The 119,247-nt window shown below is 48.8% G+C and overlaps 2 protein-coding genes across 2 annotated transcripts; both read right to left on the minus strand.

The window, feature by feature from the left end:
- Positions 1 to 13,334: 13,334 nt before the first annotated feature.
- mmp24 (matrix metallopeptidase 24) lies at positions 13,335 to 41,797 on the minus strand. Its single transcript, XM_030092575.1, has 10 exons — positions 41,671 to 41,797; positions 32,548 to 32,696; positions 32,343 to 32,459; positions 25,934 to 26,033; positions 24,293 to 24,497; positions 23,416 to 23,577; positions 18,301 to 18,509; positions 14,969 to 15,107; positions 14,310 to 14,576; positions 13,335 to 13,696 (listed from the first exon to the last, which is right to left on the minus strand). Exons 2-10 carry the CDS (start codon positions 32,622 to 32,624, stop codon positions 13,344 to 13,346), a joined length of 1,629 nt encoding a protein of 542 aa, XP_029948435.1. The 5' UTR covers positions 32,625 to 32,696; positions 41,671 to 41,797; the 3' UTR covers positions 13,335 to 13,343.
- Positions 41,798 to 54,906: 13,109 nt separating this feature from the next.
- On the minus strand, positions 54,907 to 72,907 carry fam83c (family with sequence similarity 83 member C). Its single transcript, XM_030092659.1, has 5 exons — positions 72,103 to 72,907; positions 65,762 to 65,929; positions 65,227 to 65,351; positions 60,125 to 60,355; positions 54,907 to 56,045 (listed from the first exon to the last, which is right to left on the minus strand). Exons 1-5 carry the CDS (start codon positions 72,613 to 72,615, stop codon positions 55,307 to 55,309), a joined length of 1,776 nt encoding a protein of 591 aa, XP_029948519.1. The 5' UTR covers positions 72,616 to 72,907; the 3' UTR covers positions 54,907 to 55,306.
- Between the last annotated feature and the right edge of the window lie 46,340 nt (positions 72,908 to 119,247).

The following is a 119,247-nucleotide window of genomic DNA, read 5'->3' on the forward strand; positions in this document are numbered from 1 at the left end:
TGGCGTTTCTGGACAGTTATCTTTATGAACGGTACCGCTTCACGTCTCAGTCCATACGCTGTATTTCACAATCTTTTCCGTCCATATTTTGCAACATAACCAAAGGCAGTCGCCACTCACATCCCAGCAGATGTTGTGTGTTGCGCTGCGGTTCTTTGCAAATGGGAGTTTTTTATATAACACTGGAGATGCAGAGCACTGAGGAGTTTAATCACCACCATCATTACACCACAGCAAATAAAAGACATGACACACATTTCATTTTGTCTTCTTTATTTCCTATAATAATAATAATAATAATAATAATAATAATAATAATAATAATGATAAAGGGTTTAGTTCATGTTCCAATAGTGAACATAATTCACCTGTGACCATGAACCCACCTGCAACTTCTGCTGCAGTATCTCAATTTCCAATTTCGTCTTCTTCATCTGGAGGTCCAGATACTGCTGCTCTTTAAGGGATTTCTCTATCTTGTTAAAGCTAGGGTTGGCGATTTGAATGAGATACATTTCTTTAAATACTGGTTAAAATGATCTTTATGACCCGATGGGAAGCAGTTCATGACGTGTTCTTAAAGTAGTTTGGAAAATATCCGCTATCTACAGCAGGAGTAAAACGGGAAAAACAGAAACCAATCGTCTTGACGGGACACCTTTTTTTAAACCAATCAAATCCCTTCGCCGTTCGACCTGCCCCCTGCGCGTACATGTCAATGGCGTGCACTGACCCTGGTTCAGTGCGCGCGTAGAAGGACGGAGCGTTGTTGCAGAACGGCGGAGAAGGATGTTTGGGGCTTTACTTACCGGTGAGTGCGCCATAGTTGGCATAGTGCAAATAAAGAAAAACGAAGAAACGAAGCGCTGAGGACAGGTTACGGCAGGAACGCACTGGACCCGGAAGTGCCGCGCGCATCGCGCGCGCCGCGAACGTTTCCGCGTCTCTGCGTCTCCGCTCCCAACGGGAGCTCCTCCAATGGGGTGGGAGCTGGGCGGAGCCTTGGGGAGATGCTACATTCGTGCTACATGCTAGTTTTCCAAGATCGCCAACCCTAGCTTTAAGTGGATTTTGTAAATTTCTTTGACTGGTAACTGGGAATACATAGAGGACATTAAATTATCCAGCTGCACATGAATTGAATGAAATGAACCTCTGGTGTTTACTGAACATCTCACAGTGTTGATCTGCGATGTGGGAGTTGAGGGACCATCCTGCTGCTGACCAGCCAGGATCTGTTAAAAAGATCCTCTGTGAAGGCAGCAGACACGGTTTCATCCTCCTCATCCTGGATAAATAACATCTTTCAGTATATTTGCGTATATTTTTCCAAACTAACATTTGGCAAAAATATTCTGAGTATTTCCTGCTGACAGTTTCAGGTTGGTTGTAGCATGAAGGGGCTCCAGCAGCAGAGAGAACCTTCACAATCTGGGCCCAAAGAAGAAAAGGACATAAAAGACAAAATAAATATTTGTATCAATAACATTTTTAAAGTATTATACTCAAATAGTAGATAATAATATTAGATTAAATGGGATTAATTATTTAACATAACATGATATAGATGTGTGACATAAAACAGCTGCACAGTCCATCAGCCATTTAGTATTTATGCTACTTTACAATGTTAAACATGCTTAAAATGATGAACCTCAGTGAGATTATGCCGAGGTCTTTTGAACAATGTTTTTATATTTCATCTTTAGCTGCTGCCATGTGGCTTCTTCCCTGCGGGATTACAACTAAATGAAATACCTTAACTGGTGACCATTCAAACAGTTTCCCTGTAATAATATTTAACATTCAAAAATATTCTGATATAAAGCACTACATTTAAACTTACTCATTGACACGTGCAGCAATTTTCTGCCACGGCATCTCCCTCTCTGTCGCTGCTGCAGCGTGTTGCATTCTTTTCAAGAAATGTGTTCCAGCTTCCATATGTCGCTCTCCGCTTCTCTGTTGCCATGGTGACTCGTCGAATCGGCGCTCTATTAATGCTGGCTTTTTATAGTTGTTGTGCACGTGCTAAGCTCCAGGCGGAACTACTTGAAGTTGAGTAATACAACTCAAATCAGCTGTTGTGTAACCGAAAACCCAGCGTTTTCCCTTTCTGAGTAGATCAACACAGAGTTCAGGATTAATCTCAGAGTTTTTTCAACCTGCTTGGTGAAACAGACCCCAGGTGAATCTGGTGAGGTTGTTGATGCTCTCTGAGCTTCATCAAGGCTGCAGCTCGTCCTGCTCCAGAACAGACACAGTCTGGGTCAGACTCTAGAAAACACAGGTCCTGCATCAGGAGGCTGAATATCGCAGTTCCACTGTGCAGATGCTGGACGGACAGTTGTTGGTTTGCGTGCAGCATATCAGTTATTCAGAAATGGGTAACAGTACAAAAACCTCATGAACAGGCTGAACTCTCCTGTCTGTGGTCCGTGGCGGCGGAGCGGCGCTGTCTGGGGAGAGACTGGGATTTCCGGTTCACCGGATTGCTTTGTCGAGATAACGAGGAAAAATATGTCGACTTCTCGAGAAAACCACTGAAATGAACTCCTTATCGCGGCAAAGCGGAGGAAAGAAAAAAGTATTCAACTGTGTCCTTGTAGGGCTTCCGTACTTTTTCTTCTTCTTCTTCTTGGAGCGACCTGGCGCACTTCCGTTGTGGATTGAATTTGCAGCGTTTTTCTCTTGCAGGTGTTTTGTGTGTTTGCAGCGTTTGCACCTGTCGGCCACCGTAGAATCTTAACCAGCTAACATTTTTGCAGCACTGGCAAAATGTTAAAACAAAGTAAAGTTACGACAACAAGAGCTGAATGTTTCCCACAGACGTTAATTCATTGCTGTATTTTTCGTTCAGGGACTCGCCTCACGTGACTCCTGTTCTCTTCTGGAGGGAACCACAGGAAGTCACAGCTGCAGCGGTTTGCTTCTTTGCGCTCATTCGTCATTTCAAACATGATGCATTTAAAGGACTTGGTAATTTGGAAAACTCCGACTTGAAGTGGAAATAAACCGTAACAGAGTAGAGTTTGGATAAAGATACGATCCTTCATGCACACAGGCTTAGTAGTTGACTTCATTAAAAAAAAAAAAAAAAAAGGAAAAAAAAACTCACTGTGGGTGATATGTTCAGGGACATCAGGGAATATTCCACCGAAAAAGAAATATCAAGTTATCTTATCTTCTCTTCTCTTAGGTTTGGGTTCATGGTCTATTTAACAGCCGATGATCTGGACAAAAGAAACACAGTCGGATTCGACAGCAGTGGGAGTTCAGGTGTAGAGACACACAGTGGCATAGTGGTTAGCGCTCTTCTCTCACAGCAATAAGGTCCTAGGTTCAAGTACCAGCTGGGCTTGGTGTGTGTCTGTGTGGAGTTCGCATGTTCTCCGTGTGTGTGTGTACGGGTTCCCTCCGGGTTCTCCAGCTTCCTCCCACAGTCCAAAAACATGCATGTCAGGCTAATGGGTCCCCTGCACTGCGCCGAGGTTGAATGAATGAAAGAATGAATTTATTTCGAACATGCAAAGGAAAATGGAAAATAGGTTATCACCAAAAACAAAAACAAACACATGCATAATAAAATTAAAAGAAAATGAAGACTGCATCAACGCCCTCCATGTGTTACAGATCTGCATGTTCGAAAAGGAGTAGGAAGAAGTTAAAACTTATTTAATCCTACCCCTTATATCCACACCCCCTACAGTGATATTATAACTTAACACACATACACACTCCCCATACACATCCATATATATATATATATATATATATATATATATATATACACATACATACATACATATGCTTACATACATACATACATGGACACACACACATATGTATATACACAGTCATACACATTTGTTTGCTTGTTTGTTTATTCTTAATTGACTTTCATTACCGCCCTGGGTCAAACTGCTGTTCTTCATCCCTATATTTATTTAAAAGTTGTGTTTTTAATATTCTTTTAAATATGCCTATGGTTTTACTTTTCTTTAATTCATCTGCTAAACTGTTCCATATTTTAACTCCTGATATTGACAAACACATACTTTTTAGTGTTGTTCTGGCATGATGTATTTTAAAGTTCAGCTCCCCTCTTAAACTAGAACCTCCTTCTCTTTCCGTAAACAGATTTCTTATGTTGTCTGGAAGTAAATTATTTCTCGCTTTGAATATTATTTGTGCTGTTTTAAACTGGATCATATCTTGAAGTTTCAGAGTTTGTAATTCTAGAAAAAATCTGTTTGTGTGGTCTCTGAATCCTGCTTTATGGATGAATCTGATGGCCCTTTTCTGCGTTTTAATCAGTGTTTGGAGATGACTTTTATATGTGTTTCCCCATACCTCTAGGCAGTATGACAAGTATGGCAAAGTTAATGCACAATATAAGATATAAAGTGCTCTCTGGCTGAAAATTTGCCTTGTTTTTCCCAGGACGGCAATGCTCCGTGCCAACTTCCTCTGAACGTATTTGATATGTGGCTTCCAGCAGATTTTGTGGTCTAGAATTACACCAAGGAATTTGATTTCATTAACTCTTTCTATGTTAACATTGTCAACATTTAATTTTACATTTACATTTATACTTCTATGTCCAAATAACATAAAATTTGTTTTGTTCAGATTTAAAGACAGCTTATTTGCTTTAAACCATCTATTAACATTATTCATTTCCGTTGTAATTACCTCCAAAAGCTGCTGTAATTCCACACCACAGTAAAAAATATTTGTGTCATCTGCAAATAACACAAATTTTAATACCTTGGACACACGGCAAATGTCATTTATGTACATTATAAATAGTTTTGGTCCCAAGACCGATCCTTGAGGGACCCCACAAGTAATGTCCATAAGATTTGATGTAGTCTGATTAATATGTACAAATTGTTGACGGTTTTGTAGATAGCTCTTCAACCAATGCAAAACATGACCTCGGATACCATATTTCTCTAATTTTCTTATTAGTATATCGTGATTAACTGTATCAAATGCTTTCTTGAGATCTAAGAACACTCCCAGTGCGTACTTCTTTGTGTCAATAGAATCTGTTATTTCTTCTACCAGTTCTATAAGGGCCATTGCTGTTGATCTATTGTTTCTGAAACCATACTGACTATCAGTTAGCAACTTGTATTTCTCAACAAACCCATCAAATCGTTTTATGAATAATTTCTCTAGTATTTTGGAAAACTGGGAGAGTATTGAAATTGGTCTGTAATTACTGAAGTTATGTTTGTCGCCTTCTTTGAATATCGGAATAACTTTTGCAATTTTCATCTTATGTGGGAATATTCCTTTTTGGAAAGACAGGTTGAAAACATACGTTAGTGGTTTTGCAATACCATCAATGACTTTCTTCACAGTTACCATGTCAATATCATCCCCGTCTGTACTGGTTTTGTTCTTAAATCCTTTGACTGTTTCATAGATTTCTCTTTCTTCCACAGCCTTTAAGAACATTGAGCTTCTATTTCCTTCTACATAATTAGTTGGATCTATTTCTGTCCCATCCACTTTTATTTCCTCGGCCAGTTTTGGTCCTATATTTACAAAAAATGAATTGAATCCATTGGCTACCTCCTTCATTTCTTTAACACTGCTACCTTTGTCTATGAAATACTGAGGATATTGATTATTTGTTGTTCCATTTTTAATTACACTGTTTAGTGTACTCCATAACCTTTTGTGTTGTTTTTATTATTTTCTAGCTTTTTACAAAAGTATTCTTTTTACAAGTTCTCATGATATTAGTTAGTTTATTTTTATATGTTTTATACTTCTTTTCAGCTTCAATAGTTCTATGTTTTATGAATTCTCGATAAAGGGTATTCTTTTTTTTGCAGGCATTTGTAGGCCTTTTGTCACCCACGGTCGTCCTGCATAATTTTATTTATTTTACAAAGTGTTACTGGACAGTGTTTATCATATAATATTTTAAATATTTGTAAGTATGTTTCATATGATTTGTGAACATCATTCTCATCATATACAGCTTTCCAGTCTTGCTTACTAACTCATTTCTGAAAATATTTAATGTCTTCTCTGTTCTAATTCTTCTATACATAGTAGTTCTCTCGTTTTTGTTGTTCTTGTTTTTACACTCATAAATTGCAAAAATGGGTAAATGGTCGCTAATATCGTTGATTAATAGCCCACTTTTTATATTATCATCCATTACATTTGTACATATATTATCTATTAAGGTGGCACAATGTGTGGTTATTCTACTTGGCCTTGTTATGAGGGGAAATAGCCCAATGCTGTACATGGTATCAATAAATTCATCCGTGCTTTTGTTGTGATTTGGATTTAGCAGGTCTATGTTGAAGTCTCCACAAATAAACACCCTTTTCTGATATAAGGTGGTAAATAATCCTTCCATACTGTTAACAAAAAAGTCAATATTAGATCCTGGTGTTCTATATATGCAACTAAAAATTAAGTTTTTCTCTTTTCCCATACAAATTTCAATAGTAAGACACTCCATCACATCATCAATTAAAGTTGTCATGCTTTCAACTTTTTTAAAGTGCAAGTCTCTATCAATGAACAGACCAACCCCACCTCCCTTTTTATTTGTTCTATCCAAATGAAGGAATTCATAGCCATTTAATCCGAAATCTCCGGTCTTTTCAGGGGTTATCCATGTCTCGGATACAGCTATTACACTGAACGGTCTTTTAAACTGTCTAAGATATTCCTTGATGGCTTCAAAGTTTGAATATAAACTTCTACTATTGAAATGAATCATTGTTATACTATCTTCAAGCTTTACATATGTGACAAATTGATCATCTGTGTAATATGTGCAGTCATGTGTCAGTTTGTTAAATAGATTTTTGTCTGGGTCAATGTTATTTTCGTGATCCATTATCCAGTGGTCTGAGTCTCCATAGGTTGTAGTATGTATACTTTCAAAGATGTCAGAATATACTCTTTACTTAACATGATCCAGCATCGTTGGTGACCGCCACTGATCTGGCAGATCAAGGCATTACTGATATTTTTGTAGTTCGACTAGCTCTCTAATAACTAAAACTTTTGCTTGTTCTGGAGTGCCGTTTAGCTTGATGAATACTTTACGATTTGACGTCCATGTTGATTGTATTTTTTTCTGCTTCCTTAGCAGCCCAGCCTGCCGTGCAATGTCTGCATTTTTCTTAATGAGGTGCTCATTGATATAAACATTTGTCCCTTTCAGCTTTCGTCCCTGTTTAAGTAGTTCTTTCTTTTGTTTCCTGTTGACAAATCGAATAATTATGGCAGGTTTCTCATTTCTATTTCTCCTTGGGAGAAGGTGACACCCCTCTATATCCCTGCTCTCCACATTGATATCCCTGCTTTGAAAGAAGGCAAGAACCTGGCACTCTAAGGAGAGGAGCTCTTGCTCAGGTGGTTCGCCATCTGCTGCTGTTGCCCTCGCATATGAAAGGTGTGTAGTTTCTAATCCATTGACTATTACATCATTTATTCTGGAGTACTGCTCTAGGTCTGACATCCGGGATTCCAAGGCTGCAATTTTCTTGTCTTTTTCCTCGTTTTGCCTTCTAAGGTCTTTGATTTCACCCATTAAGTCCATAATCATTTTCGGCTGTTTAGAGATTGTTGATATTTCATCCGACATGAAGTTTAGTGACTTCTTTATCTCCTCCATTTCCTCCATTTGAATGCGTGTGTGATGGTTGTGTGTCTGTGTTGTCCGCTGCTTTGAACTAAAGCAGCTGCTAAATGATAGAACTCGGAGCAGTAGTGGCAGTTCAATGAGAGAAGCAAACTCACTTAACTTGTCTTGTCTTTTCTTGCCACATTTGCACAAAGTACGGACCCCACCGGGTTACATGTGGGCCACTTTAGGCCCACATCCAGATCAGCCGATGCTTACTTGCCATCTTTTGGCCAAAACTGACCCAAATGTGTTTCAGCAAAGGTGAACCACGGCTGAACCACGCGTGGCCCAGCCGTGGTTCTACAGAATCACCATTCTCTCTCTGCCACGCATGTGCCAGGGATGGGCCATGTTGGTCCTGGGATGCAGGTATTCACCTCATGGGGCGGTTTAGGCTCACATCCCAGAATGCCTGCAGTGCCCACATCCGCAGGCTATCTGGGTAATGTTCTAGATAAGCCCCGCCCCCTTTACCTTTTTGATTTGATTATTTAATCTCTTCATACATTCATAGAATTAAAATCAATCCTGGACCTGGTCCTGGTCTGGAGCAGAATAAATCTCCATGGTAACTGATGCTAAAACGTATCTAACTTTAGAGAAACCGGATCGTGGATCAGTTCATCCTGGATAACCTCCATATCCTGGACTAATCCTTGATCCGAGTTCTGTACAGCAGCCAAGAAGGAGGAGGAGGAGGAGGAGGGAGGAGGGAGGAGGGTGGAGGGAGATGGAGGGAGGAGGAGGGAGGAGGGAGGAGGAGGAGGAGGGTGGAGGAGGAGGAGGAGGAGGAACATGAACAGAAGTCAGTCACCAGTTAGCAGGGAAACGAGTGGATCCGAAACACCAGCTCCTGTCAGCTGCTGGTTCAGGTGCAGCCTGCGGTGGAGAACCAGGTCAGGTGGAGAACCGGGTCAGGTGGAGAACCGGGTCAGTGGGTGGAGAACCGGGTCTGCTCAGACTCTCCAGACTCAGAGGAAGACCAGGACCCGGGATGGACGGCGCCGGCTGCTTCCTGCTGTTCCAAACAGCGACCCGTTCTCCACAGTCAGCTGCGTGTCGTTAGCGTTAGCATTAGCATGAGCTTCAGTTCTCATCTGTTACATAACAAGCAGACGAACGGAGAAGTTTTCACCTTTATTGACATCTGATCGACAGCAGAACGCCGGGTTCTGGGTTTCTTCCTGCTGTGGGACAGAAGAACCGAACGGAAACAAATCTCTGTTCCAGTCGTTTAAATAAATACAAAACTGAACGGATAGAAATCCAAACCATATGCAGTCGAAGCCGCGGTAATAAAAACGGTGCGATGTGTGCAAAGAGAAATGAAAATACAAAACCTTCCAAAAGCTTCTTCTGTTTTCTATTTACATTAAATCTGACTGGAACATTCCTAAAAAACAGCAGTGCATAAAGACGTGAAACAAGGTCCCGTTTTTTTCTTTTTGATTTTATAATCAACCCTTTTAGTCAAAAAACCCAAAATCCAAACAGAACGAAAAAACTATTTACAGGAAAAACATTTTCTTTATAATAAAAAGTAATGAATCGGAACTCTCTTAAAGCTATTTCAATAAAATCTACTCGTAGTATTTGTGATATAATCCAAAGATCTTCAGTTTATCTTCAAAACTCTGCCGGGAGAACCTGATATGTTTCATGTTCCTACTTTAAGTTCTGCTTTTTTTTTAAGAAAAGAGAAAGAGACTAAAGGCAACAACAGGCAAGTTCAAGGACGACTCGCCCCGAGACGCCGCTCGGCCCAGACGTATGGAACTCCAAAGGAGTCACAATTCGCCACTAATCCAACGCGTCTAATCCTTAAGAAGCCGTAAAAAACGCCCGTTTTTTAATGACACGCCGTAAAAAACACGCGTTTGATTTGCCCAAACGCGCATATTTTAAGCCACTCCAGCTGAAGGCTGTACAACGCCGTAAAAAATGGCTGTTTATTAATAAAATGCTGTAAAAAATACGCGTTTTAAACAAGGCAGACACTCGTTTTTACAGCGTTTCATGAGATGTTAATGAGCTCCGCCCTCTGAAAAACACAGCCAAAAGTTCAATGTTTCTGAAGCCAATCAGCAGAGAGCACAGCGTGTTCAGCCATTAATGTGATTATACTTAATTCGCGCACATCGATATTTTAATCCTCTGAATTTTAGTCCTTTCCTCCAGCAGCACAGTATCAGCTACGATAACAGCAGGCAAGTGTCTTGGATCCGTAGTTTTCCATCCATTGTTTTGCTCTGCTGATTGGCTTCAGAAACACTGAACTTATTGGCTGTGTTTTTCAGAGGGCGGAGCTTATTAACATCTGGTAAAACGCCGTAAAAAATGTGCGTCTTGCTTGTTTAAAACGGGCGTTTTTTACGGCGTCTAATTTAAAAACGGGCGTTTTTTTACGGCGTCTTAAGGATCAGACGCGTTGGATTAGTGGCGAATTGTGACTCTTTTGGCTTTCCTTACAGACGTTCTCCAGGAGACGCCACTCGCCCGGACGTTCTTCAGGAGAACGTCTGTTGACGGTTCATGGAGGTGTGTGGAGCTGAGGCCTGACTTTCACTTCACAGCCTCAAGAACCCAAAAAATCCCCAAAAACCAAGAACTGGTTCTCCTGTGAGCAACAAGAACCACGTTCAGAAGGAGGACCGCCGGCGGCCACAGGGACAGACCGGAACCCGTTCAGACTGGGAGGAGAACCGATGACCGGAACCCGTTCAGGAGGAGAATTGATGACCGGAACCCGTTCAGGAGGAGAACCGACGACCGGAACCTGTTCAGCTTCTCTTCAGGTCAGATTTTAAGCACAAACATTCCCAGATTTTGTTTGGATTTCGTTTCAAATAAAACGTTAATCCCAAGAAGAAATCAGGACTGGAAACATTTCAGTTCTCTAGAGAACCCTGCTCTGGACACGGGTCCGTTACCGGCCATAAACCTGAGCAGGTTCCTCAGAGAACCGGACCGTTCAGATGAGTGGGACAGAAAACTTCAGCCAGATAAAAGTTCCAGAATGATTTTCCGGTTGTTTCACTTCGTTGCTTTGCCTTTTTTCCGCTTCCAGTGATTTACTGGCAGGTTTCTGGATTTCTGACCAGAACAGACTGAAGCTAGCTGGTTAGCTGGTTAGCTGATTAGCAGGTACTGCTGTTAGCATGCTGGTTAGCATGCTAGCAGCAGTACCAGCAGCTCCACGGTTCAGGATGACTTTGGTTTCAGAGGAATTGATTGGCGCTGTGAGAGCCGTGAAACAGTGTTAGCGGTTAGCAGTTAGCGGTTAGCGGTTAGCAGTTAGCGGTTAGCGCTGAACGTCCCCAGCAGCGAAGACTCGCAGCTGAAGACAAACGCCGAGTCAGCAGCTTTTATTTTTCTGTTTCAGCCTTTATTGCAGCTTCTGTGGCGAGAGCTGATCTCCGTCAGCTGAGGCAACTCACTGCTGTCCAAAACCACCAGAACCCCGTCAGACCGGACCGGACCAGTCCTGACTAGACCGTACCAGGCCGGACCAGACTGAACCAGTCCTGACCAGACCGTACCGGGCTAGACCTGACCAGAACAGTCCTGACCAGACTGTACCGGCGCTGGACTGGACCAGACTGTACCAGACCAGACCGGACCGGACTGGACTGTACCAGACCAGACCGGACCGGACCGGACGGTACCGGACTGGACCGGCAGCACTCTGACTGACAGGAAGTGGATCTGGCGTGACGGACACGGTGACGTGAGGCTGAATTGTCCAGAGGACGCTTCCTGCAGTGGACAGCGGGGTTCCGGTTCAGAGCCGCCGGGTCTCCAGACCCCCCCTTAGAGTAAAGACGTCTCACACAGAAGAGGAGGACAGATGGAGCGGAGCATCCCCCACTCACCAGGACAGACCTCCTGTCCACAGAACGTCTGGACGAGTGAAGAACCCAACGTTTCCATCACGACGGCTCGTTTTGTTCCGTTTCCACAGACGTCTGCTGAAACACGCCGGAAACGGTCGTTGACACTCCGACCACTTCAACGCTGCAGCGTCTCCCCAGCGTCTCCGTCTCCGTCCCCAGCGTCTCTGTCCCGAGCGTCTCCGTCCCCAGTGTCTCCGTCCCCAGTGTCTCCGTCCCCAGTGTCTCCGTCCCCGTCCCCAGTGTCTCCGTCCCCGTCCCCAGTGTCTCCGTCTCCATCCCCAGCGTCTCCGTCCCCAGCGTCTCCATCCCCAGTGTCTCCGTCTCCGTCCCCAACGTCTCCGTCCCAACGCCGCTGCCGCTCAAACAAACACCGCTTCCAGAGGACCCGGTTCACTGTTTGATTTCACCCGAAGCTGAAACCATCGGACTCCTCTCTCCTCCTCTCTCGTCTCCTCCTATCCTCCTCCTCTCTCGTCTGGACTCAGATCATATTCAACATGACCTGAAATGCAAAAGAAAATCACAAGACGACTTTCTGAATGGAACCGTTAGCTTTCTGGGCTAACCCGCTAAACTGGACCAACCAGCGGCTGTAGACGCTACAGCAGCGATAGCAGTTATAGCGGCGATAGCAGCTATAGCGGCGATAGCAGCAGCCTGGAAGGACTGGTGGTAAATCCAGAGCTTTTAATGTTCTGCTGGCAGATTTTCATGTTTCCAGGTGAACTCAGCTAAATAAAAGTGAAAATATCACCAAGTTCTTCATTTAAGAGAAAAATCTGCAAACAGAAGAAGAGACAGTGATCTGTGTTCCAGGTAAACGATCCCTCCGTCGCTCAGAGGGACTCTGGATTTTTCTCTCATCACGCGAAACCAGACGCTTGTTCTAAAAACCTGGTTTTGAGATTTAGAGTTTTGCAGTGTAGAACGTGTTTGTAGCGTAAAATCAGATAAATCCTCTCATTCATGACCTTCACTGCAGAGAACCGAAACGCCGGGAAAAGAACCGGAATGAAAAGAACCGGAATGAAAAGAACCGGAATGAGAGACGCTGGTTCAACGAAGTCAGAAGCAGATTCCTGCTGGTCTGGACCGATGGGTCCCGGAGGAGAGGACCGGTCCCGGGTTCCCGGTTCTGATCCCTGCTTCAGTAAAAATCTGTAAAAAAAAAAAAAGTCTCAGTGAAGGAACCGGGTCCAGACGGAGAACCAGGTCCAGACAGAGAACCGGGTCCAGACGGAGAACCAGCAGACCACTGCTGCCACGCTCTGTGTGTGTGTGTGTGTGTGTGTGTGTGTGTGTGTGTGTGTGTGTGTGTGTGTGTGTGTGTGTGTGTGTGTGTGTGTGTGTGTGTGTGTGTGTGTGTGTTTTCACGGTGAAAAATAGAGGAAAAGGTTCTCCTACAGTTTTCTGTCTCCAAACAATCAAAGGAACAGAGTCAGCATTCCACGGCGGTCGGTTCCTCTGTTCTTCTCTCCGTTCCGCCTGCAGTTTGTTTTCAGCAGTGTCTTTTCTCTCGGCGCCGCAGCAGACAGAGGCGTCCAGCTCTTTGTGTTTTCACTGAGTGGAGCAGAGGTTGCCGGTTCGGATCTCAGGGGCGGGTTTCACTCTACATCAACTCTACATCTACTGCACGACCAGCACCAGCGCACACCCCCAGTCCGCCGCCCCCGCCCCCCGCCCCTGACCCCGCCCCCTGACCCCGCCCCCTGACCCCTCCCCTGCCCCTAGCCCCTCCCCTGTCCCTGACCCCCGCCCCGCCCCCGCCCTGCCCGTCATACCCACTCCTGCACCGGGTACTTGTAGCAGTGCGTCGGCGGCAGGCTGCCCGGCTGCACGGCTTTGCTCTTGAACTGGAAGACGGTGTAGACCAGCACCAGGACGCAGAGTGCCAGCACGCAGGGGATCACCACGGCGATGGCGTCCACCGGGGCGGGGACGTCGTCGATGGCCACCATGATGTCCACGTCGTCCGGCGGCGGCCGGCGCTTCCCGCCCGCCCGCTCGGCATCGGGCCGCTCGCAGCCCATCCAGTCCCGCAGGATGGACTTGGGGTAGCCGGGCTCCACCGTCAGCTTCTGGTTGTCGAACTTCCAGTAGTCCGTCCCCTTGTAGAAGTAGGTGTAGACTGAGGAGGCAGAGACAGAGACACGACACAGATCTGAGGAAATGTTTTCTGGAAAAGCACGGAACCGGACAGGAAGCAAGAACCTGGATCGAACCAGATAGAACCAGTGAGGAACCAGAGAGAACCAAACCAGACCAGGACCGTCGGTCCGTCTCCATCACAGTGACTCTCTGAACCGGAACATTCTCAGCCCCCGGCTGCTCGCAGCCATGAAACACCTGCAGAACCCAACATGCTCAGATTCTGGTTTTTAAAAACCTGAATATGATCCCGGTTCCTCCTTTTCTGACCCGAATGTCTGCTCATAAAAACATGTTCCGGTCGAAAGGACATGAAATCCTGCTCTGCCAGGTTCTACCTGCAGGGAACCTGGTCTTTAGAGTCCAGTTCAGCTGCTGCTCAGTGAAGAAAATGAAACGATGTTCAGTTTTTCTGTTTTACTGAAAAAACGCTGTAAATATTTCAAAACATCTAAGAATTCAGCCTCAAATCACTTTTAAACAAGTTAAACCCTGAAGATAGAAACCAGTCCAGAACTGGTCCAGAACCAGTCCAGAACCAACCAGCTGGACGTTCTGCTGCAGAACCAAAGAGAGAACTGAACAGGACTTACAGCCCTCCCGGCTGATGAAGGCCCCCTGCGGGGCTTCCGGGACGCCCTTCCAGACCGTGATGGGTTTGGGGTACCCGGGGTCGGCCGTGCGCTTGTCCTCGTTGTAGCGCCAGTACTGGTCCCCCTTGAAGAAGTAGGTCTTCCCGACGGGCTCCCAGCGCAGCGCCGCGTCCACGCCGTCCCGTGGCAGGCCGCCGCCCAGCTCCGCCACGCCGCGGGGGAAGCCCGGCTCGGCCGCCACCTCCCGGAACACCCAGAACTTATCGCCTGGAACCGGGACACACACGGACCGTCTGGTCAGGACCCCATCCCTCAGACCCGCAGAGACCCGGCTGATGCTAGCTCCACGGTGAAGTGAAGGTTAGCATTCACTGGGTTAAAAGATGGAGCCTGCTGCTGTGAAGGGGAGGGTGCTAATGTTAATGCTAATGCTAAGGCTAAGGCTAAGGCTAATGCTAACCGGACTCAGAAGTTGAGTGTTCTGTCGGCATTGTTCCAGCATTAAAATTGATGATGATAATAATAATAATAATAATAATAATAATTATTATTATTATTATTATTATTATTATTATTATTATTATTATTATTATTATGCTTAATTATAATAGTAATACTAGTAGTGATAATATTTATTATTATTATTATTATTATTTTACCTTTGAAGAAGACGAACTTCCCGTCCGACCTCTCGTAGGCGGCGTCGATCCGCGGCGGCAGACCCTTCCAGAACTGGTCGATCTGCATCGGGTAGCCCTCCTGGACCTGGTTGTTCCTGAGGCGCCAGAACCAGCGGTCCTGCAACACAAGCAGCCACACATCAGACCAGAACACCAAGACCAGAACACCAAGACCAGAACACAGAGATACAGAACACCGAGACCCAGAACACTGAGACCAGGGTTCTTACCTATGAAGCTCGCTGTACAAAACGAGCCCCAAACTTTGCGCAGCGGCTGCTCTGCGCCAAAGCTGGTACCTATAAAAACCTATCGCAGGGAACAAATGCGTGGGACTTTGCAGTCCTCACTGCCAACAAAGTAGCTGCCGTACAGGACCGCACAATTCAGAGAAACTACGTGGAGACGAAACAGGAGAAGGAAACGAGGGGAGACACTTTGAGGAAGTCACGTTCAGAGGCTTTGGAATGTTTCCTTCCTGTATCCTCAGCTTCTACATCTTCTACAATAAACACAAAATCAATAGTTCAAAGGGAGCAATCAGACATCACGGAATAAAAACACTACGATGTCTTTGTCTCTGCACTACAAACACCCACTGTCACTAATGACATAATTCTTCTCATGATACACACTTCAAATTGTTCTCAATTAAACGGCAAATTGACACAAAAAAAATGTTTGCTACGTAGCCATGGCCATGTCTGACGTCTGAACCCCGAATCGTCCCGGGTCCACAGCCTCTGTGTGCTGCAGCGCATGAAAGCTGTAGTGCGTAACTTTAAATGTCTGTGAATGTCCGTTTTAGCCAGGCCACTGCGAGAGGAGACGACAAAATGCAGATTAAGCCGATCGGCTCCTCTAACAACTCGCGGGATTTTTCAATATATGAGGGGGGACCCAAAAGTTCCCGGACTGTAGTTATAACTTTTTATTTTTTAATCTTCGCAATTATTTGAAACTGTCACCTTCAAAATACTCTCCTTTGGCTTGAATACAACGCTGCACCCGAGATTTTCACTGTTCAGAAGAGTCGCCATGGCCGCGCGTAACTGTGCCGATAAGATAGAAGTTCGATTTCCCCCCCCCCCCCCCCCCCCCCCCCCCCCCCCCGTATGCCTGTCTTACCTTTCCGCTGCCGCTCCAGTTTCATCTTTGACAACAAAAAGCCGTCGCCCGGGGCCAGATCAGGGGAATATGGCGGTGGGGAGGCTGGCTGGTCACGGTTTTAGTCAAAAAATATGCTTTACGCACAACATTTGGTGCTATTTCTGTGCGTAACGGGGCGTCCTGTGGTCTGCTGTCTGCTATGATACGGCCATTTCCGGGTGCCTTCGTCTCCCTGCTTCTAATAACCGCCTGAGGATCATCTGTCTGGATCTCTACAATACTCCCATCAGTTCTGCAATGTCATCAAAAGTCCTGCGTGGACCTACCAGGACGTCTTCTTCAGTTTTTGTGACGTTTCCTCTGTTCTGGAAGTGGATTGTTGTCCTCTGCGTGCCTGGTCTTCATGATGTAATCTGATTACTCTTAAAGGGCCCAAACCACTCAGACACCCTAAGAATCCTTCTTAAAGAATGTCTGCAACATGGTGAGTGTTTCTGCCGCTGTTTTCCCAATAAAAAACTAAATGTTTTGACAGAGCGCCTATCAGTGGGTATCCGCCATCTTGAAAAATCGAAGAGCGGGGTGTAACTCTGTCAACATAAACAATGACTGTCAGCTGACCGCTTCACGGGGGAAGACCAAACCTGGCACAGTTATGCATGAGGTTATCCTGGAGCGACATGTAGCGGCCAAAGTCGGAACTTCATTGTAGTTTTTTATTAATAGAATCAGTCCGGAAACTTTTGGGTCCCCCCTCGTATGTAATTCTTGCTTTGCGTGTCGACCGGCGACATTCCTGCACGGGTGTACAGGAAATTACGCAACAAGAAGGGAGGGGGAGGACGGGAGGGTGTCATAGCAACAGGCAGAGCGAGGCAGAGCGAGGACGCCACATGGCAGAGAATCCAAAGAAACGGCCGAGAAAGAGTCCTGAAGTGGGTCCTACCACCAAAAAAAAGCCTGGACGTTCGGCGTACGTCATGTGGAAGCGCCGCTTTATTGTTGTAAGAACGCAGAATTCCGCTAGAGGGCGACCGAAGTTACGCACTATAGCTTTAAAACCGTGTTCACTCAAGAGGCAAAACCATTCTGATGAAGTCTGGACGCTCAGTCATGTTGTGAAACCAATTTCCACTACAGTTTTTTATGTTAAGTTTTTTTTTAAGGTGTTTCTGCCATGTTGAGACTCTGAATTCTGACGACTCTCCTTCAAGTCGGACACTTTCCCTCCCTCCAGCAGTAGAGTCCCGATGGCTCTGGTCCTGCTCCACTCAGTGTCTCCGTCTGTCCCTCCACTGCTGTGTCCTCCAGAGAGGACGGCAGCCCGGCTGTCCTCCTCACCATGAGGGTTCGGGTCTCTGTCTCCTGAAGAGTCGCTTCCTGGGTCGTTTACCGTCCTTCCTGCAGGTAACGGCGCTCTGCGCCGCGCCCTCTACTGTACCCACATTTCATTCATGAGTTCATCTGCACACCATATATGGTGCCAGGGGGCGGAGTTGGGGGGATTGTGGGCGGGGTCGACCAGCAGGATTGGGATCCATTATTTGGAAATTGTGAACAGCTGAGCTGCGGACAGGTTTTTAGCTCCGAGTTTTTTTTTGCGGACAGAAGTTTGCGTTGGTTTCCCACACACCGCTACTGTCAGAGTGTCCTGCAGAGTTTTATAGGTAAGACCCCTGATCACTGAGACCAGAACACTGAGACCAGAACACTGAGACCCAGAACACTGAGACCAGAACACTGAGACCCAGAACACTGAGACCAGAACACTGAGACCCAGAATACTGAGACCAAAACACCAAGACCCAGAACACTGAGACCAGAACACTGAGACCCAGAACACTGAGACCCAGAACACCGAGACCCAGAACACTGAGACCAGAACACTGAGAGCAGAACACTGAGACTAGACCACCGAGCCCCAGGGGATTAAGACCAGCAGGAGCCAACCGGCCAGGGGGGCAGAGCCGAGGGTCCAGGGCTCCAAGAGCCGACCCCCCCCCACTCAGGCAGAGAACCATGAGCAGACCCAGAACTGGCCCCCACGGCGGCTCCCCGCCCCAGACCAGCTATAGCCACGTACCCCGAGACCCGGGGTCCGGATTCTGTGTCCAAGAGACAGAAATCCGCTCTGAAGACACAGAAGGTGTCTCCGGTCCCACAGAGGCGGGTCTGAAGACTCGGGCCCGTCCCGGACCCACCTTGAAGACGAACATCTCCCTCCGGAAGACGGCCACCGTGTTGAAGTTGCCGTCGCAGATGTTGGGCTTGCCGTTGCCGGGCAGGGCGGGCCGGTCGCCGGGGGGCCGGGCGGGCCGGGCGTGGCGGTCCGGCTTGCGGTCGGGGTGCGTCCTCCGGGACGGCAGGGTGGGCAGCGGACGGGTGGGCTCCAGCATGGCGGTGGGGATTCCTGGGGGACGGGGACACGTCAGGGTCCTGGTCTGTGTCTCAACGTCTTTTCAGTCTCAACCTTCCTCCAATCAGCAGTTTCAGGACGTCCCGTCTCCGAGTGGGTTTGATCGTTTTGCTTCTCGTCATGGATTTCCTGCATCGTTGGAGTTCTGTCTGTCTTTCAGTCTGTCAGTCTTCTTGTCTTTCTGTCTTTCGGACTCTCAGTCTTTTGGTCTTTCAGTCAGTCTTTAAGGCCCAGTCCCATTTCTCTTTCTAGCCCTCCCCCTTTGAAACGGAGTGCTAAGGGGGAGGGCCAAAAGTAAACCCCTCCGAATTGGAACACCCCTTCGACAGTCGCGTACGTCATCAGTAGTCGCCGCTGCCGATGACGCAGCAGATGCGACAATTGTTTGCCGAAGAAGAATGTTTTTCTTACATTTTAAAACTTTATTGAGAAAATACTGACATTGATGAACTTCTTTCGTTGCGGACGCCGCCATCTTGCCGATCTTTCAAGGCTTTCCAGTGGCGGCTGGTGGCGAGGGGCGGTGGCGGGAGCGCTTGTTTTTTCCGCCTACACCACGAGTGTCGCGCGGCATTAGTTCATTTCAGCATTGGCGGGAGCGCTCGTTTCCCACCCGCGCATTCCAGGCAGGCGGTGTTGAAGAAACCAGTTCATTGAAAATAATCGTCTGTCTGTTGTGTTCGGAATGCGCCTGGAATGCGCGGGTGTGGAAACGAGCGCTCCCGCCAATGCGGAAGTGAACTAACCCCGCCCGCAACTCACGGTGTAGGTGGCCAAAACAAGCGCTCCCGCCGGCGCCCCTCGCCACTGGCCGCCACTGCATCATACCCCTCCGTTTAGAGTGAGCCTCGGGAGAATCTCTGTTTGGACGGGTGACCAGCTCCCCCCTCCCCCCCCCCTCCCCCTCCCCCTCCGTCATGATGACAATCGGGACGCCCCTCCCCCTCCACGTGAACACACAAAACGGAGGGGTGGGGCCGAGGGGGGGGGGGGGGGGGGGGGGGGGGGGCGACGGGGGAAAAGGGATTCAGCCTAGCTTTCTGTCTTTCTGTCTTCCAGTCTTTCAGTGGACGTTTTGAGTCTTTTCCAGTCTCACTCTGGTCTCATGGGACTTTTCATTCCTCTATAATCTGAATAAAGCCTCATTCTGCTGGTTCTGCTCCGTCGTGATGACGCAATATGCCAAGATGGCGGCCAGCGGTCCGACTCGTACAAAGACGGTTTGTTTAACGGAAAGGACGGATGGACGGGAGCAGAAGAGCGCGGACGATTCAGAAGTTAATCCAGAAAGAAAGAGAAACTCTGTTCACTTCCTGGAGACGGCAGAACGTCGCGGCTGAACCGTCCAATCAGAACGCTGCACAGAGAGCAGCCAGTCCTCTGCTTTCCCATCAAAACACCCAGACCAGGAACAGAATTAATAAACCAATTCCGAGTTAACGTTATTTTAAAGATTTGATCTTTTTCATCAGGTCTGATCATCTCCAGGCTCCTGGTTCCACACGGTTCTGTTGTTTGTTTTTTGTTTGTTTTCTTGTTTGTGTTTCGTTCATTTTCACGCTGTGAAAAATCCAAACCTCGAGGTTTTTGGAGCAGGGATGACAACAGCATCCTTCCAGACTCTTGGCACATGCTGCCTCTTTAGAGACTGATTGAAAATGTACAGTCACGGATTTCGGATGACAGTAACGCTGATTTACACAGAGACAGACTCCGCCTCCCGGTGATTTCCCTGTTACCTCTGCGTCTCTATCCAGACGAAGCGGCACACCGAAGCCGTCAATCAGCAGGTCTTCATCCCGTCATGTTCAGTAAGCCACGATTCTGTGAGCGTCAGAATCCCACAGTCTTTAAAATCCTTCAGAAAGCGGACGTCTCCCTGAAGTTGGTCCATCTTATTCCGGAGAGACTGGGTGTTCCCCAGGATCGTGGAAGGCAGAGGAACCCGGTTCTATTTTTTTTTAAATAAAGATGCTTCTACTTTGAAATATGTTTAAAATATCCACTAGTAGAAGTGAAAATCGTCTTGATTCAGGAGAAATTTATTAAGTCGAGTCTTTTTATCTCGATGAAACATTATTTTTAAGTGAATTTATCTCAAATCAAGTGAATATGAGTAGGGCTGGGCACGTGAACGCATTATTAACGCGTTATTAACGCGTTATTAATGCGTTATTAACGCGTTATTAACGCGTTATTAACGCGTTATTAACGCACTGCTCCCTTAAAGCCGACAAATATTTTCATCAGGCGTTAACGCCCCCACGCCATGAGCGCTCAGAATGAACTGTTTTTCATCTGCTCTGCTCTTGCTGGTGTGTGTGTGTGTGTGTGTGTGTGTTGGGGGGGTCGGGGGTGGCAATCTCGGTAAAGAATTGGTTTTTTAAATTATAAATCAAATTTGATGAATTGTAAAATTATTATTGTAAAATTATGCTTCTTACAAAATTCTTGCAAAAACAAAAGTCCGTGTCCCGGCGGGGGGGGGGGGGGGGGGGGGGGGGGGCATCACTACAGAGTACTTCTGAATTCATTATTGTATACTGTGCATAATGCGAGATTAAGAAATGTAATTGTTGGCCAGCACTAGAAACGAGACTTTTTCCCTCAAAACCAGTTTAAAAAAAAGCTGCTCAGGGCTTTTAGACCATTTTAACAGAAGTCACAGTCTTGTGGGCTGGATTCTGAACTTTTTAACTGACAGGACACAGAAAGTGAGAGTGAATGGAACTGTCTGGGATCAGTTACATCCTCCACTGGATCCCCACAGGATGTGTGTTTCTCCTCTCCTGTTCATTCTGTATACACACATGTGCCGCAGCAGCAGAGAGGACAGAACTACGAGAAAGTTTGCAGATGACACAGTTATTGTCAGCCGGTTGAAAAACAACGAGACGAGCCATGGCCCGGTGGTTGATGATTTTCTGGATTGGTGCAGTAAATCTTTCCTTGAGATGAATATCTCCAAAACAAAAGACATGATCATCGACTTTCGGAAAAACAGGCCTCCCAATCCAGAGGCCACGGTTTTAAAGGGTCAGATAGTGGAGTGTGTTAAAACACACAAATATCTCGGAACCATCATCGACAATGAACTGAAATTTGAAGCAAACTGTGAAGCTGTGTGTGAAAAGGACGCCAGCGCCTGTTTTGTCTGAGAAAACTGTCCATTTTCAACATTGATAGGACGATGTTGATCCTGTTTTATTGTGCTTTTATCGAATCGGTTTTATCCTTTTGTCTTGTTTCATGGTTTGGAAATGTGTCCTTAAAAAACAAGAACTGTTTACACCAAATCGTTAAATGGTCCAGCAAGCTGACTGGAGAGTCTCAGCTTCACCCACAATTCCTGTACAGCAAACAGTTACAGAGGGAGCAAACTCTGTTGTAAGAGACGACTCCACCCTCTGAACGGTGAATTTCAGCCGCTCCCGTCAGGTCGGAGGTTCAGGGAACCGCCTGTAAAACTGAACGTTATGAAAGCAGCTCTGTACCAGCAGCAATCCGTGCTCTAAACAAATGAGAGGAACTGAAATATAACTAACACAGTCACCTTTTGAATGGCTTCTCTCATCTTAATCTCATGGATGGCGCTTCCTTATCTAGCGGGGTCCGACATATTTTCAGCCATTTTTATTATTTATTGATTATTGATGGTTTTATTGGGCTGTCTCCTTGGTTTCAGCTGTAGCGCTGTCGTCACTTTGTCTTGTCTTGTGTTGTTTTTAGGTGTGTTATAAAATGGGAAGACTCACTCACTGTAAACTGAATTTACCTCAGGGTACAATAAATATTTTTGAATCTTGAATCTTTGAATCTTTGAATCTTGAAAAAAACATATGCGAATAGAAGAAGTGAAAGTTGTCTTGATTTCAGAGACTTTCTGTCTTTCTGAAACATAAGTTTCAGTGGATTCATCTTAAACTAGAATCTGGCTCTCAGAGAGGCAGCCCTCCGCCGCCGCTCAGATCGGTCACCAACAACCAGAAGAACAGCAGATATGATCAAACCACGTTGTGATCGGAGCCGAGCGCTGCGGCGAGCGGTGCCTCTCTCTCTTGCCCTCTCGCCCTGTGTGTGTGTGTGTGTGTGTGTGTGTGTGTGTGTGTGTGTGTGTGTGTGTGTGTGTGTGTGTGTCTGAAAAGGAAAACCGAAAAGCAACATAATTTATGTTATTTTACATCATTTTAATTTGAAAATGGACCGGATTCTCTCGTATTTTCCGTTCCCGACTTCCTGTGCGGTGCGATCTGCTCTGTCCAGCTGTACAGCCGGCGGTCCACGGCGAGCCGCCACCCTCCTGTATGAACCGTCAGAGAGGTTAATGGGGCGCCGATCTGACCGTCGGTGCGCGGCGCTTCCACTTCCGCGTCGGAAGCGGCGCGTCCTGTGAACCAGGCGTTTGTCGCCCCCTGTCGGCGGGCCTGCCCAACCATGTGAAAGACTCTCTATTGCTCAATGATATAGAATCCTTTAAAAAACTCCTGGATCCAGACGGTGATCCGGATCTTCACCAAAGTTTAATGGATTCTAAGTTAGCCCAAGACCCACCTTTCCACCAAGTTTCATTGCAATCCGTCCATTACTTTTTCCATAATCTTGCTAACAAACCAAAAAACCAACAACCCAACAGACTGACGTGACAGAACCTCCTGGCGGAGGTAACCAAGACAAAGGAGACATTTTCACTCAGAACCAGTTTTAAAAACCTGCTCAGGTTTGGAGTTTCTGGAGTCAGGAGCTGAGTTGTTTTTTAAAATTCCTTCTTTTTATTCATGTGATGTTTTCTTTCTTCCCGGCTGCAGCGTCTTGGCGTGTCGTTGTGTTGGCGGTGCGGTGCGGTGGCGCTTCACTCTGGGACGCCGCCGCCCCGCCGCCCCGTGCCCCTCCCCCTCCTCACCGTAGATCTTCTGGATGCCCTGCAGGTCGTCCAGCGGCAGCGTGAAGCTGGTCGTGTCCATGTACTGGTAGAACGGCGCCATGATGGCGCTCGGGTCGTTGGAGTGCTCCAGGCCCAGGGCGTGGCCCAACTCGTGGACCGCTACCAGGAACAGGTCGTTCCCTGTGAAGCAGGAGGACATGGAGGGTGAGACAGAGACACACAGGGGACATGGACCCGGAGCACCGCTACGCTCTGCTAGCTTATAGCCACTATGCTTTGCTAGCTTGTAGCCGCTACGCTCTGCTAGCTTGTAGCCGCTTAGCTTTGCTAGCTTGTAGCCGCTATGCTCTGCTAGCTTGTAGCCGCTACGCTCTGGTAGCTTGTAGCCGCTACGCTCTGCTAGCTTGTAGCCGCTACGCTCTGCTAGCTTGTAGCCGCTACGCTCTGGTAGCTTGTAGCCATTACTCTCTACTAGCTTGTAGCCGCTACGCTCTGCTAGCTTGTAGCGGCTATGCTCTGCTAGCTTGTAGCCGCTACGCCCTTGGTCCTGCTCAGGTCGGGGGCGGAGCCAGTCCCAGCTGTGGGCGGAGTCCACCTGGACAGAGGTCAGAGCCCCGGTGAACCTGACAGGCTTGTGTTTGGACCGCGGGAGGCCGGAGAACCTGGAGGGAACCGACGCTCACACGGGGAACATGCAAACTCCACACGACAGGCCCCGGAGCAAAGTGTAAACAGCCCTCGTTTCCATGGCAACTACTTCAAGGGAAACGCGAAACGTGGCGTTCTGGGTGACGGAGGCGGAACGTTCCTCTGCTCAGCGATCGGGAACGCCACAGCAGCAGTTCTCAGCAGGACTCCGGGAATCGAACCGGGACTCCGCCGCCGCCGGACTCACCGTCGTGGTTGGCGTTCCCGAGCGTCCACGGCTCGTCGGAGTCGAAGTGGGTGTCGCCGCCGATGCCGGCGCCGGGGAAGTAGGCGTGCGCCAGGAAGCCACCCTCGCCGTCGAACGGGGAGCTGTCGCCGTGGAAACCGGAAGCGAAGAAGATCATGATGTCGGCCTCGCGGCCCTCGCTCTTCATCTCCGAGTACGGGACCTCCTGGAGAGGCGGAGAACAGGTTGGCGCAGTCAGCTGTTTTCAGGACGTTTGACTGCCAGAGGATTCATTTCCTAAGATCAGGATTAATCGCATCATTTCCGCAGTTAATCTCGATTCCAGGCCAAACCGTCGGTTCTGAAGATGAAGTTCCTGGTGTGGGACCAGGTCGACTCCCAGCAGCGCCGCCATTTTAATCACATTAATCAGGATTAATTAATTCAGGGCTGAATTAATCGGCTCAGAGAGCAGAGAGGAAACTGATGACATTCTTCATCTGAAGCTTCAAATGCTCCTGCGTCGATGTTCTGCACGGTTCTAATCCCAGACAGAACCCGGGCCTGGCCTTCCCTTGAGCAACTCAACTTTAAAGTCCAAGTAAAGCAGAAATAAATGTGTGTTCTGAGTTTGTCACGCTGCAGAAACATGTGTCACTAGCCACTGAGCCCAATTGCTAAGTATATAAAATAAGGTCTGAAAATCATGGAAAAACCAGCTCTTCTCTCTGCTGTGACACGCTGGGGGCGTGTCAGCTGGAAGCCTGGAGCCACGCCCACACGCCTCCGTGTGACTGTGACAGTGACATCGACAATGACAATGGAAGCTAGCGCTAACAGCCTCATGAGACGGACCCAGCCCGACCGATGTGAGCCATCAGAGCCACAGCTGACTCAGTCAGATGCTGAGGAGCTCAGCCTCGTTCCTCCGGTCTCCCAGAATCCTCATTTATTGGTTTTAGTTAAACAGTGGGATTCCCCCGCTCCGCGCCAGTTAGCCAGCCGCTAGGCGCCAGCCGAGTCGACCCGCCGGGATGGGGGGGGGGCGGGTCCGCAGCTGGGGAGATCCGTGGGAAGGGCCCGGCGTGCGTCCAGAGTCGCCGCCGCCTCGTGGGTTTATTTAGCTAACGGCGTGGTGACCCTGCACACTGTGGCCCCAGGGACGATGCAGAGCGGCGTGGAGGTGACAGGCCACCGATGCTAATGCTAGATGTATTTACATCGCTTCAGCATCCGGGGCGGGTTTATGCTAATGAGGGCCCCGTTACGTAACGCAGCCCTGATCTCTGACCCGCCCATTAAATCCTGAACACAGAAGCTCTGGAAACAGTCTGAAGTCTACCTCCAAAATGAAATCATTAATGGAGGAATGGCTTTTATATGTGGTAAAGAAACACATTTATGACTATTTAAGGTGTTTAGAAGAACATGGCTGACTTTGCTTTACTCGGACTTTAATATGGTGGATGGTTCAAATCCCACCTCAGTGCTTGTGCTCCTGAAGCTCTGAGACGAGGGGATTCCTTCTGCTAAACTGAAGAGTTTGAGTTAATCTCGATTAACTGCGGTCAGAGCTGCGATTAATCATTTGTCATTTCTGAGTGATTGTGTCGGCCGGGTGCTGATGTGTGATTGGCCGGAGGAGGACACGCCCACCCTGACCTGGAAGCTGAGCGGCGTGACGGCCTGCCACACGGCGAAGGCCCGGCCGATGGCGCGCTGCGTGTCCTTCTCTCCCACCTTCGGCGTGAAGTTAGAGATGCTGCAGGAGGGAAGAGAAACCAGAGGTCAGAGGTCAGGGGTCAGAGGTCAGAGGTCCATTTGCTCCACTGCACCAAGGCACTTCAGCAACACGCGGGATTCTAACCGGCACCCTGAGACTCCTGCTGTGGCGCTGAGGAAGGACGGGTCAGAAAGAGACGACGATCTGGAGGAAATCAGGAGACGAGAGACCAGGACCAGACCAGGACCAGACCAGGACCAGACCAGGAAGAGACCAGGACCAGACCAGGACCAGACCAGGAAGAGACCAGGAAGAGACCAGGACCAGACCAGCACCAGACCAGGACCAGACCAGGACCAGACCAGGAAGAGACCAGGACCAGACCAGCACCAGACCAGGACCAGACCAGGACCAGACCAGGACCAGACCAGGAAGAGACCAGGAAGAGACCAGGACCAGACCAGCACCAGACCAGGACCAGACCAGGACCAGACCAGGAAGAGACCAGGACCAGACCAGGACCAGACCAGGAAGAGACCAGGAAGAGACCAGGAAGAGACCAGCACCAGACCAGGAAGAGACCAGGACCAGACCAGGACCAGACCAGGAAGAGACCAGGACCAGACCAGGACCAGACCAGGAAGAGACCAGGAAGAGACCAGGACCAGACCAGCACCAGACCAGGAAGAGACCAGGACCAGACCAGGACCAGACCAGGACCAGACCAGGAAGAGACCAACACCAGACCAGGACCAGACCAGGACCAGACCAGGACCAGACCAGGACCAGACCAGGACCAGACCAGGACCAGACCAGGAAGAGACCAGGACCAGACCAGGACCAGACCAGGAAGAGACCAGGACCAGACCAGGACCAGACCAGGAAGAGACCAGGAAGAGACCAGGACCAGACCAGGACCAGACCAGCACCAGACCAGGATTAAACCTGGATTGAAACAGGATCAGGTCTGAGGAAAGATGGTCAAGTTTAAAAAGGAGAAGACACCCTGACAACTGTCTGGAGGAGGAGGAGGAAGAGGAGGAGGAAGAGGAGGAGGAGGAAGGTGAGGAGGAAGAGGAGGAGGAGGAAGAGTTAATTGGACAGAAATCAGTTTCATTACTGAAACATCTCAAACTGGCGGGTCCTGAGCTGGAACAGCACCAGTCCACAGTGAAACCCAGTGTGTGTGTGTGTGTGTGTGTGTGTGTGTGTGTGTGTGTGTGTGTGTGTGTGTGTGTGTGTGTGTGTGTGTGTGTGTGTGTGTGTGTGTGTGTGTGTGTGTGTTTATATGCATTTTTCTATCCTTGTGGGGGCCAAATGTCCCCACAAGGATAGGAAAACCTGCTCGATGTGCCTTGTAGGACCTTCTTCCGGTCCTAATGAGGGAAACAGTGTTTTCTTGACCATGTTGTTTCTTTAGGGTTTGGCTGAGTGGTGGTCAGGGTCAGGGTCACGGTCTGGGTCTGGGTCTGGGTCAGGGTCACGGTCTGGGTCAGGGTCTGGGTCAGGGTCTGGGTCTGGGTCAGGGTCTGGGTCAGGGTCTGGGTCTGGGTCTGGGTCTGGGTCACGGTCTGGGTCAGGGTCACGGTCTGGGTCAGGGTCTGGGTCTGGGTCACGGTCTGGGTCACGGTCTGGGTCTGGGTCTGGGTCAGGGTCAGGGTCTGGGTCAGGGTCTGGGTCTGGGTCTGGGTCAGGGTCTGGGTCTGAGTCTGGGTCAGGGTCAGGGTCAGGGTCACGGTCTGGGTCTGGGTCTGGGTCTGGGTCAGGGTCTGGGTCACGGTCTGGGTCAGGGTCAGGGTCTGGGTCTGGGTCTGGGTCAGGGTCACGGTCTGGGTCTGGGTCTGGGTCAGGGTCACGGTCTGGGTCAGGGTCACGGTCTGGGTCAGGGTCTGGGTCAGGGTCTGGGTCTGGGTCTGGGTCAGGGTCTGGGTCTGGGTCTGGGTCTGGGTCTGGGTCTGGATCAGGGTCTGGGTCAGGGTCAGGGGCTAGTAAATGCATTATGTCACTGAGTGTCCTCACAAGGATAGAAATACAAACCTGTGTGTGCGCGCATGTGTGTGTGTGTGTGTGCACGTGTGTGTGTGTGGCAGACAGTAGGCAGCAGTTGTCTGATTTGAGTTAATGGTGCGTAACATCATGACGATGAGGATCGCCAGGTGACATGAGGCCAAAACACACAGATGGTGCACTCACACACACGCACACGCACACACATACACATATACACACACACACACGCATGCACTCAATATGGGAGAGTGTGTGTGTTGTTCTAGCAGAGCGTCCCCGTCTCTCTGCTGGCGGCCTCTGACAGGGCCGTTGTCCACGTGTTTGCTCCTGTAGCCACCCCCAGCAGTCTCCCAGGTCCCGTTTCCATGACAACCATTCAAGCCAAAACACGGAGCTGTTCAGAACGCCGTTGCTCTGTCGTCGTGGAAACAGACACCCTGAAGTATCAGTTACTTTTAAAAGACAGTTACATTTCTGTTCCTCTGCATCAAATAATGAATTCAGGGTTTTTTTTTAGGTTTTTCAGTTCTTCAGGTTTTTAAAACAAAATCTTTAAACATTTTCTGAAACAAAGATTTTTCCCAATCAAAACTCTAGAAAGGAAAAAAGTCCGTGTTGTAATTTACTCAGTGCTTCTTTCTTTATCTACGTAGAATCCACGACGTCAGAGCTCTCAGGAGCTGCCGCTCCACTGGTGGTTAGGCTGGTGGTTAGGGATGTTGTTAGGCTGGTTGCTATGCTGGCTTTTAGGCTTGTTGCTATGCTAGTTGCTATGCTGGTTGCCATGCTGGTGGTTAGGGATGTTGTTAGGCTGGTTGCTATGCTGGCTTTTAGGCTTGTTGCTATGCTAGTTGCTATGCTGGTTGCCATGCTGGTAGTTAGGGATGTTGTTAGGCTGGTTGCTATGCTGGCTTTTAGGCTTGTTGCTATGCTAGTTGCTATGCTGGTTGCCATGCTGGTGGTTAGGGATGTTGTTAGGCTGGTTGCTATGCTGGTTGCTAGGCTGATTGTTAGGCTGGTTGCTATGCTGACTTTTAGGCTTGTTGCTATGCTAGTTGCTATGCTGGTTGTTAGGCTGGTTGTTAGGCTGGTTGCTATGCTGGTTGTTAGGCTGGTTGCTATGCTGGTTGTTAGGCTGGTTGCTATGCTGGCTTTTAGGCTTGTTGCTATGCTAGTTGCTATGCTGGTTGCTATGCTGGTTGTTAGGCTGGTTGCTATGCTGGTTGTTAGGCTGGTTGCTATGCTGGCTTTTAGGCTTGTTGCTATGCTAGTTGCTATGCTGGTTGTTAGGCTGGTTGTTAGGCTGGTTGCTATGCTGGTTGCCAGGGACTCTGACCTGCTAACCAGAAGGAAGTTGATGCGTCTCGGGTGATTTTTGTTTTTTTACGGAGCAAGTTTTTGCTTTTAAACTCATCCTATTTGTCCACCGATACGTTTCTGCGCATTAAAAACTCAACTCCTGATTGTTTTAAAAATAATAGTCTTTTTTTTCAAATTCAGATTTGTGTGCTCATACTGCTGTAAGAGTGTGTTCCTGTTCTGTTGCAAATCAGTCAATAAATCAGTATGTTTGTCTGCATTTATGTATTACCTTATTGGCCCGAATATAAGTTGATATTTTATTCCAGGAACGGTATTCTCAAAAACGGGGTGGTGCTCTGATGGAGGACTGGATGGAGCCAGAGTCCCGGGGAGCTGTCCTGCCTCTGCTCCATGCAGTGGCTCCGCCCCCCGTTAGGGGGAGCTAGTGAGCTGGACAGAGAGTCAGCCTGCAGCAGTGAGAGAAGAAGACTGAGCAGTGTGGCTGCTGCTGGTTCTTCTAAGCTTCATTTCAAACAGCATCCAGAATACCTGCCTGTCAGTACTCGAGTATACTTAGCTGATGTTCAGGATGAAGGGGAAACTGATACTTGTGAGTTTGTCCGTTTGTTTTGAAGTTTCAACGCAGATGCTAATTCCGTTAGCATGTCAATGGCGTTTCCATTAATAGTTAGCATTGAGCTAGCAGCTTTGATTTTAAACACTGACTTGTTTTGTTTTGAATTCAGTTCAGCTTCAATTCAACTTTATTTATGAAGTGCTAATGACAACATGGTTGTTTCTAGACACTTTACAGAGAAACCCAACAGATTTCAGACAGTGATGTGTGTTGTGAAGCATCTTGTGTGTTTGTTCACTTCTGTTTGTCTGGTTGGTTTCAGTTTTACAGCCATCAGGAGAAAGTAATAAAAGCTCAGAGCAGCTGAAACCTGCTGCTTTCTCTCTGAAGAACTGTTCTCTACAGGCCAGACTGAACTTGTAACTTATTATTTTTGTAACTTATTATTTTTGTAACTTATTATTTTGTGACCCCCAGGGCTCCCTTGAAAAAGAGGTTTTTAATCTCAATGGGACCTACCTGGTTAAATAAAGGTTAAATAAAATAAAAATAAAAACCCAACATTCAGGAGGCTGAATTATTAATGTTCATGAAGCTGAACGGAACTTGAATTTGATGGTTATAAAGTTATTTACATCATTAATGCAGTTATTGAACCTTTGAGGTGCTTAATTGTTGCTTATTTTGAGAAAGAGAATATATTGTTTATTTAATACTGCAGTAATAATTTTTTTTATCTCAAATCATGTGAAATGTTATCTCTGCTGTGAGTTTTTGGGTTTAGAATAATTGTACAATAAAAAGTTATTTTATGAGGAACCTTATTGTCTTCAACATATTTTTCTTTTCACAAAATAATGTTTAAAAAATAGTGGTCTTATAATCAGAGTGGTCTTAGATTCGGGCCGATACGGTGTATCACTAAATTATGATGATTCCTTTTCCAATGTTTAAATTGTATTTATGATGATTATGAAGTATGAACATAAAGGAAGAAAAATTAAAGGTTCCATATGATGCTGTTTCTCAGTCCCGTCATTTCAGTCTCAGAAGCCCAAAAACGTAGTATTTCAGTTTGTTCGTTAGACTGAAAGAGGCTCTGAGGAGCCTCCGCAGAACAGCCGTGTCTGAGTCTGCTTCCTGGTCTGGCCACGCCCACACACACACACACACACACACACACACACACACACACACACACACGGTGGGGGCTCAGTCAGGGGGAGGAGTTAAACTGCTTATTCCAGGATAAACGGACCAAACTCAAACTGGAGAGTGAGCTTCCTGCCATCAGGCGTCGCTCTCAGGACGGTTCTGTAAACGCAGTAAAGTGTGTTAGTTGAACATGAAGTGTGTGTGACGGCTCGGACGACACCAAGGCAGCCCCAACAGTCCTGAAGAACCCTGCCGTGACCTTTGACCTCTGCAGCTCTTTTGCTCTCATTTCAGGCCTGAACCCTGAGCTGTTTGGCGTCTGGACACTTTAACATCAGAATCTGGTGGAAGTATTCCAATAAGCTCCTCCCAAACAGGAAGTAGCTTCAGGAAGGAGGCGGGGCTTCCAAATTCTGCCAGAGGTGTGAAAACATCCCGCTCGTCTCATCGTAAATTTGACCAAATGAGGTCTGAAATGAAACATGTTTCAAAAATTTAAATTTCCTGAGTTAAAAGGTTCCATTTTCTATCAGAGCCTGGAATTGGTCCGGATTCCCGAGAACAGACCGGAGGATGAAACGCAGCAGTGTGCCTCCCTGACAGGAGTCCGGGGTGAGCCGAGGACCGTCTGACGGGGACGTCCAGACGGGGACGGCTGGACAGGGACGGCTGGACAGGGACGCACCGCGGCGAGCCGGAGACGCTGAGAGACGCTGAGATGCAGCCTGATTCTGCCCAGTCAGCTGCAGCAGAGCCAAACCCGTCTGGATCCTCAGATCCCGGGCTCACTGTGGGAGCCGCGGTGCATTCAGGCTCCCCCGGGACCATCGGAATTTACATTACAGGCCCATAAACTGTAGAGCGGGGCGGAGGAGGGGCGAAGACGAAGACATCCAACACCAAAATCAATAGAGGACAGCAAGCACTCAAAGAAAGAACTGATCAGATGGCAAGACACAAAAACAGCTGAAGAAACGTCCGGAACGGGCGAGAAACGAGCAAAAGACCATTAAAAAAATCTAAATCACCACAGACTGAGTAGGAGTGTCAGAAAAAAGCTTAAATGAAAATATGAAAACGTTAAAAGCTACAAAAAAACAGAAAACACTGGATTTGACAGAGAGAAAGAAAGACAGAGAGAGAGGAGGAGGATGGAAGGAAGCAGCAGAGCCGTGATGTGTTCAGGGTCCCAAAGGAAAAACGTAATCTGCATTACAGCCACATTAGAGAGCTCAGCTGGGAAGAGAGAGAGAGAGAGAGAGGGAGAGAGGGACAGTGTCCCGTCCCGCTGCTGTCTCTGCTACCTGTAGGTGATCTTCTTGTCCCTCCACTTCTGTCCCGTCAGGGCGTAGCGTTTGTTCCTCTGCCGCCGGCTGCTGTGAGGATGGTCCGGGACGCCGCAGCGAGGCCTCCGCATCCACCTGACACACACACACACACACACACACTCAGCGGGCCGTGAAGGCGTGGCGTTGGCTGCCACCGCGGCGGCTCCGGAGCGGGACTCACTCGATGGTGGTCTGGTCCAGGACCCCGGTCACCGGGATGCCGTAGAAGCGCTGCATGGCGGCGACGGCCGCCTGCATGGCCCGCTCCTGCCGCAGGTCCCACGAGCCAACGTGGTGAGGCAGCAGGTAGCCGTAGCTCTTCAGCCAGGTCTGCAGAGAGGAGAGCAGCGAGCGGGTCGGAACCGGAGCGTCAGAACCAGGAACACCCGACACCCGGGTCAGAACCAGAGCTTCAGATCCAGAACACCCGGGTCAGACCCAGAGCTTCAGATCCAGAACACCCGGGCCGGACCCAGAGCTTCAGATCCAGAACACCCGGGCCAGACCCAGAGCTTCAGATCCAGAACACCCGGGTCAGACCCAGAGCTTCAGATCCAGAACACCCGGGCCGGACCCAGAGCTTCAGATCCAGAACACCCGGGCCAGACCCAGAGCTTCAGATCCAGAACACCCGGGCCAGACCCAGAGCTTCAGATCCAGAACACCCGGGCCGGACCCAGAGCTTCAGATCCAGAACACCCGGGTCAGACCCAGAGCTTCAGATCCAGAACACCCGGGCCGGACCCAGAGCTTCAGATCCAGAACACCCGGGCCGGACCCAGAGCTTCAGATCCAGAACACCCGGGTCAGACCCAGAGCTTCAGATCCAGAACACCCGGGCCGGACCCAGAGCTTCAGATCCAGAACACCCGGGTCAGAACCAGAGCTTCAGATCCAGAACACCCGGGTCAGACCCAGAGCTTCAGATCCAGAACACCCGGGCCGGACCCAGAGCTTCAGATCCAGAACACCCGGGTCAGACCCAGAGCTTCAGATCCAGAACACCCGGGTCAGACCCAGAGCTTCAGATCCAGAACACCCGGGCCGGACCCAGAGCTTCAGATCCAGAACACCCGGGCCAGACCCAGAGCTTCAGATCCAGAACACCCGGGTCAGACCCAGAGCTTCAGATCCAGAACACCCGGGCCGGACCCAGAGCTTCAGATCCAGAACACCCGGGCCGGACCCAGAGCTTCAGATCCAGAACACCCGGGTCAGACCCAGAGCTTCAGATCCAGAACACCCGGGCCGGACCCAGAGCTTCAGATCCAGAACACCCGGGTCAGAACCAGAGCTTCAGATCCAGAACACCCGGGTCAGACCCAGAGCTTCAGATCCAGAACACCCGGGTCAGACCCAGAGCTTCAGATCCAGAACACCCGGGCCGGACCCAGAGCTTCAGATCCAGAACACCCGGGCCGGACCCAGACTTATCCGCGGTGCTGAAGCAGCTTCAGAACATCTGAGAACCAGACCATGGAACCAGCAGAACTCCGTCCTGCTGTCAGTGTTTCACTTTATTTGCTTCGCTGAATGTTTCTTCTGTGAAGTCTGAAGCTTCTGTCTGTTTCTACGTTTTCATTTCATTAAAGTTTTGCTTTTACATTTAAAAAAAACTACGTCTGTTTCCATGGAAACAGCAGAAACTATGCAGTTAGCGAGTTGTTCCACTAGTTGGCGCTTTTGTTGGAGAACCAGGAGCACAGTTTTCCTCCCGTTTCCATGGATACAGAGTCGGAACAGCTGTTTTCAGATGTGTGCTCGCCGCTGTGGTGTGAACGGAGGAGTGTGACAGAGGAGTGTAAATGCAGGAGTGTGAACGGAGGAGTGTAAATGGACGAGTTTAAATGGAGGAGTGTCACGCGACAGAACGTTCCTCCACGTTCCACTACTCTGCCGGGACTCAGTTCCCGTTCCGCCGGCCGGACTGTGAACGATGAGGAGAAAGAAAAGCGGCAGAAACGAGAGAGGAAGAGAGAGAGGAAGAGAGACAAGGAAGAGAGACGAGGAAGAGAGACGAGGAAGAGAGACGAGGAAGAGAGACGAGGAAGAAAGACGAGGAAGAGAGACGAAGAAGAGAGAGAGGAAGAGAGACGAGGAAGAGAGATGAGGAAGAGAGAGAGGAAGAGAGACGAGGAAGAGAGATGAGGAAGAGAGATGAGGAAGAGAGAGAGGAAGAGAGACGAGGAAGAGAGAGAGGAAGAGAGACGAGGAAGAGAGACGAGGAAGAGAGATGAGGAAGAGCGAGAGGAAGAGAGACGAGGAAGAGAGATAGGAAGAGAGAGAGGAAGAGAGACGAGGAAGAGAGATGAGGAAGAGAGAGAGGAAGAGAGACGAGGAAGAGAGATGAGGAAGAGAGATGAGGAAGAGAGAGAGGAAGAGAGACGAGGAAGAGAGATGAGGAAGAGAGAGAGGAAGAGAGACGAGGAAGAGAGATGAGGAAGAGAGATGAGGAAGAGAGAGAGGAAGAGAGACGAGGAAGAGAGACGAGGAAGAGAGAGAGGAAGAGAGACGAGGAAGAGAGACGAGGAAGAGAGATGAGGAAGAGAGAGAGGAAGAGAGACGAGGAAGAGAGATGAGGAAGAGAGAGAGGAAGAGAGACGAGGAAGAGAGATGAGGAAGAGAGAGAGGAAGAGAGACGAGGAAGAGAGATGAGGAAGAGAGAGAGGAAGAGAGACGAGGAAGAGAGATGAGGAAGAGAGAGAGGAAGAGAGACGAGGAAGAGAGATGAGGAAGAGAGAGAGGAAGAGAGACGAGGAAGAGAGATGAGGAAGAGAGATAGGAAGAGAGAGAGGAAGAGAGACGAAGAAAGACGAGGAAGAGAGAGAGGAAGAGAGAGAGGAAGAGAGACAAGGAAGAGAGACGAGGAAGAGAGATAGGAAGAGAGACGAGGAAGAGAGATAGGAAGAGAGGAAGAGAGAGGAAGAGAGACGAGGAAGAGAGAGAGGAAGAGAGACGAGGAAGAGAGATAGGAAGAGAGGAAGAGAGAGGAAGAGAGACGAGGAAGAGAGAGAGGAAGAGAGACGAGGAAGAGAGATAGGAAGAGAGACGAGGAAGAGAGAGAGGAAGAGAGACGAGGAAGAGAGATAAGAAGAGAGAGGAAGCAGCTGATGGGAGAATAAGGCTTTAGACTCGGAATCGGTGGGATCGTCTCTCGTCTTCTGATTCTGCTGGTTTTCACTCTGCAGCTTGAGAACACCGTCTGACAAGAATCCAGAGAGAGAGAGAGAGAGAGAGATGGGGGGGGGGGGGCGGAGGAGGGGAAGGCACGGTCCATCCACACCGAGTCTTAAATAATGGGCCATTTTCACAGCTCCACCACTTCCTGAAAATAGCTGTGCACATTCATTTCCTGTCTTGCATTATTGGCCAAAATGATTAATCCAGGTGTGTCTTGTTGCAGCAGTCTAAACAAGACACACCTGGATTAATCAGTTTGGCCAATAATGCAAGACAGGAAATGAATGTGCACAGCTATTTTCAGGAAGTAGTGAAGCTGTGAAAATACCCCATTGAGGCGGCAGCCGGTCGGTCGGCCAGAGAGAAGCTCTGAGCTCTGAGCCTCGACAGGAGGAGGTCGAGAGCGAAATCCGGAAGAGTCCAGACATTCCTCCACACCGACTGCTAACGCTAATGCTAATGCTAATCCTGCTAATGCTAATGCTGAACCTGCTAATGCTAAACCTGTTCATGCTGAGCCTGCCAATGCTAAATCTGCTAACGCTGAAAATGTCACTGCTAATGCTAAACCTGCTTATTCTGAACATGTTCTGCTAATGCTAAACCTGCTAATGCTAAAAATGTTACTGCTAATGCTAAACCTGCTAATTCTGAACATGTTCTGCTAATGCTAAAAATGTTACTGCTAATGCTAATCCTGCTAATGCTAATGCTGAACCTGCTAATGCTAAACCTGTTCATGCTGAGCCTGCCAATGCTAAACCTGCTAACGCTAAAAATGTCACTGCTAATGCTAAACCTGCTTATTCTGAACATGTTCTGCTAATGCTAAACCTGCTAATGCTAAAAATGTTACTGCTAATGCTAAACCTGCTTATTCTGAACCTTCTACTGCTAAACCTGCTAATGCTAAACCTGCTAATGCTAAAAATGTTACTGCTAATGCTAAACCTGCTAATTCTGAACATGTTCTGCTAATGCTAAAAATGTCACTGCTAATGCTAAACCTGCTTATTCTGAACCTTCTACTGCTAAACCTGCTAATGCTGAACCTGCTACTGCTAAAAAACAGAGGAAAGAGTCTCAGGAATTCCGTGCTGCATCAGTCAGTATGTTTCTGTGTGTGTGTGTGTGTGTGTGTGTGTGTGTGTGTGTGTGTGTGTTCTTGTATTTCTATCCTTGTCGGGGCCAAATGTCCCCACAAGGATAGCAAAACGTGGAACGACGTGCCTTGTGGGGACCTTTTTCCGGTCCTAAGTAGGAGAAACAGTGTTTTCTTGACCATGTTGTTGTTACTGAAAAAAGTAAAAGTGCAAAAACATTTCTTTAGGGTTAGGCTTTGTTGTGGTGTGGGTTAGGGTTAGGGTAAGGGTCAGGGTTAGGGGCTAGACATGAATGGGAGTCAATGGACGGTCCCCACAAGGATAGAAATACAAGACTGAGCGTGTGTGTGTGTGTGTGTGTGTGTGTGTGTGTGTGTGTGTGTGTGTGTGTGTGTGTGTGTGTGTGTGTGTGTTCTCGTATTTCTATCCTTGTTGGGGCCAAATGTCCCCACAAGGATAGCAAAACGTGGAACGACGTGCATTGTGGGGACCTTTTTCTGGTCCTAAGTAGGAGAAACAGTGTTTTCTTGACCATGTTGTTGTTACTGAAAAAAGTAAAAGTGCAAAAACATTTCTTTAGGGTTAGGCTTTGTTGTGGTGTGGGTTAGGGTTAGGGTAAGGGTCAGGGTTAGGGGCTAGACATGAATGGGAGTCAATGGAAGGTCCCCACAAGGATAGAAATACGAGACTGAGCGTGTGTGTGAGTGTGTGTGAGTGTGTGAGTGTGTGTGAGTGTGTGTGTGTGTGTGTGTGTGTGTGTGTGTGTGTGGACCAGCTGCTCCTGCCTGCTCAGAGGAAACTGTTCAAATTCAATAATTCATCAGATGCCGTTGTACGAGGGGGGGCCCAAAAGAAACCGGACTGTGGTTATAGAAAAAAACCAAGAGTGATTCCAGACTTGTGGCCGTTATGTCGCGAGATCAAAGCCTCAAGCATCACTGAAAAATGTCACCTCCCAAACACACACAGGCAGCTCACACACAGTGTTTGTTACTACAGTCCCCCCCCTTCTTTGAAAAATCCCAGAATGCTCCGGCGCCTCTGAACCAGGAGCAGAACCAGGCTGGGTGGACATGTCCCGGAGCTGAACGGCAGCTGGAGGACGATGGAGGCTGTTTGGAAGATCCTCCCTGCTGCGGCGCTCCGGGAGGCGGTCCGGCTGAAGCGGCGGCGCTGTGGGAGGGGGGGGACGGTTTTACCCACAGGGCTCTGCGGTAAAACAGCTCCTGGTGAGAAACAGCATGGCCCTGCTGCTCCATCCGCCGTGTCCCCTCCATTCAGCCCCGTCAGACTTCTGTCTCTTCCCAAGAATGAACACGGAACTGAAGGGGCGGAGCTTTAATGACGTGAAGAGGAGCAAAAAAAATCGAAGGACGCTCTTAAAGCTCGGGTCGGCGATGTTGTCCAAAGCACTTCTTGTCACACTGAGTGAAATGCTCCTCGCCCCCTGGGAGAAGGTGCGGAAAAAATCTGACCACTGTAGCGGAGGACAGTAAAAACTCCGACCAATCGTAAGGTGCGGGCCGCTCTTAAGAAACCAATCAAATCCCTTCGCCGTTCTACCAGCCCCCTGCGCGAACGTTTCAGTGGCGTGCGCTGTAATCTGATCTGGAGGAGGAAGATGCTCTATACGCTCCTCTCTGGAGAAAAAGCTGTAAATGATTGAAGGCTGAATCCAGCTGAGCGGAGACGTGTCCACACAGCAGGACGCTCATCGGGCAGTGTCAGGCAGGAGGGACATGATGAGACAGACATGGAGACGAAGAGGACGTCCATCACCGAGGCTACCATCCGTCCAGCGACTCGGGACGAGCAGAGCTCACCGAGCTCATGTCTGAGAGGGAATGTGGAGTTCACTGCAGCTGGAGGACAGACGTCCCCCTGGAGGACAGACGTGCCCCTGGAGGACAGACACCCCCCTGGAGGACAGACGTGCCCCTGGAGGACAGACGTCCCTCTGGAGGACAGACATCCCCCTGAAGGACAGACACCCCCCTGAAGGACAGACGTCCCCCTGGAGGACCAACCGACCCCTGGAGGACAGACGTCCCCCTGGAGGACCAACCGACCCCTGGAGGACAGACGTCCCCCTGGAGGACAGACACCCCCCTGGATGACAGACACCCCCCTGGAGGACAGACGTCCCTCTGGAGGACAGACACCCCCCTGGAGGACAGACGGCCCCCTGGAGGACAGACACCCCCCTGGAGGACAGACACCCCCCTGGAGGACAGACATCCCCCTGGAGGACAGACACCCCCCTGGAGGACAGACGGCCCCCTGGAGGACAGACGGCCCCCTGGAGGACAGACATCCCCCTGAAGGACAGACACCCCCCTGAAGGACAGACGTCCCCCTGGAGGACCAACCGACCCCTGGAGGACAGACGTCCCCCCTGGAGGACCAACCGACCCCTGGAGGACAGACGTCCCCCTGGAGGACCAACCGTCCCCTGGAGGACAGACTGTCCCTCTGGAAGACCAGCTGTCTGATTGCAGGACCAATCGACACTCAGAAGATCACCAACGTCAGGACGGAACATCACCCGGAGAACTGACTGTCCCCCAACAAGAGGACCAACGAGAGCAGTCCAGTCCTGAGGCCCCCTGTCCTGAAAACATGCTGGACAGAGGAGCCTGAGGACCAGGACCAGGACAGGGGGGATGAGGGATGAGGACCAGGACAGGGGGATGAGGACCAGGACAGGGGGGATGAGGACCAGGATTGGGACACTGGGGCCGAGAGGCCTGAGCGTCCCCTGGAGGACTAGCTGTCTTGGTCCAGATCCAGACGTGGAGCACAGCTCCCTCAGCCTCACGTCTCAAACGGCTCCCGACACCCAACACCGACTCAGAGTCTCTCCAGCACGAGGTCCCTGAACGCACCGAGGCCCCTGAACGCACCGAGGTCCCTGAATGCATCGAGGTCCCTGAACGCACCGAGGTCCCTGAATGCACCGAGGTCCCTGAACGCACCGAGGCCCCCGAACGTACCGAGGTCCCCGAACGCACCGAGGTTCCTGAATGCACCGAGGTCCCTGAACGCACCGAGGTCCCTGAATGCAAGGAGGTCTCTGAACGCACCGAGGTCCCTGAACGCACCGAGGTCCCTGAACGCACCGAGGTCTCTGAACGCACCGAGGTACCTGAACGCACCGAGGTCTCTGAACGAGTTCCCTGAACGCACCGAGGTCCCTGAATGCACCGAGGTCCCTGAACGCACCGAGGTCTCTGAACGAGGTCCCTGAATGCACCGAGGTCCCTGAACGCACCGAGGCCCCCGAACGTACCGAGGTCCCCGAACGCACCCAGGTCCCCGAACGCACCGAGGTCCCCGAACGCACCGAGGCCCCCGAACGCACCGAGGCCCCTGAACGCACCGAGGTCCCTGAACGCACCGAGCTCCCTGAACGCACCGAGGTCTCTGAACGAGGTCCCTGAACGCATCGAGGTCCCTGAACGCACCGAGGTCTCTGAATGAGGTCCCTGAACGCACCGAGGTCCCTGAATGCAAGGAGGTCTCTGAACGCACCGAGGTCCCTGAACGCACCGAGGTTCCTGAACGCACCGAGGTCTCTGAATGCAAGGAGGTCCCTGAACGCACCGAGGTCCCTGAATGCACCGAGGTCCCTGAATGCAAGGAGGTCTCTGAACGCACCGAGGTCCCTGAACGCACCGAGGCCCCTGAACGCACCGAGGCCCCTGAACGCACCGAGGTCCCTGAATGCACCGAGGTCTCTGAACGAGGTCCCTGAACGCATCGAGGTCCCTGAACGCACCGAGGTCTCTGAATGAGGTCCCTGAACGCACCGAGGTCCCTGAATGCAAGGAGGTCCCTGAACGCACCGAGGTCCCTGAATGCAAGGAGGTCTCTGAACGCACCGAGGTCCCTGAACGCACCGAGGTTCCTGAACGCACCGAGGTCCCTGAATGCAAGGAGGTCCCTGACCGCACCGAGGTCCCTGAATGCACCGAGGTCCCTGAACGCACCGAGGTCTCTGAACGCACCGAGGTCTCTAAATGAGGTCCCTGAATGCAAGGAGGTCTCTGAACACACCGAGGTCCCTGAACGCACCGAGGTCCCTGAATGCACCGAGGTCTCTGAATGAGGTCCCTGAACGCACCGAGGTCCCTGAATGCACCGAGGTCCCTGAATGCACCGAGGTCTCTGAATGAGGTCCCTGAACGCACCGAGGTCCCTGAATGCACCGAGGTCCCTGAACGCACCGAGGTTCCTGAACGCACCGAGGTTCCTGAACGCACCGAGGTCTCTGAACACACCGAGGTCTCTGAACACACCGAGGTCTCTGAACACACCGAGGTACCTGAACCTCTTGAAATTACCCCCCACCCCCACCCCCACCCCCTCTTCCTTCAGACTGGATTCATGAGCCTCCCGTTTCCCAGCATGCTCTCCTCCTGCCCTCCTCTCTCCTCCACCTCCATGAATTATGGACGGAGCGTCTATATTTGGACTGCGGGGGGGGGGGGGGGGGGGGGGGGGGGGGCGTCTGGAGGGGCTTTGTTCAGCACCGAGCTGATGGCTGATTATTGACATGAGGAAGAGGAGGAGGAGGAAGGTGGTGATGGGATTCATGTGAAAGAAAAGGCGCGCAGTGATGACTTCCTCCTCCTCCACCTCCTCCACCTTTTCCACCACCTCCTCCTCCTCCACCTCTTCCTCCTCCTCCTCCTCCTCTTCCTCACAGCAGCAGATTCACGCGCTCTCAGACAATCAGGAATAATCACCCTGATGAGCAATTAAGACGTTTTGTTTATGACAGAAAAACACGCAGGACGCAGCTGCAGGAGGGATGGAGGGATGGATGGAGGGAGGGATGGATGGAGGGAGGGATGATGAGTGGATGGATGGATGGAGGAATGGATGGATGAGGGAAGAGAGATGGATGAATTATGGATGGAGCGGAGCGCGCGTCAGGACGCGAGGAGATAAAGGAGGGATGCTGAGAAACCTCCCCCCCCCCGCACCTCCTCCCCCTCCCCCCGCACCTCCTCACTCACCTCCACGATGAAGGTCTTCTCCTCCCCGCACACCGACACGACCCAGAACAAAAGGGGGACGTAGCAGGTCTTCCAGCGCCACCCCGGGAGCCCCGCTCTCCTCCGCCTCGGTCCTCCACCTCCTCCTGTCGCCATGGCCGAGTCCCCGAACCCCCCCTCCACACCTCCTCCTCCTCCTCCTCCTCCGCTGTTTCCACAGTCCTGCTCCTCCCGTTCACCGGAGGAGACGCTCCGTGTTCTGCTTCATCCCGGCTGCGCGCGCGAGAGAGGGAGAGAGCGAGGGAGGGAGGGAGCGAGAGAGAGAGGGAGAGAGAGAGGGAGAGAGAGAGAGATGTTGTTGCAGTGCCATAAGTCACCACCAGGGGCAGCAGAGCCAAACTGCTCTGTCTCTTTGTCAGGCTCGGTTCGGCTCGGTTCGGTTCGGTGTCTGTGACCCTGTCCAGGTAAAACCAGGCTGAGCTGCAGAGCGCAGATCTACACATCATCTGGATGAATCCACAGATCAGTGATCCACATCCATAAGAAATACACAATAAACGTACAAAACGCCACACAGTGGTTGTGTGTCTTTGTCGCTCTTCGCTGTCTGCAGTGTTTCCACCAGCGGCTGCTCTGTGTTGTGTGTTTCCCCTCAGTGTGTTGTTGTTGTTGTTGTTGTTGTTTTGAGTCTCTGTTTGTCTTTGTGTGTCTTACTGGTTTGGGGCCTTTATGGTTTATTGATGCTGTATTTAGTTGCATTTACACACAACCTGGACACACTCACCTGGACAGACTCACCTGGACAGAGACTCACCTGGACAGACTCACCTGGACAGACTCACCTGGACAGAGACTCACCTGGACAGACTCACCTGGACAGACTCACCTGGACAGACTCACCTGGACAGACTGTCCTCAGCAGCAGTGGTTTGACCGTCAGCCTGTTGCTGGAGGAGCAGAAAGAAAAGCAGGTCAAACCCAGAAAGAGGAGGAGGAGGAGGAGGAGGAGGAAGAGAGGGAGGAGGAGGAAGAGGTGTGTTTCAGAGCTGATGGTGTTTATTCACACACTACTGTCTGCCAGCCAGTGCAAAGCATTGTGGGTAAGCAGAGCCAGTCAGGGATGGAAGAATCATGAAACAGAGAACCGACAAGAACAAGGACTGAGAACCAGACCACTTCCTGTAGAACCAGACCACTTCCTGTAGAACCAGACCACTTCCTGCAGAACCAGACCACTTCCTGTAGAACCAGACCACTTCCTGCAGAACCAGACCACTTCCTGTAGAACCAGACCACTTCCTGTAGACCCAGAGGAGCAGACTGTCCGGTTCGGCTGCAGGTTTGACTCCAGCCTGGTTCATTTTTCCATCGCTTAATTTCAAGAAACCCTCTGCCTGGAGCCTCCTCCGCCCCCCTCCGCCCCCCCCCCCCCGCCCCCCTCCGCCCCCCCTCCGCCCCCCTCCGCCCCCCTCCAGGCCTCCTTGGACCCCTTCTGGGCCCCTCCAGCACCCGCTGGCCTCCCCTGGCCCCCCTCCAGGCAGACCCCAAAAACCCTGTCCTCCCCACAGTTCAGAAGCCCAGCAGACCGTCGGCCTCCGTCCACTCAGAAACTCATGGGTCTTCTGTGGGTTCTGCCGGGTTCTGCTGGGTCCTCCTCCTGGGGGTTCTGCCGGGTTCTGCTGAGTCCTCCTCCTGAGGGTTCTGCTGGGTCCTCCTCCTGGGGGTTCTGCTGGGTTCTGCTGGGTCCTCCTCCTGTAGGAGCCCTGGAGAGGGAGAAGGGGGAGACGACTAACGACTCACACCTGAGAGCGACCCCCCCCCCCCCCCCCCCCCCAACGGCTCCAGCTCCTAGCCTCTCCCTCTTGGCCCCGCCCCTAGCTGCTGTAGCTCCTCCCCTCTGCCGCTGCGTCTTGGCCACGCCCCCCAGCACACGGTGGCGTATCTTCCGTGGGGGCACGGGGGCGTGAACTGATTGGCCACCCTGTGTGCCCCCCCAACCCGCCCACCCCCGCACAAATTTTCGTTGAGAATTGACATTACTGAAATGCCGATTTCCGACGCTCATGAACGCAACTTCGTTGTCTGACTGCAACTGAATGCACCAAAGAAGTTGGTTTCCTATTGGTACCTGCATTTGGCTGAGGGGAAGCGCAGCCTGGCACCTTTGCGGTCAGAAGACTATGGAGAATTCTTCAGGTTGTGAATGAGTGTGTGTGTGTGCTTTTATGTTGAAGTGGCGCTCTTATTGTTGAAGACCAGTGTTGCCAGGTGTACGATAATTATCGTATTTGTACAATAATTTTGCCCTCTGTACGATGTACGATCAATAATCCCAAAAAAGGCCAAATATACGATAATCTGACCATTCCGTGAAAGTGTGGTGAAGTGATTATTTAAATAATCACTTCACATCTCAAACATAAATAAGCATTTAACCTGTAATTACAGGTTAAAACATTCACAGGTGATTAGGTACAGTTCATGTTGTGGTTAATTACTTTTGAAAATATGTGTATAAATACGTGAAGGTTAAAAATCCATATGGATGAGGTTGTTGGATGTTATGGAGTAAACAGGTTTTCTGGACGTTTGCATATTTGTCTGTTAAAAAACAGGTTAGTTGTGAGTGTGGCTGTCCTGCATCAGACAGTTGGGTAAGTGGAGTGGAGCCAGGTTTTTTTTTTTTTTTGCCTCTATTTCTCTTTCTTTATATCTCTGGATATTATCTTTGCTATTTTATTTATTTCTCTAGACGTTATGTTTTTGTCACATGACTTTGAAGTTGAACAGTTTGAGTGAATGGAGGGGTTCTGTGGAGGTTTTTGTATTTCACGTGTGGATTTCAGGAGGAGATCGGAGCGTCAAGCTTGGGCTTCATTATTCAGGAACCTACAACATGTGTGTGTAATGTAACTGGTTCTTACCATTCTCAGATTCTTGTCCGTGGATCTGCAGGCAGGCTGACACCAAATAAAGCTGTTTTCGAGCAGAATTGTTTCTTTGTTTATCATTCAATTAGTAACCGACTAAACGGAAGGGCATATATTTATCTGGCAGTTCAAATACAAGTCATGTGAAACATGTTATGACAAAACGTAAAAAGCCAAGTCCTAATGAAGTCCTAAGTTTTCATGAAAAAAGAATCCAGCTGTTCTTTAATACGGCACAGAAACATTTACAGTTCAGTCAAAAGGCACAACGGTGTCACGATGTTTGTCAGTGCAGCACAGTTGCACAGTTTAGTCTTCGTCCTCTTCTGGCTGCAGCATGTCGGTCTGCTCCTCCATCGGTTCTCAACCACTGGTCACAGTCACTTCATGACATGTTCTGTAAAGCCACCAGACTCTCAGCAGCTGTAAGTCTTCCCTCCTCTTGTTGCGGCTTCCAGCAGGTTCATCACGGGTCTGCGCTCCAGGGGGGGTGCTGGACCTGGTTGAGGCCCAGATTCACTAACGGCAACCAGTCAGTTGTGTCTGGAGGAAACAGGTCTGATGGATGTCCTGGAGTGGAAAGATAAAAAAAGAAAAAAAAAAGACATTTAAAAAAAAATCTGTGTCACAAACAGATCGTTACAGTAACTACAATTTACATATAGACTCTATCGTATAGGATATGAGCAACAACCCTGGACAAACCGTCCTGCAGTCATGGTCACTTTTTAACTCCCATAATAAATCAGTCACTTCATCACACACACATTCTGTTGCACTAAAGCATCCTGTACATATTAGTATATATATTATAGCTCCTGTTATATTTTACATTCATGTTCTATTTAAAGTTAGGTCTTTCCTCCTTTTAGATCTATATTATTATTATATTATCCTATTAATATTCTTATTAAGATTTGGACCATTATTTATTCTCATTCCTTATTGACACACTCCCTGGCTGTTCTGCCCCTGTGTGTTCTTTGAGCCTCTGTAATGGTAAATTTCTCCATGGTGAGATAAATCAAGGCTCCAGTATTCTATACACGTCCACACACACTCACAGAATTACTCTGAACCTTGAAGATTAAGAAATGCTGAACTCCATCCTTACAACACCAAACAACGTATATGATACACTGGCAGCTGATTTGTTATTTTGGGGCACATTTACTGGAGTGGCTGCTCTCAGGCATCAGTTGCTCTGATTAGAAATTGTTTCTAAAGCAGCAGTAACCCTCAGTAAAGTCAATCCTAACTCCAGCACCAAAAACATGCTATAATTTTAGACAGCAGTCTAATATAAGTTGGGTTGCGCCACAGTGCAGAGCTCAGGGTTCACACTAAAGTCAATCTGACCAAATGCTGCTTAAAATCATCAAGTAGTAACGCTGATCTCACCGGATACAGAGTGGAGATCAGACTCTCGTGTTCTTGATGCTTGATTCCTGCACATCAGCTCCTGAAATCCTCGTTGGCCAGCCAGCCTCTTCTTAGAGAGAGGTGTGAGTCTGCTCTCCTCCTGCGTGAAAACAGCTGGTATCCGGAAAAACAACAACAACAAAAAAAACGAGGCACATCGCGGTCTGCCCGCATCCCGCAACAGCACAAAGTTCACCACTGTCAGTCTGGACCACTCTAGTCGTGCAGGGTCGCTGATGTTTACCGGATAAACCGTTCAGTCCGTCTGAAACCGCTGTGACCACAGCGTGTGTCCTCCAACATGGCGACTGTTGTGGAAGGTCACGTGACCGTGACGTCTATTAGGAACACCCTATTGGTTGTAATCAGCCTGTCGCAGCTGTCTGTCGGATTCTTTGGTGAACCCTGAAGGCATCTCTCTCCATGTGACAAGTTTCAAGCCAGTCGTGCTTTTCTGAATGTGAGCTGGCCTCAGAACAGAGGTAATGATTGGCTGAATAGTCCGCGCGCCCCGTGAGTGAGGAAAGGAAAAGAAATAGAAGAAGAAACGGAGCCGGTCTGGACGGCTCTGCTGCAGTCTCCATCCGGCTCAAACAAGTTTGTTTGTGAACATCGAACGATGTTTCTGTGTGTTTGCAGTGACAGCCTCCTGTTAGAGATGCGCGGATGGCTTTTTTTTTCTACCCGCAACCGCTTCTTAAAATCTCCATCCGCCCGCGCTCCGCCCGCACAAACCGAACCGCCGCCGCCCGCAGAACCGTTTCCTCTGCTGTTCTGGCCGCTGGCAGAAAGGGGGCAGGGCGCAGCGCACCGGCCTGGCGCGCGGGGGAGGGGGGGTCGAGGCGATGAGGAGTCGCCTGGGAACGGGGAGAGTCCGGCGACGCCCCAACATCCAGCAGCCAGAGAGGGACCAGCATCACCTCAGACCTCCACCCAGCAGCAGATCCACCGCCTGCAGCCGGACGCTGATCCCCTCAGAAGGCCAACAGGCTATTGCCTGATCTCAAAGGGGTTTTATCGTCTTTACGTTTGGAATAATATTTAAAATGTTTGTTTTTTATTTGAGTGCTTCAAACCGCAAACCCGCCCGAATGTCATTAAAATCTTAATGTTTCGACACGTCCTCCGCCCGATCCGCGGTTATCCGCGGGCTCCGCGGGCGCAACCGCAATCCGCGCATCTCTACTTCCTGAACGCCTGTTCATGCCAATGCCTTGTTCTATATGTTCTTTTTTTTCTGCACCAAAATTACTAGATCGCTCAACAGAGTGATTTGATCCCAGGCAGTGCTTTGTACGGTTTGAAAATTGAGTAAAGGGACATTATGTGAAAATCAGCTTATTTTGCTTTCCAAAAACAGATTCATGCCTCTGGTATTGTACACAGAGGGATATTTTGCCCCAAAATTATTTAATATAACTCAGCAGAGTCAGATTTACAACATTTGAACACAACCAATACTTTATACCACTTGAAAAATGAGTAAAGACATTACAATGTCAAAATCAGCTTATTTTTCTTGACAAAAACTGATTCCGCCTACCGGAAATCACTTTCTGGCAGAAATCAAGTTTTGGCACGACACAGGCACCTTTAAGTTTGCATAAGTGCAGTTTTTGTTTATTTTATGAACTGTTTTCATCATGAAAACTATTTACCTTTAAACCTGGTGCTGTCTATTTCCTGACATTGGGTGGCCTCCAGGCCTCATGGTTTGGCTCATTAGTTCCACCCGTCAGTGTTTATGGGGGACACATTCGCCTGACGCCACTGTGGGGCTGTTGATGAATCCATTCAGACATTCTTTGATCCATTCCGTATTGGCGCAAAGCCGTGAGCGCCTGTTAGACGCTTTTCAACACTGGAGTGACTACAGCGCATCAGTAGACTCTTTTAGTTTGATTATGACGGGTGTACGATAATTTTCCTCAGAATATGATCATTTTATGTCTCTGGTAATATAATCCTACATTTCCCACCCGGCGACACTGTTGAAGACGTCCGCTCTTCCTGCTCTGGTTCAGCCGCCGAGGCTTCATGGCGAAGGAGCGTCAGTGACGCTGTGTGTTCTGCTCCAAGTGATGTTAAATGAATGTGTGTCATGTGCATCTTCTGTTATTGTTGTGTATCTCCCGGCTGTGTTTATGTTGCTTAAAATGTCCGTCTTTGCTCGTGAGCATTATCGCGAGTTAGCATCTTGAAGCTAACAGTGTGAGTGTGTGTTGGCCGTTAGAGTCAGGCTCTCTCTGCTTCATGTGTTCATGAGTTCAGGGCGAGTCCCGTTTGTTAGATCAGAAGGCTTTATGACCTGGACCTGGACCTGGACCTGGACCTGGACCTGGACCTGGATCTGAGCCGAGAGTTTAGATGGTGTTTAAAGTGTGACTGTATCCCGGAGAGGAGGGCCTGATCCTGTCAGGACGGAGAGCAGCGTGTGGACAAGCAGCATTACCTGCAGTAACACCGCTCTACACCTGAACCGCAGGAGAGACTGACAACTTTTTAATCATTAAGAGTGAGAGAGTAAACACACAAAGCCACTTGCTGGACAGCAGGTAGGATGAACGTCTGGTCGCTGAGCTCTCCTCAGTCTGTCTCTGCTGTCTGACGTCCAGCCTGTGATGAACAGGCTGCCTGACGCTGTCCGCCACACCAGCTTCCTCTGACAGGACTTCAGCAGAAACCACTGAGACCAGTCCAGCAGCCGCCTGACCAGAGACGGCGCCAGGCGTCTGCCGATCAGCGCTGAGGAGGAGGACGATGATCTTCTCATGAAGAAAGAGGCCGAGGCCAGAGCAGGGGAAGGGTCGCCATGCTGCTTTGAAAAACAGATGAGTGTTCATTTCATTTTCTAAATCCAGTGTTTTGTTTTCATTTCATTTTGAAGGTTTGGACATCTGTTAACGTATATTTGAAATATAGATTCTGAAATGATTATAAAAGATGTGAACTATAATATGTTGATGCGCTTGTGTTGAAATAAATTTGCACTATAAAAGAAACCTTACTGCCAATGAATTGGACATTTTTTAGAAAAGGCTTTACAGAACATATTGTAGATTTCATGTGTAAGATTATAATGACATGATTTCAGTCGGGGATGTAAAGCGGGCCGGTCTGAGGTCTGAAGCTCCAGGGCTGAAAATGAGAGCCACTCCGGCCCTGATGTCTGTTTTTCTGTCATAGTTGAATTGAATCACTAAATTAACTACTCTAAATGACTAAACTGATCGTATTATGCTGCGCAGTTTTAATTGTGCCGTTGTTAAATGTCTACAATTTATGACAAGTTGTAAAATGTTCTTTTTTTTAAATATAAAATTGGTTAAAGGTGTATGAACCCCGTTTCGGTCCGTATGTTTCGATGCAGCAGTGGCGGAGCCGGACTCTTCTGATGGCCGTGCGGAATGAGTCAGCAGTCCTGCCTATCTTTGCTATGCCTACACTGGGTTTCCGTTATCCGGTAGTTACCGGACTTTGTAAAATCTGCCGAAGTCCGACATATTTTAACACCACCGGTCAAAATGTCCGGTGAAAAATCTTCCCTCCAAGCAAAGTTTGAATTCAGAAAGGCAGTTTCCACCTCATTTCATTACAACAACAACAATAAAACCCCGAACGTTATCTTTTATGAATAAGCCTGGTTTATGTGGAAAAAACAGTTTTTCAGGCGGAACTAAAGCTGGAGCAGTGTTTCTTTACTCCGACAAAGCAGCAGCAACACAGGAGACGCGTGGAAACAGGCGAAACTTAAAGACTTTTTACTAAAGAAACAGCTGAGAGGATGAGGGGCCGGCCTGGAGAGCCAGGTCCAGCTGGATCAGCTGGATCCTGACCCTCGTTACCGGGCGGCTGTCCGGACGCCGTCTGACTCCTCCTCCCTGACTCCTCCTCCCTGACTCCTCCTCCCTGACTCCCTGCAGGGCTGAGAGCCACTTCCTGTTCACAGTCCACTCAGGCTGTTACCACTTTACTGTGCAGACAGGACAAATGTTTCTAGGACCAAATTATTTCTGGTTTTAAATGTCTTTGTCACGTAGAGCGACAAAGTTTACATCGATTGAAACCCCCCCCCCCACCCCCCCCCTTAATGACAGGAAGAGGTCAGTTTGCAGGCTGGCTCTGCAGGTGAGGAGACTTTACGTACATATACTTCAGTATGTTGTCAGATTTACTATAAGAGGTATAGCGCTGCTTAGTTGTATTTTATTTGGTGATTATTATTTTGAAACTTACTGCACAGAACATTCAAGATTATTTTATCTGGATCGAGGGTAAGATTGTGGTTGTTTGTGTTCAGGTTAGAGAACCAATAAAAGTACCTGGTGAAGCCGGAGGTCAGCAGCAGCTCTCATTTCTTCTTAGAACTTTTCGATGGGCCCCCCAACATAGCTGTTGTACCCCCCTGTGCCCCCTGTACCCCCCTGTGCCCCCCTGGTGCCCCCCTGTACCCCCCTGTGCCCCCTGTGCCCCCCTACCGACATTAATCTGGATCGCCCTGCCAGCACAGAGACCGGGCTGGAGGGAATCAGTCAGTAATCAGTAATCAGTAATCAGTAACACTGGACCAGTGAAAGACCTCTAGAAGTCTGAATGTTGGACTGATGGTCTCCGTCTGGACTGAGCCTCCTTCAGCCGGTCTGTCAGGTCCAGGCTGCTGGTCCCTGATTTTCAGGTCCTGGTCCCTGTCCTTCAGGTCCTGGTCCCTGGTCCTTCAGGTCCTGGTCCCTGGTCCTTCAGGTCCTGGTCCCTGGTCCTTCAGGTCCTGGTCACTGGTCCTTCAGGTCCTGGTCACTGGTCCTTCAGGTCCTGGTCCCTGGTCCTTCAGGTCCTGGTCCCTGGTCCTTCAGGTCCTGGCTCCCTGGTTCTTCAGGTCCTGTCTCCTCCGTCCAGCCCCCGTGAGTCTCTGCTGGTCCCTGGTCTTCAGGTCCTCTGGGGGTCACTGTGATGACACCTTTCCCGGCTGAGCAGCAGCGCCCTCTGCTGGTCTGAGGGTCTGGAGCGGCTCCGGGTCTGGACAGACCAGAGGGGTTCCTGAGGGCCAGAACCCGTCATGAGTCCCTCAGGAGGACTTCATCAGAGACCCGTCAGAGCGGGGTTCTGTTCTTCCTCTCAGCCTCCAGAAGGTTCTTCTGGTTCTTCTGTGGACCTCAAGTCCTCCCGGTTCCACCTGGTCCAGGAACCAGACCCGAGGACAGACCTCACCTTCCAGAACCAGCAGGAACACCGACCCGTCCCTCATCCGGCCCAGCACCCCATGATGGAGGAGGGCCAGAACCAGACCCAGAGAGACTTCCTGCAGAACCAGATTAGATCAGATCAGAAACAGGACTGTCAGACTGAGTTCATCATGAAAGCCAGGTCTCTCAGCAGGAGGTCTAAGGCAGGGTTCTCCTGCCCTGTTCCTGCAGAACCCTGATCCAGCAGGTTCCAGTTCTCCCCCTTCTTCAGCACGCTAACGGTTCTGTTCCCACCAGGCAGCGGGGTGAAGACCGGAGAGAACTGGAACCTGCTGGACCGGGGTTCTGCAGGAACAGGGACCCTGGTCTCACACCAGAACCCAGATCAGGACCTGGTCTCAGACCAGAACCCAGATCAGGACCTGGTCTAAGACCAGAACCCTGATCAGGACCTGGTCTCAGACCAGAACCCTGATCAGGACCTGGTCTCAGACCAGAACCCAGATCAGGACCTGGTCTCAGACCAGAGGTGAAGCATCAGACTGAAGGATCTTTGTGTAGTTTGATGTTTGAGGCACCAGGTGGCAGCACTGCACCGCCACGGAGGACCCACCATGGTGACAGGTTCAGGGTTCAGAAGACTCCTTCAGACTACCTGCATGTCCAGACCCGGTCCAGACCCGGTCCAGACCCGGTCTACCTGCATGTCCGGACCCGGTCCAGACCCGGTCTACCTGCATGTCGGGACCCGGGCCAGACCCGGTCTACCTGCATGTCGGGACCCGGGCCAGACCCGGTCTACCTGCATGTCCAGACCCGGTCCAGACCCGGTCTACCTGCATGTCGGGACCCGGTCCAGACCCGGTCTACCTGCATGTCCAGACCCGGGCCAGACCCGGTCTACCTGCATGTCCAGGCCTGCGGCTGCAGACAGGACAGGCGGACGCTGCACAGCTGCATCCTGACGATAAGACAGGAAGTGCTGCTGCATCTAAACAGGAAGCTGAGAGTCTCCAGACAAAGGGGCCTTCAGGAACCGCTCTCGGGTCCGGCTCTGGGTCTTTGTCTGCAGGGGGGTCCGGACCCTCCGGTGAATGTTGTCGCTCTGGCTGAATGACCGCCGGGGGTTTGGAGGGCAGACGGAGAAACCCGAGCTCCCTGCTCCCGTTTCAGAGTCCAGCACCGGGTTTCATAACGAAGCTGGTTTCTCCCACAGCCGCCCAGGACCCTGAACGCCTCACTCACTGATATGAAAAGCATTAAAACTACCAGGACCGCCAGGCCGATCCAGATCCTAGAGCAGGGGTGGGGAATCCTGGTCCTGGAGGGCCGCAGACCTGCATGTTTTCCACGTCTCCCTGCTTCAACACACCTGAATCGAATCAAGGTTCATGGCCAAGTCCAGCAGGAAGCCAGATAACGAGCCTCACTGCAGTCAGCTGTGTGGGGGAGACATGGAAAACATGCAGGTCTGCGGCCCTCCAGGACCAGGGTTCCCCACCCCTGTCCTAGAGCATCTTCCTCCTCTGACAGTCTACAGAGCATCTTCCCTCCTCGTCTTCCTCCTCTGCCGCTGCTGATGTGGACTCTCCAGTTCTGTGGACAGTATTAAAGCAGGACCAGGACCAGCTGGTGTCCGTGGAGGACGGACAGCGGTGTGTCGTGGTCTCTGGAGGTCAGTGGGGACACTGGGTCCAGGATCGGGTTTCCCTGCTGACCCCCCTCGGTGCAGAGTGGTTTCCTGACAGGAAGTCCCGCCCTCAGTGGGAGGAACAGGCTGCGAACAAAGACGGCGGCGTCAGAAACAATGAGAGGCTGCCCCGAAGGCCTAAAACGGGACCAAACACCCAGACCAGCAGAGATCCGTCATCCGGGACGGAGACAATGGTCCCTCTGTGGACCCGAGATCACAGCGGCTCCACTCGGCAACCACCCAGACCCTTCTGCTCTCCAATCACCAATGTCCCGTCCTGTCTGGACAAACCGCACCGCACCAAAACCTGGACCAGCATGGTACTTTCCAGTCCTGGTCAGCCTGCTGGAGCCCAGAACCCAGACCCTCCATGGCCACCAGGGGGCGCTGGGTGTTAGAACGTTCCCCTGGTCCACATGCCAGGCAGGGGGTGGGGGTTTTAGAAGAGGACAGTCTCCAGACCAGGACCTTGGTCCTGGTCCTGACCCACCCTGGACCTCAGGACCACAGAGATCAGGACCCAGCCTCTTATCTGACCCTCTGAATCTGAATCTGTTCCATTTTTCTCCCCATCAGGCCTTTCACCTTCCAGCGGAGTGTTTCAGGCAGACATGAAACCCTGAGTCTCAGCTCAGCCTGACCCCGCTCGTCCCGACGCTCGGCGGCGCCCCCAGCAGGGAGGAGGAGAAACGGCCTCTCACGCCGCCGCCGGCGTCTGCTGCTTCTCCATCTGCAGCCTCACCGGACCAGCTCACACAGGTCAAAGGTCAAAGCAACGCCGGGACGGCGAAAGAACCCCTACAAAACCAAAACAACCTGCTTGTTTGGCAACCTGAGAACTGGCACCTGATTGGCTCTGGAACCAGGAAGTGAGGCCTGGCCCGCCCACTGAACTCTAATTTGAAAGAAGAAAACTGGGCGGATCAGAGAGACGGAGCGACGGGAGAATCCGGCGGGAAACCTGGACTGTTCCACCTCCAGCTTCTTCCCATCGAGACCCAGACTGACCCCTGACCTCAGATTCACCTCTGACCCAAACCCAGGATTCATGGAAGATTCAGAGGAATCCGTCAGATTCATTAAAAAACCGGATGTCAAATAAAAACGGAAAAAACTCTCCAGTTTCAGATCAGAGAACACATCTTTACTTTACACTCACACAGAACTCCTCCCCAAACCAAACGGAAAAACAGGAAACCAGCGATTCTTTTAAACCTGACGGCGATTACATGAGAAGGAAAAGAAAACTGAAAAAATCCCGGAAAACAAAGTTAAAGCAAAACTGAGCAAAAAGCTATTTTTATTCATAAGAAATTTAAAAATAAACTGTTGAAGTTTCTGGAGAAACAGTTTTCTGTTCCGACGTTTTATTGCAGGAATCGTCGTCAAACACGACGGAACCCGGAAACCCGGAAACCCGGGAGGATTTCTGTAGAAAGACCGAAAGTAGCACAACATTCACGTTCCGTACGGAAAAGAGCTGAAAAAGGTGAAAGCACCGCTTCTACAAAAGCTCCTTTTTCTCTTTACAGTTTCAAAAATCAGACTTTACCTTTAATTTATCATTTTAAGACGAAACAGGAAAAGCAGGACGGCCTCAGAGTCGACAGGCGAAGCCCTGAAGAGCGTCCAGTCATTCACATTTTCCTCGTTTCCTCGTCTGGAAACGGTTCCATTCCTGATTCAGCAGGTGAGAAATCCGCCTTCCCGCAGCGGAACGCAGAACATCCTGGTCCTGCAGCGGAACGCAGAACATCCCGGTCCTGCAGCGGAACGCAGAACATCCCGGTCCCTGGACTAACGGAACCTGCCCCGAGGCGGACCAGAACCCAACTGGTTCTTCTGTAAACAGTTTCACTGAAAACTCCCAGAATCAGGAGAACGTGGAGCTAGAACCACGAAAGCATCTGCGTCGGTCCGTCGGTCAGAGACCTCAAAATACAGGAACCAGGGAACGTTCTGCTCCAGCCGGGTGGGTTCTGCTCCAGCCGGGTGGGTTCTGCAGGGGAACGTTCTGCTCCAGCCAGGTGGGTTCTGCTCCAGCCGGGTGGGTTCTGCTCCAGCCGGGTGGGTTCTGCAGGGGAACGTTCTGCTCCAGCCAGGTGGGTTCTGCTCCAGCCGGGTGGGTTCTGCTCCAGCCGGGTGGGTTCTGCAGGGAACGTTCTGCTTCCCGGCGGTTCTCCATGTGGTTCCAGAGGCAGAACGGCGGCGCTGCAGCTTTCACTGATTCTCACACATTTTTTAACAGCCTGAATCTGTGGGGAACCGACGGAACTCTGGTGAACTCTGGTTCGGCGTCGGTCCAGGAAGACGGCTCCTGACTGTAGATCCACACAAACAGCTTTCATGATGGAGTTTCCAAACTCAGGCGGAGATGGAGGCGGGGCGGGGCGGGGGCGGGGCGGGGTGGGGGGTGGGGGCGGAGCCTGGGCCTAGTTGGAGCTCTTGAGCTCGAAGCGGCTGTAGACCTGCCGGGACTTCATGCGGTTGTACTGGCTCACCAGGTCCAGCTTGCTGTGGCCCAGCGTCATCCTCTTCTGGTCCTGCCGGGTCATCACGGCGGCCGGCGACGGCGGCGGCGGCGGGCTCTGCTCGCTCTCCGGCTCGGGCTGGGACAGGTCGGGCCCCCCCCAGGGCGAGGCGTCCGGGGCCAGGGGGGGCGGGGCCTTGTCCTTGGGGGCCGGCGGCAGGAAGAGGTCGGACAGCTTGGTGAACAGCTGATTGGACGGCGTCCGCTGCCGGTAGCTCAGCTTCCCGTCGGCGCCGCCGGGGGCGGGGCCGGCCGGGTGGAGCGCCGAGCCGTGGAACATGCCGGGCTTGTGGTCGTACAGTCCCAGGGCCTGGAACTTGGAGGAGGCTCCGCCCACGCTGGCCGCCGCCGGGCTGTAGCTGGGAGGCGGCCGCTCGCTTCCCGGGCTGTGATTGGCTGCTCCATTGGCGGCGCCCCGAAGTCCCGCCGACGGAGTCTGGACCGACCGGTCCCGGTCCCGGTCCCCGCCGCCACCCCGCCGGTCCGGACTCGGCCGGGGAGTGCCGGACGACTCCTTCTTGTCGTGACCTTGAGCGACCTTGTAGACGGCGCCGGAGGTCATGCCCGGCGCCGCCTTCACGCTGGAGACGCTGCTGCTGGACTGGCTGCTGGAGTTTCTCCGACGAGATCCGGTCCGAGACCTGAGGAGGAACACGAGGGTCAGAGAGAGGTTGGGGGAACGTCGGCGGAACAGAGAACCACCGGGAGAACCACCAGGAGAACCACCAGGAGGACCACCAGCAGAACCACCAGCAGAACCACCGGGAGAACCACCGGGAGGACCACCGGGAGGACCACCAGGAGAACCACCAGCAGAACCACCAGCAGAACCACCGGGAGAACCACCGGGAGGACCACCGGGAGGACCACCAGGAGAACCACCAGCAGAACCACCAGCAGAACCACCGGGAGAACCACCGGGAGGACCACCGGGAGGACCACCAGGAGAACCACCAGCAGAACCACCGGGAGGACCACCGGGAGAACCACCGGGAGAACCACCGGGAAAACTACCGGGAGAACCACCAGCAGAACCACCGGGAGAACCACCGGGAAAACTACCGGGAGAACCACCAGCAGAACCACCGGGAGAACCACCAGCAGAACCACCGGGAGAACCACCAGGAGAACCACCAGGAGAACCACCGGGAGAACCACCGGGAGGACCACCGGGAGGACCACCAGCAGAACCACCAGCAGAACCACCGGGAGAACCACCAGGAGAACCACCAGCAGAACCACCGGGAGAACCACCGGGAGAACTACCGGGAGGACCACCGGGAGAACCACCGGGAGAACCACCGGGAGAACCACCAGCAGAACCACCAGCAGAACCACCAGCAGAACCACCGGGAGGATCACCGGCAGAACCACCAGGAGAACCACCAGGAGGATCACCGGCAGAACCACCAGGAGAACCACCAGGAGAACCACCAGCAGAACCACCGGGAGAACCACCGGCAGAACCACCGGGAGGACCACCAGGAGAACCACCGGGAGAACCACCAGGAGAATCACTGGCAGAACCACCGGCAGAACCACCAGCAGAACCACCGGGAAAATCACCGGCAGAACCACCAGGAGAATCACCGGCAGAACCACCGGGAGAACCACCGGCAGAACCACCTTGAGGGCCAGGAAAAAAAAAAAGAAGAAAACAGTCACTCAGCAGAAGAACCAAAAAAAAAAAAAAAAAAAAATTATATATATATACACACACACACACACACATATACATGTATACATATATACATGTACATATGTGAAAAATCAGAGTCCTTAAAATAGACCTGGCGAGGCGGGCGGAGTCAGGTGGACTCCGCCCGCCTCTCCAGGTCTACAGCTGGACTCGTATGAGGAAATGGGCGGAGTCTGAAGTGCTCCTGTTGGTTGGAACAAAAACCAGCAGCCACGGCGGCCCGTTCTGGACCAGCCAGGAGGCCCCTGCCCTGACCCCTGACCCCTCAGTCTCCACAGTGCTGGACTACATAGTGGACTTTATAGAGCCTGAATCCGTTGGGATTCGGACTCGCAGCTCCCTACTTTTTCCCTCAGCGCTGATCACGTGACCCCCGCCTGTTACCATGGTAACCATGTTCACCAGACGCGCCGGCTCAGTCCGGGTCCCGGCTCACAATAGCCTGGTCAACCAGCCCCGCCCACTCCTCATCCACATCTGGATTGTGGAGCTGGGGGGTCTGGGAACGAGCCAATAGAAACTCCAGCAGGGGGCGTCGGTTCCTCCTCTGACTGGCAGCTCTTCAGCCAATCAGCACTTCAAACAAATACGTCATCAGAATGCGTTAGCTTCTCTCAGGGTTAGCTTTAGCTCTTTAGCTCTAGCTTCTCTCAGGGTTAGCTTTAGCTCTAGCTTCTCTCAGGGTTAGCTTTAGCTCTAGCTTCTCTCAGGGTTAGCTTTAGCTCTAGCTTCTCTCAGGGTTAGCTTTAGCTCTAGCTTCTCTCAGGGTTAGCTTTAGCTCTTTAGCTCTAGCTTCTCTCAGGGTTAGCTTCAGCTTCTTTAGCTCTAGCTTCTCTCAGGTTAGCTTTAGCTCTTTAGCTCTAGCTTCTCTCAGGGTTAGCTTTAGCTCTTAGCTCTAGCTTCTCAACATGCGGAAACGTGTTCCCTGTTAGAACGTCTCCAGCTCAGACTCTGCTCTTGTTGTAATTCTTGGTATTTCGGCTCTAACTTTACTTATTGCAGCTTTCAGACGATGGTGAAAGTTTATCTATGTAATCTTCGCTACGTGCAGCGATGGTGTCACTTCCAGTTTTTAGCCACCGGAATTCACAAAAAAAATTTGAAAACAAGAAAACGGCAACGTGGATTGGCTGGGCCGTTCAGGACCGAGTCGAACCCCCTTCTGTGGCTCCGATCCAGACTGAGCCCAGCTCCAAAACCCAAACCGGATGAGGAGTGGGCGGGGCTGGGTTACCAGGCGAGGCTTGCGCTGCTGCTCTTCTGTCATTTTGCTGGAGATTCGCAATGCACCATGGGTAATGTTGAGCCATCTAGGGAGCATCGATGCTCACTGCTTTTCAAGATGCATTGTGGGAAATTTCTAGTGCCCTTCTTTTTTGCTGTCTGGACATTCGGACAGTCCTACAGATGTCTTCACTATGTAGATGTAGCGTCCTCTAGAGGACACAGTGTGGACATTCGGACACAGCGCTAGTCTCTCCAGCAGGTCCTGGTCTTTGCCAGGTCCTCCTCCAGGTGGGACATGTCCAGAACTCGTCCCAGGGAGGTGTCCAGGAGGTTCCATCCTGAAGAGGAGCTGAGCCTCAGCTGCTCCTCTCCATGTGGAGGAGCAGCGGCTCTACTCCCAGCTCCTCCCCCTGGCGACGGGGCTCCTCCCCCTGGCAACGGGGCTCCTCCCCCTGTCTCTAAGGGAGTCCAGCCCCCCTATGAAGGAAGCTCATTTCAGCCGCTTGTATCCAGATCTGGTCCTTTTGGAGTCCCCAGTCGGACCACAGTCCAGCTGTCCTCCCAGGGACTCCAGGAAGTCCAGGTCCTCTGACTGCTGTTCGACCTGTAAGCCGAGACACCAGTAAGGAACCTGTCCCGACCCGGAGGACCAGGGGCCTGACCCTCTGGTTCTCCAGGGAGAACTCAACACATGGTGCTGAGGTGTGGGGCTGGAAGAGAACTGAACCAGACCAGACCTGTCACCACGGCAACACCAGAGCAGTGGAGAGTCCAGCTCCTCTGGAGGGGTCGGGTTCCAGAGTCCAGCTCCTCTGGAGGGGTCGGGTTCCAGAGTCCAGCTCCTCTGGAGGGGTCGGGTTCCAGAGTCCAGCTCCTCTGGAGGGGTCGGGTTCCAGAGTCCAGCTCCTCTGGAGGGGTCGGGTTCCAGAGTCCAGCTCCTCTGGAGGGGTCGGGTTCCAGAGTCCAGCTCCTCTGGAGGGGTCGGGTTCCAGAGTCCAGCTCCTCTGGAGGGGTCGGATTCCAGAGTCCAGGCTGTGTGGAGGTATCTGTCCGGTTCCTCTCCACCTCCCTAACAAGTTCCTCCCCCCAATGGGGGGATGTTCCGGGTCTTAGAGCCGGTCCTCTGTCCGGGGATCGGGTCTCCGGGCCCCCTGCTGACGGCTGCCAGCCAGTCCACCCTGGACCCGGTCCCTACGGCTCCCTCAGCGGGTTGAGGGTCCGTCAGAGGTATTAAAAAAAAAAAAAAAAATCAAGGAAAAAACCCAGAGAATAAAAAAAAAATGAAATTCCTAAAAATGTTTCCACTGAGACCCTGAAGGCCAGAAGCCGCTGGTCAACGGCGCAGCGAATAAACATGATGAAAAGCAACGACTCAGGACTGGTCTGAGACTCCGTCCGGTCCCAGCTCAATGAACACGATCTGTCGGCTGAACAAAAGGTTCCAACAAAGTAGGAAAGAAAGTCGTGCTGTGAAAACATGAACTTTGGCTTGAGGAGGTTTCGCTGTGATTAAGAGATTAATCACTGTGATTAACTGTGATTAAAGTGCAGCTCTGTTTTGTTCACCGTTCTAATAAAGACCCATGTGGACCAGAGAGACCTGTGCTCCGATGAGCCCCGGGCAGCCCAGCATTAACTGCCACTAATGCGATTAACTCCGACGGGCGCCGCTGCAAAAGCCTCGCAGCGTCAACGAAACCAAGAAAATTCAGAAAAACAAAAGAAAACTTTTACCGAGTAAAAATGAAACTAGTGTTTTGATTAAAGAAACCGAAGAACTCCTCGTGTTCTCACCTGTCTGACGGTAAATCCAGCCCGAAGCCCAGACCCAGACCCGGACCCGGGGCCATCATGGCCGGGTACGGCGGGTAGAAGGGAAGCCCCTCCTCCTCCGGGTTGCAGAAGGCGTCGATCAGCAGCGAGTCGGCGTACAGGCAGCGGAACTCGCGGTCGAAGCTGTCCACCACCCGGCCCGAGAAGTGCATCACCATGTTACTGTGCACCTGCGCCGACAGCCAGGTGAAGCTGGGGGCAGAGGGCAGAGGTCAGACTGGGGTCAGTTCAATTCAATTCAGCTTTATTTATGAAGTGCCAGTTACAACATGGTCGTTTCTAGACAGTTTCACAGAGAAACCCAACAGATCCACATGAGCAAGAACCCTGCAGAACCAGGCTCAGAGGTGGTCTTCCTGCTGTCCCGGTTGGGGTGAGGGGACAGACAGGTTCTTGTCTCTACATACAGTTCATATATAAACAGGGTCCAGAGGCTACAGGAGGAACAATCATCAGTGACATGTAGCAATACAGTGAAATTACATTGAAAGGAGAGAAGGAGCAGAGCTGGGAGCCGGTTCCACATGGTAGAACCCGGGGTTCAGTAAACCTTCCACCCACTGGGTCCGGGTTCCTCCAGTAATCAGTGGAGCAGCTGTTTTGTTTGAAGCCCAATTCGAACTGAACCCATTGGATCCAGGCTGTCTCAGTGGATCAGCTGATTGATGTTCTGTCTGCGATCCCTCAAGACCGGCTCTAGTCCACCTCAGAGACCGCCTCTTGGTCCAGGGTTCTGGTATTCTGACTGTTGGTCTTTGCCTGGTAAACCAGCCCCGCCCGCTCCTCATCCCGTTTGGATTTTGTAGCTGGGCTCAGTCTGGACAGGAGCCCATTGAAACGTCCTGCAGGGGGCGTCGGTTACTCCTTTGACTGACAGGTACTTCAGCCAATCAGCGCTTCAGAACAAATACGTCATCAAAATGCGTTCGCTTCTCTAAGAGTTAGCTTTAGCTCATTAGCTCTAGCTTCTCTACACGCAAAGACAGGCGAAAACGTCTTTTCCTGTCAGACCCTCTCCAGGCCAGACTCTGGCTCTTGCTTGGTTGTTGTAATTTTTGGTATTTTGGCTCTAACTTCATTGATTGCAGCTTTCAGACGACGGTTAAGTTAAAGTCCGTCATCTCCGCTACGCACAGTGATGGCGTCACTTCCGGTTTAGCCACCGGAATTCGCCAAGAAAATTTGTAAACAAAAAGCGGCAACGCTGATTGGCTCGGCTGTTTCAGACCGAGTGAAATCCACTCTATGGGCTCCGACCATCCAGATGTGGATGAGGAGTGGGCGGGGCTGGTTTACGAGGCTATATTGGTCTCCCACAGTGGAGACAGAAAGAGAGAGAGAGAGAGAGAAAGAGAGAGAGAGAGAGAAAGAGAGAGGGGGAGAGATCATTTTATTTTCATTGAAGTGGACACAGGTTCACGGATTTATACAATAAATCCATCCTCATTTTTCCAACAACACCTTACAGAACAGTTACATGAGAGAGAGAGAGAGAGAGAGAGGGAGAGAGAGAGAGAGAGGGAGAGAGAGAGAGAGAGAGCAGGCGAGACCCCTAACTGTAAGCTGGTTCCACATAACAGGAACTGCCTCCTGTTCTACTTTTAGAGAACCTAGAAACCTCCAGCAGGGTCAGAGGTCAGACAGGGGGCGACTATGGGAATTAGGCAGTGCATGTACCAACAGGTCAGTGAGTAAAAAAGCTGCTGATCATCAGACTGATGAGTCCTGCAGTCTGCGGTTCCTCAAGATGTTGCAGCTCTAAACCCGGGTCTGCATGAGAACACTGTGGAACAAACGTGGTTCTCCTGCCGTTCCGTGTCAGTTTCCCTGCAGGCTGAATTCACAGCGAGTCCCGACAGCGTCTCTCGCTGAAGGAGGGCGGAGCTCCGGCCGTCCTCATTCCTGAGAGGGCGGAGAACCGAGAACCTGCAGAACCACGTCACTCCGCTCTGAGTCACCCGGAGAACCTGAGCCGCTCAGCCTCAACCGAGCAGAAACCACAGTCCTCTGGCTCCGCCTCCAGCTCTGCCTCTGGCTCCGCCTCCAGCTCCGCCTCTGACTCTAGCTCCGCCTACGCCTCTGGCACATATTCGAGTCTCTTTCCGAGTCGCTGACAGCTGGATAACTTCCTAATAGCATGCAAAACAACATCCCTGTAAGAGTAATCACATTACTAACATTGACTTGGGATTACCAGATAAAACTGGACCATTACCAGACTTGGTGGAGTCCTGTGTGAGAATCAGGTCTGAACCCATCGGAGCGCCGCTGCCCCCCCGCCTCTGCCCCGGCCCCCCCCCCTCAGCCCCACCCCCTCCTCCCCCTCACCCCCCCTTCCTACACCTCAGCCCCACCCCCTCCTCCCCCCCACCCCCCTTCCTCCCCTCAGCCCCGCCCCCTCTCCGGGCGTCGACCCGTGGTTCAGTATCAGCGTGACGAGACCGGGTCGGGCGGAAGGAGAATGTGGAGCAGCAGATAAGGAATCCAGTTCCTGGCACCGGGCCAGACCTCAGCCTTCACTCCTCCACCTGCCTGACTCCGCCCCCCTCCAACCGGCCTCACACCTGGAGCCTGCAGCCCGTCCTCTCACTGCACCGCCGGGGGGGCGGGACCAGGAAGAAGCCTCCGGGGGGAGGAGTCACTTCCCACAGCATGAAGACGGAGTGGAGGACGATGCTCTATGAACAGCTGAGATGATCCGCCATCCTGGTCCCAGAAAGGGAAACTAGCTTTAATTTAAGGTCACTCTGGATCCCGCTAATGCTAATGCTAGCTGTGCTCAGGCTCCGCCCACAGCAAACAGAAGTTTAGAGGGACGGCAACGTTAAACACGGCAGCTCGTGCTAAAGCTAGCAGCTGCTCCCTGTAAGCCGGTAATCCTGAAGACTAATCAGATTACAGGGCTCCTGCAGCACCGCGGTTCCCGGGCAGCCTGCTGCCGGCTCCACGCCGGGCGGGGTCGGGATCCGCCTGACCCGGTCTGCAGGGTTCCGACCCGGTTCCGCCTGACGGGGTTCTGTCTGCAGTTTGCATGTTCTCACTTTGCTGAATCAGCTGGAATGATTTAAGACTTTTTCAAGCTTCAGAACAAAAAACTGGAATAGAGAAGGTTCTGGATCCGAGTCGGCAGCAAACAAAGCAAAGATTCCCGGTCCTGAGGGTTCCCGGTCCTGAGGGTTCCCGGTCCTGAGGGTTCCCGGTCCTGAGGGTCTCTGGTACTGAGGGTTCTTTTTATTGACGGCCCCTTAAACTGAAGGTTCCTGGTTCTCTTCAAGAACCAGAAAGTCTCTGGTTCTAATAAGTTCCTCAATCCGCTGCAGGAACGACAGAACGACGACGGAGACAACAAGACACCCAGACTGTTCACAGAGAACCCGACACACTCACACTCACACTCACACACTCAGACGCACGCACACACACACACACACACACACACACACACGCACACACACACTCACACACACACACTTTCCGTCTGAGCTGACGATGACTCAGCGACAGCAGACTCTACATTTCTCTCTTGTGGCAGCAGGGAGCCAATCAGGGTGGAGATCCACACTGAGAACCTGGAGAACCCTCCAGAACCCGGAGAACCCGGACTGAGAACCTGGAGAACCCTCCAGAACCCGGAGAACCCGGACTGAGAACCTGGAGAACCCTCCAGAACCCGGAGAACCCGGACTGAGAACCTGGAGAACCCTCCAGAACCCGGAGAACCCGGACTGAGAACCTGGAGAACCCGGAGAACTGAGTGCTTCATGAAAACAACACAGGAGCCTGAAGGCCGTCTTATGAGCAGAACCAGCAGAACCAAGGTTGGAAGTCAAAACGTTGAGTGAGTGTGTGTGTGTGTGTGTGTGTGTGTGTGTGTGTGTGTGTGTGTGGTGTGTGTGTGTGTGTTCTTGTATTTCTATCCTGTCGGGGCCAAATGTCCCCACAAGGATAGCAAAACGTGGAACGACGTGCCTTGTGGGGACCTTTTTCCGGTCCTAAGTAGGAGAAACAGTGTTTTCTTGACCATGTTGTTGTTACTGAAAAAAGTAAAAGTGCAAAAACATTTCTTTAGGGTTAGGCTTTGTTGTGGTGTGGGTTAGGGTCAGGGGTAGGGGCTAGACATGAATGGGAGTCAATGGACGGTCCCCACAAGGATAGAAATACAAGACTGTGTGTGTGTGTGTGTGTGTGTGTGTGTTACCCCTTTCCCACTGCCACTAGCTAACAATTGGCATTCGAGTCCTTGCCCTCTGACTGTAGACCTGGGTCTGAAGCGCCTGCAGGCTGCGTTTTCCCGCGCTGATGGTGTCCCACGTTGATGACATCATCAGCATGACGGAGTAATGTGAAAGTAAACAATGAACTAGAGCTCAGTTACCTGTAGACGGATCTCCTCTTCCCCCCGGATCAGAAGCTCTCTGGTCTCGCTGTCCTGCCAGTGGTGGGTCGTCTGGAAGGAAATCTCAACTAGCGCGCTAGCCACGCTAATGTAGCCCCGCTAATGTAGCCATGCTAACATAGCCACGCTAACATAGCCTGCTAATGTAGCCACGCTAACATAGCCTGCTAATGTAGCCACACTAGCATAGCCTGCTAATGTAGCCACGCTAATGTAGCCATGCTAACGTAGCCACGCTAACATAGCTGCTAATGTAGCCACGCTAACATAGCCCCGCTAATGTAGCCACGCTAACGTAGCCTGCTAATGTAGCCACGCTAACATAGTCCCGCTAATGTAGCCACGCTAACGTAGCCACGCTAACGTAGCCATGCTAACATAGTCACTCTAACATAGCCCCGCTAATGTAGCCGTGCTGCAGCGACGTCTTCATGTAAATTCCCGGGTGCGCTCCTCCCACAGAGGCCGATAGAAGCCGAGCTGATTAAAACCCGGGTCGACTGCTGATTAAACCGCTTCGCACTGCCAGGAGGAGCCGGGGTGAGCAGGTTCAAACCGGTTTTTTGGCGGTGGGAAAGGGGCGGTGTGTGTGATGTGTGTGTGTGTGTGTGTGTGTGTGTGTGTGTGTGTGTGTGTGTGTGTGTGTGTGTGTGTGTGCTTTGCTCACCTGTACGACCCTGCGATCACCTCCTCACAGTCGATGATCATGAACTTCTCCAGAACCTGGCCGCTGAACTTCTTCCCACTCTTGGTGCAGTAGGTGTCTCCACACACACTGCGCACACGCATGTTCTGCGCACACACACACACACACACACACACACACACACACACACACACACACACACTCTGTTTATCAGCTGGACCTTCCTCAGCCCGTCATTCGGGGTTTATGGGTCGTTTCTGACACACTTCCTGTTCCATGTTTTGATTTAAGTTTCAACATCTCGACCATAAAACTCTCCCCCAGCTGGAAACTGGTCCAGATCCAGCTGGACTCCAGACCCAATAAAGGACTGGAGAGTCCCGAAACCCGGACTCTGCCCCAGAGCTCCAGCAGCTCAGCTCCTCGCCGAGCCGACAGCAGCGCAGCTCGGAGCTGAAGGTTTTTAACGACAGCTTCAGGTCCTGCTGGGCAGACTGAAGCCCCGCCCCCCCGGAGCCACACCCCCGGAGCCACACCCCCCGCCGGGTGAACTCACGCTGAGGTGGGAGTGGTGGATGTCCAGAGCAGAGCACATGTCCGTGAAGTGCTCCAGGTTCTTCTGGTCCAGCAGGATGTAGACCGGGACCCGCCGCTTGTTGGACGCCTCCATCAGGTCACACAGCAGGTCCACGTCCGTGAAGACGTCCATCACCACGGCGATGACCTGAGGACGACACGGCAGGGTCAACACGAGTCCAAGAGTCCACACATTCGAGTCAACGAGTCCACACGTCTGGACGTCCCGGGACATAAACCCGTTCTTTCTCCGTCCCTGGGTTCTGGCGGACTCTGTTCGGAGACGAGACGCTGCCGGTTCTCCTGTCGGTGAAAACCCGTCCGGACGGCAGAACCAGACTCTGAGCTGCACTCCTGCTGGTGGCCCGTGGGGGGCAGTAACGCGCCCGGCTAAATGCCGTCTGCCAGAACCCGACAGGAAGCAGGAGGACGGCGCCCGGTCCGATCCAGAACCTTCAAACCCAGAACCAGGGACCTGCTTCTCCCCGCAGGACCCCCGGGACGCTCCGGCGGTCTGCTGCAGCGTTCCGTCCGTTATGTAACAGCGGAACGCGTCCCTGGCCTGCTCTGAAATGATGTCCTGACACGTCTCCGTGAGGAGGCAGCCGCCGGCACGCCGTGTTCCTCGCACCACGCCGTCAATTCTGCTCAAGGGCTCCTGGCAGGCGGGACCAAACCTGCTCTGCTGCCTGCAGCTCCGGGACGTTCTGCCGGAGAACGGAGAACAGTCCGGCAGTCCAGCTCCAGCCGGAGGACTCGGGGTGGAACGGTGCACAGAACCCTGGGTTCATCCGTCCCTCGGTTCTGAGCTCCGGTTCTGTCTGTACGGTCCGGGAACAGAATGCAGAACCTAAATGTTCTGGTTGTTCATCAGGTTTTAATCATCTGTAAACAACAAACAGACTGTTAGAACTTCCTGTTTTTATACAAACAGGAAGTGAACTAAATGCAAACTGCTGTTTGGTAATAAGTGAAATAAATCCTCTGCGCTCCGCCCTCTGTCCCGCTGCAGCGTGCTCAGCAGAGCGTTCCACTGCACCCCGGCCCTCCAGAGGCTTCTGCTGCTTTATTAGATTATTTCTAGAAACGGAGGCTCAGTCTTCATCCTGTACTGTCAGACATCATCCAGCCTCTCGATCTGTTTCTGAAGCTCGGGGCGGCGGCCCGGCCATGAGACACTTCAGTTCTGTCTGCAGACCTCCAGACAGTCTGCTGTCTCCGTCCTCCACCGTCTCCGTCCTCCAGTGTCTCCGTCCTCCAGTGTCTCCGTCCTCCACTGTCTCCGTAGAGCTGCAGCCTGTTCGCTTCACAGTCACTTGTCAAAGTTCGCGCCTGTCATGGTTTGTTAGCCGTGGCGCTCTGGCGCCTGCGCACACCGGCGCCACCTGCGCGTGCGCTCAACGCGTGGCTGCGCGCTGACGCTAGTGGACAGGAATTCAGACGGTTTTTACAACATACGGACCAATGAGCAACGCGGACATGTGAGGCAGCCATCAGGCACGGCCGCAGGTGTAGCAGCAGGTGTAGCTGCAGGTGTAGCTGCAGGTGTAGCTGCAGGTGTAGGTGTATAGACCCTCCAGAAAAACGCGAGCTAAAATGCTTGATTATGCAAATGAATATGCGGGGTTTTTATGCCATTTTATGCGGTAAAATTGCGGACAGTTGTGAAGTATGCTGTGAAATATGCGAAAGGATGCCAGATATGTAGGACGGGACACACACACACACACACACACACACTAGAGGTGTGCTGATACATCGATATATAGATTAATCGTGATGCGACACATAATGATTAGATTACGATTCATAAATATTTAAAATCGATTATTTTTCATATAAACTAGACGCCAGGAGCAACGGACGCCACTTGCGGAACCAAAGTATTGTCCTGCGCACCACCGGACATCTGTAGTGACGGACCGGTTAATATGGTGACAGCTAGCTCTTTAGCAGCTCATGGCGCGGCGCCGTAAACAAAGCTTTCAGTTCAGAGGTAAACAAAACAACCAAAACATTTATCTCTGTAATATGCCTGAAAGAAGTCCAGAGGCGTTTGGCAGCATGACGATGTTTATTCCAAGAGCAGGGATCAGAAACATGCGTTAGCATCGGCAGTCGAAAAAACACGCACACAACAACACTGCAGCTCCCGTAGCTCCCGCTGACGTCACACTACCGCCTAGACATATAGACATAGATATCTAGATGTAGGTGTCTAGATATGCTGAACGCCAAGTAGTAAATTCAAATTGAACATCTATCTGCGTATATGACATATCTGCTATTGTTTGCACTTAAGGGAGGTAACTGTTGATCTTTTGTCAACAGGGGCCAGCCTTTTGTTGTATTGGCTCTTAGGCCACAGCTACAGGCACAAAGTTTATGCCATGGTTGCTGATGGACCACTTGACATCAATAAAAAATACTTTTTTTGGATTTGAATTTGTTTGATTACTATGATTTATGTATACCGAGAAACAGCTGTACATTGTTTCAAAGTATGAAACAATGTACAGCTAACATTAAAATCTGTTCGGATAGTAAAAGGCTACAATCATACAATATTGCACGCCCCAGCTGCCGAACAGGACAAGGGGAAAAAAAAAAGATTTATGTATACTGAGAAATAGCTGTACATTGTTTCAAAGTATGAAGTGGGCACTAAGTGAGGGGGAAAAAAATGCACAAAAAATCATGATAATCGTTTTTATCATTAATATCGTGATAATCGTTGAATAATCGAATCGTAGCACCCTGAATCGTAATCGAATCGAATCGTGAGGTGCCTTAGATGGCACACCCCTAACACACACACACACACACACAGAATCATAAATTCATTTTATATTAGTTCGTTATTTATCTTAAATTGTTACTCACCAATGCTCATCAATGGAACACACACACACACACACTATCACAGGTTTTAGCAATTGTGTGTGTGTGTGTGTGTGTGTGTGTGTGCACAATTGCTAAACCTGTGAGAAAGCCGTCAATACAGTGTTTCAAATGAACTGGTTTCCTTGTTACCTGGTGACTGACTTCCTTTAGCACTTCCTGCAGCAGGTGTTGAAATCAGACTCATTAAAGGTGTGAACGGCTTTTTGTCTGGTTTTTAACATCTATCAGCAACAAGGGACGTGAAAGAAGCCCAGTCACCAGTTAATAAGGAAACCAGTTCTTCCAAAACACCGGCTCCTCTCCGGGTTCTGGACACTTCTCCTCCGCTAGCTAGCTGCTGCGTTCAGGTGACTGGAGCGAGCAGTGGAAAACTGAAACTCAGTCGTTTACATGAAAGCAGCGGAGACAGCTGGACTCAGGAGACACTCAGGAGACACTCAGGAGACACTCAGGAGACACTCAGGAGACACTCAGGAGACACTCAGGAGACACTCAGGAGACACTCAGGAGACACTCAGGAGACACTCAGGAGACAGGTGAAGGAAGCGTGGACTATTTGCACAAAGGAACGGCTCTCAGCTGTGAACCGGCTCTCATCATTCACTTGAAAGAACGCGTTCAAATGAACGACTCGTTCATTGAACGTCCCAGCACTACAGCGAGACCATTTCTCTTTATTTCGCGGTCAATGTGAGATTATTGCTGGAATTATGCGCCCTTTTGGAAAATATGTGGCCCCCGCATAATCAGCGGCAAAAGGGTGATTTATACGTGAATTCATGCGATCGCATAATCGCGTTTTTCTGGAGGGTCTAGGTGTAGCTGCAGGCGGAGCTGCAGGCGTAGCTGCACATGGCAGAACGTAAACACGCAACGTCCGGCCCGTGAGCCAAAACAAAAACAACAAAAAATCAAAATACAGCCGTTTCCGTGGAAACACTTCCAAAACGCTGCCATTTCCCCTGAGAGGCGGAGAACCGGAGACCAGAGGAACTTCCTGTCAGAGTCTGGATGTGGTGGAGCTCACTTCCTCTGAAACAGCTGATCACCCAATCAACCAATCAGCTGGAGGCGTCTCGTCTCACTGATCACTGAATCTGGACGGTTTAAAGAGACCCAGGTTCCACAGCTTCGTGTTGATTGGCTGACAGCAGTTCGTTTGTAGAGGCTCCGCCCCCCGGGGGCTGCAGAGGCTCCGCCCCCCCGGGGGCCTCGGGTTGTTTGCTCCGTTAAAGAGACGCTGGATCCTGGACCTCAGCACCAGGAGACACGGCTGCACCTCGCCACACAAAGTCAAGTCAAAATCTCCCCTGCAAGGGCGTTGGGGGCATTTGTCTCATTTGGTAACCCCCAGGCCACACAGCTGCTGTGAGTAGTGGAAGCTACAGTGGGGGTTAAACCTCTGGTCCCTCTGTGTGTTCGACCCCCGACCCCGCTCTGTATATGCCGAGCACCTGGCCTGAAGGCGGTACCATTTCTAAAGTCGTGGTATGACCCGGCCGGGGCGCGAACCCACAACCTCCCTGTTGTGAGGCGGATGCTCTACCACTAGGCCATCACTCGCCACATGAGGACAAGAGGACAGGAGTCCAACATCACACCGTGTCCACACAGAGGATCCGAGCCGGGCCTGAAGACTGTTCCTCAGTCCCTCCCCGACCCGGACGGACATCTTTAGGACAGACGGTTCCTGGAGACAGACGGTTGTTGGAGACGCACAACGTTCCACAGTGCAGCAACACTGAAGCTCTGAAATGTGCAGCAGAGTCTTCAGGTCCGGATGAACCGGATCTGGGCCCCGGGGGCCAAACACTCTGCCGGGGGGGGGAGCGCCGTGACACGCTGCACAAAGCAGGTCAAAGGTCGTCTCCACTGTGAGAGCAGCTCAGAGGAAGAACCGGCAGCAGAACAGGAAGTGAGTCAGCGGCACGAGGCCGAGGGTCAGGAGACGACCGGGGTCAAAGGTCAGGACGGCACAAGTGACAAGGTCTGAGACAACAGCCTCAAGACAAAGACAACACCACAACAAGCAGAGGGACAGCAAACAACACAACAACCACAGAGAGACAAGAACAACAACAACACAACAAACAGAGAGACAACAACAAGAACAACCACAGAGAGACAACAACAACAACCACAGAGAGACAGCAACAACAACACAACAACAACAACAACCAGACACAAACAGAACCAGATGAAGCCTCCAGGGAAACTAAACACTGACACACAGCCCAGCGCTGCGCTGCCCTTTGACCCCGGCTGATAAGAGGGATCGAACACGGCGGAGGCCGGGGAGCAGAGCGGAGCGGAGCGCTGCACGCCTGGAGACGAAGCCTCAGGAGAGACCGGAGGAGAACAGGTTACACCCGGCCGGCTGCGTCCTGGGAGCCGCCAGCGCACGACAGGGGCCGCCAGCGCACGGTGTGGCCAGGGGCCGCCACCGCACGGCGTGGCCAGGTGCCGCCACGGTGCGGTCAGGAGCCGCCACGGTGCGGTCAGGAGCCGCCACGGTGCGGTCAGGGGCCGCCACGGTGCGGTCAGGGGCCGCCAGCGCACGGCGCGGCCAGGGGCCGCCAGCGCACGGCGCGGCCAGGGGCCGCCACCGCACAGCCAGGGGCCGCCACCGCATGGCGCGGCCAGGGGCCGCCACGGTGCAGTCAGGGGCCGCCACCGCATGGCACCGCATGGCCAGGGGCCGCCACCGCACGGCCAGGGGCCGCAAATTAAATAAATAAAAAAAAGCAGCCGTCTCCACTGGAGGATTTTTAAAGTGAAAAACGTCCTGAAAACTAAACTTTGAATATTCCTGATTAATCAGGATTAATCGTATCTCTGGTCGTCTGCGGGTCAGAAACTGGCCTCAAACCATCTTTAATCAGGATTCAGTGTTTTACGGTGTTTTTGTTTCATGAATTGCGGTTTGATTTTTCCTGAAAGATGAAAAAAAACTAGATCATTCCGGTCGACACCGAGCCTGAAGGAGCCGGAGCTCCTGAGTTTCAGGACTTCAGGAAAAACTGTGAGAAGAAGGTTTCTGGAATCCGACGGACTTTAAACGGATTTTGTGAAAACATGAGTCTGAGTTTCAGCTTCACTCAGGAATCAGCTGATCAAGACCTGAATCTGGACCAGGAGCCTGGTCCCGGTCCCGATTCAGACTCTCCTAGTCCCAGTCCTGATCCAGTCTCTGTGTGTGTGTGTGTGTGTGTGTGTGTGTGTGTGTGTGTGTGTGTGTGTGTGTGTGTGTGTGTGGTTGGTTTTCAAAATGCTTCCATGTAAACGCAGAACTTTACTGAAACAAAAACGCAAAAATGATGTTTTCCCTTCAGCAGTCGTCATGGAGACGGGGCCTGTGGCGTCCCCTCCCTGGGCCTCCGACCTGTGCTTTGCCCCCGGGGCCCCCTCCCCTCCTACCTTGCTGGCCTTGTTGATGAGGGACCGGATCAGGTCCTTGATGTTGTGGGACTTGTCCCTCTGGAAGTAGATCTGGGTCTCGGACGGGCCGTAGCGCGCCTTGCCGTCCGGCCAGCCGAGCTCCAGCATCGGCGGCTCCTCGTCGGACATCATGGGGAAGTAGGTCCCGGAGGTGAGCTCGGACACGGCGTCCCCGTCCCCGAAGTCCCGCTCGGCCCCGGCCCCGGCCCCGGGGTCCGGGCCGCCCCCCCTGCTGGCCGCGTGCTGGCCGATGTAGCGGATCTCCAGCGGGGACAGGAAGTTGAGCTCGCGCTCCTCGGACAGCACCCTGCGGTACTCCGCCTCGCCGTGCTCCAGCAGCGCGTCCGTGGCCAGGCGCGCCGCCTCGCTGTGGCTCAGCTCCAGCGCGGAGCCCTGGCGCCACGGGTTCTTCACCTCCTCCAGGCGGGACGCCAGCTTGCCCAGCGGCTTGCGGCCGCCCGCGGCGGGCCGGAGGCCCTCCGAGCTGATCATGGTGCCGGGCACCTGGCGGGCTACCTGCGGCGGCGCGCGCCCGCCGGCATGCCGCTCTGGAGCCGGATTAGGACGGATCGACGATCCAGACGGAGCGGAGCAGGAAGAGCGCGGCGGCTGGAACCCGGTGGGGGAGCGGACACTCGGACCCGGACACTCGGACCCGGCCGGAGCGCAGCGAGCCGGGCCGCGCCGGGAGGAAGTGTGGAGCGTCGCGCGCAGAGCCGCAGAGTTCCTGGAATGGGCCGCTCGTCTCCGGTTCCCGGGGCAGCGGGACTCACCGGGTCAGGTGTGCTGCTCACTGCTCACCTGCTCCCCGCTCACAGCCTATTGGAGACCCGAGACACAAGCCCCGCCCACCGCCGGGTTACCGGCCAACCAGCTGACAGCAGGGGGGGGGGGGGGGGGGGGGGGGGGCAGAGAGAGAGAGAGCGAGAGAGAGAGAATGTGAGAGAGAGAGAAGGAGGGACAGAGAGAGAGCGAGACAGAGCCAGCGAGAGAGAGAGAGAGAGAGAGAGAGAGAGAGAGAGAGAGAGAGAGAGAGAGAGGGACAGAGAGAGGGACTGAGAGAGACAAAACGAGAGAGAGAGCGAGAGAGAGAGAGAGAGAGCCATATCGCACACCTGTACTTTCAGCTTGTACAAAGTACAAAAGAGACCAGATGTTCTTTTTCTTTGAATTTTGATTCTTATTTCATAGTATTTGCAGCTTTCACTCCAGTGGAGTGTCTGCAACTGTTTTGTCTTCAACTGTTTATATTGTGTGCTTTTTTATGTCACGCGATGGCAGTGTTAATGTGTGTTTGTCATGACAATAAAGCTTCTTTGAATTGAATTGAATTGAATTGAATTGAAATTGAGAGAGAGACACATAGAGAGCACAGAGAGAGAGAGAGAGGGGGGCAGACGGAGCCAGCAGACTTGAGGGAAAACAGAAAACTGAATGTGACAAATTAAAAGCCTGAAATTGAAATGAAATGAAAAAACGGATCACAGTCAGTTTGAATAAAGTTAAATGGATTTGATGAAATGAGAGAACGTTACAGAACCGTTAGAGAAGTGTTAAAGAACCGGAACTTTCAGTCTGAATTGAATTAAATATAAATTTAGGACAGATAGGATTAAATAACAGATAAAACTAACAGACATAAATTAAATATGATTTACATATAAGTCTAAGACAGAAATATTTTTAATAAATAATTAAATAAATAACAGATATACTCTAACAGATATAAATTAAATACACTTAAGAGAGACACAAACACACGATATAAAAGAAAAATATGAGAAACACAAAAGGTATTTTATTCATTTTTTATTGTTATATTTTATTGAACCTTTATTCAACCAGGAAAGTCCCACTAAGATTAAAAATCTATTTTTCAAGGGAGTCCTGGGGATTACAGTTACAATTATACAACATTACAAATTACTATTTAAATGAAGGAAAACAAATACAGTAAAATATGCACCATAAAAACACAGGAGTTTCACAGCTGAATGGATGAATCAGTGAGTGAATGAATAAAACCATGATATTAATGAGCAGGTAAGAACAAATGAACTTCACTGTTTCTGAAACTTTGACTGAACTGAATTAATTAAAGAATAAAAATGAGAAGAAAGAAAAAACAGAAATATTCTAACAGATAAAAAACATTAAATCCGTTTTTCAGAATTATTCAGAGAGAAGGAACCAGAATAGAACCAGAACCAGGACCAGAACCAGGACCAAGCATTATCAGTTCTCTTTATCTGTTAGCATTATTAGTTAGCATTGTCGTTAGCATGACAGCTTCACTGCAACAGGAAGTGACATCAGACGGAATCAAGTAGAACCAGGATCAGCTGGTTGTGAACCTGTCATGTGAGCTGAAGCCACATGTTAGCTTAGCATGATGAAACGTTAGCCTAGCATGATGGAGGAGGTAGAGAACACGAGCTTAGCATGGTAAATGGACTACACTTGTATAGCGCTTTTTACCCTGCTTGACAGAGCCCAAAGTGCTTCACACTGCAATATCACATCAACCCGTTCACACCTTACTGGGCGGTGGTGAGCTGCGACTGTAGTCACAGCTGTGGAAGCGAGGCTGCCAATCTGCGCCATCAGCCCCTCCGACCAACCATTCACTCTCACAACTTTCATACTAGGCAAGGTGGGTGAAGTGTCTTGCCCAAGGACACAACGCCAGTTTTACGCCTGTGGGAGCGGGGATCGAACCGCCAACCTTCCGGTTATAAGACGACCTGCTCTACCAACTGAGCTACTGTCGCCCCGACGGAGCATGATGGAGGAGGTGGCGAACGTTAGCCTAGCATGATGGAGGAGGTGGCGAACGTTAGCCTAGCATGATGGAGGAGGTGGCGAACGTTAGCCTAGCATGACGGAGGATGTGGTGAACGTTAGCCTAGCATGACGGAGGAGGTGGGAGTGACGTTCTGGAGCCGCTGTGGTTCTGCAGGAACGTTGAGTCCAGAAAGCTTCAGCTCTGTGCAAACGGTGCGAAACAAAACGTGGAACAAAGAGTTTATTGTGCGTCTGCTGCTGGATCCGACCGGAATCCAGAATCCAGCCTCCGTCGCTGCGGGCGGAGAACCGGCAGCAGCGGAGAACCGGCCGTGAGGCGGAGAACCGGCGGCAGGTGGAGAACTGGCCGTGAGGCTTTCAGAGTGGAGAACCGGTCGGGCCGGTTCCCTCCTCCTCCTCCCGCTGTATGTAAATCCGGCGCTGTCGACTGGTTCAGACGGAGCGGCGGCGGCGAGGCGTGTTTGGTTTGCGCGCCCGCTCCTCCCTGCCGGTAAACACGCTGTCACTCGCCCGCCCGCCCGCTGGCGGATGTTTACCAGAGATTACGGACGTGGAGCAGGAGGCGCCGTCAGCTGCCTCAGATCCAGCCGTCCGCTGACCGCCTGACCTAAAAACAACAAACAGTCAGGAGGTCAAAGGTCATTACTCTGTTCAGGCTACAGGTAGATAAAAGAAGCCAAAACACGAGCTGCTGCTCAGAATCCAAACCGAACCGAACCGTCAGGGTCCGATCAGCTGGTCTATCACTGACGGGTTGAAGGTTAAAGGTTAAATCCTGAAGGCTAAAGGCTAACGGCTAAAGCTAGCTGTGTGTGTGAGCTCCAGGCTGCTGCTTCCTCCAGCTGAGCAGCTCTGTGGGGATGAATCTAGAACCGCCACAGGAAGCAGGTTCTCCTCATCATCTGCTCAAACTCTGGTCGGTTCTCTGCTTCAGCTGATGGAGGAACGTCATGTTCTCCCACTTCCTGTTAGATCACCGTCACATGCTGCAGCTTACATGAGTCACCTGTCCGAGTCACTTCCTGTCAGCAGCTGACCTACTTCCTGCTGTCAGGGCCGCAGAACAGCTTCAGGAACCAAAACCCCTGAAACCTGGGACACATGGAGCAAAACAGGTGGAGAACAGGTGGAGAACAGGTGGAGAGCACACACTGTGGGTAAATGTTATGGTTCAGTTCTCGTCCTGAGGTTCAGAGAACCCCCCCCCCCCCCCCCCCCCCCCCCCCGCCGGGCTGAGGAACGTGGGTTCTCCTGGTATCTCTGATAAAGGGCAGCGATGTGAGGAATGTGGAACGTGGATCTTCTGGTCCAGCAGCTCTGACTCTGGCTCTAATAAAGATTCCTGACGTTCCTTCTCTGTGGATCCAGAACAAAGAACTCGACTCAGGAACCAGACAGACCTCTGAAGATCCCCGGAGAACCGCTGGGCCCTGGTTCTAGACCCTCTAGTTCCTTTATGAGCACAGAGGAACCCAGTGGTCCTCAGGAGAACATCAGACTGAGAGTTCTGCAGCTCGGCCGGGTTCTCAGCAGCTGGTTCTGGTTCTCCTGCTGGTTCTGGTTCTACTGCTGGTTCTACTGCTGGTTCTGCTGCTGGTTCTGGTTCTGCTGCTGGTTCTGGTTCTGCTGCTGGCTCTGGTTCTACTGCTGGTTCTGGTTCTACCATTGTGTTTTTAATTCGTTGTGTAGTTAATGTGGAATAATTGTGTAGTTAATGTGGATGTGTGTCGTGTGTCATTGTGTGTTTGTGTTACTGACTGCACAGTAATGTGTAGAAAGACAAAAGTGAGTTTATTTAATAAAGTCATTTCAGAGACATGCAGTGAATCATTTAACACCACTGTACTGCCCCCTGGTGGTGAGGATGAACACACACACACACACACACACACACACACACACACACACCTCGCCCTGTTTCTGTATGTTTCTCTAAAAGGCAGGACGTGGTTTCACTACACACTCTTCCGGTGTCAAAGCTGTGATTTACAGAGGTCTGTGAACGCATCACAGCCAGGGCTGAGCTCATTCATGACGTCACCGTTAGTTTCTATGGGAACGACTCATAGCTACGCCATGGAAGCTGAATACGTCACTCCCGTGTCCAAAGCGTACGGTGCGGTGCTGTGTCCCGTGTTGTAACAACAGGAACGACGTCAACAGAACCGTTTCCTGCTGCCGCTCTCCTCCGATGTCACATCATTAAATCATTTTTACTAATGTTACAAATAATGAGGCGGACTCACGTTATATAGATCTGATTTTTATTGTTTCATTTAATTATGTCACAGAGCCAGACAGCAGCGGCACCGCGGCCAGGTCTCCTCCCCACAGCGGGGACACACACACCCAGCACCGGACCCGGTCCTGAGCAGGACCCCGGACTGAGCAGGACCCTGGACCGAGCAGGACACAGGACCGAGCAGGACCCGGGACTCAGTCCACGAGGGCGGTGCGTGCCCCCTGCTGCCGGTGCTGCTTAAATTAAAGACAATTTATAGAAGTCTAAATAAAATTTTTGGCTAAACGTCCTCTGTCTGTATTTAATCTCCCTTTAGCTGATATTATTTCCAGGCTGCTTCACATCACTGATTCAATGAATCATTTGCTAAACTTTAGAGTTCATTTACATTTCAGTCGCGGTTCTTCAGGTCCTGCTGGTTCCCACATCAGCTCCTCTCGTGGCGCCGGCGCATCAACAGTAACTCCATCAGTCAGTACAATATTGTTTAAAACAGCACAGGACAAAATAAAGTCACACGTCTTCTCAGGGCTGAACAGCAGCACCCCCCGCTGGATCTGAAGCTGCTCTGCAGCAGCTGTGCGTCGTTGCACACTGTTAAAACTGCCTCCTCTCCGGCAGGATGGACCAGCGAGTTATCCAAAGTTAATAATCCTTAATAATCCCACAAGGGGGGATATTATTAGATATTCTGTAAGGGCATTCTTTTTTAATTATTATTATTTTACTTTTTAACCTGTACTGAATGTGTGCTGCTTCTGCTTTATGGCGTGTTTGAGGTTTGGTTTAAAATTGTTTCCCTGGATGACACTTCTAGAATAAACTGTAAGTTGTCTACAAACCGCAGACAGACGGTAACCAATTCTAACATAGCTAATTAATTAATAGTTAAGTTACACAGCTTGATGCGACGACTGACACCCTGGTGTTACTGCTAGCTAGCCACTCACTCACCTCAACCTCGTAAATGTTGTTTTTCATTGAAGCCTGTACTTTCCATTTCAGACTTCCACCTGTCCCCACAGAAACATTTACAACTTGGTTTGAGTTGTAAGGGTTTAAACCTCTCTTCACTGACTTAGGAAAGTCAGAAAAATTCACAGTTACCGTGAAAAAAGTGGCAACAGCCATTGTGTTTACATTGCTCGCTAGAAGCCTTGGACCCGGAAGTGACTTGTGACGTCACACTAGCCATTCCCATGATCACCATGAGGATCCACGGAGGCGGCCATGTTGGAATTTTGGAGCCAGAGACAAAAAAAGACAGCGAGGGGCGGGGCCAGAGAGCAACAAGAGGCGGGGCTGGCAGAGCCCAGCACTGTGGGTTGTGTGATCATGTGATGTTCTGCTGTGAACTGCTTCCATGGTGATTCAGATCATTTATTTGACCAGAACCCCAAACCACACCGGAACGTCCACCGCCGCAGCGTGCTGCAGCCCGCCGCAGCCCGCCGCAGCCCGCCGCATCCTGGATCTCTTCAGGGATTCACGGGCTGGAGGCTTCATGGATGGAAGCGCCGCTGGGCCACCGCTCAGCTCACAGCAGCTGCTAGCGGCGCTCTGTCGCCGGCCAGCGAGCACAACCAGCCAGCGCTAACAGGGCTTCCCCCCGGCCGCTCGCGCCCTTTTCTCCCGGGTAGCGGCGCTAGCTACCTGGCCGTTCGGGGTGTTTTGTCCCGCGGCTGTGGTTAGCGAGCGAAGCCCCGAGCCTGATCCTGAGACAGAGGGACAGAACAACCGGGCCGCAAAACGAAGCAGAACCAACGAGAGCCGGGAAAAGAAACCCGGCGCTGCTTAAAGTTTTCTAAACTTCATGTTCAAAACACAACAGCTCAGAAAAAAATGAACACAACACATCATATTTACTGTCAATACTACATATAAATGCAGAAATTACTCAAAAAACTGGAGAACAGAACCTTTGAGCGTCTTTTAGAGCAGTTAATCCAGGAACTAGTCATGGTTGTGAACCAACAACTAGTTAAAACTAGTGTTGTGAAAGGTAAACCGATACGACCGGTTATCCGGTTTGACAAGAGAGCGATGCGGCTGCGTCGGTACCAGCCTCACCAGTCGATACTAATCTGCCATGAATCCTTGGATGAATCGATTGTGCAGACACAAGCCGGGTATCGCGAGACTCGCCGTCGGTTAACAGCGTGTGTCTTTAAAACAACGCGAGAGCTGGGGCTGACTGCGAAACGATTTCCGCACATGCTCCGTAGCGTACCATGACGGGGAACCAGGGAACCAGAAACAGTATTCTCTAAAACGGGGTGGTGCTCTGATGGAGGACTGGATGGAGCCAGAGTCCCGGGGAGCTGTCCTGCCTCTGCTCCATGCAGTGGCTCCGCCCCCCGTTAGGGGGAGCTAGTGAGCTGGACAGAGAGTCAGCCTGCAGCAGTGAGAGAAGAAGACTGAGCAGTGTGGCTGGTGGTGGTTTTTCTAAGCTTCATTTCAAACAGCATCGAGAATACCTGCCTGTCAGTACTCGAGTATACTCAGCTGATGTTCAGGATGGAGGGGAAACTGATACTTGTGAGTTTGTCCGTTTGTTTTGAAGTTTCAACGCAGATGCTAATTCCGTTAGCATGTCAATGGCGTTTCCATTAATAGTTAGCATTGAGCTAGCGGCTTTGATTTTAAACACTGACCTGTGTTTCTAGACAGTGATGTATGCTGTGATCCATCTTGTGTGTTTGTTCACTTCTATGTTTATCTGGTTTGTTTCAGTTTTACAGCCTTCAGGAGAAAGTAATAAAAGCTCAGAGCAGCTGAAACCTGCTGCTTTCTCTCTGAAGAACTGTTCTCTACAGGCCAGACTGAACCCAACAATCAGGAGGCTGAATTATTAAAGGACCTACATCATGCAAAATCCACTTTTTTAAGGTTTTAAGTAGGGTTGCACCGATACCGATACTGGTATCGGCAGTGGCCCCGATACCGCACTAAAACGCTGGTATCGGCGAGTTCTCACAAATAACACGCTGATGCCATTTTCCGACTTTCATATTGCACTTGAACGCACCGCCGTGTGAATTCATTCTTCGACGTTCACGCTGTGTGATCTGTGTTTTCAGGGAATGATAACAATGACTTTACATCCCAGTGAGGATCAGGTCTCGTTACAGAGCCTGGATCTGAGTCTGAAGAGCAGAACAGGAGTTTTATTAGCATCATGAGTCTTTGTGAGATGAAGCTGGTCTCCAGCCGCAGGAGCAGACTGACTCTGGAGTTTAACCGAGTTCCCCGGTGAAGTGAGGAAAGCCGCCGGGCTCCAGGAGCAGGTCGGGCGGAGCGGCGGGTGGCTGAGGCGGCAGCAGGAGCTGACTGGAGGTACAGGTCCAGGCTGACTGCCACATTCCACATAAAGTGTGTCGTTCCGCTCTGCCGTCCGCAGTAAATATGTTGCTATTTTAATCAATCAGCATCGTTCCACATCCTCTGCGCTGCGCTTTCTGTATGAACCGCGCAGCCGCGGTAGTCAGGAGGCTGCAGTGTGGTCGATGGTAACATGAAGAGGCCGTAGTGCAGCCACTGGAACACAAGCTGCCGAAAAACAACAAAGGAGGAGGATCCCACAATGGCGTTGCTTAATTTGCCTTATTATTTAATTACGGACTTACTTTTGTAGCATCTTTGATGTAGTTCTTATTTTTTACCTGGTATATTGAGTTCTGTGAGTTCCTATGTTTTCAAGTAAACTGAATGCACCGCTGTGGCCTGAGTGGCTGAGAGGAAGCAGGGGGCGGGGCCAGGAAGCCAGCATGTGCTTGCCTGTTGGAAAAACAGAGAGAGAGAGCCGCCTCTCAGCTGGTTTTTCTTAAGACTGTTGTTTTGAGACCCGGTCCGGAAGTGATGGATGGATGGATGGATGGATGGATGGCTGGATGGATGGAAGGATGGATGGATGGATGGATGGATGGAAGGATGGATGGATGTTTTGCGTCTGAAGGGTCTGAAGGGTCTGAAGAGTCTGAAGGGTCTGAAGGGTCTGAAGGGTCTGGAGGGTCTGAAGGGTCTGAAGGGTCTGAAGAGTCTGAAGGGTCTGAAGGGTCTGGAGGGTCTGGAGGGTCTGAAGGGTCTGAAGGGTCTGAAGAGTCTGAAGAGTCTGAAGGGTCTGAAGGGTCTGAAGGGTCTGAAGAGTCTGAAGGGTCCGAAGGGTCTGAAGGGTCTGAAGGGTCTGGAGGGTCTGAAGGGTCTGAAGGGTCTGAAGAGTCTGAAGGGTCTTAAGGGTCTGGAGGGTCTGGAGGGTCTGAAGGGTCTGAAGGGTCTGAAGAGTCTGAAGGGTCTGAAGGGTCTGAAGGGTCTGAAGAGTCTGGAGGGTCTGAAGGGTCTGAAGGGTCTGAAGGGTCTGAAGAGTCTGAAGGGTCTGAAGGGTCTGAGGGGTCTGAAGGGTCTGAAGGGTCTGAGAAGTCTGAAGGGTCTGAAGGGTCTGAAGGGTCTGAGGGGTCTGAAGGGTCTGAGAAGTCTGAAGGGTCTGAAGGGTCTGAAGGGTCTGAAGGGTCTGAGAAGTCTGAAGGGTCTGAAGGGTCTGAAGGGTCTGAGAAGTCTGAAGAGTCTGAGAAGTCTGAAGAGTCTGAAGGGTCTGAAGGGTCTGAAGGGTCTGAGGGGTCTGAAGGGTCTGAAGGGTCTGAAGGGTCTGAAGGGTCTGGAGGGTCTGAAGGGTCTGAAGGGTCTGAAGGGTCTGGAGGGTCTGAAGGGTCTGGAGGGTCTGAAGGGTCTAAAGAGTTTGAAGGGTCTGAAGGGTCTGAAGGGTCTGGAGGGTCTGGAGGGTCTGAAGGGTCTGACGGGTCTGAAGAGTCTGAAGGGTCTGAAGGGTCTGAAGGGTCTGAAGGGTCTGAAGAGTCTGAAGGGTCTGAGGGGTCTGAAGGGTCTGAGAAATCTGAAGAGTCTGAGAAGTCTGAAGAGTCTGAAGGGTCTGAAGGGTCTGAAGGGTCTGAGGGGTCTGAAGGGTCTGAAGGGTCTGAAGGGTCTGAGAAGTCTGAAGAGTCTGAAGGGTCTGAAGGGTCTGAAGGGTCTGAGGGGTCTGAAGGGTCTGAGAAGTCTGAAGAGTCTGAAGGGTCTGAAGGGTCTGAAGGGTCTGAAGGGTCTGAGAAGTCTGAAGGGTCTGAAGGGTCTGGAGGGTCTGAGGGGTCTGAAGGGTCTGGAGGGTCTGGAGGGTCTGAAGGGTCTGAGGGGTCTGAAGGGTCTGAAGGGTCTGAAGGGTCTGAAGAGTATGAAGGGTCTGAAGGGTCTGAAGGGTCTGGAGGGTCTGAAGGGTCTGAAGGGTCTGAAGAGTCTGGAGGGTCTGAAGGGTCTGAAGGGTCTGAAGGGTCTGAAGAGTCTGAAGGGTCTGAAGAGTCTGAAGAGTCTGAAGGGTCTGAAGGGTCTGAAGGGTCTGAAGAGTCTGGAGGGTCTGAAGGGTCTGAAGGGTCTGAAGGGTCTGAGGGGTCTGAAGGGTCTGAGAAGTCTGAAGAGTCTGAGAAGTCTGAAGAGTCTGAAGGGTCTGAAGGGTCTGAAGGGTCTGAGGGGTCTGAAGGGTCTGAAGGGTCTGAGGGGTCTGAAGGGTCTGAAGGGTCTGAGAAGTCTGAAGAGTCTGAAGGGTCTGAAGGGTCTGAAGGGTCTGAGGGGTCTGAAGGGTCTGGAGGGTCTGAAGGGTCTGAAGGGTCTGAGAAGTCTGAAGAATCTGAAGGGTCTGAAGGGTCTGAAGGGTCTGAGGGGTCTGAAGGGTCTGAGAAGTCTGAAGGGTCTGAAGGGTCTGAAGGGTCTGGAGGGTCTGGAGGGTCTGAGGGGTCTGAAGGGTCTGAAGGGTCTGAAGGGTCTGAAGGGTCTGGAGGGTCTGGAGGGTCTGGAGGGTCTGAGGGGTCTGAAGGGTCTGAAGGGTCTGAAGGGTCTGGAGGGTCTGAAGGGTCTGAAGGGTCTGAAGGGTCTGATGGGTCTGAAGGGTCTGAAGGGTCTGAGGGGTCTGAAGGGTCTGAAGGGTCTGAGAAGTCTGAAGAGTCTGAAGGGTCTGAAGGGTCTGAAGGGTCTGAGAAGTCTGAAGGGTCTGAAGGGTCTGAAGGGTCTGAGAAGTCTGAAGGGTCTGAAGGGTCTGAAGGGTCTGGAGGGTCTGGAGGGTCTGGAGGGTCTGAGGGGTCTGAAGGGTCTGAAGGGTCTGAAGGGTCTGAAGGGTCTGAAGAGTCTGAAGGGTCTGCGCTTGGTGAGTTTCTAACAGGAAAAGAGGTTTTTGCGTGTGGAGAAGCTGGAGCTAAAGAGCTAAAGCTAACCTTTAGAGAAGCTAACGTATGACGTATTTGTTTTGAAGCTCTGATTGGTTGAAGTTCGCCGTCAGTCAAAGTCCACAGGGGGAGAGGCGGGACCTTCAGTGAAACGGAGCGTTTTCTCTTCCGGGTTTCAGAATTAACCTCCGAAAATCTTTTATTTCACACAAAATGACTTTTCCTTAGCACCAAAAATAAACTATTACCATGTTAATGCCAATAACAGAGTTTAGATGAGCTAAAAAAGCAGGATACAGCTCCTTTAATGTTCATGAAGTTGAATAGAACTTGAATTTGATGGTTATAAAGTTATTTACATCATTAATGCAGTTATTGAACCTTTGAGGTGCTTAATTGTTGCTTATTTTGAGAAAGAGAATATATTATTTAATACTGCAATACATTTTTTTTATCTTAAATCACGTGAAACGTTATCTCTGTTGTGAATTTTTCAGTTTAGAACAATTGTACAATAAAAAGTTCTTTTATGAGTAACCTTATTGTCTTCAACATATTTTTATTTTCTCAAAATTAGATTTGAAAAATAGGGGTCGTCTTATCATCAGTCGTACTATATTCAGGCCAGTACAGTACTTGCCAGTGCCTTACAGCATCGTGGGGATATATGTGGTCTGAAAATACTTTAAAAAAGGTTATTTTCATAGAATTCTTTATTTTACAAAATAAGATGTATGTATACATTAAAAAATGTGAACTGCAGAGTTGTATGTAATCGAGTCGAATCGAATCGTCACTATCGAATTGCATCGAATCGTTGTGGTTTTAAATGTATCGTGTTTGAATCGGATCGTAGCCTGTGTGTCTAGAGGTGCATCTGGGCGACAGCAGCTCAGCTGGTAGAGCAGGTCGTCTTATAACCGGAAGGTTGGTGGTTCGATCCCCGCTCCCGCAGGCGTAAAACTGTCGTTGTGTCCTTGGGCAAGACACTTCACTCACCTCGCCTAGTATGAAAGTTGTGAGAGTGAATGGTTGGTGGTGGTGGTCGGAGGGGCCGATGGCGCAGATTGGCAGCCTCGCTTCCGTCAGTCTGCCCCTGGGCAGCTGTGGCTACAGTCGTAGCTTACCACCACCCAGTATGGTGTGAAAGGGTTGATGTGATATTGCAGTGTGAAGCGCTTTGGGCTCTGTCAAGCAGGGTAAAAAGCGCTATACAAGTGTAGTCCATTTACCAATCCTGGTCCTGGAGGGCCGCAGACCTGCATGTTTTCCACGTCTCCCTGCTTCAACACACCTGAATCGAATCAAGATTCATGGCCAAGTCCAGCAGAAAGCCTGATAACGAGCCTCGTTGCAATCAGCTGTGTTGAAGCAGGGAGACATGGAAAACATGCAGGGGTGCGGCCCTCCAGGACCAGGGTTCCCCACCCCTGTCCTAGTGTGTGTGTCACTCTGGAGCAGAACACACACCAGCAGATTCTTCAGCCGAGGCTCCTCTCTCCTCCAGATTTCGCGTCGTCCAACGTGACTTCGTGCTGCTTCCCTTCATTGCTGTTTTTACATTCATCTCCACTGTCAATAATAAGCGGAGAACTCATTCATTCCCTCAGTTCATTCATTCACAGCGGTATCGCTCCTTCAGTTTTTTCTGAAAAACTCCTTCTCCTTCATTTTTTTTCCTTTTTTAAGTCACCAAATATCTTAAATCATTCTTTATGTCCACAGATTTGATAATTTACACCAGAATAAAAACTCGTTGAGCTTTGATGAGGTCAGTTTCATTACAGTCCGCCTGTCTCTGAGGGCAGGAGTCAGCGGAAAGTTTTTTTTTAATTTTATTTATTTTTTTCTTCCCCATTCTTCCGTGATGGTTAATAGCGGAGATGAACTAAAACATTGGGATTATTGCAGGACTGGCGGAGATGCAGATATTAGATCGGAGTTTGGGTCTGAATTAGGGCTGAACGATATGGGGAAAATATTGAATTGTGATATTTCCCCTCAATATTGCGATTGCGATATTTAATTTAGTCTATTTTTTTATTATTTGTTTCAGAGTTTAAACATTTCTTTCCCATAGCTTAGTTCTATTTGTTAGAATTAAATAGAACGATGTATGACTTGTAACAAACTGAACTTTATGAGAACACTCATTAAAAAAATAGAACAAAATCTGTAAATTCAAAATTTAAAAGTCACTAAAAAAATAACTTAAGACACGTGGAATGAAGCACCTGTGAAATGACTTTGGCCTGTTCCAGCACTCCAGAGACCGTTTTCTCTTTTGATCCCGTCTTGTTGGGCTCTCTGTAACGAGGTTCTGCTCAGGGATGCTGATCCCTCTGCGCCTCAGTCAGACTTGTCTTCTTCTTCCAGCTGTGGGAAAAGTGTCCCACCAGCTTCCTGCACATCCTGTCCCCTGAGACTCTTCCATCTTTAAGTACATTTTCTAAAATATAAATACGAATAACACATTTTTGTCATAGGAGGCTACATCAACATAAAACATAACACACAGTCAATATTCAGATTAAGGCCAATATTCTGGTTTCGGAAACATTTGGAATAACCTGTCTACCTGCTGAAACAGTTATTCCTGTGTACGTGATCAGGATGTCCCCATCCAAACCACGGCCACAGACGACGCCATGACTGCATTTGCACTTCACGCCACTAGGTGTGCTGTTTGTATGTTCAACCTTATTTTACACAGACACCACAGAAGAAGAGGTTGTTAGAAAAAAAAGTGTGAGACGGCTAGACGTGGTGATATGTTCAATGATGCGATGCAGCGTTTTATCAATAAAAGAGAAGAACTGAACGATCGTTTCCGCACATTTTATTTACTTAGTAGCAGCTAAACTGTATCACAAGTAGTTCATGTACTGTAAAGACCAAGATTCCTTGCAGATAGAACATGCGCAGAACAGTATTTAATGTGCCTTTCGACCGTGATATTCCTCCCTCTCTCCCTCGCTCTCTCTCTCTCTCTCACACGGAGCAGGGCATTCCTTGCAGAGGACGTGTTGCTGTTCCACATCTTTTATAAATCCGCTGCCCTTGTGCAAAACGAGGCTCGGTGGTCACGCTGCTGCAGTCAGCAGCACCTTGTTAAACGAGCAGTCTGCACGGCGCCCTCCGATGTAAATTTGCGTCACGTGACTGTAGTATCGCGCACCTTGCGATGTGCAAATCGCGTTTTGTAATATTGCGAGATAATCGCAAATGCGATATATCGTTCAGCCCTAGTCGGAATGGAGGAAATCCAGTTCATCCAGGAGCGACGGGATTAACCATCACTTCCTGTACAGCTGAGTTTAGAGCTCTGGCTCTTCTGTTTCACTGTCATATAGTGAATATATTTCACAGACATATATTCATCCAGCTCTGACAGCTGAGTGGATTTTTTTAATCAGCGGCACCTTGGTGAGACGGAGCTGTTCAGCCAATCAGGGAGCTTTATTCCGAGGGTGTGGACAGCTCGGAGCTGATCGGCGCCTCTCGGAGCTCCACACACCACAGGATCTGCAATCGGAAATATTAAACGTGTTCATGATCTACGATCTCCCCTTCCGACGCCTCCCGAGAGGCTCCGACCGGAAACATCTCTCCGAACCCCCGAACACCAGAGGAGGATCGGACCGAACTCATTCCAGACTCCCGACAGTCGGACCCGGTCAGCTTCGATCTGGAGGAGAAGATCGGGGCAAAACTGTGAGGATGAGGAGGACAGTGAGGACAGTGAGGATGAGGAGGACAGTGAGGATGAGGAGGACAGTGAGGACAGTGAGGATGAGGAGGACACTGAGGATGAGGAGGACACGGAGGACACTGAGGATGAGGAGGACACTGAGGACAGTGAGGATGAGGAGGACACTGAGGATGAGGAGGACAGTGAGGACAGTGAGGATGAGGAGGACACTGAGGACAGTGAGGATGAGGAGGACACTGAGGACAGTGAGGATGAGGAGGACACAGAGGACAGTGAGGACACGGAGGACAGTGACCATGGAGCTTGACGGTGGGGAAGCAGGACACAGGACGTCTCCTGTGGTCTGGAGACAGGGGACGAAGTCTGAGGACACCCGACTTCCAGTTTCTGTGTGGACTCGTGTCTCTGTCCTCAACTGTCCTCGTCTTCTTGCTTGGCTCTCAGAGGAGGTGGACACTCCTCCATCCCTCTTGTCTCTGCTGCTGTCTTCGTCTCGTCTGTCTCACTGGAGCGTCGCTGGACTCGGTTTTTTCCAACAAACCAAAATGTGAACCCTGGACCTGATCAGCTGGTCTCTGTGGCGGGGACGCCCCTGATCCGGAGGACCACAGCAGCGGGGGACTTCCTGTCCGCACCGGACCCGGCATGCTGGGATGTGGTGGACGCCTGGGGACAGTGGAGGCGGGCCGTCCCTGGAGGACATAGAGGATGTCTGTTGCTGATCAGCCCTGTCCTCTGGAGGACGGAGAATCTGGAACTCCTTGGATCCAGAACCAGTCCTGGAAGACCCAAGACCAGGACGCCCCCCCCCCCCAAAGCCCCCTGTCTCACCTCTGGACCGCTGCTGTCCAGGTCGTCTCCATGGCAACGGCCAAGACAGGCGCTGTAAAGGGCTGCGGGGGCGGAAAAGAAATTTTCCCTTGTGGGACGAATGAAGGCGTCATTCATTCATTCATTCATTCATTCATTCATTCATTCATTCATTCATTCATTCACTCATTCTTCTCAAAAGAAACAGACGGGACGGACAGCGGACAGTCTTCTTCTGTACTGAGAATTAAAACCACAGTGACATTTAGCATCGCCCACACACTCACACACACACACACACACACACACACACACACACACACACACACACACTCACACTCACACTCACACTCACACTCACACTCACACACTCACACTCACACACACACACACACACACTCACACTCACACTCACACACACACACACACACACACACACACACACACACACACACACACACACACACACACTCCCCCCCTCTCTCTCTCTCTCTCAGCTGTGAAGAGGACGTCCAGCAGTGGACCCTCTGTCTGCTCTGGTCTCTGCCGTCTCACGCGTCGTCCTCTGAGTCGGCGTTGGACTCGGGGACAGAACGTCCGTCCCCCTGACGTCTTCCTGGCTGCAGCCGTCAGATACTGGAGCTTTTAGAAAGGAGTTCTGTGTGGAACAGAAGAGCAGCGGGTTCTCTGGAGAACCTGCTTCAGGACGACCAGCTGACTGAGGAACCTGCTCGGTTCCTGATCCTCTGGTTCTGCTGAGTCTCATCTGCAGAACGTTGGAGGCTGACGGAGAGTTCCTGATGATGTTCCTGCAGGAAGCATGCAGAACGTAAAGAGCAGAGGCTCTAAGACAGAACCCTGTGGAACTCCATGTTTAACATGAAGGAAGAGGAACCTTTCCCGAGTTTGGTTTAAAAAGCACTTAATCGTGGAGGAGAACGTTTCATCAGAACCTTTTCACTTCCGTCATGACAAACCGGATCCGTCATGTTCTCCGAGCTCGGTCTTTATGGATCCGGGGAGAATCAGACGGTTCAAAGACAGACGAAAACAAGAAGTTCCACAACACAAGCGGTTCCACGTCAGTCTGCGGCTGAAAGAGAACCTCAACAACAGAACACTGATCGTAAAGACAAAACCACTGTTTGGTTCTAGAAACCCGTCGATAGAAATCAGAGGATCATATTTCTGTTCTTATAAAACAACAACTGTTCGAATGGTTCTAACGGTTCTAATGGTTCTAACGGTTCTGACGGTTCTAACGGTTCTAAAGGTTCTGATAGTTCTAACGGTTCTAACGGTTCTAAAGGTTCTAATAGTTCTAACGGTTGTAAAGGTTCTAACGGTTCTGATGGTTCTAAAGGTTCTAAAGGTTCTAATGGTTCTAAAGGTTCTAAAGGTTCTAAAGGTTCTAATGGTTCTAACGCCTCGGAACGTCTGGTGAAGATCAATAATGATGATGATGTGTAACTTCCTGCCGCTGCAGCTCGTCTTTAACTGACTGAGGCGGGAGCGGATCGAGGGGACGGCGCCGGAACCCTGACCACGGAACACGGAACACGGAACACGGCAGCTGGATGCAAACCCCCAACAAAGAGGAAAGGAAGACGTCGCCTCACAGCTTAGTGCTGCTCAGTCAAACTGACGAAGTCGGACGGAAGTGACAAAGTCACGTGATCTACCTGGAAACCACGGCCGCCATTTTGAACAAGGGAACAGGAAGCTCTGCAGCGCGAACACCTTCCCCCGCTCTGTCGGAGACAGTGGACCTCTGACCTCACTGTGAGACAAAGGACGGCGCATCTGGTACATTAGGATGAGTGGTGAGTCTCATCCTGGTTACTCGGCCATTAACATGTTACGCCCTGAAATATTCACAGTTCTGAAGCTCCGCCCACTGAGGTCAAACACGGAAGAGGAGCCATTTTGGCGAAAAAAGAACGTTTTGTGGAGCTGGAAGTGGATCCTGTCAGGTCTGGGGAGGGGGGAACGGAGGAGGAGCTCTGTGGACGAATTCAAAGTGGAATGAAAAGAGAACAGAAAAACGCCGTCTGGAGGACGACGACTGAGCCGCGGCGCCGGGAGGAGCGGCGCCGGCCGAGGTCTGAGCCCATCGCCTGGTGGTGCAGAGGAAGGGGCGGAGCCTCGTCCTGCAGCTCAGAGTCTGATTTGGTTTAATGACGTCTCAGTCGGACAGCAGCGGCACCGCGGGACGGTGTCCCCCACCACGGGACGGTCCCCCACAGCCACAGAGGGACGGTGTCCTCCACCGCGGGACGGTGTCCCCCACAGGGGGACGGTGTCCCCCACCGCGGGACGGTCCCCCACAGCCACAGAGGGACGGTGTCCCCCACAGAGGGACGTGTCCCCCACAGGGGGACGGAGTCCCCCACAGCCACAGAGGGACGGTGTCCCCCACAGAGGGACGTGTCCCCCACCGCGGGAAGGTCCCACCAAGACAAACACACCCAGCACCTGGACTCTGGACCGAGCAGGACCTGGACCGAGCAGGACCCGGACCGAGCAGGACCTGGACCGAGCAGAACCCGGACCGAGCAGGACCTGGACCGAGCAGGACCTGGACCGAGCAGGACCTGGACCGAGCAGGACCTGGACCGAGCAGGACCCCGGACTGACCAGGACCCGGACCGAGCAGGACCTGGACCGAGCAGGACCTGGACCGAGCAGGACCCCGGACTGAGCAGGACCCCGGACCGAACAGACCCGGGCCGAGCAGGACCCGGGCCTGGAGGGCGGCGCCTGCCACCGCTCCCGCTGCTCAAAGACAGTTTATAGAAGTCTGAATGAAGCGCCTGACTCCACGTTCTGTCTGTGTTTAACCTCCCTTCAGCTGATCTGTTATTTCCGGGCTGCTGCTTCACATCCCTGATTAAATAAATCATTCGCTAAATAAGTGATTATTTTAAAAATAAAATCCAGAACTTAAGGAAAAACCTGCTTTCAAAGACTAAAGGTGATTTATCATGTAGAACAATTAAAAATAACATCATGAATGGGAAATCGTGTGCATTTGCTTTTGATAAAGTAACTGTAACTACAGTGGAAAATGTGTTGCAAGTAATGAAAGTAAAACCTCCAGGGATTGATGAACATGATGTACAGTTATTGAAATTAGTAGTAGATGTGATTTCGACGCCTGTGTGTCACATTATTAATCTAAGTTTAGAAAGATGTAAATGCCCTGTCAAATGGAAAACAGCTCAAATCGTTCCTATTCCGAAAAACACTAAAGAACCCTTTTCTGGAAAAACAGTAGGCCTGTTAGTATTTTGCCCATTTTGAGTAAAATTATGGAAAGATAGTTTATGACAAAATCACTCATTATTTCTGTAAAAATGGTTTGAATTCACCGTGTCAACATGCGTATAAGAAAGGGCGCTCCAGCGACTGCCTTCGCTCAGAGGACGGATGATCGGTCAAATGATGCTGATAAAGGGAAATGAATTGGGACTGTATTGCCTGATCTGAGTGCAGCGTTTGACTTGATCATGATTTAATGTAGGAAAAGCGAAGTTGTTATGGTTTTAAAAACTCTGCAATTCTATGGATTAAAAGTTACCTTATGAACAGAGATTATAGCGTATTGTTGAATGGTAGTTATTCTGAGACAAGGCCTCTCTCATGTGGAGACAGCCAAGGCAGCTGTCTAGGACCGTTGTTATTTTCCATTTTTACAAACGATTTGCCTTTTATTCTGGAGCATGCCGCTCTTGTTCTATATGCAGACGATTCAACTATTTATGTGTCTGGTGTTGTAGACTTGAATACACGACTGAATCATGAATTAAAATCAGTAGAATATTGGATCAGTGAAAATAAGTTGGTAATTAATGCTGAGGAATCTAAATGCATGGTCACAGGTTCATCATATTGTTTAAAAGACTCTCTTGTTTTGCGTTTGTCTGTCGGAAGCTCCGTCCTGGAACAAGTCGCTGAGGCCGAGCTGCTGGTGTGACGGTGGACAGCCGGCTGGCCTGGGATCAGCAAATACAACTGATACTGAATAAAACGGGCAGAAGTTTGGCAGCAGTTCCAAACTGTAGAAAATGTGTACCACACCAAATAAGAAAGAGTTTGGTTGAATCAGTAGTTTTGTGTCATTTAGATTATTGTTCCGTTATTTGGTCAGCCGCTGCTGAAACTAATATCAATAAACTTCAGGTTGCACAAAACGAAGCAGCTCGGCTCGTCCTGAACTGTTCTTTTAGGACGAGCATTGAAGACACGCAGAACCAGCTGGCAGGGCTGAGAGTAGAAAGTAGAATAAATTATTCTCTCACAAAATTTATTAGAAATATTATAATTACAAGAACACCAGCAATACTCTACAATAAGCGGACCTTGTTCAGTGATGTGCTTCAGCATTCTACCGTCAAACAGCTGAGGGATGTTTTCTGCTTCCTGTCTGTTGATCCAGTCACATTCAGAGATCGGTGCACTGCAGAGCGGCGGCGGCCTGGAACCGTCCGCCGCAGTTTTTGATTCCACAGATGCACACAACTCATTTTTGTGAACAAATGAGACTATTTTGATTGACTCGGGAATAACATGGAACTGGTTGTTTATGATTGTATAATGGTGAGCTGTTTCGTCTGTTTTGATATTGTTTTGTTTTTGTTATTGTCGTCTTTGTTGAAAGCTGTTATTGTACCGTCGGTACGAACGTTGTCTGTCCATCCTGTTGTTGACGTGATGCTAAGTTTTGGTGCAGAAATATTTCTGATGAAGTTTAGACCCCAGGAAGAATAGCAACCATTTTAACAGGAGCTGATGGGGATCTCAATAAAACAAACAAACAAACTTTAGAGTTCATTTACATTTCAGGAGCGGAATGAGCAGCACCCTACCAGCACGGCGAGAAGCAGAAGCATCACAGCAATACAGCTTCAAGCTCCAGCTGAGAAGCCAATCAGTAACAACATCTGAATAACCGTGCTCGACCGGTCTGTCTGAATCTGATCATTATAACTTTTAAACAACACTCCTGTCTGATTCGTCCGGTTTCCCTGACTCTGTAGAACTTTGAATTGTGACAGTCGGTACAGAACTGGCTGAGGTCCACACATTGATGCCTTTGGCTTCATCTGTCAATTCTTTTAACTGATTTTTGAATTTCAGAAGTCTCCAGAATCAGCAAGGTCTCCTCTTTATACACAGGTGTGTTTTATGGAAGTTTAAGCTTTGAAATGACTCACACCTGAGATTATTACGTGCCAGCGGTCCAGCAGAGTCTCTGCTGTGTTCCCTTTGTTTTCCCCTCATTCGAAGCGGCGCGCTGCGTCGCGAGGCAGATCACGCGGTTTGTGACGTCACGCCGACTTCCTCCCTCCGTCCGTCTGTCCAGCGTGGCGTCTACGTTCTGCGTCCTGCCCGGGTCGAATGTGTGTCAGTGTGTCAGCTCTTATCTGCTCCACGTATCAAGGAGACGATGACAATGACGAAGAAGAAGAATCCAAATCCTTTCTGGTCCCGCTGCACGCTGAACAGGAAGTCTGGACGGCGTCAAAGGTGTCGGAAAGGAATTCCAGCATCAACAAAAAACCAATCTGCCATAGCAGGAAAGAAATCTATTATCACAAACTGCACAGTGGTTTATCTTTCATTCTCTCAGTCAGGCGGAAGTGGAGCCACAACACTGAAAGCACAACATGCAAACGGAGAATTCTACTCTAAAGAAACAAAACTTCAGATCCATTCATATGTTTCACAAACAGCATCATCAGTCATGTCACACCGTTACCCCCTTATCTCACCATAAATGGTCAGAGTATAATCTGTTTATCTGACCAAACCAACAAACGAAAAAGGAAAAAACGGCTCAATTTTCCTTTTTTTGTTTTCAACGAAAAAACGGAAGCACGTGACCCCTGACCGTCACAGGTCAAATGGACTCCCTACCAAAATAAAAGCCTTACTAATTAAAGGGTAATAAAAGATAAATTACGTTAAATAGCGTAAGGTAAGGTACTTTATTGGTCATTATACAGTGAATGTACAACGAAACTTTGTTCTCTGCATTTAACCCATCCATCGATGCCACTGAAGCATTCCGTATGGAGCAGTGGGCAGCTGCAGGGAGCGCCCGGGGACCCATCTCCAGATGTGGAGTCAGATTAATGGTCAGAATCACCTGACTGGAGGATTGACCTATGGTGCATGTTATCGGTTGACGGGGGAAACCGGAGATCCCGGAGGAAACCCATCCAGACACGGGGAGGAACATGCAAACTCCACACAGAAAGGCCCGCACGGTCCGGGGATTGAACCTGGGACCTTCTTGCTGTGAGGCAAGAGCGCTAACCACTCAGCCACCGTGCTGCGTTTTTATTGTTGCACAGTGTTTATTGCATACACTGCTAGACTTGTAAGAATGTTGGAAAATAATTAATTATTATTATTATTAACAACAATACTAGTACTACTGCTACTACTATAATAATAATAACAATAATAATAATAACAATAACAATAATAACAACTAGAAAGTGTCCCTCAGAGAGGCAGAGCTCCGCCACAGCTCCAATCAGCCACCAACAACAAGAAGAACACCGTATACACTGAAAAACATTGTACTCCTCCCCAACACAAACAACGTCTGGGAGAAAGCTACTTGCTGCTTGTTCATATCTCAGTGTTTCCTCACAGTGACCGACACTCCGGAATCCCCCTTTTTGCCTGGTCTGGATCCTGGTGTCCGGAACACTTCCTGATCTGGATCAGCAGCTGATCTCTCTTAGAGTCCCTGAAGAACTGATACTGTCATGTTCTCTCAGCCCCCTTGTCATTTATTGTTGACTTATGCTCAGCTATGTGACAGACTCCCTATCTCTCAGTGATAAAGAATCCTTTAAAAAACTCCTGGATCCAGACAGTGATCCGGATCATCACCAAAACTTAATGGATTCTAAGTTAGCCCAAGACCCCCCTTTCCACTAAGTTTCATTGCAATCTGTCCATCACTTTTCCCGCAATCTTGCTAACAAACCAACCAACAAACCAACAAACAACCCAACGTGATTACATAACCTCCAGGCGGAGGTAATAAATGGTTAAATAACTCTCTCTCTGGGCCTCTAGACCAGAGTTTCCCAACCCTGGTCCTCGGGGACACTATCCTGCATGTTTTGGATGCTTCCCTCTTCCAACACACCTGATTCACATGATCAGGATTGTTATCAGGCTTCTGCAGAGCTTGATAACGAGCTGGTCACCCAAAGCACAGCGGCAAATATTTAGAAACTGGTTGCTCACCTCATTTACTGCTTTAGCAATCTGTCACTCCAGTTTGGAATCCTGCACCCGTCCTCTCCTCATTCCATTTAGGGCGCAAAATCGTCGGACCTTCGATATGGATACTCCTTTGCTCCACATTCAAAGCGAAGAGAATTTGTAACAGCATCATCAGAACGCCCATTTTGCATCGTGTTTTCAATTATTTCGCCGTCGGGTGACAACCTAAACTCTTACATTGCATCAACTACAAACTTGAATTGTCCTTTCCCACCGTCTTCTACATTGCTTCTTCTTGATCTGACGTTACTAGCGCTTTTTCCCAGTTTTTTCCACATCCGTTTCCGGAGGCAGCAAACCGCCAAAACGTTAGTGTCAGTGACTGACGAGCAGGTGAACTTCTACAAACACCCACCCGTCGCTCTCAGTGCCGCCATGCAGACTTTGGTGCTGTATAGGGGAAACAAGAGGATCACTGTCAGACTGGATGACATGCGTGTAGAAAGAGTGGCACACATTTTCCAGGGAGGGTTTTTGTTAGTTTTTCTTAGCCTGCGTCCTGAGCAGCAGTGATGTGTTGAGGATGAAGAAAAAGCTCCGCGCACACAGTCTTGATTGTATATGAAATAGTTATTACAAAGCTGCCTACAGCAAAAATGAGTCACCGCCCAAAATTTTGCTTCAAAGCGTGCACTGGGGCCTGTTCTTACATAAAGGGTTTTTTGCACGCTTGCGCCAAACGGGGCTGCAGAGTTGCCGCCTGTCTCTGTTTTGGAGATGCTTTTGTTGGTCCAGTGGTTTTTGTTTCGTTTGGATTTTTTTTGCCCACCCCATTGAACTAACGACTGCATTCTTCCTGTAGGTCAACATGCCCAGTATGCAGCAAATGTTGCCTTTTTCCCTGCTGAGGATGGCAGTTTCAGCTCCCTGGACCTGCGTGACCATGACCACGATGAGGTCCATGGGAAGCTGGGCAGACTGAAGAGACGGGGCATCGCCAGCCCATGCACCCGCCGCAGGCTCATCTCGCCAACTTGCTTTCGGAGTGGCCCACCAGTCACTGCAAACATGAGCGTCCTGCCAAGATCAGTTTCCACTCCAAGGTCATTTCAAGAGTAAGGACGTATGGTAACTTAAAGTTATGGTGGTAATGGTTAATACCGCTCAAGTTAATAATTTACAATCCAATTTTAAGCAAACAGCATAGTGGATGTAAACAACATATTAACTACAGACAGAAGCATGGAGCATTTAGAGTTTCAGATGGGCTCACACGTTGGGTTGTTTGATCAAATCGATGTAGTTATCTAGCCTGGTTGCTTCATTCGTTACAGGGCCCTTCATGTGTCCGACGTGGTGGAGGGGGAACTCTTTTCAAGGAGAGTGGTCATGGTGCGGTTTACTGAGGCGGAGGCAACTGCGTCCATCACCATACACACACTAAAGGCTGCCGTGGCAGACGACGAGGACCACACCCCCACTGAATCGGAAGGGACAACAGGTAAATAAAATATTTTATTATTTAATCTATATTTAGCCTCCCCCAAACGCGTACAACAAAACAGCATAGCATCAATGGTCAGAAAGTAGAGGCTTCAGGCCTACATTACTTTTTACTTTTGTTAACTTCTCTCTTTGTCTCTGTCTTTTTTTTCTGCATTTCTTCTTTGAAGGATCAATGTACTGGAAGCAAAGTGCGCGAAAAAATGTTTGCCATCAAGACTACCACTTTCCAGCAGTGGCGCAGGCGGCATGCCAGCCACAGGTATTGTTTAGATACCAACACAAGATGTGCTTGTGAAAGGTTGGTTTGGGTTTTTGGGGGTTGACGTTGGACTTTTCAGTGCCTTGCAACTGTGGATCAGCGATTGCCCAGACACCAGCAAGGTCCGGGGTGGGAATATCTAGTTGGCCAAAGCACTCTTAATGTTGACTTTACATGTTCACATCATGCCATTGTGCGTTTCCTTTGAGGTCTGGTCCAGACCACTATCAAGTTAAACTATGAATCATAGCTTCTCCCGTTTATTTAATTTTTCCTTGTCATCATTCAAACTTTTACAATACAATCATTCTCAGATACATTATACACAGTGTGCTAATTTCTCAAATGGCTTCATTTTTTAACAATTTAATAACAATATGCTTAATGTGACCAATGCAGAAATGAAGATGTCCAGATGCTGCAGGGCCAAGTGGAGGAACTGCTGGAGGCATCCCAAGTCACACGGAGTGTTGATACCCTTGTGACCCTCAGCCGCAGCTTGTCTCCAGTGTGGCTGGCATTGAAACAAGCCTTCGTGTGTTTGGTCTGCAGAGGTACTGCTTCCACTCTGCATGTTTAAGCATTACTCCGTCGCAGTAATGCTTACATGCTTACATGCGTCACATCAAATGTAGCAGTGTTGATGTTTTGTCTTGAAATTATGAATTTAGGAGAAAAGAGAAAACAAAAGCAGAGCTCCAGTGGTTCTCCTCCTACCTGGCTGGCAGGAGCTTCAGTGTGTCAGCCAACAACATCATGTCTGAGCCAGCCAGCCTGCAGTGCGGTGTGCCCCAGGGGTCAGTTCTGGGACCCCTCCTGTTCCTGCTGTATTTGCTTCCCCTGGGTCAGATAATCCAGCAGTTCAGCGTCTCCTACCTCCTATTTGCAGACGACCTGCAGCTGTTCTACTCCTTCAGGCCTCTGAAGCCCACAGACTGAGCTCCTGATGACCTGCTGATCACTGATCAAGCAGCGGCTCAGAGACAACAGCCTCCAACCAAACTCAGAAAAAACAGAGGCCCTCATCATCGCCCCGGACAGTGCTCTGACTGGTGATCTGAGCCCCTCAACCAAGACCGAACTGAGGAACCTCGGGGTGGTCTTTGACAGCACCATGTCTCTAGACCACCACTCGAGGCAGCTGGTAAGAACCTGTTTCTTCCAGCTGCGCAACTTCGCTCAGCTCAGACCCATGGTGTCTAAGAATGAGCTTGAAACGATCATTCATGCCTTTATATCCTCGCAGCTGGACTACTGTAACAGCCTGTTCACTTGCCTTAACAAGAAGGAGCTGCTCGCCTCCGCTATGTTCAAAACTCTGCTGCGAGGCTGCTGACCAGCACCAGCAGGAGGTCCCACATCACACCCGTTAAAACCCCTCCTCTATTATTGAGATTTAATTTGTACCCTGACAATTGTCCAAATTCTTTGAGCGTCTCAAGAGCAGCCGGAATGGAGGAATTTGGATTAGAAATATACAGAAGTAGATCATCTGCATATAACGAAATGTTGTTTTCTATACCATTTCTAGTTATACCGCTAATTTCTGTATTGGATCTGAGAGTTATTGCAAGAGGCTCTATCGCCAACGCAAACAACAAGGGGCTCAGAGGGCAGCCCTGCCTTGTGGAGCGATGAAGACGAAAATATGAAGACTGTATATTATTAGTCCTAATAGATGCATGTGGGTCTGAATAAAGCAACTGAATCCATGAGAGGAATTTTTCACCAAAACCAAATTTTCTAATTGTATAAAATAAATACGGCCATTCTACCCTATCAAACGCCTTCTCGGCATCTAAAGATATTAGGGCTTCCTGGGTATTTGTAGGGGTAGAGCTGTATACAACATTAAGGAGTCGTCTTATATTAGAGAAGGAATGTCTGTTTTGAATGAAACCGGTTTGGACAGGACTGACAACAGTTGGAAGGACAGACTCTAACCGTAGTGCTACTGCCTTGGACAACAGTTTAAAATCAAGGCTCAATAAACTAATGGGACGATAAGAAGAACACAGTTGTGGGTCTTTACCCTTCTTTGCTAGAATACTAATTAAAGCTTGACTGAGTGTCTGAGGCAAGTGGCCAAGTAAAAAGGATTCCATATATACATCCAAAAGCAATGGCGAGATCTTATTCCAAAATTTTTTATAAAACTCACAAGGGTACCCATCTGGACCTGGGCACTTGGCCCCTTGAAGAGACTTAACAGCATCAGTAAGTTCCATTATTGTGAGAGGCCTCTCAAGATGATTAGCAACTGCCGGATCAATTAGAGGAATATCCAATTTTGCGAAAAACTCATCGAAATCAGACATTGATGGGGTACATTCTGAAGAATACAAGGAAGAATAAAAGTTTTCAAAGGCCAAGTTAATCTCAACTGGATCACAAGTAACAGTCTGCGACAATTTAATTTGAGAAATTTGGCGTGATGCAGATTTTTGGCGAATTTGATGTGCCAGAAGTTTGCCAGCTTTGTCTCCATTCTCATAAAACTGGGCACCTGACTGAAGCAGTAACTCACTCGTATGTTGTGTCATTAAAATATCAGACTCAGACTGCAACACAAGACGTTCCTTGTATAAATTTGGATTTGGAGAAATAGCATACAAACTATCTAATTGTGAGATACGACATGTTAACTCAAAAAGTTTCTCTTTTTTAATTTTGTTTTCATACTTTACATGGGAGATGATTTCCCCTCTAATGGAAGCCTTTAGTGTTTCCCATAACAATGATGCTGAGATATCAGGTCCCTTATTATTGGATAAAAAAAGTCAATCTGCTGTTCTACAAAAGAAACAAAATTTTAATTCGATAAAAGACGGGTATTTAACCACCACAATGGCTGACGAGTAGATTGTGATTCAAATTTAATATTCACAGAAACTGGGGCGTGATCAGAGAGAACTGTAGCCTCATACCTACAATCTGTCAAAGCGGGCAAAAATCTATTATCAAGTAGGAAAAAATCAATACGCGTATAAGTGTGATGAACGGGAGAAAAGAAGGAATACACCTTTTGTTGCGGATTCAAAAATCGCCATGCATCCGAAACTGCAAATTCTGTCATAAAAGAGTCAACAACTTTTGCTGAGCGAGTTAAAGGTGTTGATTTTCTTGATGAACGATCTAATTGAGGGTCAAGCCAACAATTAAAGTCACCCCCCAAAACCAAACGGTAACAAGACATGTCAGGAAGTTTTACAAACAACTGTTTAAAAAATCGTTCATCATCGAAATTAGGTGCATAGATATTAACCAAAGCTACAGGAATACTGTGAATTTTGCCAGTAACAATAATATATCTACCATTGGAGTCAGAGATAGTCTGCAAGTGTACATAGGGGATGGACTTTCGTACAAGAATGGCCACCCCTCTTGACCTACTATTAAAGGATGAGTGATAAATGTGACCTATCCAACTTTTTTTTAATTTCATCTGATCCATGATTTTCAGATGTGTCTCTTGCAAAAAAATAATATGAGCTCCCATTTGTTGAAGATGATGCAATACCTTACTGCGCTTTCGAGGACTGTTGAGTCCTTTGCAATTAAAGGTTGTAAAACGAATTTCCTGTCCTGCAGCAGTTAATGTTGATCTTAAAGAAGCCATACACTACAAATGAGTGGATCCCACTGGGCACCTGCGGAATAAAACAAAAACAAAGACAAAAAGGCAAAACAAAGCAAAAAACAAAACAAAACAAAAAAACAAAAAAAAAAAAAAACAGAAAAAAAAACACCCACCAAAAACGGCATAAGCATCCCCCCAACGAGACGCGCGAGAACCACCCTCCCCAAAAAAAAACAAAACAAAGCCTACCTAGGGCTTGGGGAGCAGTAACAAACATAAAAGTGAATTTTTTTCCATTAATGGCTCGGCTCATGCATTTCCTTTGCATACTTTGCCATTTAAAATTGTCCAAAATAGTTTTAGTCACTTAGGAATTGAAGTCACCTCTAAATTTGAGGATCCCTTTTGTAGCAAATTTTTCTCCATTATTGTTGCGTACTAAAGAAGATTTAGATGGCTGGTCTATCCTGGGACTCTCTCTAGTTGCCCGCATCAAGTGTATCAAGATGAACATTCTCCCCCGTTTCTTGTATCTGTTTCAATGCATCCTTATTTTCCTCGTACAGTCTTTCTTCAAAAAGCTTGATACTATCATTTGTGAATTTCTGTGGGATAAAAAGGTTCCTCGTTTGTGGATTCAGTACTTGCAAAAATCTAAGAAACTTGGAGGTATGGCTCTACCAAACTTTAAATATTATTACTGGGCTTGTAATCTCAGAGTATTCAAATATTGGCTCCAATTTGACCCTGTAAACCCTCCCTCTTGGCTTATTATGGAGACTAACTCAGTTAAACCAGTTTCATTGTCCGCTTTGCTTCATTCTCCTACCAGTTTTTCAGTTTTCCCTTATACCGAAAATAAAATAGTTAAATCATCTATGAAAATTTGGCTTCAGTTTAGGCGATGTCTGGGCCTGCAGTCTTTCTCTTTGTATGCCCCTCTTTCTTTTAACCATGTATTCCCACCCTCTCTCATAGACTCGGCACACACTTTATGGTCAAGAAAGGGTATCAAATTTTTTAGGGATTTATTCATAGATGATGTATTCGCTTCCTTTCAACAACTCGTTGATAAATTTGATTTACCCCACAACCATTTCTTTCGTTACCTGCAGGTTCGGAACTGTGTCCGGAATAAGTTTTCGACTTTCCCAAATGCTCCAGGAAATACACCTTTTGATGTATTTTTACAACCTACTTTTACATTGAAAGGTACAATTTCTATCATCTATAATCAGATTACTTCTGTAAATCTGCAGGCAACAGACACTATTCGAGCTCTTTGGGAAGTCATATCTGATGAACTCTGGTCACAAATGTTGCTGTTGGTTCATAAATCCTCCATTTGCGCCAAACATAGCCTTATTCAATGTAAACTTCTGCACCGAATATACTTTACTAAAGCCCGCTTGGCAAAAATCTATCCAAATATTTCTCCAAAATGTGACAGATGCCAAAATCCAATTGCAAATTTAACACACACCTTCTGGCTCTGTCCACAAATTCATAATTACTGGAATAACATTTTTGGAGTGGTGTCAGAGGTAGTTGGTAAGTTCGTTCAACCAAATCCTTTTATTGCCCTGTTTGGCGTAGTACCCTCTTCTTTAAATTTATCTACAACCCAAAAATCCTCAGTGGCATTCATGTTGCTTGCTCGTCGAGTAATATTAATGAAATGGAAATCTTTAACACCCCCTTCTTATGTTCACTGGCTCCGGGACCTTCTATATTTTCTTAAATTAGAGAAAATTCGTTTCATTGTTAGAGACTCTCTCGATGAGTTTTCTAAAACGTGGAATCCATTTTTTGCTGCACTTAGAAAAATGGACTTTCCTTTTGTACCAGACTGATTACACACTGTGCTGCAGGTATTCATATATCCAAATTCAGTCTTCCTTAAGTTTTAACATTTATCGCACCGGGCACCCCCTTTTTTTTTCTCTCTTTGTTTTTTGTCATGGGTATATATATTTAAGAAGATGCATATATTTTGACTTTTTGACTTGATATTTGTTATAATACAAATATATAATACAAAGGTCATATAAATCTTGGATTCCAGAAAATTTCATTTCAGATATAAAGGAACTAAATTGGCAGGCTATATACTCTGAAAATAATACTAATGCTGCACTTGAAATTTTTAATGATTTGATCCAGGAAGTTGCTGATAAACATGCACCTCTTAGGAAAATAAATATTAAAAAGACACCGGCACCATGGCTAAATAAAGATTTAAAAACCTGCATGGCCCATAGGGATGAGTTAAAACGTGCGGCTGTTGAAAGTAATGATCCTAGCATATGGAATAAATATCGCAAAATCAGAAACTCTGTAACTAAAATGAACAAACAATTGAAAAAGGCATATTATATTACCAAAATTAATAATGCAAAACATGATGGCAAGCAACTTTGGAATGTTCTTAACAACTTACTGGGTAGACCCAAAAATGTTGACTCTGCTATTATTGAAACGGAAGGAAAGTATATAACTAAACCAACTGAGATTGCAAATTATTTTAATAATTATTTTATTAATAAAGTAAAGCAAATACGGACTCAGAACCTAAACACATCCAGTAATCTATGTGGTGGCATATCTGTTGAAGTAATCAAAAATGTAATCATGAAAGGCAAAAATTGTACATTTTCTTTTGATCCTATAGATCAGGATGAGGTGGAAATACTGTTGAAAACTGTCAAAAATAGCAAACAATTTGGGCTGGATTATTTAGATGGAAAAATGATTTCAATAATGGCAGAATATATTGCCAAGCCGGTTTGTCATATATTTAATCTGAGTTTAAAAGAATGTCTCTTCCCTAATACTTGGAAACTGGCTAAAGTCATCCCTCTACGAAAAGATAATAAGCTTGCTCTCAATGGCACTAACAGCAGACCCATTAGTATATTGCCTGTTCTGAGTAAGATTTTGGAAAAGCTTATATTTGCACAGATTTCACAATATTTTATGAATTTTAATCTTGCCTCTGATTCTCAGCATGCTTTTAAAGACTGTCACTCTACTTCCACTGCACTTGTTCATATGACTGATGACTGGCTGTGTAAACTTGATGCAAGAAATTATGTTGGGGCGGTCTTCTTAGATTTTAGTGCAGCCTTTGATATGATCGATCACAACTTGTTGTTGGACAAACTATCCGCATATGGTTTTTCTGGTTGCTCTCTTAAGTGGTTTAAGAGTTATTTATCAAATCGATCTCAGTCAGTATACTTCAATGGTAGCTTTTCTTCTGTACTGGGGCTAGACTGTGGAGTTCCACAGGGTAGCTGCCTTGGTCCTCTGTGTTTCTCGATATTTACAAATGATCTTCCTTTTATCTTAAAGAAATCCTCTGTTGCCATGTATGCTGATGATTCTACTATATATTACGGGTCGGAGAACATGCGGATCCTAAATAATACGCTTCAAAGTGAGCTAGACCAGGTATTTGAATGGGTGGTATCTAACAAGTTAGCATTAAATATAAGTAAAACAAAGTGCATGACTCTAAATTATAGAAGGCAATCAATGAATAGTAATCTTTTGTCCCTCACCTTAAATAATATACACCTGGAGCAGGTGCATAAGGTTGATCTCTTGGGCTTAACCATAGATGGAAATTTGAGCTGGACTAGTCATGTTAATAAAATTGCGACAAAAATGGGAAGAGCTCTTTCGGCTATCAGACGATGCGCCTACTTCATGACAGACTCATCTGTTAAATATGTCACCCAGTCAATAGTTTTATCTCATTTAGATTACTGCTCAGTCTTATGGTCGGGAACCACTAAAAAAGATATTGAAAAGCTACAAGTACTACAGAATAAAGCTGCACGGCTGGTTCTTCGTTGCCCACTCCGAACACACATTGGATATATGCATCGCTGTCTCTCATGGCTACCGGTAGAGCGGAGGTTACAGAAGAATCTCGTCATTTTCCTTCAGAATATACAGATAAAAATGAAACCTAGGCCTCTTTTTGAGAGAATCATGTACATTCATCAACGCCATAACCATTTCACCAGGTGTCATGCAGAGGATTACATTTCTCTCCCTAAGGCTCGGACAGGTGCTATGCAGAGTACAGTGATGTACAGGGCAGCTAATCGGTGGAATAATTTACCTGCAGCAGTAAGGAAAGAGAACAACATAAAAAGGTTTAAATCTGTGATCGCGGAAATTTTTAAATCTTGATTTAATTGTTGGTGCAGTTTTAATGTTGGTTATGTTTTAATTGTATTAGGGTCTTGTCTCACTCTATATCATTTGTGAATATACATTCTTTTCACCCTTTTCTATATTATAACGGGTTTCTGCACTGCTTCTTATGATTATTTTATCTTGTGTATTCTGTTCACTATTTCTCTGTTTTAATCTTGTGTACTTTGATATGTGATGTTTGCTTTTGTTATGGACCCCAGGAAGACTAGTTGTCACCTAGGTGACAACTAATGGGGATCTAATCTCTAAATAAATAAATAAATAAATAATGTTGTTGGGTAGGTTTTAGTTTGTGTTTTTGTTTCTGTTCTCTCTCTCTTTTTTTTTTTTCTTTTTCCTTTTTGTTTTCTGTCTGTTTTCTATATTGGCATTGCACTGTATAGTGAGTTCTAATGTGTGTAACCACTATATGCAGGGGTGAAAGTAAGATAAGATTCTTGCAGGAACTGTGCAACTCAAAAAAATGTTTTAGTTTGTGCGCAAAGCCTGCGAGCATCGTACAAGACAGATATTGATAAATCCTGCTCTTTTTTGACATCCTTGAAAGCATAATGCTTTTTTAATTGTTTGAATGTTGTTTAGAATGTTTAAATATAATACATATTGTTACGGCAGCAGTGACCTCTTCACGATGGAGGCAATTGACAAGGACTGCTGCGCTTTAGCTCATTCAAAGCTTTTATTGTTGTAACAACTAATATACACTTGGAACATGTCACTCACACAAAAACAATGCTGGCACAGAGGCCAGGTCACTCTCACACCGACCCTTCTCACTGTTGGTCCAACATAAAGTAAATGAAACTTAACAAGAAAAAGACCGGAAAAACTGCATCAACACATAGAAAAACAATAACTTAACACACCTACAACAAAACGAAGTACATTTTAACACATTTTAACACAAAATACATCTTGAAAAGGCCCAAACTATCCCCTCCCATGATGCCTTGCGGCACCAAACAGTATGGCGGCCCCCAGCGGCGCCTGCCGCCGCAACAATATTTATATAATATATATACATGTTGTTTTTAGTTAAATGGTTTTTTTAAATTTTCTTTGCATTTTTGACCTGTCCTGGTTGTCTCTTGGGACAGGGACGGGGGGAGTGTCCTTACATTACCAAGGCAACCAGCCATCCAATGAAAAGAACGCATTGAGTTTACCTCACTTCCACTGTGCTTGTTTGCGGAAGGAGTGATGCTGCTGCATGACAGAGAGACGACACGTGAACCCTCACAATTTATTACTTGTGGATTTATGTTTTTTTTATTTTGCAAAAATGACTCCCCTGTTGTCTGCAAAAAACACACAACAGTGGAAACTGGATTAACGTTACGCTACGGCGAGTGACTGCCGCTACAAGCTGCAACCTGTCACGGTAAGCGAGTGCTCCAGTGCTCGTCAGGCGCATTAACCTTGTTCAACACGTCACAGAAGATGTAGTCTGGAGATGAGTTTTATGTATTCATCAATTTTACACTTATTTCGGTAAAATTTGCTTGGAAAAAGAAAGGGCTCGCTTTGTATGCATGAAGGAAAGTTGCTTTTCAGAGGCGTTCCGGGTAGGGGTGTAACGGTACACAAAAGCCACGGTACGGTACGTACCTCGGTGTAAGGGTCACGGTTCGGTACGTTTTTCGGTACAGTGGGGAAAAAGTAAAAAAAGCTCACAAATGTACCAGAACATTTTTCCCAAGCTTTCCCATGCGACACATTATTGGCCCAGTTTGCATGGTGTTTTTTCAATCCGATTGTAAACAATAGTATTAAACGCGAGTGTGTTCATGTACAGCATACAAAGCATCCATGCGCACAAAGTCTCACGAGGAACTTGCAGGTCTTCCTCTCTGCAGCAGCAGTCCTCAGCGCCGAGCAGAGAGTTTTTATCTGCTGATATCTGCTCAAATAATGTCCCAAAATCTCCATGATACGCTGCTGAAGGAGCGGCTGCTCCCCTGACCGCAGCACCGCCGTGCGGAGCAGCACGTCTCGGTGTGAGCTCTGCGCCGCATGCCGATGTTTCGAATTAACTGGTGCCCGTGTTAACTTGTGACCAATAATGACTGAAACATCTAGTCGTTCTGGCGAACGTCGGTTATCGACAGTTACAGTGAGTGTATACGTTTAAAGTCTTTTGTGAGTCTTACTTTAACAACTGCTGTAATCAGCATGTGTTTACACAGATCTCCGCTGTCATTCGTTAACACGGGAACCAGTTAATCCATAACACCAGCCGGCGATCGCTGGTATTCTGCCATGGAGCTCTTTATACAACTCGCTGTTGCGCGATTTGGTTCCATCTCGCCTCTCCAATGTTTTTTATGTCGGGGTTTTGTATTAGAAAAGTGTTTTTCCACCACCGTGGCGTTCTCTGCTGGTTTTTTGACTGTGCTGCTTCCCGTTTACTGGCACGTCACACGTCACTCCGTATGAAGGAACGCACGGAACAAATACTCTCCCGTTTAATCCGCTCCGCCACACGCTGCAGCTCTCATTCCGCTTGTATTTTCTTCTTTGTTTGTTCATGTTTGGACCTGCTTGTTCTATTTCTTCTTCTTCTGTGATAATGGTGGTTGCCAGCAGCTTTTAGGCTCATTACCGCCATCTAAGGTTGGAATTTTTTTTTTTTTTTACTCACTGGTGTATTCGTCGTGTGATTGTGTGTGCCGAACCGTGACCCCCGTACCGTGACGGTACGGGACGAATACAAATACCGTTACACTCCTAGTTCCGGGGCGTTCCGGCTTACTTTCACCTATGACTATATGCCATAAAATGTAAAAATAAAGTGGGGAAAAAAGACTATTGTGTATTTTGAAAAAGACCAATAAACCATTAATTTGGTAAAAAAAAAAAAAAAAAAAAAAAAAAAACCCTCCTCTGGCTCCCGGTCGCGTTCCGTATCCAGTTTAACATCTTGGTGCTGATCTTCCGAGCTCTACATGGCCAGGCTCCCATGGACATCAGTAACCTCATCACACCCTGCAGCTCGGCCCGAAGCCTGAGGTCCTCTGAGCAGAACCTTCTGAGAGTCCCCCGGACTCACCTTAAAACCAGGGCTGACCGCTCTTTTACATCCACTGCCCCGCCTCTGGAATGAGCTCCTCTGGACCTGGTCCCTGGACTCGGTGGAGGCCTTCAAAAAACTCCTAAAGACAAACTTGTTTCAGAAGGCTTTCTGGACCCCAGTCAGTGCTGTCTTGGTAGTAACTTGTTCTTTTCATATGATATGTTCTCATGTACCGTGAATCGTCTTTCTTGTGATTTTTAAACTGTGAAGCACTTTGTGACACATTGTCTGTGAAAAGCGCTATACAAATAAATTTTACTTACTTACTTACAAAGAATTGAAAACTCACCAGGCTCTTCACGTTGCTTCATATATGTTGATTGGGAAGTCTTGTCTGCATGAATTTACGAAACTACTTGGATAAGAAGTGAAACAGCCAAGACAAAATAAGTCCAGTTGTCCAGTCTGAAATGCCTTGAAAGGACTCTATTCTCATCCAGATCTCTTCATGCTAGTCACTACGTTATTTTTACATACCTGTATTTCTTTTTCCAGCTACGATGTAGGAGCTTAAATACAATTTTGGTTTATTAAACGTGGAAATTGTGATTTCATGTTTGAATGCTTATTTTTGTTTGTGATGATAAGGGACTATTCACATGGTTAAAATATTTACATGTGATTATTTACAGTTCATGGTGTGGTAATTACATTTGAAAATACGTTTATAAATAAGTGAGGGTTAAAATGCCATATGGATAAAGTTAGTTAGATACTGTGGAGTAAGCTGAGGTTTTCTTATAATCTGCATATTTCACTGCTTGTGAAAAAACGTAAGTTTCGTTTTGAGAGTGGCTGTCCTGGATCTGACAGGCAGACAGGCCAGTGGAGTGGAGCCACAGTTTTTCAACCTCTCTCTCTCTCTTTCTCTCATTTTCTCTTTTTTGATTTTTATTTGTATCTTTGGACATTACCTTTGTTATTTGCTTATGTTTGTGGACATTATATTTTTGTAACGTGACTTTAAAGTTCAACTAAACGTTTTAAAAGGAAACGAGGATTCTGTGGAGTTTTTTCGGTTTTCATGTGTGGACTTAAGGAGGGAATACGTCGGACTTAGGCTTCATGATTCAGGAAACTACATTAGTCGAAAAACTAGCTCTTCGTGGATGGACTTATTGTGGAACTGCCTGTCTGAGAACAGATTTTGTGGAGACTTTTGGAAGGAATATTTGGATAACGAGCTGCGCAGCTCTGCGCTGCATGACCGTTAATTGATGAGGATGGCCTGCTGCTGAAGTGCCAGTAAATAAAAAAAAGGATCGTTGCTCTGATGAATGACATGGGAAGCTGTGATGCTTTTGATATTATTGTTGATTAAAGTGGAAGTTTGACTTGTTATGGATGAGCAAGAGAGTGGAAACGGACAGTAAAAATGACTGAGAAGGCAGCAGAGGATTACAAGGCCAGACAAATGCAGGCACGCAGGTCTAAGCTGGCTCAGTTAACAAGCCTGAAGAAGCAGATTGAGCAATTAATGGAAGATGATGCAAATGTGAATGCTGTGAAAGATAAACTTCGTGTTGACTTTAGTGGTTTGCAGGAAGAATTTAAGGAGATAAATTTTGGTCTGAAGAAAATCATGGATGAGGAGAAATATGTGGAAGACCAAAAGAGCTGGTTTGGTCCGAAGCATGACCTCATGGATGGCTTCTTTTGGAGTTGTGAAAAGTAGATGAAAGAAGTTCAGAAAGGTGTGGAGCAGGCTGAGAAGTTCAATGCACAGGTAGCTCCTGCAGACAGGAGATCAACCTCATCGAAGGCAACTGTGAAAAGTAAGAATAGATCTTCATCACGTTGTGGAAGCTCAGTCTCATCATCTTCGACAGTGAGATTAAAGGCAGAAATGGAGCGAGCCTCATTAAAGGCGAAGGCCGCAGCTTTAAAGGAGAAGTTGGCAATAGAAAAGGAAGAAGCAGAGTGGCTTGCAGAGAAAAAATTCAGGGAGGTTCAAGTGCAAGCTGAAGAAAAACAGCGAGAAGCAGAGTTTGAAGCTCAGCATAAGAGGGTTGAAGCTGCTTTGAAGGCAAGGAAGGAGATGCATGCAATGCAGACAGCGCTTGCTGAGTCTGATGCCAAAATGGAAATTTTGCAGAAATATGGAACTATTCAAGAGGATAGCGGCATCATTCAGGCTGATCAGAAGGACAGTAAAGCAGATATCACACCTGCTGTACAGCTACCATTCCAGGACAACTTTAAGGAATCTGGCTTTACATACAATTCTGCACCAGCACCCATTCAAACGACCACATCTGCACCAAAGACTGAAAATAAAGAGCACCGAGGGCCAGAGCTGGATGGGCTTTGTCAGGCTATCTCTCACCAAGCCAGTGTCACAGAATATCTTGTGAAGAACCACAAAGCATCGCTGCTACCAGATCTCACCATACCAGTATTCAAGGGAGATCCATTGGAATACAGATCTTTTATTGGAGCCATTCAACATGGAATTGAAAGTTGCACTGATAACAATCGCGATCGGCTTCAGTTTTTGCTACAATAAACAAGTGGACAACCACATGAGTTGGTTAAGAGCTGCATCCACATGGAATCTTCAGCAGGATATACTGAAGCAAAACAGATGTTGAGGGAGTTTTTTGGTGATGACTTTAAGATTTCAGAAGCCTACATTAAGGAGGCTTTGGATTGGCCTACAATTAAGCCAGAAGATGGTGTTGCTCTTCAGTCCTTTGCAGTGTTCCTCACAGGCTGTGCCAACACAATGACAGATATTAGCTACATGGAAGACTTGGACAACACAGCTAATATAAAGGCACTAGCAAACAAACTGCCATACAAACTAAAGGAATCCTGGAGAAAGTCTGCCTGTGATCTGCAAGAAAGGACAAAGAAAAGAGTTAAGTTTAAGGACTTTGTTGACTTTTTGAATCAGCAAGTTAAGTATCATTTGCACCCATTGTATGGAAACATAACAGACACCATTTTGATTAAGAAAGATCCTGCAAAATCCAAACCACAACAACAATTCATGGAGAAGTTCAAAGCAAAGAAGGTGTTCACAACAACGGTTGTGTCCCCTAAGACAGAGAACGACAAACATGCAGCATCAAAGACACAGCCCTCATCAGTGGATGCTACCGGCAAACCTTGTGTTTATTGCAGTGGAGAGAATCACAACCTGACAGTCTGTGAAAAACTCAAGAGCAAGCTACACAAAGACAAGATTGATTTCTTGAGGAGCAAAGGTTTGTGTATTGCATGTTTGAAACATGGTCATATGAGTAACAACTGCAAACAACAGCTTAAGTGTCAAGAATGCTCCAAACTACATCCCACAATGCTACACATTACGAACAAGGACTCAAAAGAAGAATCAGTCAAGAAAAGTTGTGGACAGCAATCTGTATCAAGTGCGCTTGTACAAACAGCTGGAACTTCTGGTGTCAGTGGGGCCGGAAGAGAAGATTGTGTTCTTTCGATTATTCCAGTGCGTGTCAAAGCACAAAAAGGAACCAAGACAGTTATGACGTATGCGTTTTTGGATTCAGGTAGCTCAGTTTCCTTTGCTACAGAATCACTGATGAACCAGCTGAACATGAATGGACGCAATATCAACATCTCATTGCGAACCATGGGGAATGATTCAGTTGTGCACACACGCGTTGTGACAGGTCTGGAGATCAGCAGCTTGGACGGTGATCAGTTTGTGAAACTTTCAGAAGTGTATGCACAGAAAGACATTCCTGTAACCAAGGACAATATTCCCCAGCAAGAGGATATTGATGGTTGGCCTCACCTACAGGAGGTGAGAATTCCCACTATCCAAGCAGAGATTGGATTGCTCATTGGAGCAAATGTTCCAAAGGCTATGGAACCACTGCAAGTGGTTAACAGTGTGGACAATGGACCGTGCGCCTTAAGAACCATCTTGGGCTGGACAGTGAATGGACCACTAAGAGGTGGAAGCGAAATAGTGGAAACAAACATACCGGCGGGGATCACTGCAAACCGCATCTCAGTGGCTAAGCTAGAAGACCTCTGGCATCTTCAGTTCAAGCAGGACTTTCCTGATGCTGGACAAAATGAAGACCTTGAGATGTCCAAGGATGACCATCAGTTTATCGACATGGTGTCTCAATCTGCGAAACTCGAAGATGGTCATTACAGTGTTTGCCTTCCAGTGAGGAAGAAATCTTTGCACATGCCAAACAACAGAGCAGTTGCAGAGCAACGTGCATTGAACCTACGCCGAAGATTCTCAAGAGACGCCAAGTTTCACTGAGAATACGTTGCGTTCATGGATGATCTTCTCAAGAAGGGCTATGCAGTGAAGCTTGAGGGAGCTGCATGTGAATCTACTGAAGGGAGAACATGGTATTTGCCTCACCCCGGGGTCAGACATCCAACCAAGCAGAAATTACGAGTTGTTTTTGACTGCGGAGCAAGCTTTCAGGGAACGGCACTGAATCAACAGCTTCTCCAGGGGCCAGACCTGACAAGTTCATTAGTGGGTGTTCTCATGAGATTCTGTCAGGAGAATGTGGCGGTCATGGCTGACATTGAGGCCATGTTCCACCAAGTCAGGGTCAACAGTGAAGACACAGATCTCCTTAGGTTTCTTTGGTGGCCTGAAGGAAACTACGACCTGGAACTTATCGAACACAAGATGTTAGTGCATATTTTTGGTGCCACATCCTCACCAAGTGTGGCAACCTTTGCGCTTCAGAAGTGTGCAACAGATTTTGCAGAGGAGTTTGGTCAGGAGACAGCCAAAACAATCAAGACCAATTTTTACGTGGACGACTGTCTCAAGTCATTTTCTGATGAAGATGCAGCCATCACGCTCTGTGCTGACTTGAGAAGCATGTTGGCGAAGGGTGGATTTTGACTGACAAAATGGTCCAGCAACAGCAGGAAACTGCTCAGCTCAATCCCAGAGAGGGAGAGGGCTCAAGGGTTTCAAGATCTGGACTTGGACGAGGACAATCTTCCAATGGAGAGGACATTGGGTATCCAGTGGTGTGCTGAATCAGACCAATTCAGGTTCAAGATCAGTCTCAAGGATCGGCCACACACTAGGAGAGGTTTGCTTTCCCTGGTTAGCTCCATCTTCGACCCGTTGGGATTTCTCGCTCCAGTAGTACTTTCTGCGAAAAGAACTCTACAAGATTTGTGTCAGCAGAAGTATAGCTCGGACGAAGAGCTGCCAGACAGTGTGGTTAAGATCTGGAAAAAGTGGATTTCAAGTCGAGCTCAGCTTGAGAAATTTGGAGTCAACCGCTGCGTCAAGTCAAGACAGTTTGGTGTGCCAGTCTACGCTCAGCTTCATCATTTTGCTGATGTTAGTGAAGATGCCTACGGAACAGCAAGCTTCCTGCTGCTGCGATCTGAAACTGATGAAGCGTAATACAGCTTGGTCATGGCGAAGGCAAGGGTCGCACCATTGAAGTCTCCAACCATCCCAAGAATGGAATTGACAGCGGCCATGGTTGCGACTAAGATGGACAAACTTTTGAAGAAGGAGCTGGAGCTGGAACTTGATGAGTCTTTCTTTTGGACTGACAGCGCGGCTGTGCTAAAATACCTTAACAGCGAAAGCACCAGATTCAAGACGTTTGTCGCTAATAGGGTCTCAGCAATCCTGGAGTACTCTAAAACATCACAGTGGAGATACATCAACACTACCTTAAATCCTGCTGATCATGTCTCCAGAGGACAAACTGTGGAAGTATTTTCCAAAATGAGAGCTGGCTTTCAGGACCAAGTTTCTTGCTCAGCTCACAAGACCAGTGGCCCAAGAATCCAGATCCTGGAAGGCTGGATATTGATGACCCAGAGGTCAAAAGAGTGACTCAAGTGCATGTCATCCAGGCAGAAGAACCAAAGGATTTCATAGACCAGTGGATGAGCCACTACTCTTCTTGGACAGCATTGAAACGTGCTGTAGCGTGGTTTCTGAGACTTAAGGAGTTACTCAAAGAGCTTAAGGACAAGAGGACGGAACTAAAGGCTTCAGGAGGAGAAAGCAAGATGGTTGAGTTCAAGAAAGCTTTCAAAGGAAAGAAGCTGATGTGTGACAACTTGGTCGAAGCAGAAACAGAAATCGTAAAGGCAAAATTTCAAAGAAGATTTGGCTATGCTGAAGGAACACCAAAGGGTGAAGAAAAGTAGCTCACTTTTCAAGCTGAATCCATTACTTCAAGATGGAGTTATGAGGGTTGGAGGAAGGTTGAGCCGTGCAGCTATGCCTGACGACTCTAAGCAGCAAGCTATCTTGGCTAAGGACTCAAACATCACCAAGCTTGTGTTGAGACACATTCACGAAGTTACAGCTCACGCAGGACGGAATCACATGTTGGCTCAGCTATGGCAGAAATTCTGGATCCCTGGAGCCAGTGGAGCCATCAAAAGTGATCTCTCCAAGTGCGTCATCTGTAAAAGACTACATGGAACTTCTGGCAAGCAACTCGTGGCAGATCTACCAACATGCAGAATCCTGCCAGATGAGCCTCCATTCACGAGTCGGCGTAGATTACTTCGGTCCGTTTCTGGTGAAAAGAAGAAGAGGACAAATAAAGAGATACGGCGTTATCTTCACGTCTTGCCATAAGAGTGGTGCATCTAGAGATTGCCTCTTCACTTGACACTGATGCATGTCTCAATGCGATCAGAAGGTTTATTGCTAGAAGAGGACAAGTCAGAGAAATGTATTCAGATAACGGAACCAACTGCAGGTCAGCAGACAGTGAGTTGAAAAAGGCAATCAAAGATTGGAACACTACCAAGATTGAGAAACATTTGCAACAGAAAGGTGTTCAGTGGCATTTCAACCCGCCAGCAGGTTCTCACCACAGAGGAAACTGGGAGCGATTAATCCACTCGGTGAGGAAAATCCTGAACATCACAGTCAAGGAGCAGTCTTTGGATGAAGATGGTCTCCACACCTTACTTTGTGAAGCAGAGGCAGTGATTAACAGCAGGCCCATCACAAAGGCATCATCAGACCTCGATGATTTAGAGGCCTTAACACCCAATCATCTGTTGTTGATGAAGGTCAAACCTGATTTACCACCTGGAGTATATCAGAAGGAAGACCAGTATGCTAATCACTGCTGGAGACAGGTGCAATACCTTGCGGATGTCTTCTGGAAACGCTGGTGCAAAGAATATCTCACACAGCTCCAAGAACGTCAGCGATGGTCTACACCGAGAAGAAACTTCTGTGTGGGTGATGTGGTTCTGATCGTGGACGACACTGCTCCCAGGAATTCATGGTTACTTGGAAGAATCGTGGAGACTTTTCCTGACAGAAATGGTCTTGTTCGTCAGGTGAAAGTAAAAACCAAAACCAACGAGCTTTGTCGCCCTATAACAAAGCTATGTCTTCTTCAGGAATCAGAAGATGGCTGATGGACTGTTCTGAAGTCAACAGGAACAGTGGGCTGAAGAAAGGGCTCAAGAACAATGTTTTACATAATGAAAGTAATGTTATTCAAGCTCCTTTGAGTTATGTTTGCACTTTTTGAGTAATTGTTTCAAGGACGTTGATAACAATTAGGGGTTAGGTAATGTAGGAGCTTAAATACAATTTTGATTTATTAAACGTGGAAATTGTGATTTCATGTTTGAATGTTTATTTTTGTTTGTGATGATAAGGGACTATTTACATGGTTAAAATATTTACATGTGATTATTTACAGTTCATGGTGTGGTAATTACATTTGAAAATACGTTTATAAATAAGTGAGGGTTAAAATGCCATATGGATAAAGTTAGTTAGATACTGTGGAGTAAGCTGAGGTTTTCTTATAATCTGCATATTTCACTGCTTGTGAAAAAACGTAAGTTTCGTTTTGAGAGTGGCTGTCCTGGATCTGACAGGCAGACAGGCCAGTGGAGTGGAGCCACACAGTTTTTCAACCTCTCTCTCTCTCTCTCTCTTTCTCTTATTTTCTCTTTTTTGATTTTTATTTGTATCTTTGGACATTACCTTTGTTATTTGCTTATGTTTGTGGACATTATATTTTTGTAACGTGACTTTAAAGTTCAACTAAACGTTTTAAAAGGAAACGAGGATTCTGTGGAGTTTTTTTCGGTTTTCATGTGTGGACTTAAGGAGGGAATACGTCGGACTTAGGCTTCATGATACATACGATGACTCGGCCCATGTGTACATCCTGCTGTCGGAGCCTGGTGCGGTGTGTGGATTGTGTTCGAGAGTGGGAACGAAATTCGAATCAGTGCCTCAAGTGCAGGGAAGACCTGCCTGCCTACACCGAGGCAGCAGGACGGCCTGCAGCACTGGGCTGCCTGAGGTCAACTCAGCAGTTGTAACAAAATGGGTTATTTTCACAGCTTCACTACTTCCTGAAATCAACTGTGCACATTCATTTCCTGTCTTGCGTTGTTGGCCAAACTGATTAATCCAGGTGTGTCTGGTTTAGACTGCTGCAACAAGACACACCTGGATTAATCATTTTGGCCAGTAATGCAAGACAGGAAATGAATGTGCACAGTTAGTTTCAGGAAGTAGTGGAGCTGTGAAAACAGCTCATTGGAAAATTTGATGTTGTGATATGTTCACATTTATGTTTAATTGATATTTAGGGTTTATTAGTTACGTTTTTTAAGTTTGCATGCTAAGTTTAACTTTTGAGGCTTTATTAAAGAGAGTTGCTTTTTCTCCTTGTCTTTGGTCTCATTTTCTTTAGTCTTCTCAGTCATTCAAGGAAAACAAGTATAATTGTAGGGATGCAGGGACAAAGACTGCAGGTGTTGCAGTAAACATGCTCTCACAGATTAGAATAATATTGGTTCATGATGAAGATATAAGCAACTTAGATCATGAAAAATGATGTATGCATTTTATTTAATCTTTCCTTATTCCAACTTTTACAGTACAGTCATTCTCAGATGAATTATACACAGTATATTGATTTCTCAAATGGCTTCAATTTTTTTAAATTTAACAATATGCTTAATGTGACAAATGCAGAAATGAAGACGTCCAGAGGAAGAACAAGTGAAATGATGACGGGTGCCATGCAGACGGCAGGCAGAATGGTTGCCGTCCTCAGGAATGGCAGAATCTGCAATGCAATTGAAGATTAAAACATCTAGCACAATCTATAGCTAAGACAGACACTAAAACTGACCATTAGCTTGTAATGAGTGAAGAGAAGGACGGATTAATTGATTGGTTGATTATTACAGTGGTAAGTAGTACAGCGGTCCAGCGATAGCCCGTCTCTCAGACTACAGGACAAATGATGCCATTTTCCCCATGAAGTAGAGCGTGGTTTACCCCTTCTTGCGGTTGGTGTTCTTGTAGCATACCCTCCGAAAGATGGACAGACACTTGACTGATGGTTTCAGGTTTACTGCCACAAGCAACTCCATAAACCAACGTGAGAACTGACAAAAGAAAAATAGAACGCATCACATTTCAGTCTCAAAACTCATCTATAGTAAACCACAGTGCGTTCAGCTTATCTGTTGCTAAGTTCGCTAATACAGAGCAAAAGGCGAGCACCGTTTTCCATTTATCAATAAAATTATAACCATAAACATTACACATACACACACTAACCTCGTGCCTCTTTCCAGGGTTGCAAAAGAAATACGCTCAACATTCGATGCCTTGTCCCTCACTGTGCCTTGAACTTTTATCTTTTACGTTAGCTCGTTCATTCCGTAATAAAGTGACTGGAATTCCCGGAAAAAAAAACGATACACAGGAAATAAAAGGTAGTCTTCAAAATAAAGTCCTGATATAAATCCTGAACCATTAACTCCAAAACTTGCAGAAATATACACACAAAGCAGATAAAATGACATTTTTTAGCAAAACCCACATCATAAAACTCAGCACATATAAAGATTATGTCACAAACATGCATTCTAAATGAGACTTTCGTTTTTTAAGGCAAACCCACAAACAAACAAGCTGGTGGACAAAATGAGACACAGCAAGCAAAAACAAAGTGGGTCTGCTGCTGTACCGATCCCGGACAAGTTTGTTCTCCAGGAGAAAATTATTCGTCCCTGTGACAGTCAGTAAAAACTCGGTGTATGCAATTACCATTAATAATTATATCAGCCTAATAATAATAATAATGATAATAATAACTCTGTACAGCAGCTTTCATGCAGGAATTGCAGCTCAAAAGGAGTCACAGGAATGGCCACAATAGGGCGCGGGCACTTTTGAGTGCATCTTACATGTATTGCATTGGTTATTTAAGAAGTCAGAGACCAGGGGAAGCGCAGTGGCGGCAGGCAATGCAATGACAGTCAGTTTGTCTCTGCCTGCCAGCGCAGGCGCTTTATTGTGATGGCCACCGCACCGGCGGGGCTCCGAAGCCCCGCCCACCAATGAAACGAATTATGAAGTCGTATTTTCATTTTAGGGGGTGAAAACGAAAAAACGAACCGTTTCTCGTTTTTTGCTCAAAAAACGCTCAAAACGAAGAAACGGCTTGATGTTTTGTTTCTGCTTGTGTCTTTTACAGCCAGGAAACAGACTGATAAAACGGACACGGTACCTTCTGTTAGTTTGATTTCCTGTTAAAGTGACGTCATCAGATTCCAATGAACGGGTCATTTTCTCGTATTTCCTGTTTGACAGGTGGGCGGGGCTTACGCTGCTCTCCTCAAAGTAAACGTGTTCTCAACACAGCGGTCAATGTCTGACTGCAGCTCCAGCCTCCTGTCAGACTGTAAATATCTCACAGTAGTTATATTAATACGACACACACGATTACTCTGTGCCTTGCTGCTCTTTGGTTCTAATTGTTCGACAAAAAACTGCATTTTTTTCGATTATCAACTTCATGAAAGTCGTTTAAAAAATGACCAGCAGGGGTCGTCCTGTATTGATCTCCTCATCACTCTGAATTTATACACTTAACTCCTTCACTGCCAGACGACGTGCAAAAATGTGTCCAGGCCAGTGCCAGAATTTTTTGTCATTTTCACTCAACTTGCAGGACCCACAGAATATTGAGTTTTAGGACGACATGAACATTGAACCCAGCATAAGAAACGTTAGAGTCTCTTCTTTCATCAGAAAAAGAAAGTTTGTTTCTAGCTTATTCGGTTCTTGAGATATCGGCCATAGAAGAGAGGGTGTTTTCAGCAAAAACACCTGATTTTGACCAAAAAAATTGAGAAAACGAGCTTTTTCTGCAGAGAAGCAAATTCAAGCAGAACGGTGATCAAGGTCATGACAGCTGATGACAAAACTACATTTAATCAGATTTAAAACATAACTCACACAACAATCTGTTTACAGATGTGATCATGTGTTTGAACTATTTGCAGGTGTGTGCGTGAGCTATTTACAGGTGTGTGTGTGTGTGTGTGTGTGTGTGTGTGTGTGTGTGTGTGTGTGTGCATGGTCAATATGTCTTTTTGGAGTGGTATGCCGTGCAGCACTCCCCAGCGTGCAGCGGGACTGAGCAGGATTTGCATACGAGTCTTGTTTCTCTCCT

This window comes from Salarias fasciatus, chromosome 5 (assembly GCF_902148845.1).
Source record: "Salarias fasciatus chromosome 5, fSalaFa1.1, whole genome shotgun sequence".
NCBI classification, from domain to species: domain Eukaryota; kingdom Metazoa; phylum Chordata; class Actinopteri; order Blenniiformes; family Blenniidae; genus Salarias; species Salarias fasciatus.

Coding starts and splice junctions, on each gene's coding strand:
- mmp24 (XM_030092575.1), bottom strand. CDS start 32,624: ATGCAGGCGGCCGTCGCCGCCATGCAGCGCTTCTACGGCATCCCGGTG. Junction 18,510..23,415: donor GGGCATCCAGAAGATCTACG/GTGAGGAGGGGG, acceptor CCCGTCCCCCAG/GAATCCCCACCGCCATGCTG. Junction 15,108..18,300: donor GGGAGATGTTCGTCTTCAAG/GTGGGTCCGGGA, acceptor CTTGTGTTGCAG/GACCGCTGGTTCTGGCGCCT.
- fam83c (XM_030092659.1), bottom strand. CDS start 72,615: ATGATCAGCTCGGAGGGCCTCCGGCCCGCCGCGGGCGGCCGCAAGCCG. Junction 65,352..65,761: donor TCCACCACTCCCACCTCAGC/GTGAGTTCACCC, acceptor GTGTGTGCGCAG/AACATGCGTGTGCGCAGTGT. Junction 60,356..65,226: donor GTGATCGCAGGGTCGTACAG/GTGAGCAAAGCA, acceptor CTCTGCCCCCAG/CTTCACCTGGCTGTCGGCGC.